This window comes from Pezoporus occidentalis, unplaced genomic scaffold (genome assembly GCF_034315485.1).
Source record: "Pezoporus occidentalis ecotype Australia unplaced genomic scaffold, CSIRO_AGI_Poc_V1 ctg81, whole genome shotgun sequence".
Lineage (NCBI taxonomy): Eukaryota > Metazoa > Chordata > Aves > Psittaciformes > Psittacidae > Pezoporus > Pezoporus occidentalis.
The window spans coordinates 6,601,775-6,708,114 of NW_026916170.1; the positions used below are offsets into that span (position 1 = coordinate 6,601,775).

At 38.8% G+C, this 106,340-nt stretch overlaps 2 protein-coding genes across 5 annotated transcripts; one reads left to right on the forward strand and one right to left on the reverse strand.

Moving 5' to 3' along the window:
- Nucleotides 1-15,035: 15,035 nt before the first annotated feature.
- CTPS2 (CTP synthase 2) lies at nt 15,036-82,376 on the reverse strand. 4 transcript variants are annotated; one of them, XM_062603739.1, is made up of 19 exons: nt 82,030-82,376; nt 79,388-79,593; nt 76,667-76,837; nt 76,284-76,384; nt 74,807-74,923; nt 73,291-73,374; nt 68,173-68,253; nt 66,818-66,969; nt 66,439-66,571; nt 65,629-65,717; nt 64,232-64,326; nt 63,348-63,410; nt 62,682-62,725; nt 32,804-32,900; nt 31,407-31,462; nt 29,644-29,740; nt 26,119-26,263; nt 17,146-17,255; nt 15,036-15,548 (listed from the first exon to the last, which is right to left on the reverse strand). In XM_062603739.1, the coding sequence occupies exons 2-18, from the start codon at nt 79,551-79,553 to the stop codon at nt 17,174-17,176; spliced, it is 1,773 nt and encodes a 590-aa protein (XP_062459723.1). In that variant the 5' UTR covers nt 79,554-79,593; nt 82,030-82,376; the 3' UTR covers nt 15,036-15,548; nt 17,146-17,173. The 4 variants fall into 4 exon arrangements, with proteins under 4 accessions (XP_062459723.1, XP_062459724.1, XP_062459722.1 ...); XM_062603740.1 differs by lacking the exon at nt 82,030-82,376 and adding an exon at nt 81,634-81,848 and having other exon boundaries at nt 76,694-76,837; XM_062603738.1 differs by lacking the exon at nt 82,030-82,376 and adding an exon at nt 81,634-81,846.
- A 176-nt stretch (nt 82,377-82,552) lies between these two features.
- On the forward strand, nt 82,553-105,102 carry SYAP1 (synapse associated protein 1). Its single transcript, XM_062603728.1, has 9 exons — nt 82,553-82,870; nt 87,381-87,499; nt 88,370-88,436; nt 90,080-90,153; nt 90,517-90,656; nt 92,370-92,515; nt 97,167-97,225; nt 98,180-98,327; nt 99,891-105,102. The coding sequence occupies exons 1-9, from the start codon at nt 82,663-82,665 to the stop codon at nt 100,016-100,018; spliced, it is 1,089 nt and encodes a 362-aa protein (XP_062459712.1). The 5' UTR covers nt 82,553-82,662; the 3' UTR covers nt 100,019-105,102.
- Nucleotides 105,103-106,340: the final 1,238 nt, after the last annotated feature.

Below are 106,340 nucleotides of genomic sequence, written 5' to 3' on the forward strand. Positions count from 1 at the left end.
GCAAGGTGTTCCTGCTCATTGCATGGAGGCTGGACTAGATGACCTTTAAAGGTCCCTTTCAACCCAAACTATTCTATGATCATACATTTACACAAGCACCCAGGTGGTGGCCCAAAAGCCTCCACACTGTGGAGGCCCTCACACATATCATGTCCTCTCCAAGGTGGTTTTCATGGGAAAAAAGCTCCCTGCGTGCAGACAGAAACTTCACTACAGTCCAAGAGGTGTCAGCTCAGTGTGATGAGGAAAGCCAGGATGAGGGGAGGAAGGAGAAATGGAAGGTAGTAGGGGGTATGGCTCATCACCAGGCAGGAGAGAATACTACCTGATAGAAAGCATATATTTCTTATGAAAGCAAAGTTTATTGATTATTTATTGATTATTCTAATCAATAAATATTAAAGAAACAGTAAGGCAAAATTAACACATTCACTGTTACTAATCCTCTTGTTCTTCTTGCAGGTATGCTGACTATTTCTGGCCCACCACACAAGGGGTAACCAAGCATTATCCAACCACTCAACAGAGCCATCAATAACTCTGTCAGCAGGATACCTAAAGGAATTGTCTCCTAACCTGTTTGAGTCCCAGTGCACTTGGGGGTAGCTGTCAAAGCAGACTCTGATACTCTGTTCTAATCACCTTTCCAGGCCACCATGGAAGAAATTAAACTGGATATTTTATTTTCTGTGGGTTTGGGCTTAGGTCTTTTCATTTCTTATCTGAGAAATTCAATCTTCCAACGACTTCCTCCAAAAACTTTCTCCTCACCTCCTTAGGTTTGGGCTTCTGAGGCTAATCTAACCACGGCCAGATGTACACTGCAGAAATGACTGTCAATCTGTATGTTATCACTTCCCTGATGGGGGTGAACACTTCTCCACGTGAATTGGGAGAACAGATTGTTGGAGTTCTTAATCAGTTCTGTGTCAGCTGCTAGGTTGGTTTAATATTCACTAGAAGGCAGTTTAACCTACCTTGCCTTGCTTTGCCCTGAGGCAAAGAGACCTCACATTTCCTCCACCTGAGGGAGCAATCATGTCTGAAATCATCACAGATCTTCCAGCAGGAATCGTGTCTCTCCAACCTAAATTCATGCTGTGCAAATGCTCAGCACAAAGTTTATGTCCCAGAGCATCTGTTTGCTGCCACAATTTAGCCCACATAATCCTGAAAAAAAAAAGAGAAAAGTGAGGACAACCCAGATGCTGCTGTCTTTCAGCAGTTGACAAACATTTGGATGGGAAATGTTGGCAGGGTGGTATACCTACAGATGAGCGAAGTAATTTCTACTCTTTAATCATATGAGGGTTTCCTACTGTGTTTATCTGTCATGAGAGAGGGCTGGTCTATTCCTTGTATCTCTTCTCCTGTGAATTCCGAAAAGGCATGAAGAAAAATAAAGGCAATTCAAACATGTATTAGGCTACGCTTTGTAAAAAAAAATTACATCAATTTGCATGGCTTTGACAAAAAAGGCCAGACACGGGTAAAGCACTTTAATCTGGCATGCGGATGGGCAAATCTCTCTCTGACTTTCATCTCAAAATAACTTGGCTTCAGTATTCTTAAAAAGCATATGTCACTGTACAGTACTGAATCAGACCTGTAGAGCTGTGACTGATGAAATTGCCCAGCAGCCCAACCTGACATTTCTGCTATTTTGCTTCATCAGACAGAGCCATCAAGATGACTGCTACTTGTCTATAGCAGTCATGGAGACAGGAAGGGTGGCCTTGTAAGTATTAATTCACCTTTCTTCAGCTTCTCCATCCACACTAGTGGGATAGGAGCTATGAGACAACTGGAAACACTCTTAATGCCTAGGATTCCATTTCTTTCTTCACAAAATAGATTGAAAACCTGAAATCTTGTTTCAATCTATGTTAGCTATCGGATATCCTGATTTTTTCAGGGTAACTTTTGAACTGACTCATGTTTTGTGAGAAAACAATGGTGCAAGGACCATTCCCCAGCTACTTTTAGAAAGCTGTCACTGTGGTTCCAGCCACAGCAAAAGACTAATCCCATTTCAGACAAGTATAAGGAGAAGGACAGAAGGACAGAAACTCACTTTCCTCTCTTAATCTCAAGTCGCAGTATTTCATATTGCCTGTAGTGCAATGGTCAATTCTGCCCAGGAAACCACACATAAGTTTTACCATGGAGAAGAAGGAAACCTGGGAGGTAAAAGCACAGGTAGGCATCTCACCTGTGATCCTCTTCTTTTAGCAGGCACATCTGGCTTTAGAGACTGCATGTGCCTCCCTTAAGGACACTGCAGTAAGAATTTTTAAGTATTAATAACCTTTTTTCTACTGCACTAATTTATTAGAGAGTTGCTGCCAATTTTTTATTTGGGACATTTTTATAAACTGTGATACAATAAAATAATCACTGATAAGAGCTGGCAGATGTACAGATGTGACAAGAAGAAAGGAAAGAAATGCTAGAACTCAGGCTATAGCACAGCCTTCGTCTCTTTTTTTAGTTTAGTTGCAGCAATTTATCTCTTTGTGACCTTCTCCGGCTCCTGCTCCCTCGTATCCAATAGGCATATACTAAAACTCAGAACTGTGTTAGGCTTTTTTCCCCATAAACAGTTGTCAAAAAAAAAAAAAAAATCTCTTATTCATGTAAGGATCAAATAGATGATATTCATGTTTTCATGCAATGTATCTTCCTGGTTTTATTCCAACATGCATTATTTGTAGTCATCCTTGTAGGAGAAGGGCCACGAGGATGACCAGGGGACTGGAGCACCTCCCGTATGAGGACAGGCTGAGGAAGTTGGGGCTGTTCAGCCTGGAGAAGAGAAGGCTGCATGGAGACCTCACAGCAGCCTTCCAGTACCTGAAGGGGGCCTATAGGGATGCTGGGGAGGGACTCTTCATTAGGGACTGTAGTGACAGGACAAGGGGTAATGGGTTAAAACTTAAACAGGGGAAGTTTAGGTTGGATATAAGAAGGCAATTCTTTCCTGTTAGGGTGGTGAGGCACTGGAATGGGTTGCCCAGGGAAGTTGCGAATTCTCCATCCTTGGCAGTGTTCAAGACCAGGTTGGACAGAGCCTTGGGTGACATGGTTTAGTGTAAGGTATCCCTGCCCATGGCAGGGGGTTTGGAACTAGATGATTTTGAGGTCCTTTCCAACCCTAACGATTCTATGATTCTATGATAAAATGTGCAGCTGTTCCTAACAGGAACAGGATGTTTTAACAGAAAAATACCACATGGGGCTCATGTATCTCAGTTCCCTCCAGTCCTTACAGCCTTATCATTTTGTGCCCCAGGTTGTTAAATTGCTTCCCAGTTGACACCTTAAGAAGTCTTTCCTTGCAGCTGTCTTGAGGCTGACTCTCCATAAGACTGGATTGCTGGTGACAAGATAGCCCTGTGATCTTCACCACCCCCTGGGAGGCAGCAAATGAAACCAGTGTGAGTATTTGGATATTTAAGCAGCACACATTCTCTAATTCCTGAACCCCATGAATAATGAGGAAGTTTAAATGTCAAAGCTCTCACAGCCTCATACCTACAAGCACCATGATCTATTTCACTTTGGTAAGTTGTATTAGTGCTTTTGTGTCTCTCATGGCCAAAGCTAGCCTTGATCTAAAGACCCAGGAACTGTTTTGGTAACATCCCTGCCCAGATTTTCACAGTGTGCTAAACTCTGATATGTCTGGTTCCACGTACATCAAAGAGCAGATCTGGACTCTTAATGAGTGTATCATAGCGAGAGTAGAGAAAGTCTAATGAAATCCATGCTGGGATGCTTCATTATCTTATAGGCAATAAAGCCATCAAAACAAAGCCATTCATTATCTTTCCTACTAGGGAAGAAAACAAGTGATCTATATCATTTAGATTATCTCATTGTCCTCCCTGGTCAAAAATGATTGTGGCATAAAGAACACTAAAGAAAGTAATCTGTATTACTCACTTGTTTGTTTCCACAGTAAGGAAGCAGTGTCTTAGAAGTAAGAATAAGCTTGAGGGCTCAGCTGCATAAAAATTGTCTATTTTACAGCTCATTGCATTGTTAAGTAACATTACATGGTAATTTAGGCTTTGGGATATAGTTTTACATAGGGTAGACTAGCACTTGCAGATATATTTTTAATGTCCTATTCCCCGAAATATGTTGTACATAACCAAATTCAATATTTGGATTTTTAAATCCGCACTAAATGGAAATGACTATGAGCATACTTGACAGCAGGCAGCTTCTGGACTCCAATCCTGAAAAAATAATTGTTTCTAAAGTGATTTATTAAACACTACAGAATTGCTTGTCTCTGTTGTCTGTCTTAAAACAAATTATAAGGTCTTTATGGTAAGAGCTTTGTCTCATCAACATGCCATAAGGCTGTGATCATAATAAGAGATTTGGGATGTTAAAAAAAAATAGAGTGATAAGTATAATTTCTGTCCTGTTTCATAAGAAAAAGAGACTTCTATGACTGCACATTTTTTTCCCAGCTCTCTTCCCTAGTCTGACAGTGAAATTCTCATGACTTTTGGGAAACTGCCAATCAAGTGCAAGAAAGAAACAGGGATGTCAGAAATGTTCCTCCAAACTTTGTGGAAACAGGGTAGAAATAACTAGGTAAAAAGCAGGTATTACTGACAAAAAGCACCACGGAGCCAAGCAAGTGCAACAGCTCAGTGAAGGCTGGGCTGACCTGCAGTGCTACCAGGGCAAGCCTCAGCAGGAACAACTCTGCCCTGCAGTTACGGGCAACTGTGCTAGGACTTACCCCCTCATCTCTGAAGGCAGCAAGGAGGCTCAAACAGGGCACAACGTGCCCAGAATACACATCTCTCCATGGATGTTGAGAACTCTTGGGACAAATAAAAATAATACCCCAGCTGTTGCAATGTTTATTAGACCCATTCTCCTTAAGTAGCACAAGAAAACATACTAGTGAGGTATTCTCCCCGGCTATACCTTTCTATTCCTTCTTTGCTTTCCGTTACTTACTGCAAGACAGAATACATACATGCAACTTTTATTCTTGCTTCATTCTTGCATATAAATATCTGATTCGATAACACTGTGTTGTACTAGTAAGCCATTCTATCTTTTAAAGACTTGGTTTTCAGGTCAACCTCTAAAAATGCCTAGCTATGTCCAAAGGAGTACTGTAGCCAGCCATCAGATCCTAACATGTGAAATGTGTCTGGTCTGAGACGGCTAGCTCTCACTTTTCTAAGTTTAAAACAGACAGAATGGGGGATCTTTATGATCTTTATGGGGTAGAATCCCCACTGGTTCCATGTGGAAGATACTGTACTTAATGATGATTACACCAGAAGTAGATCAATGGAACTGTGGAACAGGTTTATCCAGTATTTGGATTCAACAAGGTTAGGATTTTATACATAGGAAATGCCTTTTCACAGTTTTCATGGCACTTTTATTTCAATTAAGCAAGAATGAGATTCTAGTCTCCTTAGCTGTGGGAAGTAATCTGATGCCAAAGTATGGCTTAGAGGCAGCAACTGACATTACAGGGAAATTCAGAACAGTGTGTCATTATGATATTGTCCATCTCTAGATAACTAAAGAAAACAGCATCTAAAAGAGCAGCAGAATATATTTTACTTTCAGACTGAAGTCTCCTAAAATAAATGGCAAAAAAAAACCAAACCTGTTGGTAGTAAAGACAATCAGACTTTGTGAAAGCAATAATGTTCCAGGTTACTCCTAGTAAGAAATTCCCCTACAAAGAACATGACTAGCCCACATAATTTTTTAAAAGCTCACTTGCAATAAGATTTTTTTTATTTAGCAGAAGAAATTGAAACTAGGAAGAAAATAGTGCTATTTCATTTCATGAGGGGAGGGGAAATTCTGGATCATGTTCTGGTGTTGGATTCTTAATAAACAAACTCATTATTAAATATTTGTTCAGCCAACTGAAATGGTTATTCTGTGGTAGCTCCTCAGTTCTGCATTACTAAATAGATAGAATAAATAGACAGAATATCATTTTCTAAAGCTGGACTTTCATTTCCAGATTCACCATAATGCACCAATCTTTAATTGTAGGTAGGCAGCAGAAGATCCTTTACAGTAATTTAGCTTCAAAGCAATTAAGTTATTAATGCTACTCTAACATAAGCTTTCTCTACCATTTTCAGCTTAGCTGAAAGGAGAGGGTCAAATGTTGTCTTTGGGCACATTAATGTAAGTTACGTAGACAGATAAATGAACTTCATTTGGTATTTGAAGTTACAAATTCTAATTCAAATCCAGAAGAGCTGCATGTGACTCCTAAAATGTATCTCAGCTGAGGTCATAACGTATGAAATTATAAGCCTCCTTAATTTTTCACCTCACCAAATACTTACATAATACTTTTCATCCACAATGCTTCCCAAAGGACATCCATCTGGGTAGATGCTAGATCTATTTCTGAGTTTTAATCCTTAAGCACCTAAAAACCTTTAAAAATATAATTAATTCTTTAAAGAATAAAAACCAGGTAACAGAGCATCACAGACCACCCTGGAGAAAGAAATACAGCAGAAAAATACTGCTAAATTGTTATGGGATTGTTGCCACAGCAACGATAGACCACAGACCAAGGCTAAAGTGACACAGGATTTGTGGGGAGAAGCAGTATTTTTACTAGATCAAGTTATATCACTGGCAAAAACTAGCTAAATTGCAGGTACACGAGCTCTCCTTCAGACGACCCAAAAGCTTGTCAAAACTCTTCTAGGTAACTCTTTTCATTCCATGAAGACTATTACATTTGCCTTCAAATTTGCTTTTCCTCTAATTCACAGTCAAAGTGTTAACCAATCTGCCAAAGAGTCAGCAAAGCACAGGGCATTAGTTCAGGCAGAAGCAGACACCTGTTCTTTCCGTCAGGTTCGTGCTGTTGTACACTGCAGTAGATATTACCAGAATTTTTATAAGTCTGGACAGTAGAAACAAAAATGACATAAATTAGCACTCATGTAAATTAAGGCTCCTTAATGTTAAAGAGCAAAGCAAGCAGACTGGGTAACGGTCTTTTACCCTTTCACAAGAGATGACCAACAGGTGTTGAACATACATACACCTTAGAAAAAGCAGTTTCAGAGAACTAACAGTGACACGTTTACTTTTGTATCTAGATGTTTTACTTTACACATTCATATTTTAAGCTATGGATAGGCTCTTGGTTGAACTTACAGGTGCTTCACTGCAACATTAAATATAAAAGCACATCAATTCTGTGTGATTACTCTAACCTGCTCTAGTAAACCCTCTGTCAAAAGTCTCAACTAAAACAATCCCAGGACTGCTTCTACACACTTCTCAATTTAACAAGCAATCATGTCTTTGTTCCCCAGTGAACACAGAGCTGCACTACCCTGAGTAAAAAGCACATCATTGCCTGCATAATCTCATCCCTAATTCACTTAGTTATGCAAGTAGCAAATCTTCTAAATCATGCCCCTCAGGAGGTCTGACTCTCTCCTGCTCACAGTACTGTGCTACCTAACTTCATGGAGCCAGGAGAGATTTGCATCTTCAATTAGTTGGAGAGAAATGTTTGTTGGTCCAAAACCTCCTTTCTTAAAGCTTCTGTAAAACTGAAAGATGCTCCCAAGAGTGATACCCCTGTAAGTCTGTGTATATGAGTCTGTAATAATGATGTTATCAGCAAGACAGTGTACACAAAAATAACTCTAAATTGGGAACCTGCTTTATACTCAACTATAAACTAGCACTGATCAAACATTGTCACATTATGCTCCCAAGATTAAACACAGGGAAAGTACATTAAAAACAGCCACAAGCCTTAGAAGTTGATGTTTTGACTGTTCAAAATTTTGGCTGCCTATTCAATTTCTCAAACCTTGAGACTCAACCAAGGCATATTATTAGGCACGTACGTCAACAGGAGTTCAAGCTTTTCCAGGTTGTGCTTGCATCGGAACTGTGCTGAGAAGTTTTCTTTCATGTTTACAAGCTTCCTTCTACCCTTTTTGGAATAAACTCAATAAAAATCCTGGGTAGGACAGCTGAATGAGTAGCACATCCACCAGAAGAAAAGAAAATAAGCATTCCCCAGCCTGAGGCTGGCACTAGCAGAAGCAGAATCTGGCACAGGCTCTTATGAACCAACAGGGATAATAACTGGATGGACAAAGCAGTGATGCAGCAAGTTCCAGCCATTAGAGAAAAATAAGAGGTGCTGTCACTTCTTCCTGCCAAATCTGTGCCGCCACAGAAATGCAGGCTGAGACTTATTTGGCCAAAAAAACGAAAGCAGGAGGAATTCTTTAACCTATTTATTATACCACTGGTTTAGCAAATAGGAGTCCTGTGATCTAGCTCCTTTGCCAGTGACTGTTTCTCTTTTTTGCTCAATAACTACTTAAAATACACAGTCTAAAGACCTGGGCTCAGGTGCTCTCCCTGCCTCCTTCCTTTCCCAAGCAACCTCCTGTTGCCTCAACTACAGAATCATACACTTCTTGTTTTCCAGTGCAGGACCAGTGATTTTTCTTTTTTTTTACAGATTGCCCTAAGTTGTGACAGCAATGAACATCAGCACCAAGAAGTGATACTAACTTCATTGAGTGGGCAGCCCCCAAATGAGAGGGTGCCTAGCTGCCTCTGAAACTCAGAAGGAAACTAGCCATGTCTCTCACATCCCAGGGAAGTGCTCTCGGAAATGGATTATTGTTCAGCAAGGGAGGGAGGCACACTACGTGGTAACACGTAACAGCAGATTCTGCTGCTGCATCTTGAGTGGAAATGGACCCAGCGATAACATTCTGAGAGCGCTTACCTGAGCACCCACACTGGGAAGACACTGGTACAGGGCTCTGGCTGGGCTTAGGCAAGGAAGATTGCCGAATTTGAGGCCTTAACTAACACAGAGATAGTTTGAGGCCCACTGGAACGTTGTACCCTGGGGAAGCTTAGGCTAACCAGGAATGAGTCTGCTTATTTCAGCCCTCAAAAACAAAGAGCCGGTTAAATATAGTTGATTAGAAACAGTGAGGTAATGGTAGTGACTAATTCCCCCTTCAGCACCAACACATCAGGAATGTATATCTCAGCCATTTGGGCCAGGCTCTTCTTTAAGGTTCATGACAAGAAAGGAGCAATACCCATGAGTGATTCATCTGATCTGCTAAGGATGACTGAAAAGCACCTGTTTTGTTTTTTTTTCTGCTGATTATAAAAGGAGCCTGTGGTGAGTTGCTCACAATCAGGCATTGACATTTTGCTAAATTAAGACTGTGCAAGCACTTAGAATAGCACAGTCCACCTATTTTAATACAAGGATGGTGGTGCTGCATCTTGCATAATATCCTACCACTCAGGTAAGATACTTACCAAGCCCATAGAGGACCCAGATCAGGCCATCCAGGGTGACTCAAGCACTGTGCTGCCTGCCTCATGCGGGAACACAGACCCAGCAACTAAGAACAGGGTGCCTGAGTGGAAGTTTGGGGAAGCTTTCAGAGAAAAAAAAAAAGGTAGATAGGAAGGGGAACACCACACCCATATAGGATATAAATCATTTTTGGATGTCATGGGAACACTTGATGGTTTGAGAGCCTTCTATTGGCACACGCTCATTAGATGAACATTGCAGGAAATAAGGGCAGCATGTTTACCCAGTGGGCTCAGAACTGAACCACACCAGTATTTGGAATGGATCTTCAGTCTTATTTTGTCCAAAAGAAACTGAGGTCTCAAGCACAACAACTGCAGTGGGAAGCAATCACAGGCAGTAAATAGAAACTGTTTGCTTCAAAACTGCACTTTTTCTCCAAACTGCCTATTTAGACTTAGACAATGAGTAGTATGTTCCAAAGGTAGTAAAAGTGATATTCAAACTAAAAGACACCTGAAGTATTTTAGTTTATTTCTCAAACTGACCCTGTGAAATCATGAGTTTATTGAAGGTGCTATTGAGTGAGGTTATGTTGCACAGAAACTCAGAGCAGACTATCTTAACTACTCCTTTAAATACATATAGTTCTGGATTTTGCTTTAATACAAGGCTTGAGTCAGTTCTTAGGATACCCAAACTGCTACTGTTACTTCACAAGAAACTTCCAACTGTTAAATTATTATTTCTTAAATTATTAACAGAGAGTCCACAGAGGTGGAAAAGATAGACTTACCTTTCCAGGAGCACTCCTAAAGCACAGAACATTATCTACACTTCAGGCAAAAGCTGGTTTTCTAGGCTCTGATCCAAATCTATGCTAGTATGTTGCCAGGAGTTCTATAAAGAAACCAATTTCCTCAACCTAACTAAGAGGCTACAAGCAGAGAAAGTATTTCATATATAAACAAACCATCAAAGTGTAAAGATTAAAGTACACAGTTTTTACAAGATGAAAGGCAGTCTAACAGACATTATTCTAGCAAAAGGTCAGCTAGGTCAGACCAGGATGTTAGATCCTGCAATCCATGAGGAATTTTAAGGAGCAAGGAACCAAACAGTTCACTTGTATATGAATAAAGAATAACACAACTGGTTTACTTCTGTGCTCCATGAAAGTTAATTCATATTAAAACACATATATTGTTTGGTTTGGGTTTTTTGTTTGGTTGGTTTGTTTCACGTTTGGTGGTGGTGGTGGGTTTTTTTAAAGCAGCTTACATATAGTCAACCAGAGAATGGAAAACCAACATTTCTGGAATTGCTATTCCAAATGAACTTCCAGATGAGGCAACATTTTCTTCAGATATCTAATAGATGCTTATGTAAATATTCTGGATCATTTTAGGGGAATTACACAAATATGAACACCCTAAACAGCAGAAAATGCATAGATTCTTTTTGTATCCTTATTTTAGATGAGTCCTTAATTCATTTCACTCTGTCAGCACATGGTAGTAAACAGATGAGATACAGCTGAACACCTGAAAAATCTAGACAGAGCTGAGAATCCAATACAAGGAGAAATATCTAAAACACTAAGTTCATTGACATTAAAAATATAAAGGATGCTAATTTGGAAAATGAGTGAAATCCTGGAAGTAAGCGCTGACTATGTCAAGAGTGGGGATGGGGTGCACTGGGAAGAGGAAGAATTTTTCTGGAAGTTACCACAGGGATAACAGCTACCAATTCACTATGCTAGCAGGGAAAAACTGAGCAGTATGTGGGATGTAATGCTGAGGCACAGAAATGTATCACAACTCTCATGCAGATGCCCAAGTGAAGGAGCCTCCTCCAGCCTGTGTGCAAGGATAAGGTGTTATTCAGTCCTAGGTACAGAAAGGATTATACTGTTTGCATCCCGTCACGTTGCAGTGAGTTTTCCCAGGATGCTGCAGGAGGCCACGTGCTCTCCCAAGAGCAATGTTACTCTGATCCCCTCCTTGATCCACCTGACTCCCCTTCTCAGCAAATTTTAGTCACCTCACATATGCAAACAGTACAGTTGGGGGAAATGAGCTTCAGCCGGTCCCACATAGGTTTCCACAGCTCCTGTTCACTTCCATGCTGATCTGGCCTCACTGTCAGCTGCAACCAAGATGACTCAGAAGTCCTGTATGCTGTAATTACACTCCCTACTGTCATCATGACACACACCCTGAGTTTGGGGAGAACCTTTCATTTGCATTGCTATAGTAAGTGTAACATAGCTCCCATGAGGAGGTCAGCTTAGGTTGGCAAGTCACTTGCTGCTCTTACACTTGTTCTTTCCTTAACCTCCTCCACACCCTTTTGAGCAGCAAGCCCCTTGCCATCACTGCCTGCTTTTTTCTTTCCTGAAAACTTCCTTTGGCTTGGTGCTGTACTTCCTGCTCACACAGATTCTTGCTGTGAAGTCAGCCTTACTTCCAACCTACTGCTCAAAACCTCCAGGGTATTCCTGGCAAGCAAGGGCTTAGACACCTGCAGAGGAATTTAGAACCACGCTTGAGTCCAATGAATCCCAGGTGACAGCACTCTTCAGTACCACCCTGTAATCAATAGTCACACTGTGTGATATGAATTGGCATCACTTCAGTGGCTTCAGAAAAACAGCAAGCTACTGCAAGATCTGGCGCACCTTTCCACAAGCATTCCCTGATGAGGAATAGTCTGGGTGGCCAGGCAAATCCTCCTCAGTGTCTCAGGAAAACTTAGATGTAAGACTTTCTATTAGATTTAACCTCTGCAGTCATTACGTTAGCACACAAAGGTTATCTCTCAAGCTGCTAAATAAACAAGGAAAGAAACCTCAGATTCAAGGCAGGGCATGTTACATATGTTGAGCAGATGCTAAAAGACTTTACCTGTAAATCTTACAGTGAAACAGAAGCTTGTGCTGATGAGATACAACACCTGACTAGAGATACTCAGTAAGATACAGCTCTGTCTACAGTATCAGTTAAGTGCAATATCTACCCCACAGTCACATCCAAGCTTGGATGCTGCTCCTCTTGTTCAGAAACAAGTGCAGACTCTGGTCCAACTCAACCAAGCCACCAAACTTCCTGTGAGGGAAAAGCTGACCATAGCTGGCATCAGCACAGGACCACTTTCTGGACGAGGCAGGCATAGATTTTAAACGTCATCCTCCAACACACCCAACTGATCCTCCCAACAAAACAGAGCTTCAGTTCCCAATACCCACACCCAACATTTCTTCAGTCAGGTTTTCCCAGACGGAGTGGTTCAGCTATGCCCAGGCTAGTAAACTGTACAGGCTTACAGAACATACCCAGGAACAGGTAGATACATGATTATCCACTCTGGCATAGGATCACCTCCTCGGATCTGCTGGCAACACTCCTAATTGTAGCCCACGATTTGGGTGGAAAAAGTTCATTTGCCTTTTTCCATTTTGGAAATGGCATGCTGCTGCTTCTGTCAGCTCAAAGAGGAGATGGATCCCTTGTGACAGTAATGGGTTTGTCTTCAGGGATACTCCTTTATGTAGCACAGTTAGCAAGAGGATCGGTAATGGCACTAGGAGATGAAAAGATGAAGGCGCTGTTTCCAGCTTCATTTGACTAAATGAAAAATTCCCTCCTTGACAGCACAGTTCACAGTGGGCACCATGATTCTTTAACACAGTATCTAAACAGTTCTAAATAACACAATATATTTGAAAATACATTTGCACATTTCAGACAATCTTAGGAAAATGCTTCATCTTTCACAGAACAGTGTCTCTCATTGGGGGAAACATACAATGACACCAATTCTGGCAATACCTCCTGTTTCTAAGGCATGCATGCATTTGCAAACCGCTTTAGATAAACCCTTCCAGAGGAATACATTTTATATTTTATTACCATTGAAGCTTCTTTTAGTGAAGAGATAAACTGTGCAACCTGAGATTTTCTAAAGCAATGCAAAGCTTTTAAACTTACCGTTTTACAAAGCTGCAATAATGGCTTTTCTATTTTTGTACAGATATTTACCTTTTACAGAATCATAGAATCATAGAATAGTTAGGGTTGGAAAGGACCTTAAGATCATCTAGTTCCAACCCCCCTGCTATGGGCAGGGACACCTCACACTAAATCATATCACCCAAGGCCTCGTCCAACCTAGCCTTGAACACTGCCAGGGATGGAGCATTCACAACCTCCCTGGGCAACCTATTCCAGTGCCTCACCACCCTCACAGGAAAGAATTTCCTTCTTATATCCAACCTAAACTTCCCCTGTTTAAGTTTTAACCCATTACCCCTTGTTCTGTCACTGCAGTCTCTAATGAAGAGTCCCTCTCCAGCATCCCTATAGGCCCCCTTCAGATACTGGAAGGCTGCTATGAGGTCTCCATGCAGCCTTCTCTTCTCCAGGCTGAACAGCCCCAACTTCCTCAGCCTGTCTTCATACAGGAGGTGCTCCAGTCCCCTGATCATCCTCGTGGCCCTCCTCTGGACTTGTTCCAACAGTTCCATGTCCTTTTGATGTTGAGGACACCAGAACTGCACACAATACTCCAGGTGAGGTCTCACAAGAGCAGAGTAGAAGGGCAGGATCACCTCCTTCAACCTGCTGGTCACGCTCCTTTTGATGCAGCCCAGGGTACGGTTGGCTTTCTGGGCTGTGAGCACACACTGAAGCCGGCTCATGTTCATTTTCTCACCAACCAACACCCCCAAGTCCTTCTTTGCAGGGCTGCTCTGAATCTCTTCTCTGCCCAACCTGTAGCTGTGCCTGGGATTGCCCCGACCCAGGTGTAGGACCTTGCACTTGGCATGGTTAAACTTCATGAAGTTGGCATCAGCCCACCTCACAAGTGTGTCAAGGTCCCTCTGTATGGCATTCCTTCCCTCCAGGGTATCAACTGAACCACACAGCTTGGTGTCATCAGCAAACTTGCTGAGGGCGCACTCAATCCCACTGTCCATGTCAGCGACAAAGATGTTAAACAAGACCCGTCCCATCCCAAAACCAATGAAACACAAAGCTCAAAATTCCAGTTTTCTTTGTAGGAAAAGCTGGCCCAGGTATTTGGATCCCCATCAGTTACATAGCTTGGGTCCAGCTTCTTGACAAGTCTGATGATGCTACAGGGCTAATAGGATTCAGCCTTAAACATGGTACAGCACCCCTCGCATTCCCTTTCTGTGTCAGTGATTCAGGCTGCAGTCCTGGTATTGCAAGGGTGCCTGTAACTGTCATACAGTGGAATAACTTGTGATTTCTAAATTAAAATAAATTGTTTTATTCTACTGGGGAAAGAATGCCATGACCATGGAGTGGTCACTGCATGAGAGAAAACAAGAGTGAACCTTAATTCACCTTCATACTCAGTTATTGAAATTAACTGAGTGTTACATGGCTGGAGTCCAGATAATGCTCCAGGTTTATGACTGGTTCTTCTACAATTTCCACACAAGTGTTCAAATTACATTTTAACATATCAGTGTATTTAATTTCTCTCTTACAAAATACAAATACAAAAATGCTTTCTACTTCTGTAATTTTGTAGATCACAATTACGTTCAGTATTCAGTCAGAGTTCCCGAAGAAACAGCAGAAACAGCAAATCAAACTTGAGCTTTTCAAAAGTGAAATCACTTATAAAAGCAAAGTGAAAAGAGGTGTAACCAACATCAATTTTTATAATCACAAAGAGCTGAAATACAGCAACAATTTTTTTATTTGTACATACTGAAGAGCAAAAAAGTAAAATTATATATATGCAACAAGCTAAATAGCAAAACAAAACAGTTCTCTACTGCTCATGGATAAAACAACTTTTGCTTAAATTTTTTTAGTGCATTCCCTCTCCTTCACAAGAACCAATGCATCTTCCTGTTCTAAGGCAAACTGAAAACAATCAAATCTTCCTTCAAATCAAGAACAGTTGTGAACTAGCAAATTAATACATATTTACCTGAGACCACTCTGAAACACAGGATATGATCAGTAATGATTACAGCTAAGGTGCGCAACCATTTTGTCATTTTTAAAGAGAAAGAACATTTATACAGAACTGGTTTTGCTACAAGAAACTGTCATCAGTAAAGCAACATGATAGGTGGAGACACTATGAGGATCACAAGCAGCTTACTCTTCTACTTTCTTCTCTTCAGTATTGAACTGTTCCCAGTTTTCTGTAACATAAAGGGGGAGGGTAAGGAAGAATAAATGGAAAAAAAAACATGATTAAAAATATTTCTTCTGTAACAGTCTATTTCATGCCAGTTTCTCTCAAATCTGTCGACTTACTTTGAAGTAGTCCTATGGTAAATACTGCAGGTGGATGCACTTCATCTAGGTCAAACAGCTTAAGCAAAACCACAAAGGTAAATATAGACTATGCGTGTATCCAGTTCTGATTAACCCTGAGATAAAGATAAATGAGCCAACGCTTGTATCCTTCTTTTATATTTTGAATTAGTTATTTAATCCTTTCTAGAGTAATTCTGTTGAATTCAATTGGTATCCACTAGCAACATGTTCAAATAAAATCTGCTTTACTGATACCTACTTGAAAGCATCACAAAAGTGATGAAAAAGTCACATCTGCAATGGTAAACAGAATTACCATTCATAAATTCCATGGAGGAAAGCAAAGTCAAAGCTAAAGGGGCTGTCCATTACTATGTGCTGGCCTCAAGAAACAGAGCCATAGTGATGTTTGGAGGTGGGAAGAATCTGGGCAAGAGCAAATAGGCACATTGTGACTCCTTATTTTTGGTCACTCTGTGACATGCATCATTACTGTATCTGCATGCACTAGGTCATGAAATCATTGAACATTCTGCTCTTCACTCTTATGATTTTGAGATGTATTATTATCTTTAACGTGGTACATGAGAGGGGAAAAGAAATAAATTAAAAATACAGAAGAAATGCATACTGCAGCTAAAGACTCCGATTTCTCACATCTCATGCCAGTATTTTAATCAGGAGACCATCAGGCAGAAATGCATCATTCATATGCAGACTTAATCATCTGTTTGGCACAGCTGCTTAGTAACTACACCATGTGAGAGGAATGAAATCAGAGGGAAAAGTTGTCTCCTGCTTACAGAAGTGCTCAGAAATACGGAAAAGCATGAATGCACACATGTAACAGAGTACCACACCGGGTACAACTCTGATGAACCTGTGTAGGGAAAATAAAGACTAAGATCTGAAAGGAAATCTGTAGTCACCATGTTCACAGGTGAAAAAAAAACAACCAATCCAATATTGCTTTTGCAAAGCCTACAGCAAACAAAGCTATGACTTAATAAAACTGGTTTGTATCTCTGTCACTCTGCAGATTAAATCCAAGTATTAACCTTGGATGTCTTCAATGTATCAATGCATCAGATGAAATTACAAGCAAGTATTAGTGCAGAAAGTCATGCCAACATAGTGTACTCAAAGGGATCCAAACTTGAAAACTGAAATAACAAAAAAAAACCAACCCTCACATCATTTTAAACTGTATTTTCATTGTATCATCAAACACTAACACAGCTTAACTTTGTACAGCATCCTACATACAAGCTGTACCCAAAACACTTAGCAGACTTTAATATCACAATTGCAGAGTTAAGCAGAAGAAGAAGAAAAAAATTAAGTGCTGCAGGCAAGGAAGAAAACATAAGCTCTCAGATGGGACTTGAAACAAAAGGTAGTATCAAGATAACTGTGTCTTGTGTCTTAAGTCTAGAAGAAATAAATGTCACAAAGCAGTATCACAACAATTCAGCTTACCTCAACAGCATCATCCATTTCTGTGCTGTCATACAATCATTTCAGCTTTTTCTGAATTAGGAAACTCTTTTTCTAGAGAGCTGTCATCACTGAGGTCACTGTAGCTGTCACTGTTAAAAGCAATACGCAGGTCAGAAGGATCTAAACCGAATTATTTTATTTCAAACCCTCCAACCCAAAAGATTCATATAACCAACATTTTCCTCAAATGCAGTCCATTTCCAGAAACCTCCTTTAAGCTCATGCTCAATTTTGGTATTTAGAATGCCTTCCTCTACAGGAATGGGCTTAAGTTTGGAGTCTAAGACCTGATGAGAAAAAGTATTTTACCTGAGAAACAGTATGTGCAATTTCTTTTCGCTTGGCTCCTGTGCATTCATTCTACAGTTTGCTGGTGCTTTGTGCCTATGACCATGATTAACAACATGGAGAACAGCAAGTATTCAGAGCAAGACTAAAAGGAATTTCTCCTTTGCGATAAAGAAAATTATTGTTTGACCAAAGAAAAAGTTAAGACAACTTTATTCAGAATGCTTCCATTTATACTTAAATCACAATTCTTGCTCTTCCAATCAGAACATAAATAATTTTTATTGCTCCAAGCAATGTCCTGACAGCTTTTTTTTTTCTGAGGTTTTATCACCTTTTGCTGTTTCATGAGAGAAATAGACTGGTTTTCACAGAACAAACTGCCATGCAAGTAATTGCTTTGTAAGTGGCCAGAACAAGGAAACAGTGAAGAACAGGAATCACAGCAGTGACTGAAAGAAAGAAGTGCCAACAATCCACAGTCAGCTGTGATGTCTACTGGGTCTCCGGGTTTATCTTAACTCTAAGTGCACCTCTTCAGAAGAGCCTCAAGCCTCAGCCTCTCCCTACTTCTACAATCTTTTTTCCAGATACTTGAATTTCCCAAGATCAGAAGCCAGCAAAGGGAGCCTGAGGAACTGACAAGTACCTTTGAGCAGCAGTAATTCTGGTCAGTATTGTGGTACTGCAGAGCACAGGGTATGGTTAAAACTGTACAGGTGGGGAATCTCAGACCTCATTTGTGTGGGTATACCCATGTCAGCCTCAGTACCAACTCTACTCCAGCCATTGCACAGACACCTTCAGTCTTCAGCTAACAGGATATCAGTCACGTCACTCTCCCCACCTCTGGGAATGATCTTCTACTGAGACATCAAGCACATAATCAGCCCATGACCCACCTCAACACAGCACCATCAGTTGATCTACAGTAACTGCCTGCTGTGTAATGTTTCAAGAGGAACTATGTAACCCCACAGCTGGAAATCTTTGATCTAAACAGCAAAGTGGAACAGTGAACATACTGCACTTAGCTATACTAATGCTTGTTACTGGGCACTGATGAAGCCTGAATTTTGTAGCCTGAATTTCATGCTCTCTTCTTTAAAAAAAAAACAACAACAACAACAACAAAAAAAAAAAAACAAAAAAAAAACAAAAAAAAAAACAGAGATTAGGTAAAACCTAAAAGCCATTTTAATAGAGTGGGACAGCAGATATGGCACCAACAGTCATATCATTTAATTTCTACCTGACTGTTAGGGAAGCTTCCCACAGTTACATCACTGTACCATATTCTGCACAAGACAACATAGAAATTCCAACTGTTCTAACGTTAAGACTTTTCCTACAGCACTCTGCCCTTTCTTCACATGACATACATGTTGTTGATGCAGTTCTTACAAAGAGTGTGTTTTATCAGGCTAGAGAGAAATGCTCAACTTGATAATTTCACCAGCAGGCAGGCAATTACACAGTTCAAGTGAGGAAAGTGTTAACAGTATGATCAAGCATGCCAAATGTGCACAGACAAACACAACATCACCAACATTGTACTTACTTCTTTCTGAAAGTACCCATGGAAACATGGAATAAAAATTCATTATTATTAAAACAGTTTTGCATTTTCACATCACAGCAAAAGAGAAAAAAATGTCCACAAAACAGAGGGTAGAACAGTGACTGCAAAGAGCTGCATAATCTTATTATACCTCTGGTTTTAACCCCAAAATCTTCACACAATTTGGTTTTTTTTTAATTGGTTTTGCTGCCCTGTGGCAGCCACAGCCTAAAAACATATGCCAGAGCTCTGTACAGAACACGGTATGAGAGGCAGATGCTTAAGGAAAATTGCTCAAGGACCAATGAGGTGAGTGGACAACTTCCCAGCTTCACCTCCTAAAGACAGGCGCTGATCCCCACCACCCAGTGCTGTCATCACAGGTCCACCCCCACCAAATGCCACAGGTTTTAGAGGCATTTGCAAATAGAAGCAGTCACACAATGCTGGATGCTTCCATCATTTCGTTGACTTAACCACCCCAACTTCTCAGGCCTGTTTCCAGTTTGCTGAAACTGAGGGTCACTTGGGTAGCCACTAGTGCAGAGGCTAAAACATTTACTCAGCCAAGGACAATTTTGTTACTATTACCACACTGTCCAATTCAGTACAAGATTTGACTCCACATCACAGAGAAAAGATCCTGTCATCACGCTTTGGACTTCTGCAGTAGCACCTCGTGGTCTCCCCTACTTTACAGCTGTCCTGTTGGATGTAAGCCAGTTTTCTCTCTAACAGGTAGGCCACAGTGGCAAGAAAGGTAGGGGAAATACCCAGGTAAGGATCAGCTCTTGAGCTTCAGACTCAGGTAACTGTCAGTCTCACAGTTTCAGCTGCTTGAATAGTATCTCTAAGTATCCCCAGAAGCTGTGGTTATCATATTAAGAACAATTTTGGCTCTGAGACAACCTGAGCCTCTTCAAAAATTATGCTGCCAGTGGACTTCAAAGCAAACAGGAACTCATGAATCTTGGCATAGTTGCACTTGCATGTTACAGTTGCAAAGCAGTGCTGATGTCCAGTTTATAACATTTACTGTATGAGCTGTATTCAGCTGATGAGTCACCTGAAGAAAAACTCCGGGTGGTACTAACCACAAATGAGTCATCATCTCTCTTTGGAATAAATAAAAAGTGAATAAAAAGTACCTCCTTCCAAATTACAGAGTTGCTACACGGATATTAAACTCAAAAACTAAATGGATATTTTGTGCTTACAGATGGTATTATGTAACATTACTTAAATGCGCTGGCTATGAAAGTGGTGGTGGTAAACCAAATAAGCCCAGCTTTTCCTTCATGACAGTCTTTTCCACACGGAGCCCTAAACTGACCAAAAAAAAGAAAAATAGAAAAATAAAAAGTCTTACATTTCCTTCAGCAAGGTTTTACTCACTTTGTGTACAAATTACCTAGTCATTACCTTGGGCAGGAACCTGACACCCACTTCTTGTTTGTAACAATTCTTGTAACACTGGACTCCCAACAAAAAGGAGCTAGTGAGCAGATCTAAGGTGTCCACAGCAGTTATTTTTTTTCTTTTTTTCATTTTCTCTGGAGTATAAAGATGTGGCCAAGAGAAAAACAAAACAAAGAGCATGCAGTGTCACTGCATCTAGTCAGTCACTTCAGTCTTCAAGATGAAGAATTCAGGTCACTTTGATCCTTACACCTAATCTACCTGTAGTTAATGGAAATACATCCACTGCAAAGTGAAGAATCACCAGAACCTATATGGCATTTCACTTTGCAGTTAACTACAACATGAAATATATACTAGTACTTAGCTGGCATTTCACTTTGCAGTGAAATGAAATATCCTCTGTTCAGAAATTACATTATGGGGTTTTGTTTTGTTGTGAAGTTCACTCATCCTCAGATCCCTGTATTCTCAACATGTAAGCAATAAAAACAGCCTCCCCCTGCACAGGCTCCATTATTACCAAATTTATGCCCATTTCAGATCTCTCTGTTCTACTGACAGTATCATTACACATCTGCTATGCATCAGTCCAAACCATGGAAGGAGGCAAGGTATTTCCATATGCTATGGCAATATGGTATTTCCATACCATCCTATTGGTATGGTATGGAAAGCAGCCAATAGCTGGAGCTACATGGAATGAAGCTGGAATGCATCATGTCAGCAACTAATCTCAGCTGCAGAATCATGAGAATTAAGTCTCAAGATCAATTTTAAATCTATGTTTCTCAAACAGCTGCTCAAAAGTTCCTGCTTTCAATGTCTTTATTAAGAAACAGGCAAAATAGGTACTCCTTGAACATTCTGTTTGTTTTATCTGGAAATCCAGATCAATGTCCTTTAGAAATTAAGTATTTGACACAGTTTCAGAAAATAGTTTCATTCTTTTTCAACATATAATTGATAAAAAAGTCCTTTTCTAGAAATGTAAGCAATTTAAACAATTGTTATAGTAATGTTATTCTGTGCAAAGGCAAGAGCCAAGCTAAGTGCATTTCTTCGTCAGTGCAAATTAAAGATAAACATAATTACATTTAGCATAGGCTGTGGCTGTTTAAAATAAATGCTGCACTCACGTAACTAGACCTGGGATAATAATTTTATTAGGACCCAGCACTACAAAAATAACAACCAAGATGCCAGAATGGATCTGGGTTTTATAAAAACCCTCAGCTGAGTCTCTCGCATAGGGTTCAATTCATTCACCTTTAAACATCTTCATCTTCAGCTGCTTACAATCAATAGAGAGAAACAGGCACTTGTACAGTAGGTATAATGCTTCTGACCCATTTAAGCGTTATCTTGAGCTACCTGACTCCTTCAAAGTGCATATTCACTTAGCAAGTACAGAAAGAGACTTAGGCTGACTAGCTCAGAAGTGTCTTCACTGTAAACACCTAACATTAAAATGACAAAGTAACTGCCTTAACTAAGTTTGTACTGCTGTTGTTGAAAGGATTTCCTTTAAATCTTTTTCTGTAGTTTTCTGCAAGAGCCTTGAGGGTCCCAGCAGGTCTTACTGCCTTGACCATCCTCACTTAGGCCTCCACTGACGGGCTCGGGAGCCTTGGTTCCTAATCCTTGCCTGAGCTATGTTGTAGGCATGCCTGTACCCAACTCTGTAGTTCTGTATTCACTTCTTGATTGGACTTCCTGGATTGACCTCAGACCTATCTCATCACTTTGCACTTCTGCACTGGACTGTCTGTAGGATATGGTGACTGACACTGACGTCAGTTCACCTGCCTTCTTTGGTGACTGTGGTTCTGACTCCTGATGGTGAGGACACTATCCCTGCCAGTACACCGTCCACCCCAGTTCCTGGTTTGCCTTATCTTGTAGAGCAGCCCCTCTCTTATTGCTCTCTTAAGTCTTCAAATCACAAGATATCCTTCACTTCCTCTGAAATGTCTGGATTTGGACAATGGTAGAAATATGATACTGTGCCAGATGCGTTCTTGGTTGGGGACAATGTACAGGTGACATAAGAGATAGCCCTGCCCGTACCTTCTTTGTCCCTCATACACTAAAGAACATGTCTCACAGGCTGCTTCCTTTTCTGTTTATAGGTGCTTGCCCAAACCTCTCTACACAGCTGATTTAGGAGGCACTTGGACCATTTTAGTGCAGTAAGCACTACATGGGCAAATCTTCCCAAGTGTCTTTATGCACCACACCTCTGGACACTTCTGTTCCCTGCCTCTGAATGCAACCCAAAATCTTTTCTTAATCTTTTATTTAATTTAATCTTTCATTAATAACCTTCCCAGAACTTAACAGACTACTCTGTGATTAGATGGCATTGGATTGGTGCCTATTGGCACATTAGCATATTCATTACTGACATGCAAAAATTTCTTTTGGCAGTAGTCAGTTGCCCACACTTTCTCACCTAGAAACGTTTCACACTTCCTGCATTTCCTCCCATCTACTGGACATTTGTGTTTAAGTTAATTATCATTAGCTTACTATCCTCTTCCTCTACATAAACATCTGTTTTCATTATTTTCAGCACAGGTGTCTGAATTCCCTATATATTTTTATGTTATTTCTTCGTTCTGAATAGTGCTTTCAGCTCTTATTTAAATGACATTTGCAAATACCATTAATGCACTGCAGCCTACTCTTGCAGGCCATTAATAAAGATGTGTGTTAAGGTGAGAGAAGAAATAAAGCCTGCTGATGCTTAACTTGGGGGGGGGGGGGGGAACAGCAATATGGTTTTATTGTACAACAGAGGTTTTGCAATCCATATGACATTGTTCCCAAGGATAAACCAGGTTTTATTACTTTTTTTAAAATCAAACTGTAATACTCAGCACAAGCCAACATTACGTGTAGAGTTCCCCTCTTCGTTCACTACTTTTCTATTAAAACTTTTTGTCTTCTCTTAAAAAGCAGTGTATTTGTGGGTACTGTACATTTTCTGAGAGTCTCCTGTGGTTCTCCTCTGTTCTTTAAAATGGAATATGTAAACTGGCAGCCTCTCATCCTCCTCAGCTCCATATTAAATGGCGATTTCAGTATTTCCATGGAAATATTTGGAAGTTCACAATTTAAAACCATTCACAAGGAAATGAAGTACATGGCTTTGCCTGATGGTTAGACACTCATGCCAGAAAGCACGAGAAGTTGAAACAACAAAGACAACTCAGATGCCTAACTACCAATTCAGGTAACTAAGTAGTAACTCATCACTGAGTTACTCTGACCCTTTGCTCAGTTCTTGACTGTTTCTGTATACACCAAAGCTTCTGGGAACTAAGTTTAACTGGGAGGATGCATTCCAATCTCAAAGTAGGTATGCTTGCTCCTATGTGTAAGCATTGTCTCAGACTGTCTACCAGACTAAGCCTCACAATTATTCATTTATTATTGTTCACTTTATTTATTTAGGGTATTCTCCTGGGAGGTGTGATGCATCTTTAAATTTGCAGTTTACTTCGCTTAGAAGCTAGGGCTTCTGTCCAGGTGTCAGATGTCCTAAACTTGCATTCTAATTATGGGGCTGTTAAATGTTCTGGGGTAATGCTTTCCTGTTAAGGACCTCATGCTAAAATATGTATCTGCTTTTGTCTCAGAACTCCATCATTAACTCTCTTTTTGGTATTTCTAATAGCTTAGTTTATGTAATCTGCTCAACTTGCTGGTCTCCACAAATTCTCTTTCAGGTAACATCTTGGCTCTAGTCAACAGCATGACTACAATTCATGTAGGCAGTGCTGGATGAGGTGTGCAGAAAATCCCCTCTTCAGGTTTGTTTCAATCTTGCTATGACATGCCTTAGCTTTACGGCTCAATGAAATCACTAGAATTCTGGGATTTAAAGGTTTAAATTGGAAATCCTTTCCACTCAACAGGTGGATATGTTAAAACAAGTGGATGTGCTGCAATTACCACTGCGATTCCCTCCTGAACGTTCCTCCCTGCAAAATACTCTTCTATTACTCTCAAAATATTTTTCTATTCCAATGCTCTTTCTCAAGACAGAGTGGTTTGGTTGCCATGTAATTAGGTAAATGGCAAAATTTTTATTTTATATATAAAGTTTGAGAGTACTAAATTTTGTCTTTCCTAAATGTTTAAGTACTAGTTGGAGTTTATTGTATGAATGTGAAGAAAAAGACTGGTATATACTTTTTACTGATTAATTGAAATAAGCCTAACTGCAGCGCATTCAGTAAGTGCTGAAACTTAAAGTCAGGGTTAGAAAATATATTTTGTATAATGCTAAGGGATTTAAATTTAAATTAGGACACATACAGGTCACCCATTTTAAAAAAGTAATTTTTCTTTATATCAGAGAGATTAATAGGTATACTTATGGGAGGAAGCAATACGAGGAAGGATATTGGGACCTGGGCAACAAGATGAACTGTGAGGCAGAGAGTGCTCACATCAAGAAAAGACTGAAAACCACTGAGCTTGAAGACTCCCTCATGTCAAGCACCACAAAAATTTGAACTGTATAATGCACTGGCACAAATTTTAAAAGGTAGCTATTGACCACTAATACCAACAACAGGATATGCTAATAGGAGTGTATCAACCAAGCTGTAGCTTCCAGATTGTTAAGAAATTCTGTATGTATGTACACCACTGCACAATTGGCCATGGTGCGCAAAGAAGTACATTTATGAAAGGCAACTGACAGCCATAAGGATCAGAGTACCAAAATAGATAGATCTGACCTGGCTTGGCCAGAACAAAATTTCTATTTCTCACTTAAGAAAAGGACCTAATAGAAAGGAAGCTCAAAAAGAAACAAAAATACAAAAAACCAAAATGACACCCCCACAAAACTACTAAGTTTGGAGCCTTGTGCAGAGGAAAAGGCAGTAAGTCAGCACTGCATCCGTTCTGTCTTATTAAGTCCTTGTGATTTTCTTTTTTAATTTTTTTCTTTTTTGTAACTGTACCCTTCCCTCTGACCTCTTTATTATTCTTGTTGTAATGAAATTATAACAGTTATTGATATCACTGAAATAAACAAGAATGAGTTAACACTGGCTAAAAACTATTGCTACATTCAATAAACCAAAAGCTCTTGTGTCCAAGGGAACTGGGACAAATAATTTTAGTTTGGCTGCACCATTCAGCTTTGATCTAGATCCAAACCCTTCTATAAGTCTAACAGTATTCCAACCACTTTGTTTCAGGCCTGTCTCTGCTAGACAGTATTAATTATTTAGCTACTGAAAAATAAAATCAGTGTTTTCTGTTTTCGGTACTATCATCATTCAAATACAACTAGATAAGAATTTCATTTCATTACTTGATCCTCTGACAAATACCTTTCCCTGTGAAACTACTGTTAGGGAAAGTTAACACAGGAGGACACTAATTTCACATGACTTGTTAAAGGTTTTTTTGCTTCTTTCTGGTTACAATGTATGGATCCATGTTTAGCCCTAATAGCCTCTGAAAATGAGGAAGTCAGGAACTGTGCTTACTGCTTATAGTCACTTTTTCACCAGGGTTTACGTCAGGCATGCACAGGAACAAGTAAATCAACACATTAAGAACTCCTTTTCCTTTTACAGACTCCTGAATTGAAGGATGGGGTAGTCCCTCCAAAAAACCTGACTTCAAACCTCAGGCAAGTAAGTAAGAAAGATTACCTTGGAGACAATTTACATCCACGTTGCAGGTATGCACTGAGTGTCCCAGTTGCTGCTAGCAACAGTCCAAGGTATGGAGGCGAAGGTTTCATAGGTCTTGAGGAAAACTCTGGGTGGAACTGAACTCCTACAAAATATGGGTGATCTACAAGACAGATGTCAAAAAAAATTCTAAGATGTAGGAAGAAGATAGTAAAACAACTGTTATTGAAGATTTCACAGAATTCAAGAAGTCAGATCAGCATGTGTGAATTTAAGGGTGAGGCAGCAGGATACCTTTACTTTTTCCACAAAAAGCAACTGACAACAGAGGCAGAAGATTAGTAAGATAAATTAAGGAAAAAGCATGCTGTGATTCGACCCTAACATGCACAATGATGTAATTAAAAGCTTAATAATAAACCTGTACTGACATGGGGGGAGGGGGGAGGGAGAAGCAACCATGAAGTCTCCATTTATCATGTTATTTTCACAGTAGTTTGGTTTCCAATATATATTTATGCACGTATATTCAAAACATGCATCCATATATATCTGAGGGAAAAAAATAAAATAGTTCCTAAAGGACCAAGCACCACCATATAGCCACTATTTACACACTAAGAGATGGACACGAAAGGAACATACAGAGAAAACTGTGGGAAACAAGCTTCAAATAATTAGGCCTGGAATCCATCTCTTGGGACATTAAGTCCAGTCTCCTGTTATTGAATGCAGTTACATCATGTAGTCTCAAGCACACAGGGCCAAGGTTCTGCCATAACACCCCCTAGGTTTTTTTTGCTCCTACTAGAAAACTCTTATAATACTCTTTCCTTTTGCTTTGAAACCTTTTCCTAATTCACAGGGCATCTTTGTTACTGCCAATTTATATATACTGCCATTAATTCTTATGGCACTGCTCTTTCCTGCTGCTTGGACTGTGTGATTAAGGATGACTATCACTATCATTCAACTCTGCCTGCTAAGATAAACAAACCATGCTGCTTCATCTCTCTTAAACATTCAGCGCTCTGTTTACAAATCAAATAAATTCTTTTAACTACTGCTTCTGCTTTCCTTTTGTCTTCTTCAAAAGGGAAGGAAGGAAAAATGTTTTCGCTGTCTTCCATGATGTGCACCTGCTCCATCTCTGAATATTGTTTTAAAGGAAATAACATTAATCACTTCTAGTGCCAGGACACTGAATGAAATCAACCACAGATCTCTTCTGGTTCAACAATTTCCAAAAAAATCCCATTCAAGGAATTTCTGCGCATTACATAATAAATGATAAGAAAAAAAGCTTTGTTTTTCTTCCATGAAGATAATATGATCTAGTATACTGCTCTTCTCTCTGCTGCTATGCCTTATAGAGAACCTGGATCCTAAATTTCTCTCATAACTTCTATCTACCATGCAGTTTAGCTCTTTAAAGGTGCAAAACAAGACAATGACAAAGCACCAAATATTTCCTGTGGGAATACTTTGCTTAAAAGCTTTGCCTAAGCTATCTTGTGTACTGTTATTTCTGTGTTTCTGCTCCAACCCACCCTCCTCCACACGATCATTGTCTTTTTTTAGTAATCAGAGTCTCCTTGCAGCCCTTTGTGAAATAATTCCAGGTTTTACTGCTGCTTTTATTCTTTTCACAGTAACATGAAATTTAAAAATTCTGCCTGATTTATTTCAAGATGCTTTCTATGGAAATTCTTTCAGACACAGCAGGCAAAATAGCTCCCCAACACCAGCATGCATAACAAAGGTAATATACAACAGGAACATAGTAAGCAAAACCCACCATGACGATTAGTATTTTATGAATTCACATGTATCCTTTGCTCTCAGATTACTCCCTGTGGGGCAGTTGTTTGACATTATTTGTAAGTGACTCTATTCAAACCCTGGTTCAAAATTATAGTGCTGTTCTTCAACATACCATGGAGTACATAAAATGAATCTTCAGGAGCATCATGTCACAAATAGCACTCCATGGGATGATAATGTATTCTTATGATAAATTCATGCTTCCGTGCATGGAATTTATCTTAACCAATGGCAATTAGAGGACATGTAAGAAAACAAAAAAAACTTGTACCTTCATCTTCAGCTGGCTGATAGTCATGTAGCCAACAGTGACTTAAAAGCAAGGAGTTGACCAAAGAATCAAGCAAAATTAAAGGGACTGTTTCTAAGAGCTACCCTGTGTTGCATACACCAAACATATGCAGTCTATTTCCTTTTTATTTCAGAATTTCTTAGAAAAGAAATCAGCTCTTCCTTGCTAAAGCAGCCTGAATCTATGAGATTTCCACAGTATCAAACCTTCATCTGAATCAGCTCTGTGAAAGAAAGGAACTTGCTTTTTATTTGATTTTCATACTTTTTTCTATAATTCTAATCAGAGGGTAACTGAGAGAGAGACAAATTAATTGGAAGACATCTTGAGAGGTCTCTAGCCTCACCTTCTGCTCAAAGCAGAAGGTGAGAAGGTTGCTGATGGCTTTTTCTAGTAAAGTTTTGAAGGTTACTACCAGCAAGGATGGAGATTTCACATCCTCTCTAAGTAATTTATTCCAGCAATGGTTTATACTTTGGCTGTACTGCATGTATACATACTTCACATACTGAAGTAAACCGAACATATATTAGTTACTGGGACGTAATTAAGAATATTAGAGGGTGTTTAGGGAGCAGGCCAATGTCATTGTGAAGATGGTTTTTATCTTTGAAATGCCAAGGTGACCATGAAGGTCTCTCATGACTGGAAAAAGGCAGTCACCATGCTCTTCTTCAAGACAAAAAGGAAGATATAAGGAACTACAGGACAGTCAACCTAACCTCTGCTTATGGCAAGATTATGAAACAAACCCTCCTCTAAGGCATTTCCAGACACATGAAGGACACGAAGACAACCGGGCACAACAACCTTGGGAACAATCAGTTTTTGGATTAAGGGAGAGCAGTAGCCTCCCTTTATCCCAACTTCACAATGCAAGGATTTTGATATGGTTTCCTAGCATCCCATCTGGGAGCTGTGGACTACGGGTAGACTACAAAGTGTGTTAAAAAATGGCTGGACTATTGGGTTCAAAGACTAGTGGTGAGTGGTTTGAAATCCAACAAACAGCATACTTGGAGATACTCAAAATTTGACTGATGCAGCTCTCAACAACCTGATCCCTATTTGAAGGCAGCCCTGTGTCGAAGCAGAGGGCTAGACTGACTGCAACTGACCTACATCACTCTATGATTCTACTCAGCCAAATCCCAATGAGCTAGAATTAGGACCTTTTGGAAAAGGAGCATGTGTCTCCCTGATAATCAAATACATGCACAATCCTTGACAAGAGTAAGATGCCTCCTAACACCCTCTGAATCTTCACCCACTGCAACACACAGGTGGAGTCAGCAGCATTTCCCAACATGATCTTGGCTGTTATGACAGATAAATATTATTCCTATATGCATTTAAGAACTGAAAAACTGATAGTTTACATGGTTTTAATAGACTTAGAAAGTACTACAGACAAGTAAGACACTCACTCTCCAGTTCAATAATTTCCATCCTGTTCCCCTCTGTATCATGGCCAACAAATTTCAAACCTTTCTCTTCAAAGCAGTGAGTCAACTCTGGGTTCACCTGAAATATTCAAAGTAATAATAATTGTAATTCTATTTATTTCTGGATTTAACAAAAAGTAGAGGTTATTTGTAATGTTTTCAGTATGCATACAAGAATAAAAAGGATTGAGAAAAAGAGTTGGGAACTTTTGCTTTCTTGTTCTAACAACTCTCAGGTATAAATTTGTAAAAGCGGGCATGCTTATTTAGTAAGAGGTGAATTAGTAATCTTAAAACTTACTACATAATATTAAAAAAAATTAAACCCAGGGTCTCTTCTGCTTGCTGTCCTTTTGATTCTGAGCAGCTTGCATTTCTCATTTTTTAAATGGCCCACCGCAGTAGGCATAAAAGCTGACCTCCTTTTTGAACGCTGCATTTCAGTGGTTATGACACAAGCTGTGGCTCAGCTCCTCCTTCAAACTGAAGAATTCTGCAGTGAGCTGTTTCATTTCCTTGGTGATGTTCTAACCACTCAGTTACTATTCAAACTCTGAGCACCTTTACCACGATCACATTCTCCTCCGAGCTTTTTAAGGAAACTTAACATGGTCTGAATCAGTTTGTAGCATGCATACATCTCATAGCTCAGGCCCCTCTGTAGATACTGGCGGAGTCAGGTCCCTTCTGAACTATCTCAGAAGTAACTCCAGGAGTTCAGCTCTCACTTGTTTCCTTGAATGACAGTACCCTGAATACACAGAGATGTTCTCAAACAGAGGAGTGGACCTACACAAAAGGCATACAGAGTTGGATGCTAGGAAGCAAGTGATCTGTATTAGCCTCCAAGTTGTACATACCTGAAGTCCACCTACATTTGATGCCTGAAGTCTACCCATGTATGAAAGAATGTGCACTACCTGGACATAATCTAAGCTGTTAAATAAGCCAAATCAGCCAAGGATCAACACATTTAAGGATTATAAGCCTTTAGCTTTCAAATACTTCACAGAAAGTCAAATAATCTCTGACATCACTCTCCAATACCATTTTGCTAAGACACTGCAACTTCTCTACCACAAAAACAGTACACAGCCTCTCTACAGATCACTTGTAAGAACACCTCTGCAATACTGTGCCTAGTTTCAGACCCCTGGGTGCAAGAAAGATTGACAAAATGTTGCAAGTCCTTAGGAGACCCAACCAGGATGATTAGGGGGCTGGACCACATTGCAGCATAGGAGGAGAGACTGGATGAGCTGGATTTGTTCAGCCTGGAGAAGGCAGAGACTGGATCTTGTTGCTGACTTCAACTATTTAATGTAATGGTATAAAGAAGACTGAACCAGACTATTCTGAGAGATGCACAGCGCAAGACCGAGAAATAAAAAGCAAACTGCCAAAGGAAACATCCTATTAGATATAAAGGAAAAAAGGGATCATAATGAAGTGGTTAAGCATTGGAACAGATTGTCAAAAGATCAACATCCTCATCTTCAGAGAGATTCAAACTAGATGTAGCAAAATCCTAAGCAGCCTGATCTAATTTTGAAGCTGGCTCAGCTCAAAACAGGAAGCTGGACCAGAAGACTGAAGAGGTTCCTTCTGATCTAAATTATACTATCTATTACTAAATTTTGGGTTATGCTTCTACATTGGCTTTAAAGAGAATTATGCCTACCAAGACAAAAGTAATTTGCTTGAGCTTTTAACTTCTGAGTACAACCTACACTAGCAGTGCTTACCTCATATCGATGCCTGTGCCGCTCCTCCACAAACATTTCATCACCGTAAAGTTTCCCTGAATATACAACAAAAGAGAAATTAATGCTAATGTGTTGCTTTAATAGTTATTACAACACTTTGATGTAATTTAAAAATGTCAAATTTAGAACATAACAGGACATTCCAAGATTATGCTTTTCTGAGTGACAACTGGTTTCTTTTAATTTATGTTGCCCAAGTTTATTTGGGATTCACATTCAACATTCCTTAACCAGAAATAGCATAGGTAGACTAGAGTCTAAAGGTCACACTTAAACTAATTTAAATTGTAAAGCCTAAAATAAAGTAAGTTTGAATGAACAAGCAACATAAAATCCCTTCAGGGTTTTACAACAGTTGTACACAATAGGTGCAGCAAAAGAAGCCTTTTAGTAGCATCTGTTCCATTTTAATCGATTATGCATGGCAGCTGGCATAATACCTCCAATGGCAGAGAATATTGTTTTCCTCTCTTTTCCTGATCTCATTACCCAAAGGACTCTTGCAGTTCACTGAGCCTAATCTGGAACACTCTACATTCCAGAGAAACAAGGAGTAAGTTAGAAGCATGCAGTAAACCAGAATTTAATCATCTCTCTCACTTACAGCCATGGCTCAAACTTTGCTCTCAATTTATCTTAGTGTCATTAGGACTACTATCCCACTTAATGGTTCGTACAGGAACTAGACTGCCAAGATCTCAAAAAATTGTGGAGTGACAGTACTGTAATTTTACAAAAATGCAAATATGCATTAATTTTAAGGAACTGCCTTTTCAAACTTTCCATTCAAGCTGTAAAGCATCAAAACCAGGAATAAAATTTCCTGAGTAAATTACCAGAGCTTTCTATGAGTCTTTCATAAAGTGAGGACTGTGGCAGTGAGGCCAGGTGACATTTAAAGCTGAGGTATACTGGCAACTCTAGAGAATGACAAGCAATATTTAGGTCTGTCAAGAGCATAATGCATAGGAGACTGGGGTACCAAAAAGCTTCAGGGGTAGAACAAGCAGTCCTGGTTCACACATCCTATCAACTCATAAAGAAAATAAAATGTTCTGATCTTCTCAAAAAAATAATGAATTAAACTATCTGCTTTCCAGTTATCTCAACATATTCCTCACTGTTTATTTAAAGTGTTGGACCCTAACTGATTTTTTCACTGGGACTTCTATGTCTCTCATTTCTTTCTTTACATTCCAATCCTGGGTAAACGTATATAGGAACAGGACCAGAATGAATGAGCTCAGGAAAGCTGTCACCCAAATGCTTGCTTGAGGTTGCAGTACTGTAACAAAATGTGCTTTGGCATTTTTGCTTTGCTATGTTACAGAGTTCCTACCCAAAAGGCAAGTCATAAGAGCAGAAATGTAACTTACTTAAAACGGAATTTTGTGTTTTGAAAACAGTCTTTCTCTTCCCCAGTCGCATTGTTCCACCCATATCTCCAGGACTGTGTTCTGGCATGTCAATAACCTGTAGAGAAAAACTGTATAAACACCGTTTCATCCAACACAGAAAAAAAAAAAAAAGCAATAACTGCATAACAGGTTGCAGAGATTTATAAATGACAACATTATTAATTTTTCCTCCAAGCACTCCTAATTATGACTACTCTTTGGTTTCCCTAAAGCCTTGTTCTAAGTATTGGGAGTGTAATAGACTGAGAGTATTAGCTAACTGGTGTGAAACTTTTTAATGCAATGGTATAAATAACCAACAAAAATAATTTATTATTAATTCCTTAATTTAATTTTTGGGCTAGAAACAAAAACCCAGATACCAAAACATGAGCAATAGGATAATTCTACCAAAAGCTATTGTTTCTATAACAGTACATATGTTTTTTAAAACTGATAACTTCGTAGATGAAAAAACCCTCCAAGTAATAAAGACAGCATCTCTGAAAAAGCAAGTCCCTGAACCACACAGTGATAGAGGCTGAAAGATTATCCTGGGTAAATATTTCTGTACACCAGTCCCTTTCCTATACTGTTCTTTATACAGAATGTTCCTTCTTACGCTAAGAAATGGAAACAGCTGTTGTATGAAGACAGCAAAAGTCCTCTTTTTTGGAGAGTGGGGAGGAGTGAAAAGGCATGGAAAAGGAGTGGAAAGAAGGCACTTGAAACAAGACTATAATCTAATGTTGTAAAAGCAGAGTAATAAAAGATGTGACTCCAAGATTTCATAAGTCACTAATTTATCACTGGCAGAAAACGGAAAAACATTCTCCCTTAGTTTCCCCTTTACTAAAGGGTTTCTCAGATTGCCTCAGAATACACAAAATACTTTGCCTTGTATGTGGAATATGCTATTTAACATAAAATGTGAAGAAAATATACAAATACTGGGTTTGAGGACTGAAATGGATGAGTCAAATGGATGCTATGTGGGTCAAGTGGAATCCAGAATGGTGGGATTCAGAGGATGTGAGAAACTACGGTTTAGTGAAAGGAGCATGTTTAGTTTTGCTTAGTTCGAAAAATCCTGCTGGGCCTCACAATCATGTGAGAAGGCAGACTTAAAGGAAGTCTGCCTCAGAGAAGTAAACCAGTTTAAAAGTGTAGAAGCACATAGGCAGAAACTATGACCAATGTATTCACACAGAGACAGCCAGTGAGGAATGTAACTGACAAAGATTCTTAAAATATAAATATTCATACATATGGGTAATACGGAATTGGATTTTTACCAACCTCAGTTTGCCCTCTGGGAGTAATGAAAACAATTTCTGACGATACACCTCATAAAGTGAAGTTATTCAATTTAGAAGGGATGGTGGAAAGTGCGTGGCCTTTGGTCTTGTGCCAATGCGTTTCAGCTGTGCAATTATCTCTGTATAACCTTATACCTTCAAACTGTTATTTATAAGCTATATACTCATTACAAAATGTCACAAACAGGAGTTGTGATCAAACTAGTGGGATATTACAAATACCTTAATTACCTCTCAAATCATAAAGGTGAGGACTATACAGAAAAAAAAATATTCACTGAAACCTTATTACTTCAAAAATCTGAAATTGTCTGATTTCTACTTTATTTCCATCCATTTGCTCTCACTTTTTCCCTGAAGTAGTGGCCACAAAACAACACAGGACATCAGAAGCGGTTAAAATGTATACAGTATACTGTGTGTATGTGTCAAACACTGATCCTCTGAAACCAAACACAATTTTTCTGTGAGGTGTTATTTACTTGCCTACACCACAGATAACCTTAAAAGTTATGCTCCTGACTCCTGTAAGATGGACATGAAGTAGTAACAAGCAGCTATCAAGTACTTCCAAGTATCTGTTTCTCTTGCAATTACAAAAATTTCACTTTAACAGCTGTTTAATAAATATTTGCAGTTGACAGGTTTTGTTTGTTTGTGTTTGCTTAAGTTTGGAGGCTAAAGTCAAGACTAGACACCCCTTCATCCTCAAAAGTGTATCAAGCACCTAAATACTGTCCCTTTAGATTTTTCTCACCTTTAGATTGTTCTTCCTAAAAATCTGGGGCAGGATGTTTTGGCCTAATTTTGCTAACTGCAGCATGGTAATACCCAGGTGTTTGAGGTGTCATCCTCCATTCCCCCCCCCAAAAAAAAAAAAAAAAATTTTACTATTTTCACCTTTCAGAATTTGCTGTACTAAGATATTCTCTCTATCAAAACTTTGAGCACAATGCCACAAATAAAAGGAAGCACAGGGATACAATACGTGGGATGGTAACTTCCTGAAAGACATAGCTCAGCTCTTAAACACCTGGCTCCAAATGAAGCGGACCTGTCTATGCAGTGCCTAGCAGATTTCACTAATTTATTGTGCTTAAATGTGTCCTCTAGGAAGACTCAAAATCATCAGTTAGCAAATACATGGTCTCCAGTTCAGTTACACAGAGCATATCAGTTCAAAAAGGTAATGGCCACACTCTCAGCTCTTCCTTCTTTCAGCAGGCAAAGAACAAACACTGATCCTCATGAGTCCCACTAAAGCTCTAGATTGGAATCCTGGAATCTAGACTGGAACCTGGAATGAAGCCACACTGTGAAAGCACAGCTTCATCTGCTCTCCTGAGGGCTTCTGCCACCCTCTCTCAGAACCCAACATGGGGCTGCAAGCCCAACAAACATTTCACTGGAGAAATGGACTCTCAGGGAAGAGTCATGGAATTTTCCCCAACTAATCTTTGTCTTCAAAAAGGCCCATTTCCGTGACTCAACAGTTACATTAGTGTGGTCAGGAGCACATATTCAAAAGATAATCTAATCCTTAAAACCTTCCCTGACATCTGCTGAGTCTTAACTGAGATGTCTTTTAAGAAACATCACATGATACAACTGTTCAACCTAATTTCTACCAGTGGCAGATTTTCTGCCAATATGACAGCAATATTGAGTTTTGATATCAAGCAGCTTACTGCATGTGTTCATATTTTGTTTTTAATATGTTCATTATAAACCAGCTCTCCATCTTCCCCAAGATTTTTATGTTTAGGATAGTAAGAAAATAGACACTTCAAATATTTTTTTCAGTCAGGTGAGGAAAGGAGCTACTTATGAGTAATACCTCCAAGTTATTCTGACTCTGGATCTTCCTTTTGATATGCTCTGTGACTCTGATCAACTTTAGCAACTATCAGAGCACATCCCTCAGTATTTATATATTACATGAGTTTCTCTGTAACAAAGTTTGTGCAAGAAGCTTTTGAAAGCAAAGTGACAACACTGCCCTACACCCCAAGGACAGTAATAAGCATCAGAAAAGCAACTCATTATGGAAAATTATGGAAAATTTTGCCATATTTATCAGAATTCATCTGATCAGATAAAAGACGAACCTTCAAGTGGTGGTTATTTTGAACAACTGTGCAACTGAATAGATTCTTCAAAGAGCTTATGCTTCCTGCCACAGAATAAACCAGCTCTCACTATGCAATAGTTCTTTGAGAGACTGGAGAACAGCATAGAACAAGAGGTACCACATGCAACAAAAAGGCATCAGCAGTGAGGATGCAAAAAGAGATAAAGCATTTCTTACCCAAATCTCTGAGAACTGCCAGTACTACAGGGATTTTACAGAGACCACATACTACACTTAGCAGACAGTCAACATGAAATAAATAATCACTCTGACACAACACAAAACACATCCTAGATATAAAACAGCCTAATCAGTATTAAATCATTCTACTGATGAAACCTACTGCTTGAGTTGTTTCATTGTTGTCAGGACACACATAAAAATTAATGAGAAAACCTCTCAAGCCCAGGCACTCAATACGGAGCAACCAAGGCCCTGAAAATTATTCAAGACCAGGTTGGACGAGGCGTTGGGTGATATGATTTAGCATAAGGTGTCCCTGCCCATGGCAGGGGGGCTGGAACTAGATGATCTTAAGGTCCTTTGCAACCCTAATTATTCTATGATTCTATGATTCTAAATACACCACCTACCATTTTAGTAATCACCCCCAGACCATTAAATTTTGTCTTTGCTTTGTCTCACAGGCTGCAATGCATTTTGAAAAACACATCTACTATGGATTCTGGGGCTGGCAGGGGGATGTTAGGCATGTCTGTTTGGGTTTTGGCTGGGAAGGATGGGTGAGGAAAGGCAGGGAGGGAGAGGAACATTATTTATTTGAACAAGTCATTGGGAAGTGAGCTTTGGAAGCAGATTTTTAGGGTTTTTGCTTTTTTACTCTGCTCTCGTCTGCCAAGGAAATGATTTGTCACTGCTGAAATAAATTGCTACACATGTTAAGTGCTGATCAAGGCATCAGGCGAAGCCCTGACCCTGAAGATTAATTGAACACTGAAAAGAGGCTCCAAGACACTCAGTGCATAAGAGATGTGCAGAGGGAAAGCAAACAGGAGCAGGGAACACAGCGACAGGTACTCATGAACATTCATCCCTGCTGAACACAGCTATAAAAAAAACACAACACAAACTGACAAGGACTCAAACCAGACTAGAGGAACCCATTCTTTTATTGCCTCTTCCATTCAGGATTTGTCAGTACTGGATAGATTCAACCTCATCTGTTTCATTCACAAGTTCATCAATAGATAGACCCAGCCACCTACAAATGGGATGTTTATACTAACATTTTAGAAACAATAGTACAATCATTTTAATGAAAAGAATTCACAGATGCAATACTAAGTATGATACTGACAGCTTCCAACTTGGCAAGTAAAGCAAAAATACATTCTTTCCCTGTTCATTCAAAACCAAGGTTTAAATATTTTCAGTTACTGAAAGAAGGTGAAAGGACCACATACCTGCCAGAATCCCCTATTCCCTTATTTCCCAAAGATATCCTAGTTCCAAGCAAACCCCATCATTGCCTACCTACCTAAAGCACTCAGCCCCCAAGGATGGAAGTAGCTGCTATAAAGCCACTTGCAGATTTCAGACTACTCAGTGCTCTATTACTCTGATTAAAGTAACATTTGTTTTCAAAACTATTACCACCACCATGTATAAAATCAAAGCAGAAATCATCTATAGCTGACTCGTGCAGCTATACAGTAATATGAGCAACCAGCTTGAAAAATCCTGTTCTCTACTCTCTTCACTAAACTACATCACAGTATCCAAATATTCCAACAAATATCAGCTTAAATTTTTTAAACTCCTAATAGCCCATAGCCTGTTATTGCCAAACGTTTTCCAGTGTGAAAATCCTCCTTTCCAAAGATCTGTTATTTCCTGTTTTAGAATTAAGTAATTGCCCTTCAGCATTTATTTAATTAAAGCCTAAACACTCTCAAAGAAGGATTGTGCCTGAATAAGCAGAAATTCTGGTGCAGAATGTTTTGTAACATTTTCTTCGCAAAATGTCACAAAGGGTGTAACTTCTTTTTCAAACAGTGCTTGCTTACTCATAAGCAAAGTGCATTGAACAGAAAAAATTAATTAAGATGTTGATATGCAAAGCTTATATAGATATTGCTTAACAGATTTTAGAACTCATTGTAGTTATTCCAACCATAAGTCCTAGAGTCAGCTTAAATATTTAATCAAGCAGAAATGTTCAAACTGTGTTAGCAGAAGTAATAAGGTCAAGCAGTGCTGGCTATAGAAATACACTGGAGTGCCAGTCATGCCATGCCAGGGTGTGCAGGATTTGTCAGACTTGAATAACTAAAAGAAAGTGGAAGGCTGTTCTCAGGCTTTGGACCAGTCCAGCTCATACTACAATTAATCACCAAATACTAACTAATTTAATTTCAGAAAGATCAGCACATCTATAGCCAGCAGAAATCCTTCCTTCCTACCACATACATCTATTAAAAAATCAGAACTCTGTCACTGCCTTTGAGACGTCTCCAAACTGAAATTAACAGTATGCGAAATTTTGCCTTTACTAATTCACTTAAATCCGCATGTGTACATCAGGAGGAAGGCATGAAGTAAGTGTGTATCTCTGAGTATTTCAAAGCAGAGGGAAGAACCTAGAGAGGGAGGCAGAGCCTGGTGCTCTCTTCATCAAACACCCCAGCCACAAAGACAAGACATAGATAATCAAACACAGCCTAAGATTGTTTAAACAGTAGATGTTTGATGCTTCCTGACTCAGGTGATTATATCCTACAGGCAACTGCCACGGAAGACTTGCCCACAGACAAGCCCCACTAACTAAGCTATGCAAAGTAGCCAAGGAGACATGAGATTGTCCTTACCAGAAACAATGCACACATTTTACCCTCAAAACTGTCCACTGTGTTCTGTACTTCCTCCACCCTGAGTTACTACACATAAGCAAGCAACCATTATTCTTTCATTAACAAGGTAGCATTAGAATCATTTCATTATCAGTTATCTCTGCCTACAGCACACAAGGCAGAAGGAAAATTTACTTCAAAGAAAGTAAGCAGAAGGATTGCTTACTTCAAGTGCTCACTACTCCAGACCTTCAACAGAAAAATTTCTGCTTCCTGCTTCCAGGCAATGCTTAGTACCAGAACCTGCACCACCCTACTATTTTTTTAAAGAAATTTTATTCATCTACCATAAAAATCAGCATCCTCATAGGGAAGGAGAACAAGCAGCTGGTTTCCATCCCGTTTCCCTAACCTAATCAGACCACTTCCAGACTGGTGAGTAAGACTGACTGCATTTCAACCTCTGATCTTTCTCACAGAACGGTGTCACCAACTATCCTGATAACCTATCTTCCACTTCTGCCCAACGGTGATTTAGTAGCTGATGATCAGGGATGCAGAAACTAAGTGGTTTAGTTTAGAAAGGGCATGGGCAGCAAGTAGAAAATTACAGATTTCCCTATTTTCATTTATATACTAGCTTGAGGTACTTTTTAATTGGAAGGTACTTTTGTGGTGGTGTAAAACTTCCCAGCTAATTTCAGAGCTAAGAAAAAATCCCTTGAAAGGTCCTGGATCAGTTTGAAGATTTCAAGTAATCTCTTTCAAATTAGAACAGCAAGCCACAGCCATTTGTTTGTAATTACTTTTGTAAGCCCTCCTCCTTTTCAAGCCTGCCAAATCAGGTGCAGGGCACGTTTGCCACAAATCTATTAAATTGTGTGTGCACATCCTAAGAATAACAGTTGTTGTAATGGAAATAAAATACATCTGTGGACTATTTCTTTTATTTGTTGGAGATGGAAAAGCATCCTATCAAATATTTGAATAGGAAAAAAAGAAAGTAAGGTAATGGTACAATACTATACTTTGAAATTGAAAAAGAATCTGGAAGTTTTCAAGTAAGTACTCACAAAGTAGTTTAACTTCTGTTTTAAGAAAAATTGCTTTATTGTATGTGATTCAGTTTAATCATTTTTACGTTATCTGACAACACATGCTTGACTGAGATGAACAACTTCATGCAGTTTAATTATTTCACCAACTAGCTTTACCTACTGTACATTTGATTAACAGATCATTAAATAGAGGTTTTAAACTGAAGGAAAAAATATCACGTTGCTTGATACTGCCACAAGAAAATGCCTTATTTAGAACCTGGACTAGATGAAGGAAACCGAAATAAAGGACACTAGATCCATGAGGATTTCTGTGCTATAGATACGTTGGAAGCAGCCCAGTTTCACAATTAGGGCATTATACTTCATATCATACCCAAAGATCAGTGGCAGACCATTAGCTTTAATGATTGGTTGACCACATATCGAAAGGGACACCAGAATTTAAACCCTGATTCTCTACTAGTTGATCTAAAAGAGTATCTCTGATAGGTGAGCATTTTATTAAAATCAGCTGAATAGAAAGAAAAAGAAAGTATCTTGAAATGTTTTGAAGGCACTGCAGTGCAGACACGTTAAACTTCCACAAGGTATTTTGCAGGTTGTATATCTTTGCAAAAAAAATCCCACTAAAACGGTAGAGAATTGCAGAGAGCCGTGAAAGTAAATGTTACTCTACTTCCAGCGCCAGAATTTTGGGCCAATCTAATTCCTTTAACAAGCAGCTTAGCTGAGTCCATTCTACAAAACCACACAAAAAGACCAGCTTATGCCAACCATTGTAGCCTTTAACTGAAGCAAACTGTTCTGATGAGGAAGTATATTTTCTTTTCAACTCTACTTCTACATTTCAGCTGTCACTTTGTAGAAATGAAGATAGATGAATGAAGAAATGTTGATAATGAAGAGTATCATACTAACACAATACTAATTTACAGTATAGTCATGTTTCTTCCTCTCTTCTACCCCCTTCTTTTCTTTGTTTTCATTTTTACATTTTGAAACAGCATCTCATAAGGGATCACACCCAGGAACAACACTGTGCAAGCTAAAGTAATTGTTTCTGGAAGGCAGGATCACTTTTACTGTTTAAACAGAGATATATATCTACTATGTAGATATCTTGGAATATTTTATATGTAGTTTTGTATTGCCCTCCTTCTCGCTTCCTCTTGGTTTAACTCCTGTTTAAATGTCACGCCAGTCCCCTCACCTCTACTACCTGGTAACATTCTGCTCCCCGTAACAAAATGGAAGTACTTATCAAACTAAAGTTGGCCACCCCATGACTTAGTGGTTCTCCTACTTAATTTACTAAATTGAGTTATTCTAGTAAATTGAGTTATTCTAGTAAAGACAATCTTGTGGCCTAACAGCAGAACAGAAATACTCTAAAAGGGAATTTATAAGCAAAAGCCTCTGGCACAACCACTAATTTTAACTACTTCTATTTGTCTTCCATGGTATACCAAAAACAAGTACCTTGGCTGTCTGGTCATTCATGCCTGTAACTTCTCCTAAATTACAAAGAACAATCTGAAGATGCTGGATATCTCATTAGGCATATAGAATGGACACCTCATCCTCTGGAAAGCTCTCCAGCAATGAATAATAGGATTTTCTTTGCCCCATGAAGTCAACAGCAGTAGTGGACATTATTTCCATGAGTCGTTACCATCCTTTCCACTCATACATTCCAGGTGGAGAACTGGAAGAACTAAAACAAGTGCTGGGTATCATACAACGTAATCAATGCACCGACTTCTAATTTTTGGATTTACAGGAGAAAAAAAAACAAAAAACAAAAACAAAAAACAAAAACAAAAACAAACAAAAAAAAAAAAACAAAACAAAAAACAACCAAACAAAAAAAAAACACCAAAAACATAAACCAGTAAACTATATTAAAAAAAAAAAAAAAAAAAGCCAGAGTATAGGGAGATAATTGCAATGACACAACTTTCACAACTTTAAACAGATTATCTTGCAGAAAAGTACTTTGGCATTTTCATTACTGTCTATCCAACAACAGTACATTATCTTTTATGCTTCAGAAAACCAAAAGTAATAATACATATTAATATTATAGCAGAGATTAATTACCTTAATTATCACTGTCAGTCATTTCAGGGATGCTCTGAGTCACATGCTTTACAATACATTTATAATAGTTTTCTGCTTCCAGTCAGAAAAGTTTCAGCTAGCCGAAGATCATCTTGCCTGGAAGAACCTTAATTCTGGTAGAAGACTTATGACCTACAATCCAAATAATTTTTATTTCAAGCAGGAACCACAATGTCTTCCTTCTGAGCAGGCTCCTTCTTTCCTCACTTTGTCCTGCCTCCTCCAAAGGTCTGCTAAACATCACTGTCCAAATCATAACTTAATTCTGCAGTCCTTGCAATCATCCTTCTAGCACACTAACACTATCGTCTTCAACATAAAATGACATGACTTCTCTAGAATTTGCTTTCCTTAATTGTGTTTATATAAGTATCAGGCTCAAGTTCAAATTGTTTAGAAGACAAGTGGCTTAACCAGTTGCATCCATGCTATGTTGGCAGAGTTCAAATGTTAATCACTTCTTTCCCCAGCAAGACACCAGTGAGCATCACCGGGATGCTTGTATTCAACTACAGGATCCAGAGTTAAGGTGACAGTAGAGACATATGTGTGCAGTTCTTGTTTACTAATGCATCATAAAACCAGAACTGCAAATCTACATACTCATTTTAAAGGTAAATATGGTACATGCATTTTTGAAATATAACCAGCTAGAGATATGTGGGAGGAAGTAAGAAGAGAGAAGCAGAGAAGATATGTGCGTGCAAGTGGAGAATCATCATGAAAAAGGCCAGAGGAGGATAAATGAAACTTCAGATCATTTCTTATTTAGCAACAATATAGTGAAAGCCTACAGAAAATATTTTACCAGTACCGTTTCTAAGAAAGTAGCATTTAAAGAGTAATGTCACCTTTATGCTACCACAAATCAAGTATTTCATTAGCATGACATCAGATGAACACACCCAGCATAATTCAGACATCCTCTGTGAAAAGCGGGGGTGGCCAGGCACAGATCAATTCAACAGATAATGCAGTGATGCACTCAAATGCTACAAATGTTTACCATGCAACCAGCAAAAGAAATTGCCACACAGCAAAAGTTCTAGGCTGTGTCACCAACCGGCACAGTATCACAGAGCTATGCAGCTAGTTCTCATACAAAGCAACACAGAACACCTACAACCTCACAAAGTAATCAGTTATTTAACGGTGCCCATACAGAAGTCATTTTATCTTTTACCTAATAGTTTGTTTCCAATGGCAGAAAAAAGTCACAAAACATGAGAAAGAATTTTTAGTTAAAATCTACAGTGAGTAACTGTAGAATCCATTTCAAATGGAGTTCTGTTGTTCAGTCTCTAACTTCACAGTACAGAATATTATCATACAATCATACAGAATCATACAATAGTTAGGGCTGGAAAGGACCTTAAGATCATCTAGTTCCAACCCCCCTGCCATGGGCAGGGACACCTCACACTAAACCATGTTACCCAAGGCTCTGCCCAACCTGGCCTTGAACACTGCCAGGGATGGAGCATTCACAACCTCCCTGGGCAACCCATTCCAGTGCCTCACCACCCTCACAGTAAAAAACTTCTTCCTTATATCCAATCTAAACTTCCCCTGTTTAAGTTTTAACCCATTACTCCTTGTTCTGTCACTACAGTCCCTAATGAAGAGTCCCTCCCCAGCATCCCTACAGCCCCCCTTCAGATACTGGAAGGCTGCTATGAGGTCTCCACGCAGCCTTCTCTTCTCCAGGATGAACAGCCCCAACTTTCTCAGCCTATCTTCATACGGGAGGTGCTCCAGTCCCCTGATCATCCTTGTGGCCCTCCTCTGGACTTGTTCCAACAGTTCCATGTCCTTTTGATGTTGAGGACACCAGAACTGCACACAATACTCCAGGTGAGGTCTCACAAGAGCAGAGTAGAGGGGCAGGATCACCTCCTTCGACCTGCTGGTGACACTGCTTTTGATGCAGCCCAGGATACGGTTGGCTTTCTGGGCTGCACACGCACACTGAAGCCGGCTCACGTTCATTTTCTTGTCAACCAACACCCCTAAGTCCTTCTCTGCAGGGCTGCTCTGAATCTCTTCTCTGCCCAACCTGTAGCTTCATCACACGTAAATCAAGGATAGAAGACAAATATAAAATTAAAAATACAGAAAACCTCATTTAATAAATAAGTCTTAATTTGGGGGGAATCTTTGTATTAATAGGGAGCCAGAACATTTGTTAAAAATAAAACTTTGGCTAATTGCTTTTATGTTCAATTAAAACCACATAATTCAGAACATAATGAACAGACCACTTAAATCTCATTAAGTGCACCCTTCCAACCCAATTATGCAACCGATTTGAATTCCTCCTGTTTTTCTTGCCCACGTACTCTTAGGCACACATTCAATTTCCATTCTCACTCCTAGATGTCTTCAGGGCTCTTACAAAAAGAGTGGAAGTCCTCAGCTGCAGCACAGACCTTTAATTTAAAGGTTGCCCTGCTTTCAGCTGGGACAGAGTTAATTTTAATTTCTAGTAGTTGGTACAGTGCTGTATTATGGCTTTAGTCTGAGAACAATGCTGATAATACATCAATGTTTTAGTTGTTGCTCAATAGCATCCTGATCAAGGACTTTTTAGTCTCTCATGCTCTGAAAGTGAGGAGGGGCATGACAAGCCGGGATGGAGCAGAGACAGGACACATGACCCCAACTAGCCAAAGGGGTATCCTACACCACAGCACATCATGCCCAGTATATAAATTCGGGCAAGTTGGCCAGGAACCACTGATCACTGCTTTGGGATTGGCTGTATATTGGTCAGTGGGTAGTGAGCAATTGCACTGTGCATTTCTCAGGGGTGAGGTTTATTCTTTCCTCTTTCTGTCTCTTTATTTCATATTATCATTATTACCGTATTATATTTTACTTTTATTTCAATTATTAAACTGTTCTTATCTCAACCCACAGATTTTTCCATTTTTTCCAGTTCTCCTTCCCATTCCACTGGGGAGTGAGTGAGCAGCTGCACGGTACTTAGTTGCCAGCTTAGGTTAAACCATAACACAGACATCAAGCCATTTTGGAAATGCAAGTGTTTCATTACCTCCACTTGGTATGAGAAAAACAAAGCAGATTAAGCAATTTGTTTAACTTAGCAGAACCACAACCTCTGTGACACCTAATCTTGTTCCTACACTTTAGAAACAAGGCAGCTAATGATACTGAAACTCATACATTCCTAGGTGAGCATCTAACAAAGCCAGTGTCTTAGTGTAACGTGGTCAGTTATCCAGGTAGGAGAAACTTCTATGGAGATGACATTCACAATATTGGAGGTGATTTCATATAGTTTTCAATATATGAACTGTAGCTTACAGGTAATCCATTTCATTCTTTCAAATGTTGTGGGGTTGGGGCGCTTTTTTGTTGTTTTGGTGTTTGTGGTTTTATGGTTTTTTATATATACACAATTTCTGGAAGGTTGTTTGCATGGGTGGTTTTGGGGGGCAAGCAGGTCACTGAGTCACAGAAGCTGATCAAGTTTGCCAAGCACAATTTGCCCCTGGTGGGTTAATGCTGGCTTCTCCCACACATGTGCTTCATTTGAATTGTGATAGCCCCTAGCAGGCTCATTCCACCACTTTCCAAGGGACTGAAGTAAAACTGGATGTTCCTTTCAGCCCTTCTTGTAGATGGGGGTAGCATTAGCCTTCCAGTTTTCTGGGACATTGCCCAGTCTCCAGAACATAAAAGATATTATGGAGAGCAACCTCACAATAATGTCAGCCATCTCTCTTAGGAACTTTGTGTGGGTATCACTGGGGCCCATCTATTTATAGGTGTCAAGCTTCTGCAACAGTTCACATACCAACTCTTCCTTCATTGAAGGTGGGTCTGTGTTTGCACCAACTTTGAATTTTGTTTCCCAGCCCTGGGGCCCAGCAGAGCTGGTAAAGACAGAGCTGAATAAAGTATTGAGAATCTTTGCCTTTTCAGCATTGCTGGTGACTAATTCACCTTTTCTGCTTAACATGGGCCAGTATTTTCCTCCTGTTTCTGCTTGTTCTTTAAGTACCTGAAGAACCTTTTCTTGTAGTTTTTGACATCTCTGCCCAATTTCAATTTAAGCTGAGCTTTAGCTTTTCTAACTGCAACTGGGCATACCCTGCAATGCCCCTATAGTTCTCTTGTACACTTCTCTCTTGGTTTTGAGCAGGCTCAGAAGCTAGCAGTTGAGCCAAGGGGTTTCTTACTCCACCTACTTCCCTTAGCTTTAAAGTGGATGAACTCATTTTGTGCTTCCAGGAGAGTGATCCTGAATATCTCCCAGTACTCACTAGCTCCTTTATGCTCCACAGAAGTTTCTCATGGAGTCCCCCCCAGCTGAGCTCTGAGTGAGCTGAAGTTTGCTCTTCTGAAATCCAAAGCCTTTATCTTAGTGCTAACCTTCAGCGTGCTCAGACAGATCCCAAACTCCACAATATTCTGATCACTGCAGCCAAGGTTATCACTAACTGAGCTATTACAAAGCACGTTTTCTTGCTTTATGAGTAGCAAGTCCAGCAGTGCCTCATTCCTGGTTGGCACATCTAACATTTGTCTGAGGGAAGCAGTCCTGTACGTATTCCAGGAACTTGATGGATGACGTGGGCTGCTGTGTTTTTCTTCCAACAAATGCCTGGGTAGTTGGAGTTACCCATAAGAACCAGGTTCCACTGCCCCAAAGCTTGCTAAGGTGACCCAAAGCTTGCTTTGTTGGCCTTATCATCTTGCTTTGGAGGTTGGCAGAAGATGCCTACTGTAAGATCCCCCCTGAGAAGACCCCTCTGATGTTGACCAAGAGGTATTCTAGGGACTTTGGTGTAGATGGAGCTGTAGCATGACACTATGTGCTTTTCTTAAAAAGGTGATACCATAAAAATCACTGGAAAAACCAAATTCATTGCCTACATGTGATATAACCATAAGGGTGCTTAGTTCACAAATACATTTCAACAGTTCAATCTGTGTTTTACAGGGAAAGCAGGGTTCTTCCCTTTTAATTCATTATCTCAAATAAAGGTCCTCCCAAAGCTACTTGACACTTGAACTTCAGGTTTTGCTGAGCTTGCAAGGGCATGGTGGAATGAAGAAGAAACTACATAAATTCACTGACAAAAGAACTGACAATTTTTCAGTTGTTCACTTAAGTACTGGCTCTGTAACACCCCCAAGAAGACAGAGACAGTTGAACGTGTTTTGTCACAAAGGTTTCAGCTCAGAAAACACATGTAAGAAGTAGTTAAGTTGGGTGAAACAGTGCTATTCACTACATAATGGTGCTAATGATACTGAATTTCAAAATGGTAGTTTATTCCAAAATACATATCTTTCCCCCGTCCATATGAATTCTGTTACAGAATTTGTATATTTTCTTTATACCATCACTTAACAATTCCACATTCACAGTAAGAGAATCAGCAAGACAACAGAAACCCTGCAAGAACTCTAATTATCTTGACTTAAAATGGAGTATTCTCAGAAAATTCAAAATATTTTTCTGCCACAAGATGAAGTTTTGCACAAAGATAAGCTGTGCAATAAAACAATGAGTTGCCAATCTGTGCTGTCTGCAGACACAGCATGTCTACTGTGATTTGTCAAAATTAATTTTTCAGTTTACAGATTGAGCAATACTGAGGCTTTAGTGCTTTTCCCAGGCTCCTGGCCAACTGCTGGGCTTCCTTTTCATCAGTGAAGACCAATGTTAACAGTTTCATGGCAAGTTACATCTCTCATCCCTATGTAAGCTCTCTGTAATTAGCCAAGCCAAATGATTATCTTAATGGAAGCCACAGCTAATTAGATCTATATTACCTTTTAGGCCACGATGCAATAATTACAAACTCTTTTTATATATACATTTTCATCATTTCCAAGAGTATAATTTTGACAGTCTTCCTTTGGAAATAATTTAGTAAATATCTGTTATATCTACAACACATTAAAGTGCTAGCAGATGAGGGCTTTGTATGCCAAAGGTAAAGCCGTTACTTGGTAATATCATTTGTTATGTTTCACATTGATAATTAAACATATCCCAGAATAATACTAATAATCTGATTTTACATGGTATGGCATGGCACACTTACAGGAGAGTGAGCAATTACTTGAGCTCAACCAGTGCATATAGGCATCTTTGAATCAAAACAGAGAGTTTCAAGGTTCTTACCACTATTCTGTTTAATTTTCTGCCTCTGCATTTTGTGCTGCTGAGGCTGATCAGGCCAGCAAGGCTGATCTAGGTGTTTCTACAGAGTACTGAAGGTGAAGAAATTGAACTGAGAGATTCAGAGGTTGCTATCAAAGAAGCCTTGCAAAATGACCTCCAATTCTTCCTCCCTTAAGAGCACCTCTCAGGGATGCTGCTGCTGTTTTCCCCAAACTTACCTGTTCCTAGAGGAAAGCAAGTGGTCATTAACTAGCACAAACACTTTTACTCAGTATTGTGGCACTGTCTCAATGATTTCCTTCTGCCTCAGCAGCAAAGCCAGCCCAGCTGCAACAGGGTCACAGTGACCTAGAGGGTTGTTGCAGCACAATTCTAATAAAAGGGGCTTAAGCACTGTAACAGTCCTGAGGACCCACTGTCCCTACCCAATGTACAAAGACATCCATGCAAGACTACATGATGATCCGTGTGGTCAGAAATTCAGAATACTCATTCTCCCAGCTCCTGCTGTTTAAGGTAAAAGGCAAAATTGTTTTAGACAGAGAAGCCAGAACTCAAGATTCCCCATCTTCTCCACATGCACACAAAGAGAACCAAGAGTATCCTATCACATCACCATATCACCCCAAGTTGTAGTCATGCTTTAAAAGAAAGCATCACTAACCTGCATTATATTAGGCCCTTTTTCTATCAAATCATATTAAATAAATTAATTGTAAGAATACATAATGGATTAGGCTTTTACAGGACTGAGACAACCACATGTGTCATTTCTGACTCACACAAGTAGGATTATCACATTGACAAACAGTAGTCCTGGACTTGCATGACAACACACTATAGTTACTTCCAGGCAGGAAAAAAACTGAGCAAAGGAGTTTCTTACTAGTATGCTGGGGAGGGACTCTTCATTAGGGACTGTAGTGATAGGACAAGGGGTAACGGGTTAAAACTTAAACAGGGGAAGTTTAGGTTGGATATAAGAAGGAAATTCTTTCCTGTTAGGGTGGTGAGGCACTGGAATGGGTTGCCCAGGGAGGTTGTGAATGCTTCATCCCTGGCAGTGCTCAAGACCAGGTTGGACAAGGCTTTGGGTGATATGGTTTAGTGTGAGGTGTCCCTGCCCATGGCAGGGGGGTTGGAACTTGATGATCTTAAAGTCCTTTCCAACCCTAACTATTCTATGATTCTATGTTCACACTTAAGGATTTAGGCATCTCAGTGCTGAGCAACACCTACATTCTGTGCCCATGTGGTTTATTACATACACCTCTAGAGCTCTTTTTAACAGTCCATCAGGTCTGCATTGTTGAGAGCAGCAGCAATGCTTTGAGAACAAACTACAGAACTAGATTCTATCTCTCGTCATTGATTTCATTTTCAGAAAATGGAAGGATAAAACCTCTCTTGAAACACATTCTCCCTCAAAACTGTCTCGTGTAACACAAAATGTCTATATCACAAGGAGTTTCAATGACTTTTGTCTGCCAGATGTGTACATGACAGCAAAAGCTGACACATACAGCTACGATGAATAACACATCACAAATTTAAAGATGACTACAAACAACGCATCATATTAAATCATTCATCCCTGTAGCAGGCACGCCCAGTCCTGTTTAGAAAGACACCTTCAACCTCTCATTAAGATATATGTCACAAGGGAGGGCCTGGAAGAAACTCTTGTCAGGATAAGCCATATAGTTCAAGTTTAATTTGTGAGATGAGACAACCCTTTCATACATCACCACTGGAGCTTTTACAAACAATGGCATTTTTAACATAAGTAATGCATCACTTATGACACATAAAGGATTTTACAACTAGTCTTCAACTTCCATCTAACAGTTCCATACCTCAGAGCAATGCCAGGTTCCCTATAATGGCTGTAGTGTGGTTTGCTGAATTTCTCAGCCATAATTATTTGATCTTTCTCAGAAAATTTGTTAACCGGATATTCTTTCTCTCCATCTGCCCTTTGTCTCCTCCTAGCCCAACAGTTAGAACCCATGGCACTGGCAACACTGAAAAGTTGAAGTCTGAAGATGCCTGCAATTGCAGGCCCAATTCTCTGCAGAACTCATCAAAACCCTTACAGTGGCAGCAGAAGACATCTGCATCTCCATGGCCTTCCTTTCATTATTTGCTAATTACTGCAGTACAAGTATTTTAAAAAAAATTATTCCTACTGATCTAATATTGTACATGTCCCATATTTAACTTCAGTGTGGGCATTAGTATTTTACAACAGGCGTAGACACATGTATGTTCTTTATGATAGCATTAGTACTATACAAATGCTGCTCTGCTTCCTTGTAACAAATCAAAATTATTTGAGACCCATGTAAGATTCTTTTGCAAATCAGATAAGGAATCGTATGTTCCACAGAACCCCTAATCCAGTCCAATTTACTTAAATTGTCCCACCACCTTTCTCCACTTCCACTCCAGATTCCACTCCAGAAAGTAACCAAAGCTAACAAAGGGCCTTGATCTAGTGGCTGATGTCTAGAAGCTAGATATGATGCACAAGCAGCATACCAGTAGAAGTAGGTGAATAATAAGCACAAAATCACCTCTTGCCCTTTCTTTACAAATGCACAACATCTACAAATACGTATTCTCAATTATAGCAAAACTTCATCTTGACAGTAGACATTTCTATACTGCAGTCAGGCTGTAACATAAACCTCACAGAGATTAACATAGAATCATAGAACGGTTTGTGTTGGAAGGGACCATAAAGACCATCTTGTTCCAACTCCCCTGCCATGGGCAAGGACACCTTCCACTAGGCCAGGTTCATCAAAGCCCCACCCAACCTGGCCTTGAACACTTCAGGGATGGGGCAGCCACAGCTTTTCTGGGCAACCTGTTCCTGTGTCTCACAACCCTCACAGTAAATGTCTTCCTACTATCTAATCTAAATCTACCTAAATTCCTCAACTAGCTTTGAATTAGTTGTGCTCACACACAAGTAACAGTAGTACTGCTACTATAAAATACACTGGAGAAGATGGAAAAATACTGGAGGGTTAGGGTGTTAACCTATCACCAAAGGATTAAACAGGATGACAGTTGCTGCTCTCAGGTGACAGCCACACCCCTGTGGAAGGTGCCTTGTCCCATCCAACAGTATCAGTCAATGGCATAGAGATTCAGTTGCAGACCAACCTAGTTTAGTCCAGCACATTAAGGTAAGCAAGGGGCACAGATTCACATACCATTTAGCCGTCAATGGTGGCAGGAAGGATGTGCATGAAGACCACGTGATCAGGATGCCATAAGCTTCACCCCTCCTACCACTAGCAGTGCTGCCCAAACTTCAGCCATTTCTGCAGCTTGTATTGTTTTACTCTCCAGTGTGTTTGCTCCAAATACACCAGCAAACCAGTTTACTAGGGTAATACTCAGCAATAACCAATTTGAGTGACTATTGCAGACACCACCACTGAAACAACACACAATCATCACAGGGACATGGGTGTGATGTGCAGCCCTAAACAGACTCACACAACATCATCAACTTAGTTCTTTTTTTGCTAATGGCTTTGTATCTAAGCTACAATAAAAATGTCAATTCTAAAAGGATATGGTGCTTACTAACATGATTTTTCTAGCCCAGGGCAAACCTAATTGAATTATGTCATAAACTGCAGAAATGACATATATTCATACATCCAAGAAAGAGCAGCAATCCATTGTAACCAAAGCTGGACTGCTACTTCTACACTGCAAGGCAGCTTGCACAAAGCTTGGTACCAAGTGCTGTTCTTCAGCATTGATAAATGCTGCTACCTGCTAGTTACACATCATCTAATAGTGGCAACAGCAACTTCCCCTACTTATGTTCAAGTTCTTGGCTAACGACCAGAATTTCTTACACCTTGATAATCATTCTGCCATTGCTGGGTTGTGCTGGACAAACTGTACCTATTACAGAAGAGCACTTATGCTCTAAAAAGGGTCTTCTGGCAAAGACAGTGTGCTGGGGCCTGTCAAACTAAGTTCTGCTGTTGATTCCAATACAGTGTTCAGAGATGCCACACAAATTACTGGAGGAAGGCACTGTGGTCTAAATGAGAGAGAAGAAGACAAAGAGTCAGGAGCTGAAATTACAAATCCCAACTCTGTCAGTTTCTCATTCAGATTGACTCTTAAGAGATTACAGCGCTTTGTGAATAAAACTGATCTTGAAGAGACTGGATTTATCCCCACATTCTGTGTGCGACTCTTAGGCAGGTCACCTACATTTCCAGACATTTCCAGACATTGGTCTCTCACTTCCATGGGAAGATGTTTCAGTAAAACTGGTTATGCTATTTTGCAATTAAGTGGTGTTCTTTAACAAAACCTTAACAAATCTGTAAGGCTAATGGGCTGAATTCCTTGAGTTGTGATCCCTTGAAATGCAATTCTTCCATACTACTAAGCATCTTACTACCACATCTTGAAGACAGGGATGTGCTTTCGGTACAAGTAAAGACAAGTCATGTGAACACTTAAAATGTCAACAGCACACATCAGCACACCAGCTTTCTGACACTGCTCCCAAAAGGGATAAAGGAGTAAACATCGTGAGGCTACCACACACAGGACCTGTAGGCAAGGAGAATTAGCAGATGTGGAGCCAAAGCCTTAGCAGATCACATAGTCATACACTGCTACTAAAATTTCACCATCTACTAGAAGTGGAAAACAGGATGCAAGGAGAAAGATACAGACGCTTAGTTTTCATTTTGTTTGTGAAAAGAAGAGGAAGAAAAAGGAACTTCAGATTATCTGTCATGAATGAGCTTAGAGTTCATGGCCCAGGTTTGGTGCATGGGTCTTACCCTAACCCATACCATTTATTCTAGACCAGGACTCCCAGGCTTGCTTGCACTGCTACCACCATATACCTTGGCAGCATCAGAGACGCTACTAGTGATAACAGCAGCAACTGCTAGCTTTATGTCTACATATACATGATGCACTTAGCAAAGCTTGCCTGGTCTTCTCAGAAAACCTCGTACTTAACTGTCATGGAACCCTCAACTCATATACCTGCAGTTCCAAAAACTTTCCAACCCATTTATCTCCTACAGATCCCCAAAGCTCTTAGCTTAGGGTTATAAGTGACACAATAGTGACTGATTCACAGTAAGTGACGCACAGGGTAAAAGATTTACTAAGTGAGCCTGGAGCTAAGCATCAAAACCAGACACCAGCAGACATCAGGCAGATTAGAAACCACATGCAGAAACCACAGCCAGAACCAGCAGCTCAGCAGCTGCAAAACCAGCAGTGTTGGGCCATGAAGCATTGACCACGGGCTGAATATCACTCAAAAACGCTCCACAGACCACCAACAGAACACGATTTCAGAACCTGAAGAACACAATACTCAGTTAGGAAGATGACTGCAAGAAGGAACAGTTTTTCAGGATCTTAGATTCACCTTTCCCATTTAGAATACTTCAGTGCTTTTCCATTCACATCACAGACTGTTTTGATTCTTAACAGTAGCAACCAAAATTTTATTCCAGAGGAAATTCATACTCTCCTGTGCTAGGTAGCAGCACAAAATTTGGAGAAGTGGCTATGGCATCAGTGATTATCAACTCGCACAAAGAGCAAGTAGCTTCTTCATGTTTACTTAATTGGATCTTTTTAAAACAAACATATTTACCATTTTCTAAAAGTCCATTACAATAACAAATGTTATACATATCCCCATAGCAGCCTTTTTCAGGCTTCTTTGTGTGTGGTACACAAATGTAGAATACACAAGTCTAAGAGAGGAAACCTCTCCCTCCAGGATGGCCTATGAACACCAAGTAAATCTATGTCACGTGCAGCAGTGGGTGCTCATGACAACCCATTCCAGAGATAAAAAAAAAAAAATTACTCATTTCTACTACTAAAGTATCCTACTCCTTTGACTATTGAAAAGACAACAGAACTAGTGCACTGACTCAATGACAAATGCTAGTTTCATAATTAGGGTGGAGCATGCAAGCAACTATAAAGGTTGCCCCAACCTCTCAGTTCTGCTGAATACATTTGAAAGCTCTGGATTTTGAGTCAGGTAAGAACAACCTAAACATATTTGGTATTTCAAATCTTTGAACCTAACTTTTGTTGTTGTTTTGTTTTGGGTTTTGGTTTTTCTTTTTCGCCTTCAGAAAGTTGATCCAGTATGAGGGAGGGAAAAAAAAAACAAAAAAAAAACAAAAACAAAAAAACAAAAGCAAAACAAAAAAAAACACAAAACCAAAACCAATTCTTTTCAGCTAGGTTAAATATTAATCATTTCACATGGTTAGTAACAACAAGCAGGATTTCAGATACATTTCAAGCATTGTTACTGTCTGCTTTGTTTGCAGTTCTTCAAGACAACATCTGAGAAACATGGAACATTTACTCAATGATAACCTTCTGAAGTATTTTACCCAGTATGCTTTAATGGAGGGTAGCACCAGTGCACTGTCCATCGGTGGGCTGAAAAATCTACTTCAGAATCAATTTGCACAGTACCTGAAGGTAAGTTTCACTCTTATATGATATTATTATATTCATATATATTTTTATATAATGTATTATTATATTCACTGTGCTTCCTATGAAATGGATAGGAAAAAGGAAATACAAGCAATGACACTGCAAGGCAGATTATGTGCCCAAATGGTTTCACTGACTCTATAAACAATTCTTAAGGCTTGGCTTATAAAAAACTCCACTCACATTAATGAACAGCAGCTCCAAACAGGTATCTGTGTAGGGAGTTTATAACAAAGCTCTATGAATGCAAAAATCTAAGAAGCCATTTTGTTTGGATTTTTTTTTTATGCAAGCCAAATCGCACACAGAATATTGCATCTGAGTCTTATAAATATTTTTGCTTCAAGTCTAAGTAATAAGTCTGAATCTAGAAAATATCTAGAAAAATATATAAACCAAGTACATCAGTAGGACACATTTAAAAGGAAGAGACATGAGCTAATTTTTATCTAGATTAAGTTACCACCACCACCAAATAAAAGAAGGTTTGCCCTTCCGGAAAGAAGCCATGTAAAGAAAAGAGACACTACCAAGCTAGAGAGAGAAATACCCATATTCCGGGGAGAGTGGAGAAGAGGGGGAATAATTAAAAAAAAAAAAAAGAAAAATAAATTAAAAAAAAATTCTAGGTTCTGATTTCATACATATTCTCTGCCAGACCTTTCCTGAACTGCATTAGGACCCAATTTAGATTCTTTTCCTAGACAAATTGTTAAATACTGTGTTTTGGATAGCTGACAAAAAGCAATTTTTGCTAAAGGGCTGAAAAAAATTGCGCCTCAATAGAAAAATCCAGTACGCTGAGAACTACAGTAATTCAATTTAGTAATTTCATTAATATGAAGTGGCTAATTAAAACAAACAATCAAAACCCCACCAAAATAATAAAACACAAAGGGTTTTTTCTCTTAAAAACTGTCAGAAATTAATTGTCAAAATTTAATAGGAAATATGATGGCAAATTCAGAAATACAATGGGTTTTATATTAGCTGTGGACAAGTTAGCACTATACCCATTTTCTCAGATATGCAGAAATGGAAGAGCTCAAAAAACCAACGCTGCTGCTTTCTGTCTGGATATCAGATATTTTCAAGAACCTACTTTGTTTGCAGAAATACATGGCACCATAATAAATCAACATAAAAGCAGGAGAGACATTACAAAATATGCACAGGCATAAAGTATGAAGAAACAAAAACTTTTTTAAATTCAGATTAGAAATCAAAACTGTTTTTATACTATTTAACTAGCCTGATCAGGGATGTTACCAGAACACTCACTGCATTAGGATTTGAGATGTGCTCTTACCAGACATGACAAATAAAAGGAACTAATAAGCTGAACTAGATTTAATACATTAGCAAGAATTTTTCAACAGTGAATACAGTATTCCTAGTAAAGAGGGAAAAAGGGAAGGGAAAGACACTCTCAGGTCCTGATCCAAAGCCTAAAAATGCATTACTATTTTCATTAAACAGCGTATGCAGGGCCCAAATGAGTATCTAACAAAGAAATAGTAGTATGCATAATAGTTTTGTATTGGTGACTCTGTACATGCTGCAGCTATTCTACCTGCTCCATTTCCTAAATTCCAAATTTATACATAAGACTGAAGTAACCCGAGTAATACTTGATATTTCTAAATGGTTACCATATCTTTGTTAACATTTCTGGGAGGGGAGAGCAGGCACTGTATTTCTAGTTTAACGAGTAAAACTGGTAAGTACAACACCTTCAAGTAACACTGACTGTTAATGACTACATCACTTCTTGGCAACATTCCTTACAGGAAAATAGTTGTGGCAATCTAGTTATTTCATTCTCTCTTTTTCTTTTGTTTTGTTTTTGTTTTTTAATAAAACAGGATTCATTCTCACTTGATAATATAATTAAATCGTTGGACAAAAATAATGATGGAAGCATCAGCTTTGATGAGTTTGTGATGCTTATAAAAAAGATAACTGGTACAGGACAGTAAGGCATCTGCAAGAATGAACACCACTGCTTTGAGGGAGAAGAGCCTGGCACATGTGTACATTATAGGTACACCTAAACCCACAGATTTGTTAAGATTTTAAAACATACAGAATAAAGATCTGATGTATAACAAATTATGTCTTGTACTGTGTCTCCTGCACACTTACCAGCCACCCTTTACAGCTAAGCTGCCTCACAATTACTTCAGAACTGTTTCTATTTCACACTACATTTGCAAAAGTGTTTAACAAATCCAAACCCTGTTTTACCTGAGCTATCGTTTAGACCTCTAGAGCAATTCAAATCAAATGGTTTCTAAAACACACAAAAGGAAAGATGTGTCATTCCATCTGAGCAGTGTCCCTTAGCGTATACTATCCAATACTCCTCCCAGTTCAGTTTCATCATTCACATAAAACACCACTTGCATAGTGTAAACAGTAAAACAGTAAAAAATTTTAAACCATAAAGTACTTATTTTCAATAACAATATAAGAATGTTAAGTATGATGTCTGTAACATTGTGTGTTCATTTTAAATTATATTTACATAACTATTTAGTTTGTGTTATGACTCTTGTAAATAGGAACACATTAAGTATACACACACAGAGGAACTGACTGACTGCTTTTGCAATTAAAATATTCATTACATTTATTTGGTGCAGTTTTAACCTTTTCATTGCATGAGTACCTGTGACATATTTTCACACACATCTCATGGCCATTACTATTTAAGAGGAAATTAGTGAACAAGAAGATAGATAAGAATAATGAAAATTTTTGAAGACAAGTAATTCAGTGGATTAGGCAGAGAGAACTTGGAATTTTTAACTGAATTTTAACACCAACATCATTCATTATCCTCATAAACCAGTGAGATCTCAGAGTTACTTAAGGACTTAAAGGCTCAACTTACTTGCAAAGCCTATCAAGCATGTTCAAGATCCCATACGACAGTGGTTCTTACCCCTGAATTTCCCGTCCATGAAATGAGGAATAACTTACTCCACACCAGTGATGCACAAATAGAAGCCTCAAAAATTCTGATATTTAAACATGATATGAATGTTCTAATAGGCTCCTGGGCTGTTCTTTTACACAAACCCCTCAGCTGTTAAAAAGTGTTATGTTTCTTGCAAGAGAAGTAAATAATATTTATGACCTTTTCCTGATTTATGAAAAAAAATATATTCTAAATGAACAACAAGCTCCAATTTCAAAACTAAATATACCCCACACACATTTGTTTACTAAGCTACAGTAGCTACTTTAGGCACATAAATAAAATCACAGAATTTAAAGGTGCTTTTGCAGGAGTGGGACATACACTCCTTTCATCTTTTAGGCGACCTCAGAAATTTTTTAATTCAATCAGGTTACTGACTTCCTGAATAGGAAAAGTGGACATAAAGGAACAAACATGTTACAATAGTGTCATCTACTGGTAAAATCTATTTCTGCACAATTTCTTGAGTTTATAGGAAATGCATTTTTTCCCCAGTGAAATTTTTGAAGTTTCATGATGCTACACAAGATGCATAGGTCATGAAGAATAACTGTCACAATTAAAATTTGGAGGTTTTTTAATGGAGGAAAAATAAAAGAAGTGTATTGGAATTATTTCTAGAGTCATCTTTTTATTTTCCTGTAACAGTCAGATGCAGTTACAAAAAAATTGACAAAGTACATACTTAAAAGGCTCATCCAAAAAAAAATAAATCTAAGCTTAATAGTTGAGGAAGACAAGGGAAATGGAACAAAAAAAATAATTCCTTTGCCATTCAGTGAATCCAGTTCATTAGCAGTTTACAGACTATACAGTTTCCCTTTGAAGGAGTTAATTTTAAAATTATCATTTGCAACAGAAAATTCATACTAAGCATTACTCTCAAGCAAATGCATTACTTTTCTGAACAGCTATTTTCCTGCTAAGAACAGTAACAATTTACCTATCATTATTTTGCAGAAGGCTAGGAAGTAAAGCAGAAAGCTTAAGACTATATATAATGGGAACATGACCTGCAAATAATCAACCAAGATGAGATCAAGAACTTGATGGGCTGTGATGAGTGCTCATGCACCTCCCTCATTTTTCCTACTGAAATCAAATGTGTGTTAAACAGGAATTCAAGCCAAAACCTTAAGGTGGTATTTTGGTAGTGTAAATTGTATGGTCTGATAATACAGGTAACTGCCATATCAGAGACCTTTTATTTTTTTCCCCCCTTCCGAGTTCACATTTCTAGTTTAAGCCTAAATAAAATCTAGTATCAACTTCTAATCTGTTAAATGCAGCTTATTAAAATTCTAGGTCTCATTTCCTTTAAGTTTTTATCACACAAATATTCAGTTTCAGGATTTTTTTATTCCCTACAGTATTATAAAGATGCAATTTTGTCTGGTTTACACTATTAAGTCATTAGCTTCCATTTTTGTATGCAGAGACTACTATTTTTCCAAGGTGCTTGACACCTTAATTTCACGATACTTAGGCATTTACATGCCAATATAATTGATATCAATATTCCCCAAAACAAGCAGTACAGGGTTATACAAGGTTCCCTTCCTATATAAAGTTACTCATGGGTGCTTTTGCAGAACCCAGGTTGAGCAACACTGTTGTAATGATAGTCAGTAGAAATACATGAGCAGCTGCAGTGAAACATATTCAGCATTGCAGGCAACTCTCTACCTTCAGTTGTGTGTTATTCAAAACAAAACAAATCATAATTGCCTTACCACATAAAAGACTTCTACGATCCTCAAAACTTTTAAGTAACGCACACAATGCTCCTCTGTAGTACAATAACTTGTGTTATTTAAACTACCAGTGATGTTTTTCATCATTTCAGACACCTGTTTTTTCTCTGGAAGCCTAATTCTGAGTTACATGGTTACTTTACACTCCCAATTTTTTATTTCTAATGAAAAAGGTTCAGATTTCCACAGACACAGACATTAGAGAAGCAAAGTAGACCAAGATATTTTATACATACTTCAGAAAAAACTATCAGCTTTGGTTAAGTACGGTTCAGAGTATCTGAATGCTTAGCAAATTAAGAGATGCAAAAGTAGCTACATATTTTACGGCTGTCCCTGAGCTCCTCTGCCAACCTACATATCTGAACTTTTGTCTTTTTTTCTTTTTCTTAAAAATAAAAGCAAATAGAACTACTACTGCTACTACTACCAGTGCCTTTCTTCCCCCACTTCAGTTTCCAACAGAGCAGGAACCAAAAGAAAAGTATATAACTTCGGTCCTAAGTTAGCCCTCAGCTGAACAACACAGCGGCATTGCAAGATACCAGTGCTAATACAGTGAACTAACTTTCTTGAATAATGAAACACCTACACCACTTAAGTAGTTCACAAGCTTCACTAACCTGCTTCTCTTCTGATTGTTTTTATTGATTTGTGATTATATAGAATATCTAAACTGGTTTTAGCACAACATGGACTCTGTTAAGACAGATTATTAGCAGTTATAACTATTGACAGAGCAAATTTCCCCTTTGGAATGATTTACATCCATTCCTTGCCCAGAACCGAGATGTCAAAGATCAGATTAAAATGCTGAAATATGACTGGTAATAACCAATTTCAGAACCTTAATGTAGCTCAGAACAAAAGAATATCCGTTATACATACTGCAAGCATACTGCTTTGATTGTAAACACTGCATTAACTTTCCATGACACATGCACTCACTCCATTATTTTCTTAATTTTATGTCCAAATAATGTTCTCTTTAACATATATACCTTACTTGCTCTTGAATGCAAATCACAAATCACTCCATTAATTAGTTATGGAATAAAAATTTAGTCCTAGATATATTGTACTAATACACACTACAATTTCTGTAACAGAAGAAACTGACAGTAGGGCTGCAGCAGACAAGCATCCACCTTCCCGACTTCAGCTAAGTGTGGAGCTTTGCATCAGAGACAGCTGCTGTGAACAATCCTAACAATAATGTAGAGAAACCACCAGTTGCAAAGGGGGACTCAATCCCCAGTTATCTAGCTGTATCCCAAAAAGGTACCTGAGGTGACTATCTGAAATGCAGTCATGAGAAGTGTCCTGGGTTCAGCAGTAGCAGTCATTTTTCTCCTTCTTAGTAGCTGGTGCAGTGCTGTGGTTTTGACTTTCAGCCTGGGAACAGCGCTGATAACACCAATGTTTTTAGTTGTTGCTAAATCATTTACTCTGACCAAGGACTTTGTGAGTCTCATACTCTGTCAAGGAGGAGGTGAAGCCAGGAGGAAGCAGAGACAGGACACCTGACCCAAGCTGACCAAAGAGGTATTCCACACCACAGTTTTAAACCACGACAAGAAGTTAAATGAAACTAGCTTTAAAAAGCCCCTCCAATCAAGAACTTTGTGAGTCTCATGCTCTGCCAGGGAGGAGGGGAAGCTGGGAGGAAGCAGAGACAGGACCAGAGACAGGAGGAAGCAGAGACAGACCTGACCCAAACCAGCCAAAGGTGTATTCCATACCACAGCATGTCATGCCCAGTATATAAACTGGGGGGGAGTTACCTGGAAGGCCCAGATCGCTGCTCAGGTTGGGCTGGGTATCAGTCGTGGGTGGTGAGCGCTTGTATTCTCTCCCCTTGTTATTTCCGTTAAAATTACTTATCGTAGCAGTAGTGGTTTGTGTTAATACCTTATTTACTGGACTGCTCTTATCTCAACCCATGGGAGTTACATTCTTTTGATTTTCCTCCCCACCCCTCCAGGAGCAGGAGGAGGAAGAAGGGGGGGAGCGAGCGAGCGACTGTGTGGTTCCGAGTTACCAGCTGGGCTTAAACCAAGACACTCTAAAACATGACACACATAGCACATAAACAACCTCAGAAAAAAAAGGCCAAGTGCTTTTAAAAACTCCTACTTGCATTGCTTCAGACTAAGCAGCTATGGGAAAAAAAATTATATATATATATATAATTTTACCTACAAATCCCAACAAAACTCTTTTGAAGGGATCTGACACAGGAACAGTAGGTCTCTGGAAGTTATCACTAGAACAGATGTTTACATCTGACACTAAGAAGCTACTTTACTTTTCACCTGTATTTATTTTCATTTTTTTAAAAACCCTATCTTACTGACCACTTTTAAGTTTTACTCTTATGATCTTGTAATACTATAATCTCCTGAGCTAGGAGATACCTGGAAAAAAGAAAAAAAGATTCTACCACTGGTGTAAGATTCAGCCCTGTCATACCTACAGTACTAAAATTTTTCTCAAAAGGAGGACTGTGAGATTCATAAGGGAGAAGGAGTGTAGTGGTTATTTATACTGTTTATACAACGGAAACACAAGAATTTTTCAACAGCTTTTTATACAATCCTTCTCTTTCTATATAAATTTCTACTTTGATAATAGCTTTGTGCTACACTTCCAGCTTCTCTTTATATATTATTCTCTAGGAAAGCCAATCTAACCATTATTGTCTACTCCCAGCATCAGTCTACAGGCAAGAAAACTATTAGAAAAATTACAAGACATAAAGCTAAGACAAATCACACACAGAGCAGGTGAAGGCAAGGCACTATTAAAAGAAAATACCCTTTTAAACAATATTGAATAGGGATAACAGATGCCTTTTCATGTGTTACTATGCAACGTTATAGATAGGTCTTACACAGAGCTAACTCCCTTTTTAACAAAACATACATGTTCACAAAACTAACACAGAAAAAAAATAAATCAGTACTTACAACAGGGTTTTTTGTGTCTGGGTCAAATTCTGTAGAATTAGCATCTGAAACACGTTCAAGACAAACAGTATATTTCCATTGTTATACATGCAATACAAATGCATCATAACAGTTCTGTGGCATTTCATTGTCTGCATTTAAGCTACCATCTTATATGTTTAAACTCACACTGTACCACTTTCGAGCAATCACAGGAAGCATATGACCTCTGTCATACACACTGCCTTTCCTACTTCCCGTAACTTTTTCCTCCCAGCTGTCAGTTGCAGAAGTTATTTGGTGAGCTAAATCTCTTCATACTTCTACTGCAATAGCTATGGTTTGACTACTCAAACTAATAAAAGCAAGTGAGAAAACCACTTCTCACTTCTACTCTTCACCACCTGAACACTCCAGAACGAGACTACAGAGGCAGACTATAAGAACACTTTCTCTTACACTTGCTAGATCAAGAAGCAGGTTTCAAGCAACCTGCATAAGAAGAGTTCCTATCCCCTTGTACAGAAAGTTAGCACAGGGTGCTGAGCTGAAAATGATCATGTTGAAGAGCTAAGTACCTAATGATGATAGGATTTGTACAATAGTTCTAATAGTAAATATACACTTCACATACAGAATAAAATTTCTTCTAAGCAAATCATATTCACACAAGCATACCGAGCTCACCTTCCCAATTCAAACAGTTTCTTGCAAATTCCACAACTGCTAATTGCATTCCCAGACAAACTCCTAGAAGAGGAAACAAAGTCCCCAGAATTTAACAGGGCAAAGAGCAGGACTGAAAGTATTTCCTATTCTGTCTTAAAGTTGACTGCTTAGAAATCTTGGTACCCAGTGTATATACACAGACTTAACAACAAGCTAAACCAAAATGACTGCTCAATGCAAAAAACTCTTTAAATTTGGCACACTGATAAATAAATGTGACACAGTTAAGTGCTTTAAGCCTTTTCAAATATTTTTTTTTCCTCCCATCTATTTTACCAGTAATTACTGTAAAGACACACAGAAGCTGAAATCCTGGGTATATCCAGATACAAATTTTGCTTTGGCAACTAGACCAAGTAGTCACTTAAAAAATGTTAAGAAATGTGGACTAGGGACCAAAGCTTCAGAGGCGCTTACACAAACAGCACTTAGCTTATAGGCTAGATGGCATCTTTAGACTTTACCATAATAAAACATACCATAAAGCAAGAAAAATTATTTAATATAGCAAATGTGTCCAAAGACACCTACATTTTCTGCACGTTGATTAGTATCTATAATGATGCTGATTAAATTACGAGATACAAAGACTCTCCACATAAATGTGAATATAGCAAATAAAACCTCTGAAGCAGGGACAGTCTTTTTATTCCTTCCTTTATATAGCAAATATAGTACATGACTATAACCCTGGGCATTATCTACAAGGCAAATATTCACAACAGCACACATACTGCCTAAGACAGGATCCTTCCACAGAGTGTTGTTTTCTTTTTAATCAGATCAATTAGCTTGCTATACACTCCCAAAACACAACAATTTCTGACTCTTAATGATCTTACCAAGAAAGGGTTTTTTCTTTGTTCTTGCCCAGGAAATAGCCTGGAGTTTGCCTTCTGTTCCCCTAATTCCAAACCCTCCTGGGACCAGAATGCCACTGGAATGACACCAATATATAATGCAACCAACATGTAGAATCCAGCCAGCAAAGGAAGTCCATACAAATTGAAGACTTTTGAAATTATACCAAAACAAGCACAAGGCACAAAAGGCATTTTATATGACCATTCAGAATACACAGAATTTAACTCACAATTTGGAGATTTGTCTCATCTACCCACCCCAATTCTCCTCTGAGCCTCATGCTTCACAGGGAAACTCCCACTGCTTAAATACCTATTGTTTAAATAAACTTGCTACATTTTCACTACTTTATCTTGACACCAAAACTTAATGTCTACTAAATAACACTGAAAAAATTAAATGCACTTTGACAACAAACAATGCAAACTGAAATCCTGGCAATGATTCTTAACAGATGTCCTGGCCCTCTACTCTGCTCTCATGAGACCTCACCTGGAGTATTGTGTGCAGTTCTGGTGTCCTCAACATAAAAAGGACATGGAACTGTTGGAACAAGTCCAGAGGAGGGCCACGAGGATGATCAGGGGACTGGAGCACCTCCCGTATGAAGATAGGCTGAGAAAGTTGGGGCTGTTCAGCCTGGAGAAGAGAAGGCTGTGCGGAGACCTCATAGCAGCCTTCCAGTATCTGAAGGGGGGCTATAGGGATGCTGGGGAGGGACTCATCATTAGGGACTGTAGTGACAGGAGAAGGAGTAATGGATTCAAACTTGAACATGGGAAGTTTAGATTGGATATAAGGAAGAAGTTTTTTACTGTGAGGGTGGTGAGGCACTGGAATGGGTTGCCCAGGAAAGTTGTGAATGCTCCATCCCTGGTGGTGTTCAAGGCCAGGTTGGACGAAGACTTGGATGGCATGGTTTAGTGTGAGGTGTTCCTGCCCATGGCAGGGGGGTTGGAACTGGGTGATCTTAAGGTCCTTTCCAGCCCTAACTATTCTATGATTCTATGTTTGAAGAGTGTTACCAGCATTTACTAAGATTTTATTTAACTACCTTTCACTATGATGCATGTTGACAAAGACAAATCTGTGGCAATTGACCTGCACTGTGAAGAAAATCTAGCTATCAAAAACAAAGAATCAACAAAAAAAAACCAAGCAAACAACTGAAACTTCTCTAAGAAGATTAAAAGCAGATGCTAAGGTTGATACTATAATTTGCTATGTCTGAAGCTTGTCACTAACCATGCACATCTATCACTTTATGTAAGTAACCGAAGTTTGGATGCACTGAAACTTATTTACTGAAGCATTTTTCATCACAGGAAATAATTATCATTTGCATTTGGGATACAGAATACCCAATACTACTTACTCTGCCTTGCACAGTTTGTGCCATGCCTGGTGATATTTCACCGAGTTCTCCACTTCTGTAGAATGTTCAAGTTCTGTTGAATCTATGTACTAATAAAAAAAAAAACATGCAATAAAACAGGCTTTTCTTCCACTGAGAGCAACTTTTTAAACGCATTAAGACAACCTAATATTTTCAAGTGAATTTCCAAGCTTGCCATCTCTGGAACAAACTCAACAATGGAAAATGATAATTCTACCAGCAAGAAAGGTGGTAAGCTTTTCCCACATGTAGTTCAACTTTCTGTTCTTATTAATAAGAGGCAAACTACATCCCTAAATAGTTCTGTATTTGAGGAATTACTAGGTTTATGGCTCAATTCTGATAACAGAATTCTGCTAAAAATAAAATGGATAGCTCTCAGAATATTAAACGAAATAAAGAGCAACAGCTTCTGGCACAGGATTTTAAAAACAAACTAAACTGCTTTCAGTTTACCTGCTTTCTTCTGCCTTTAAGCTAATCTTACTAACATGATAAGCAGTCTCGTGAGCAAAACCTACCTCTGATGTAAAGAGAAATGTGCAGGTAAACCCTGCTTTTTCATCAGATCCACTTTTGGGTACTGCATTATTCCTTTCAAGTATGTTTAGATCCAAATAAAATTACTAAATCTGTACACACTTCTTGAAAAAATGGGATCTTTGGCCAGTTAGTATTTATCTGCATGATGCATCTCCTAATTTCCACATGAATTAAAACTGCCTCCCATGATGTATAGTAGAGTATATTCAAAGTATCCCTGAAAGCAAAATCCAAAAATATCCTCACCATTAAATCCAGTTTGTGATTAATTGCCAGTGCGGAGTGCTCCAGAGCCTTGAAAACAGATGCATAGCAATCACTTAGTTTTGTGTACTTGCCAACGAGAGCTATGGAACATACCTTCAGCAACCTTTCATATCTGACAAAAACAAGTTTTTTTGTTATTAGACTGATTTTCACAAAGAAAACATTTTAACAATGTTTGCTTTAACTTCACAAGTCATCAACTAAAAATCTCAAAACTGACAGTTTTTAAACCCAGACCATTCACAGCTGTTGATCAGCAACATGCTACTGTCCCCCGACGAGTTTGGTGACTTCACAGGACCTACAATCCTAACTTGCATTAAAATACTTCTAGAAAAAGCAGCAGGAATTAGGATACCTGTCAGCCATTTTCTTCCATCTCATTAGAAGATCACTTGGATGGTCATCAATAGGCAAATTTAACCTCTGTTTAAAATACTTAATTATGCCTTGCTCCTCCAGCAGGATTGGTACTCGGTAAGTGGAAGATACATCATGGACAAATATCACCTAACAAAAAAAGAGACTTAGCTAATAATTTTTCATAGGAAATATAACATTCTATATTTTTGTATACTAAATGCTGAGCTTCTACCCTAAAAGACAAGAAATTTAGAAACAAAACACCATCATGAAGACAGCCCCCTTCCTGCCAGGGAACTCTTCAGGGAAGTTCAGGGGCACACTGGACTTAGTCCAGTCACATAACTGCAGTTGGAATCTAACTGTGCACATGATTACACACAGCCTGATACTGACAGGAAAGCACACAGCATTGTTGTTTGACTGAACTTCCATCTGTCTGTCTCTGGGTGGAGAACCATAAAGGCATTTCTGAAGGATTTCCAGAAACTAGCTCAAGGGAGCTGTACACTTCTACAGATAGTAAGATGGAAGGAAGAGTGGTGGCGGGAGTAATAGGCCCCTGCCCTCTACATGCTCATCTGGAATCTTACTATAAAAAGGTTTTTCTTACACACCTGCAGAAAGACAGGTCAACATGGACACATATTTGAAACAAAGCGTAACTGTTGGCATCTGTTATCCCTTTTATATTACCCATTACATTGAAGAGTAAAATGCTCTCACTCGCATAAATATTAAGGAGCATTTATCAGAATTAGTATTTGAACAGAAATTAATCACAAACTAGTAATGCAAAAATCACACATTAATTATAAAAATATACAGAACTACACGGAGATGTTCCAAGCATGTTAAAGGGCATGAACAGCCTATTAAATATTATCACAGTAAGATACTTCATGTGTCTGTGATGATCTAGGGACATAAGCAACCCCCTAGCTTTACCCACACTTTGTTCATCCATTACTATAACCACCTGAGATGATTTAAGGACAATAACCAACCATAGCTTCAGAAGTGCACAGTTTTCACAACTATGTATAGGAATTAGCCATGTGCTCAAAATCTATTCCTTTTATTAACTGTTCACTTAACATCCACTCAAATTGTTAATAATTATTTGACATAGAATCTAACATATAAACTCCCAATACTTTTGAAGTGTTATAGAGCACATAACAGCAAGATAAAAATTGTAAGCAATATAGAATCATAGAATAGTTAGGGTTGGAAAGGACCTTAAGATCATCTAGAATCAGTCTAAAGTTAAAAACAGAAACACACAGAAATACTTGGATGCTTTCCCACATACTTAAATAATGATGAATAAAATATTAAAGTACTGACCTGCTCAGGCTCCACATGGCAAAACATGGAAATCTTTTCCTTCACTGCCATTTCTATAGGTTTTGCACTTCTACAGACAATCTGTCATAACAGAAGGTAAAGACTTGAGCATTTACTAGGCAAACCAACAGAACACTCAATACTATTCATGGAGAAATTAACTCCTTTGGAGGCACAGAACAAATTTATGTGCTTTTTTTATTTCTTCTTCTCTTTTGGAGTTTCACAACATATCATAGCTCACCAATACCTGCGAGCAAGGCAGAAGTAAATCAGTCACCTGCACATACTGACCCACTTTTATGAATCTTTGGTATTCCCTGTAGTACTGCTTCCGCATCTTCTCCCTTCTTGCATTACTGTTGTAATACTTTCTACCTAAAGTCTAGCAGCTCTACAAGTACAAATAATATGATCAATCAAAAGAACTGATAAATTTTGAGCAACAATACTTAGCTTACATGCATGTTCTCCAGTATTTCAATACTTCAGCACCTTTTTGTAGTTTCTAATTTGTATATCATGAAAAAAAAGAAGGCTAAAGATGAGAAAACTATTTCACTTTTTTTTTTTTGGAGGGGGGGAGAGGGGTAGGGTGTTCCTGGTGTTACTCTTCTGCTAAAGAATTTTAAGAATTTTAGAAAATATTGGCAACTTTTACCAATAAACAAACATGTGATTTGGTGTTTGTTGGAAGGTGTTATTTTGCATTATGTAACTTCAGACAAACGCAGAACTGCTCTATCAGTGTGCTTATTGATTATTCAAGTCTACTACATGAAGCTATTTTGAATCCTAAAAGCGTAATGGAAAGTAGGATGATCCTGATTCACTCATTATTTTCCCCATCTGTCCAGCCAATGCAACTACTTAGTGCATTAAGCCCTTTTTTGTTCAGAAACTCGTAGCTGATCTTTGATTGTCTTGCCAGAGTGCAGCTTAGTTACACTAATACTGACAAAATCAAATTAATTTCCCCTACCCTTGCAAGAAATTCCAGAAACAGAAAACCAGTGGCAAGTATAAGGGAAAACCAGTGCACATTTTTATAATCATAAAATAATTATGAAATAATTTGCACATTCTATTCAATTAAGCACAACTTATACTTAAAAACTGGATACTGGTTGAAGATACAAATCTTCAAACAGTAGTAATATATAATTGGTAATATGAGCATATAATTAAATCCACTTTGAAATCTATCATCCATCTTGCCGAGACAAATTTAAAGTTAATGCAGTCACAGAGAATTGGTTACAGTGGCAGAGACAGATCTCAAAGAAACAAAGATGTGTGACAATCCAGTTGAATAGGGCAGCACCGACAAGTGTATAATCAGTCTTCAAAACACTGTTACAGTGCCCACTGTATCTGTGGATACAGCAGTTTTCATTAAGCACTTAGAACACCCCACAGAAAACAGAAAAGCTCCTGTAGGTGCACAGCTAAGGCTGGCCCAGCATGCCACCTCAAGGAAGCCCGGGCCCAGGCAGGGAGGCAGCAGGTATTAAGAACAGGTCTAGCTAAGTTTAGATCAGGCAGCCTGGCAGCACAGCTTATGAAGGAAGCCCTCCTGCCTGCTGTTCTAAGATCTTCCCCATGTGCTGCTTTGGCCCTGGGCCCCTGCCCAAGACAGCAACCATTTAAAGATTTTCTTGAAGCAGTGCCCAAGCAACTTCATAGCGGTGCCAAAAAGCTGTGCTCAGAGTTTAATCTCTCAGCGCTTTAGTGGTCACCAGCAGCCTCAGGCAAGAACTGAAGATGCGATAAAGTGACTAGATCAGCCTGTTTTTCTTTTATTACACACACCTAGCAGGCTTTTAAAAATTAATTTGAAGGGCAGGGAGGGAGTCAGGCACTGGAATTATCTTAAAGGCTTTAAAAATCACAGGCAACTTTCCATACGCAAATAGCACCTGAAGAGGGATTTCAAAATTTAGCGCCTGAAGCTTGGAATATAGAGCAGCACTGCACTACACAAGCTGACCACAGTTGCCACATCACAACAATCTGAAGCTACCCAAGACATCCTTTCACATATCCTACTTATAAAGCCTATTGTCCTGGGTTCAGCAGTAGCAGTCGTTTTTCCCCTCCTTGGTAGCTGGTGCAGTACCGAGTTTTGACTTTCGGCCTGGGAACACAGCTGATAACAATGTTGTTTTGCATTGGCCAAGGACTTTGTGAGCCTCATGCTCTGCCAGGGAGGAGGGGAAGCTGGGAGGAAGCAGAGACAAGACACCTGACCCAAGCTAGCCAAAGAGGTATTCCATACCACAGCACGTCATTCCCAGGATGTAACCGGGAGTTAGCCGGAAGGGCTGATGGACTGCAGGGTTGGAGGAGGTATCGGTCGGTGCTTGGTGGGGCTGGGGGGGCAAGTTATCGGTCAGCTGGTGGTGAGGTGTTGTATTCTCTTCCCTTGTTATTTCCTTTATCATTGTTATTATTGGTGGTAGCAGTAGTGATTTGTGTTATACCTTAGTTAATAAACTGTTCTTATCCCAACCCGTGGGAGTTGCATTCTTTTCAATTCTCTTCTCTGTCCCTTCGGGAGTAGGGGGAGGGCAAGAAAAGGGAGGGGACAGTGAGTGAAGGAGCTCTGTCTGGTTTTAAACCACAACACCTATATAAGCTAAGGATATATTGTATGTACACATTGTATGATATATTGTATGTACACATATCCTACTTATATTGTAGTTATAAGCATGCTTTTTTGATAAACCTGAAATGCAAGAATAAAAAAAAAATAATCAGAAAGCACAGCACAAAATGTAACTGTGTGACTATTCTTTTAAGAGTAAGCTTTCTTCTTTGAAGATATATAGAACCAGTAACCATTCTCACTCCTCTTTCATTTCTTAGGTGTCCTGGGTTTAGCAGTAGCAGTTATTTTTCTCCTTCACAGTAGCTGGTGCAGTGCTGTGGTTTTGACTTTCAGTCTGGGAACAGCGTTGATAACACCGATGGTTTTAGTTGCTGGTCAGAATGTTTACTCTGACCAAGGACTTTCTGAATCTCATGATCTGCCAGGGAGGAGGGGAAGCCTGGGGGAAGCAGAGACAGGACACCTGAGCCAAACTAGCCAAAGAGATATTCCATACCACAGCATGTCATGCCCAGGATGTACAACTGGGGGCAGTTACCCAGAAGGGCTAGATCACTGCTCGGTCGGGCTGGGTATCAGTCGGCGGGTGGTGAGCAGTTGTATTCTCTTCCTTCGTTATCTTCCTTATCATTATTATTATTGGTGGTAGCAGCAGTGGTTTTGTGTTATACCTTAGTTACTGGACTGCTCTTATCTCAACCCGTGGGAGTTACATTCTTCGATTCTCCTCCCCATCCCTCCAGGAGTGGGGGGACGAAGTGGGGGAGTGAGTGAGGGCAGCATGGCTGAGTTTCCAACTGGGCTTAAGCCACAACAGAAGGGCTAGGAAGCTTTTTCTCCCTGCGGACTTTATGGGAATGGAAAAGGTTCAAGAACTTCCAGAATCAAGTAAGGAAAATATTCTTTGATGTAACAAACAGCCTCACACAAAAGAGCCAAATTGTCCTTTTCTGTTTCTCAAGCAGACCTAGAAATAGAGTGTGTTTTCAGCTGTACCAGCTGCAGCACAGGAAGACAGGAGCATAAGTTTGAACTGAGGTTTTACTGGCATTTAAAGCTGTGCTGCCCTGGCTTCACTGCTGTCAGCACTTAATCAAGCAGATTAACATCAGTGTCAGACACGTATCACAACAGGGAGCTGCATTCTAATTGTGTTTCCCCTTTGTTCCCAAGGAGAAGTACCAACAGGCAAAATCTGCATCCAGTGAATGATCACATACTCATTAACTAAAGCACTGGGGAGAAAAAACGGAAGGAGTTGGGTTTTTGATCATTTGCCAACTAGCATGAGGTGTAACTTGCTGGCTTTAGGTTCACTATAGTATGTGGTGCATGAAGGGATTGAGAGCAGCCTTGCCAAGAAGCATTTCGGGGTACTGGTGGATGAGAAGCTCAACATGATACGGCAGTGTGCGCTTGCAGCCCAGAAAGCTGCAATATGTTGGGCTGCACTTAAAGAAGTGTGAGCAGCATGTGAAGGGAGCGATTCTACCCCTCCACTCCACTCTGGAGAGACCTCACCCAGAATACTGTGTCTAGTTCTGGAGCCCTGAGCACAGGAATGAAGACATGGAGCTCTTACCAGCAAGTCCAGAGGACGCAACAAAAATCAGAGGGCTGGAGCACCTCTCCTGTGAGGAAAGGTTGAGTTGTGCTTGTCAGGCCTGAAGAAGAGAAGGCTCTGTAGAGACCTTAGTGGGACCTTCCAGTACTTAGAGGGTTTATGAAAAAAATTAGGATCAACTTTTTAGTAGGGCCTGTTGTGACAGGATAAGAGATAAAGGTTTTAAACTAAAAGGGGCAGATTCAGACTATATATAAGGAAGAATTTTTTCTATAGTGGGCATAATAAAACACTGCAACAGGTTGCCCAGAGAGGTGGCAGATGCCCCATCCCTGGAAACATTCAAATTAAGGTTGGGCGGGACTCTAAGCAACCTGATCTAGTTGAAGATATCCCTGATCACTGCAGTGAGTTGGACAAGATGACTTTAAAGGTCCCTCATAACTCAAATTATTCTACAATTCTATGACAGAAATTGAGGAACCTTACTTTGGAGATTTGCCTATATGTTTACATTTCCAAACAGGAATATTTTTTTAAAGGCTGTACTTCAAAGGTAGGATTGCTTCTTCTTAGCAATAGATGCATAAGAAGAAATTTGTGAGAGAACAGAGGCCAGAGGCATTCTAGGTCTTCCCACAAAGTGAACTGAGACTTTAGATTCTTTTTAGCAGTACAGAATGATTTCCTTGCAAAGAACTTCAGAAGAACAGAGCTACAGTCCCAAGATATCACAAGGAGTTAGTTGAATTAAGTTAACTTAAAGTGAATTCGAGTAATTTGATTTCCTGTGGCTTTAGTGAAGCAGTGAAGCATGTATTTTCTATTTCTTCTAAAATTCTTGTCTTTCATGGAACACTAAGGCTTATACTTTGAAGACACGTTACACAAGGACACTTCTAGATGACCTGTAAATAAAAATCTGCATTTATTGACTCACCAGATCCGGAGACAAGCCTAGACCCCTCAGTGCTCGAACACTGTTCTGTGTTGGTTTTGTCTTCTGTTCACCAGTGGCATTAGGCTGGAAAGACGTATTTTGAAAGCTCAGATGGCAAAGCAGTTACAAGGTAAAAAGAGAAAAGCCACTGCAAATAATAATACTTGAAGGAAGTAAACATATCCAAACAGAGCCACAATAAGGCAGAAACAGAAATGGCAACACTGTTATATAAGAAATTCTGAAGAACTCACAAGGCCCTAGTTGAGGTCACGTTTATTTTGGGGTTTTATGTTTGGTTTTGGTTAGGGTTTTGGGTTTTGTTTTTTTCTTCAGAGAAAAAGTTTCAGTGCAACTGACTCAGGTGGTAGAAAAGGAATATTCCACAAGTTGGATTTTGCTAATAAACAGAGAAGGCCCAACACAGCACATGGCCTTCAGTAACTGTTCTTGAATATTATCAGAGGTAGTAAGAAATTCTATTTTCAAATACACAGAATCAATCCTACCAATAACTGACCAATCCTCCAATCTAAAGCTGTGGTGGCTAATAATTCTCTCTGTATCCGTACTAGGTGCAATCATATCATCATTACCAGTATTTGCTTACCAAAATCTCCCCAGTGAATACTTATCTCTTAAAATAATAAGAAAACATATTTGTGAAGTAAAATTTAGAATGGAATGTTTGAATAGAAACATACTTTTGGCCCTGCACAAAAAGTTGCAGCAGCCTTGACCAGAAGACCATTGTACATCAAGGAGTCAGTGATCCACACCAGGGTTCCCTTACAGAAGACCACTGTGCTGCGCAAAACCCTTGGCTGCAGGACAAACTTAGCCAGCTCTTGTAACAGAGGAGCCAGCAGGCAGCTCCCACTCAAGATCTGCAATTCCATTACCTGTGTGGCCTTCTCTTTATCTAGGAATGCAGCAAAACGTTCTCCAGAAAGGATGTTTGTTCTGTCAAACATCCTTTCTGTTTGACAATAAAGATGATACAGTTGTTTCCTTGTAATGAAATTATCTATTAGCCCAAATGACCAAAAGGGGAGGATCTCTTCTACGGATGTGGTCTGCCCAGCACACTGCACGTCAGGGCCATTCAATGCTACACAGCCTGGGGCTCCCCTCACCTAAAGGGACATAAAGTAATTTATACCATTCTTTCCATATAGTGTTAGCTCTAAAAATTGAATTTTAAATGATACCTTAGAGAGTCTGAGGGCCTTTCTTACTGGGTTCATCATGTACCAGCACCTTCTCGTGCTAAGTATAACTATATTTAGCCTTCTAGATAAATCAGTGTTGATAACAAGGATTTTCAGTAACTCAGAATACTAAAACTAATTCTCACATCAATAAAGTGAATATCAAAGCCTTTATTTACTCCAGTGTGACTGGGTTTCATATTTGCGTGTCTAAAACCCTCAACCATGAAAGGGTTAATGGAAAAAGTAAACAATATGAAGCCCAATACACTTTAAAATCTATTTTATCAATTTTAATAACTTACCTGTGGTACTAGACTAACATGGATATTACAGAAATTCTCTTTTTTTGCTTTGAACTGAAACTGTCTAAATGCCTCAATGAATGGCATTCCTTCAATATCTCCAATAGTTCCACCAAGCTGAAAAAGAAAGCTTAGATATGTCAGTGTCGGAAAGCAAAAACAAACCAACCAAACTAAAGTCTACCTCTACCAAGTTTTCTGAAATATTTACCTTCAAAAAAAAAAAAAAAAGACAATTGAAACTTGCAGGCACACTCTGCAAAGAGCCCTGATCTATTCTGCATATTTGTTTCCTGTGGAAAACAGAACAATTTTCAAGTTTTTTTATATTCACTTTACATCAAACACATACGCTTCCCCTGGGAAGATGAGTGGTGCTACTGAATAATACATGCTTTGACGATGCCTTGGAAGTGGTAAACAAGTAATCAATAGTGAAGGATAAAAGCTTCCAAATAAGGCAGAAGCAAAGCAACATCTCCCTCTACGGGAGTCACCTGTATTACACCCCAGGCTCCTGGCAATCTCTGGCAGTTCTGTCCAGTGAGCCAGGTCAACTGTGAGGGCTGACAATGAGCAATGCTGACAGTATGAACCACAACTATTTCAAACTAAAGTTTTGGTTTTTTTGACAACTACTCAGAATATGTGCTTTTAAAGAGTTTACACACATTAAGGAGAAACCCAATGACTGCTGTTGTGTTTTACTTCGGGTTTGTTTTGGTTTTTTTTTCCCCCTAACAGGCTTTGCAATGATTGTGCTTACATCTGCTGCTTTGGATGGCATGCAACTAATTGTATAGGCAAAACACACAAAAACCCTTTATTTTCCTGTCTGTCAGATTAATGAACAGTTGTGAGCAACAAAATACAGGCATTTAGCGGTATTACCATAACTTTCCAACATTGATAAAAGCCATATGGACAACATGAAGTAATACCTGACATTATGCAAGACTTTCTATATTACCAAACCAACACCCAATACAAAGTCCCTGTTACAAAGACAGGAATTAGATGTCTTTCAAAGACACAAAGAGCTGAAGTAGACTAAGCACTGAATAAAGCAGTGTTTAGCACCTACGTCTTATGGAGTAGTCATATTTCATGACTGTTCTGTGCCATCAAGTGGCCTTTGACAGAATTGCACGTTTGTGCTCACCCAGTAGCAGAAAACTTCAGACTACATGACACACATACTCAGTCTAACTCCTTCAAGGTTTTGCAAAGGGAAAACTCTTAAGCAGCTTAGTTTCAGCAGTGTTCTAGAAGGGATTTAGTCAAGTAAACAGAAGCTGTAGGGATAAAGACTACACCTGTCATTTTCAGAACAAACCAAAGAAAATATAATGTGCCTTTGCATTGCTGCTCTCCATAAAACTTCAGTCTGACCTTTTTAGAGTAAGCAGCAAGGAGAAAACAAGCTAGCTGTTTTGTGTTCATTGTGAATATATATCCTAAAAGATTCTATACTTGCCTCAATTACACAAATTTGTGGTTCTTTTCTGTCATCATCCACTGGAACTTTTGCCTGATTCATTACCCATTCCTGAACGGCATCAGTGATGTGTGGAACAACTACAAGAAAAAAAAACAAAGCAAGCAAGCGTATCTTGAGACCCACATGCCAGATTTTGCATGCAAAAGGGGGAAAATAAGCAAAAATATCACAAGGAAACTAGTAGTTCCTTTTTCTATTTGTCTTTTCCTTGAGCCCAGAAGCCAAACATTACAGGAATATGCCCAAAACTCTTGGGAAAGAGAAAGGAATAAAGTGACGCAGCAGGGTATAGCTTGTTCTAGCTAATCGCTTCAGCAAAGACTGAACGGACAAGTATCCCACAGAATTAAGAATATCACCTTGAACGGTTTTCCCCAGGTAATCACCATGTCTTTCTTTATTAATGACATGCTGATATATTTTTCCAGTGGTGATATTGTTGTCTTTATAGAGACTGATGTCCAAAAATCTCTCATAATTTCCCAAATCTAAGTCAACTTCTCCACCATCATTCAATACAAAAACTTCACCTGAAAAAATAAAGAGAAAACCAACAGAAAAGCAGTAAAATAATGAGGAATTATTAAACACACAGCAGGAACACCACAAACTTCTCTTAAAATTTATGAAATATTTTTTAAAATGATGTATTACAACAACGTATCAATAAAGCACATGATGCAGCTCAATCTGCATTGTCATTCTGTGTGACCTGGATATTAAGTCTTTACTTTTAGTCTACCCCTCAGTCACATATAGTTTGCAAATAAGTTTAAATTACATTGCCAAAATATTTAAGTGACTTAAAACATTTAAGCAGCATTTTAACAGCATACTACAACCCCTGATTGGAAGAAAACAATCTCCAGGAATCATAAATCAACAACAAATAAAACAGCAATTTGCAAAACACTGCTTTTATAAGCATGAATTATTATGCATGTTCAAAGTGTTTCACTGTAAATTCTTGTTGGTTGGATCTATTTTAATGATTGTGGCTTGGACCAGGAGTAAAGTCAGGCTAAACATAAATGCTTCTTCAAGCATGACCACTGTTTCTTATTCAGTTGTTTCATCTTGTACATTTAGTACACTATGTCCACACCAAGCGTTCTGATCCTGAAAAATCTAACTAAAATATTCTTCGGGTTCAGATTTTTCGTAGACCTCTAAAGAGTCTCTAAATTCTAAATCTAATCAACTTCTGAAGGAACTAAAGTTGCTAGATCTTGATGTAAGGCTGGAAAGCTTTTCAGAAAAAAAAACAAAATATTTTGCCATGACTCAATAAACCAATGGTTAAACAAATTATGGAACCAGTGCACAAGGAGAAAAGAGTCCTCCTGAAAGGGTAGTGTGGACTACAGAAATATATCTTGCTAAGACACAACAGTCCAATGAAGAGTTTAACAAAAGCCACGAGGATGATCAGGGGACTGGAGCACCTCCCATGTGAAGACAGGCTGAGAAAGTTGGGGCTGTTCAGCCTGGAGAAGAGAAGGCTGCGCGGAGACCTCATAGCAACCTTCCAGTATCTGAAGGGGGGCTATAGAGATGCTGGGGAGGGACTCTTCATTAGGGACTGTAGTGACAGAACAAGGGGTAATGGGTTCAAACTTAAACATGGGAAGTTTAGATTGGATATAAGGAAGAAGTTCTTTATTGTGAGGATGGTGAGGCACTGGAATGGGTTGCCCAATGAAGCTGTGAATGTTCCATCCCTGGCGGTGTTCAAGGCCAGGTTGGACAGAGCCTTGGGTGACATGGTTTAGTCTGAGCTGTCCCTGCCCATGGCAGGGGGTTGGAACTAGATGACCTTAAGGTCCTTTCCAACCCTAATTATCCTATGATTCTGTGATTCCATGCTTACAAAAGGGTAGAAGACTTATCCCTGATCCTGAGAGGCACTGACTACGTTCTCTAATACTAAGTTATCATCTAAGCCAGACACAGAGTGGAACCAAGATTTCTCATATGTAGGCCTTGGAAGAACTAAAAAATATATTACTAAAAAACCTCTTATGTTAACCAGAAATCTCTAAATTAAAATCCTGTGACTCAATCATATTTCTGCCAAAATGTTAACAAAAGAAGCTTGCCATTTTGGCATGTGTGAATTTCTACTTACTATCCAGAAAGCTGATGTTTCTTCACAAACATTAAGAAACTCTTAAGTGAACAGAATGGGGGGGAATATCATGTGGGTATTACTTGCCCTAAAGTCCCCTCTTCCCCTGTACCTGATCTAATTAGTTAAATTTTGCTTTTGGGGAGAGGTCTGATGTGCTGTGCTCTTCCACTTAAAAAAGCAAAGTGGTCTTGTTTTAGTTGAGATATGTTTACCTCCAGTTTCAAAACTTTTGGACTAGACTAAAAGTAGGCAGAAAAAAATCTAACAAATAAAAAGAATTAGAAATGTCTATTGGCTGAAGGTACTTTGGAACTTTAAAACATCATTTTTAATAAATGTCTAAGTAACAAGCCAGAGAACTGAAGGAACAGGCAACATTACAAATATTGACAGACTGACCTGCTGCTCATCAGCAATGTAGTCAATACAATCAAGTTAGTTTAGAGAACTAACCAAACAAACTAATGGTATTATTAAGCTTCTCTGGTGGTTTTGACTAGATCCTTATAGATTTAGATGAGAACTTAATCTAACCCTCATGAAGACATTTACACTAGAAAGCGCTGACACCTGACACCCAGATAACAGCATTCATAAGTAACTGCTAACTACTTCAGTTTCAAATAAGTTTTATACCACTATTCTATTTTTTTTAATCAAGTTGAACTGAAAATAACTGAACAAGGCCTACAGCTAGGATTTTCCTAACAAAATGGGATTTTGTAGAAATGAAGCACCTACTTCCAAAAGTATTTTCAACAGATAATCTCTTTTTACTTAGAGCAGACAATGCTCTTGAGAACACATAGCAAGGAAGGAATTTGCATTGCAAAATAGAGTATAAAATTACTAACTACTACTGTTGTTTGTTTTTTTAAAGACACCATAAACACCACCCTACTAAGAATACAAATATTTATGCAAAACAGAACAGCACTGCTCTCCATACCATGTTCATACGGTGAAAAGGTTCCAGCATCTATGTTTATGTAAGGATCAATCTTGATTGCAGTGACACGCAGACCACATGATTTCAATATGGTGCCAATGCTGCTTGCAATGATCCCTTTGCCAATGCCTGAGATGACACCACCAGTTACCAGAATGTACTTCATCGGAAAATCAGCACAAGCACACAGATCTCAAGCTGAAAATCTAAAATGACAAAGACATACATCTGATGAATGCAAATTCATGTTAGGAAAGAACACAGTCTCAGTAAACAAAGAATCTAGGTTGAAATGACCTTTGGAAACAGACAACAAAAATTACCATTTTGGAATCTGGGAGCAGGATTCATCTCTCCCATCTTACAGTCCAATCCATAAGCATAAATCTACTCCATAGGCAATGGAAAACCAGATACCATTTTGATACATTGCCCCATGGATGTGCCAGAGAAACACAGTTCATCTGCCATATCCCTCTCCTGTGACAGGAAAAGCCACCTAAGTTTCAGAATCACATGTCAGGCAAGACAAATCTCACCCTGAATTTTTTTTCTAAAGCAGTTGATAACTTCACATTTTAAGAATTTAGCTCATTGCTACATTAGCCAGAACACTCACATGCTCTATCCAGTACCTTTACCTTTAAAAAGTGACTGTAGCTTCAAAAATTTATTAAAACTGGGCTATAGCATCCACCCCACTTTCCAGTAGCTTTCACTCCTCCAATTCATAGTGTATCAACTGTTTCACCCGAAGTCTTACAGTATCCTATAGATCAACAGAACATGAGACCAAGAAAGAAAAACTGAACCAGAATGTCTGTATTTATAATACCCTTAGAGTCCTTCCTTCACAGTCCTACCCATTCTCCCTCTCCGTGTAATTACTCTGAGAGAAAAAAAAGAATCACTTAGCATGTGTGGACTGCAATGCAGAGGAACAGTTAATGCTCTTCTAGAAAACAACATTTTATTCATTTTAAGTTTCACATTTAGAGAAAAGCCCATGACACTCATCATGCATTCAGAATAGCAGCCCTGGATAAAGCAGCTCTGAGACCTATAGCATGGCCAACTTGTCAGAGCCTCTGTTTCCCTGTCTAGACCATGAAATAAATTATTCTTCACAGGACGGAACTGTGAATACCCAACAAACCTCATACCCTAAAAAAAGAAACACAACAGTTAATGCCAATTATGTGTGGTGAAGCCTCAATCAGATACAATACCATTTTTCCCATCACTCTGGAATAGTACCAGCATTGGCAACAACAGCTATTCAAGTACAGAAACTTACTCTCTTGAAAATTTGGTTCTTTGTAAGAGACCTATAATGAAATAAGGGATTCAAATATCATACTAGATAAATCATATGACCGGGAGGAGAATAATGTAGTAGATGCTAATACACATATCCCACTTTGCACTGTGTAGGAGTATGAATAGTAAAGTATCCAGAACTATTAAGAAAAAGATGAAGAAACCACCCCCTAAACATTCTGATAATTACTATCCTAACTAGAAAGGTTTCTTCCTTGTTGCTATGATCTGCTGTTCGCACCAGCTTCTGTTGATGTTGTCCCTGCTGGTCGTCTCCTTCATCTGGCTTTCAGACAAGCCTAGATTTTGCCACCATTTTTCCACCCCATCTGAAACAGGATGATGTATCTCATTCATAGTCACATTCATATTACATTCAGGCAGCTGTGGAGGCTAATCAGTGGAGTAATTTTTCCATAGTGGCAGCATGGCTCACCAGAGCAAAACTTCTAAAGTCATGAAAATCTTTTCCTTACTCAAGCACTGAATTCATCCAAAGCAACATGCAAAAACACATGACCTAAGAGAACTCAGTATAAATCAACACAGCATGGTTTTCAGCTGCTGGCAGTAAGCAGCAGCTAGTGAATGCACTTTGTAAGCCTTCCTCTTACTATACTGAAGACAAGGCCTAGGTCCTCAGAGAGACTCCTCTTAGAGTTCAAGAATATAAAAATGTCATCAATGTCATCATTCTTGATAACAGGAACTACTAAATTATTGTTTCCTTGTTAACATGGACAAAAGGAAGACTACAGGCATCAAAAATATTTAACTGAGGAGAACAGGTTCAATCAGGAATTAACTTTCTCCTGCTATTTTAGTATTCAATTTATTTTAGTAGCCTAGAATTTTAAGAGAAGTTATTTCGACAACAGGTATAAACCTCGAGCACATGCTGCTTCAAAACTCATGAGCCCTATTACCTTGCTTAGAGGAACCACAATGAAGAGCCCGCTGTGATTTTAGCAAGAACAGCGACTTTCCAGCAGCTTAAGGAAATACATAGCTTACTTCCAATAGAAACAAAGGACTCCAGGTGGTTCGGGAAGCTACTTGTAAAAGGAGAATGAAAGAGTTAGGGGAGGGAAAGCAGAAAGCGAATACTGGGAAAAGACATTTTGTTGGTAACAGGAAATCAGCACAAGTGGAAAGGAACATTTACTCTGTTCTGCCCCAACAGAAACTTGCTGCCTTCAGCAGCAACTTGGAAGCGCTCCACCCGAAAACTGCTGCGCCACAGCAGGCTGCAGCCGGTCCCGGCAGAGGGGCTGCCCTCACCCGTCAGCGCCGGGTGGCCGTTACCTCGGGGCGGCCGTTACCTGAGGGCCAGGTGCGGGGCGTGAAGTGCCCTCAGAGGGCTGCCGCTGAGCAGAAGCCGGGCCGGGAGGCAGGCCGGCGGCGCAGAGGATCGCGGCAGGGCGGGGGAAGAGAGTGCCAATCTCCTCCCAGGCTCCTGTGAGTCACCGGACTGCGACTCGCCGCCCCGCGACACCTTTGCGGTCTTAAAGGCGGATGGCTGTCCCACCAAGATGAGGTGCGCCCGCTGCGTGGTAACCACTGCTGGATCACCGCCAGGGTCTGCCGAACTCAAGCGAACACCCGGAGGAGAAGCAGCACCTCTCCACAGAGGACGGCGAAACCCCACGACAGCAGCCCTTACCGGCCCCGCGCCGCACAGTAACCCCGTCAAGGCGGGGAAAGGCATCCGCGGGCGGAGGAGCAGAGCAGGCGGGCGTCAGCGCGAGAACCCAAGGCGAAACAGTGGCGCTTCCCCCTCCTCCCATGCCGGCTCCACCGCCCCGCCCCGCCCCGCCTTGTACACACACACACGCGGTGGCGGAAGTGGCGCATGCGGAAGGAGCGAGCCTCCTGCGCTTCCGCTTTCGGAGCTAGTAGCCCCTTGGAGCGTCGAGTGCCCGTTAACGGGCCAGTGCGACTGCCACTCCTCAGCCATGTTGCGGGGCCTGGGCAGCTGGCTGGGGCTGGAGCGGGCAGGCGAGGAGAAGCTGCTGCCAGCGGAGAAGAGGAGTAGCTCCGCGGAGGAGGAAGAAGAAGAAGAGGAGGAGGAGGAGGTGGTGGTGGTCGATAAGGAGGCGACTGTGCAGAGCTCGGAGCAGCTGGACTCGGAGGCGCTCCTCAGCCAGGCTAAGGGGCTCGGCAGTGAGTGTCCCATCCTTGTACGCTGGGGAGCGCAGGGGGGAGGTGGCCCAGCACCGCTAGCTCCGGGACACGCCCGCACCCAGCTGGGCAGCGCCCTGCGGGTGGAGAGTCCCCGAGACTGCAGCGGTGAGAAGTGGGGCTCCTTCCCCTCACACACGCGTCGCTGCTGGGGGCCTTGATCCAAAGAGAAAGCTTGAGTGAAAGAGTGGTCTCACTTGGAGAGGGATATCGTGCCCAGGCGTCTTTATGCGAGGAGTGCTGCTGTGGGTTTAGTTTAAAAAAGCTGTATATTCTCAGAAGTAAGGTCCTGCAGTGTGGTGAGAGTACTGTAGCAATTGGAAGAGGAAGGTAGGCCGGATTTATGTATGTTTACAAGTTAGAGGGGAAGTTACTAGTACTACTGGCATTTACACCAGAGCTTAAGCTGAGCTAGACAATTACAGATAGGTTTTCAGATGAGTTAAGCATGTTTCTCAATTCGACAAATAAAAAGGAAAATTGCTTTTCATCTAGATGGCAGCAACTCCAGTGGAGCTTGCACAGTGATGCAAAACAGAGAACACAAGTTTATGTGACCTAGAGACGTTGTTTTTTTATTTTTTAAATATCCCTGAAGCATATGTTTTAAGAGGTAAATGATAATTCAGGTTAGGTTAGGTAGTATGGAAAACTATCTTGGTGAAAAGTTTTATAAGTCATTGTTTGCTATCCTTTTTCTGTTTTTGTTTTTGCATATATTTGTTGTTCAGCTCCTTTAAAATCATGTCTGCTAAGTCCAGTCTGTGGTATGGATAACTACCGTGTATTTCACAAGATGGAGTTTTTCATGCAGCTTTGTAGTCTCTGCCACAGTTATGAAACAATCCTATGCAATTAATAAAGCTGGAAGTTTGGAAGTGACGCAATTCTCTAATTTCATCATTTTTCTGTATTTCAGAGATTTGTTTTAGTACTTACTGGCAATGAGAAATATTTTATTGCACACAATTCTGTGCATTGGTAAGGAATGTTGCCTCACTGCAGAGCAAAACACATTAAATAAACAAAACCCTTCAGTGTTTAAAATATGACCCAAGTAAATGACTGCAAATGTTCCTTTCAGTTATCATTTTTTTCAGAATTGTTACTAAATTAACATTTCCCATTGGGAGAAGTCATGCACATATAATGTACCTCACAAATTGCTGTGGGATTTCTGTGATTTTGTTCCTTTTATAGGAAAGGAATAGGGTTTGATTTTGTTGAATTCAGACAAATACTTGTCTGGTTATTGTAAAGCAATCCTAATATGGTAGTCACTGTTCAGGATGGAGAAAGGACTTTGAATTTAGAAGAAAAGTAAGTATTGACTGTTACACATAGAAAGGTCCAGACCATAATTTGCTCTGAAAGTGAGAATTTGGTTTAGTGATTCATTGACTATGACACTAGAGAAGATTGTGATGAAAAGGCTTTTTCATAAAGATTTGCACATCATTGTTTTAACACATGATAACTCTAGAAATATCTGCATGACTAACAACCAGTGTAGCTGTGTGGAGAGGTTCCCCTAGCACATAAAGAATTTTACTGGTAAAACTGAAGCCTTACGTACCTTTCCTTTTTTTTTTTTTTTTCTTTTTTCCTCCTCATTATTTTATTCTTACAAAGGTTAGGAGAGTTTGTCAGTGTGAACTAATACTAGATATATTGCTAGATACATGTTCTTAATATGGGCATAGATTTATAAGAGGGAGGGAAAGTTTCTTGGTCACTTGAAAGTGGAAATGTTGCTTACCACTAGTTCTATTTTTCTAAGGCAAAGTGGCAACTCTTATTGAAGTTTTAAAGTACTTTAGTTCAGAAGAAAATTTGCCCTTAATGGAAATAAAAAGCATTTTGTTTTTCTGACTGGTTCCAGGACTGGCCAAAACCACTTTGCCCAACAATATCAAAACGTTGATGGACAGCAAATGTTTCAGCACCTTTTGCACCTAAAACAATTGCGTATGAGAGTTTACAGGGATACAGAAAACAAGCAATACAAGCTGGTAGGAGGGAAACAGTTCAGTAGACTGCTGCTTCCTCTGCTATCATAAGGAGAATAGTATGTATCTATATAGAATGTGTCTATATCTAAAGTGCAGAAGAAAGGCGGGTATTTTTACCACATGAAGCATGTGATGGGTTGTAAAGCCTGCTAATGGTTATGAAAGATGCTAGCAAGTACTTGAAGGAAGTTTGGTTGCCACCTTTCTGTGGCTTATAACTAGAAATTACATATAAAAATAACTTTCTTAAGGGCTGGCTAGACCTCTGCATATTTCAGTATTTATATCAGAGGTGATATCATAATAAGAGAATATTTTATATGCCAGAAAGGTCAGGTTTCCAAAAGGTGACATGAATGATCTGAAGTAATTCATTCTACCTGTGGCTAACAGCTCATTTAATAACTCATCTTTTTGCATTTCAGGGTTATTTCTTACATTTCTAACCCATAAGGAAAGTGGAATCTTTGTGAGGTCTTGAGAAGGAAGTTGGGAGGTTTTGTTTGAAACAAATACTGGGGATTTTCTGAAGTCCCTTGTATAAAGGTCAAAGTAAAATTTGGGGAATAACTAAAACATTCTTATCATCTCATGTGCTTTTCATTCTTACCAATGCCTCAAATATTTTTTATAGTTACTGTGCAGTTTAGATCTACCATTACTACTTCTAACCATAGAATTGGAATAGAATAGTCTGTTTCTGTTGGAGTGGACCTAGATGGTCCCTTTCATCTAGGTCTCTTCCACAACTAGTCCAACTACCTGACTAATTCAGGGCTTACCAAAAGTTAAAGTGTGCTATTAAGGGCATTATCCAGATGCCTTTTAAACACTTGACAGGCTTGGGGCATTGACCACTTCCCTAGGAAGTCTGTTCCAGGGTTTCTTCACCCTCTCAACAAAGAAATGCTTCCTGATGTCCAGTCTAAACCTCCCTGGTGCAGCTTTGAACCATTCTTAAGTGTCCAAGCCCTGGATACCATGGCGAAGAGATCAACACATCTTTCTGCTTCCCCTCCTCAGGAAGCTGTAGGGAGCAATCAGAGGTCACCTCTCAGCCTCCTTTTCTCCAAACCAGACAACTCCAAAGTCTTCAGACATTCCTCATAGGACATTCCTTCCAGCCCTTAGCTAGCTTTCTTGCCCTCCTCTGAACACATTCAGGGACCTTCACATCCTTCTTAAGTCATGGGGCCCAGAACTGCACCCAGTAATCGAGGTGAGTCTACACATCTTGAGTACATCAGGATGAATGTATCAGGACAATCGCCTCTCTTGGCCAGCTACTTATACTGTGTGTAAAGCACCCCAGATGCAGTTTGCCCTCATGGCTGCCAGGGCACACTGCTGACTCAGATTAAGCGAGCTGTCAACCAGCACCCCCAGGTCCCTTTCTGCAGGACTCCTCTCCAGCCTCTCCCCATTTATACTTGTGTCTGGTATTACTCTGTTCCAGGTGCAGAATCCAGCATTTCAGCTTGTTAAAATTCATGCTGTTGATGATTGTCCAATGCTCCAATCTGTCTAGATCCATCTGCAGTTATTATATTTACAGTGGCACTTACCAATATTTTATCATTGTATGCACTGTAACTGTGATCTTAAGTCATAATACAACTGTTCAAATATAATAAAGTGCTTGTGACAGTGTCATTGCCTGAGGAAATAATACCAATGTTATTTTAAAATCCATTGTCAATAAACTGGTATTTAATGTTTCTGAAGGTTTGTAGTATACATCTTGCTGCCTGTAACTGCCTATGCCACATAGTTCTCTCCCTGCCACCTTTCTTTACTTCAGCACTGCTAATACAAAGAAATGCTGGTTAGTGTTTGGAAATACTTGTTACTGTTGTTCTGGCGCTGAATGTATTCAGAAGTAAGCCAACAGGGCAATAGTGCCTCTCAAGGAGACTAAAAAGAGGAAGATAATGCAAAATAGAAAAAGGGTAAACAACAGGAATAAACTTCTATCTTAAGACTTTTGAAGGAATCTCAAATTTTACTTGACTGAAATGTTTCAGGCATTTGTTGTCTTACTCCAGGAGACTTTATTGTGTATGTTGATTTTCTTAAAAAGACCAAAATAACCACCCTGTTTTAATACTACTGTTAAAGTTACTTTCCTGCTTAATGTCTCTGAAATACTTATATGAAATTAGGAAAGACACTTTCTTTTGCTTCAGAACATTTATTGGAAAGCAGTATTTCAGTGACCATTAATTTGGTAAACAAGATTCATGTGTAAAAGTTTGATTTACAGACAGTTGTGATCAAACATACAGTTTGATCATCATCACTAAAGAATATGAACTAAGAGGATAAATAGGATTTTAGGAGTTCTTTGGAGGTCAGAAGTGGTATTAAATGATTCTGAAAGCAGCTTTCAAGTAAGTGTCCAAATGATTAGAGAAAGGAAAATATATATAGTAAGAGAACAAGGGATTTTTTTTTCACCTTTCTCTTTCTTATTTTGAAAGGTTACCTCTTCAATTTTGCCACTGCTGCTACAAAAAAGATATCTGAATCCGTTGCTGAAACAGCACAGACGATAAAGAAGTCTGTAGAAGAAGGAAAAATAGATAGTATCATTGATAAGGTATTTTATTTCTAGACGTTTGATCTAAAATATGTTTTCTTACTGTTGTTATAACATGGCAAATCTGGCATGTGATAGCATTTCTTTAAGGCATCTCTTACTGGTGTTAAACTGAATGCTGTGTTGTTGAAGGAAAAAATAATTATAGCAATTTATCAGGCTTAACAACTTGTGTGCTTTTTGGCAACTTGTTAAGCCACAGACCTCACTGTATAAAATTTTGCATTTTGTGAGTTAAGTATTCATTTCTAGCTTCATGTTTTCTTTGCCTCTGCTTTCAACAGAACATTTGCACTGTTACTACTAGATTTTGGCATGCTGACTTCTGAGATAATTCTTCTATCTTTAATTCCAAATTCAATACAGGATGTTTCGGAACATAATTTTTTGGTGAAAACTTGTCATCAACAGAAATGGAGAAGTTATGTCAGCCAAGCAGACATTCTTTAAGTAATACTTAACAATTTTACAAGTCTCATTTATTCCAGTGGATATATTTTTTGAGCAACTCCTAAATTTTATTGTAAGGCAAAGAGTATCTTTAAACAGTCTGTGTTGTCCGTATTTGATACGGTAAGGCAGTAAGTATATAGCCATAGTATGCTAATGTTCAAATTATCAGCTAGGATTTTCCTCCAGTATTTTTGTGGTCCCCTGAACTTGATAGAACTCTAAATGTAATTTTGAAAGCGTACACAATAGTTTAAACTTTTAAAGGTAAAATCAAATGTTTATAAAAAGGGCCACCAGGGATATAAGAACATGATCCTGCAGTGTATTTGAAAGCACTTTCTGAGTGAACACGAAACAAAAGGAGTGAATTTTTTTATTTTTTTTTTTTTAATTGTGGTTCCATAATTTTTATTTCAGACAATTATTGGAGATTTTCAGAAGGAACAGAAAAAATTTGTCCAAGAGCAGCAAACAAAAAAATCAGGTATGATTTTTTGCATAAACATTGCTTACGCTAAAACTCGCTGGAAGCTGGATAATTAAGCTGTATCTAAACCTAATCTATCAAAACTCTGTTTAATGAAACACATTATGGCAGAACTTAAAGTATGTTATGGAATAGGAAGATGACATTTTTAAGTGAGGTTAGTGTTACATTATCTAGTTGTTTTAGATTTGCTTTTTTAACCAAATTCAGCTTTCTGAAATTAACTCAAATATCACTGTGCTAGCAAAGCTGATTTCTTATTGTTGTTTTGGATCTTAAGCCTGTGTATTTATTGAAAACAGGCATGCTGATTATTTCTCTTTTGAGCTTTAGCAATCATCACACTTTCATACTGAAATGAAAAACATGGGTTAGGGTTTGCACTATTGTAGTTAATTGTTTTGCTGTAGGTGTTTCTCTGCTTACAGTAAAAGCATAATTGCTTTTTTACATTTCCATAAATCATTTGCGTTATAATTATCTGTGATCTAAATCCTTTGAGTTATCCACCCATGTACTATTAACTGCAGTGGATCTATTTGAAACTTTAAAATAAGCACACTTTTTTTTTTTATGTTGCATTTCATCATTGGCTTTTATCTCCTTTAACATGCTACATGGATGCAGTGATTTCTTGCAATTTGAGTAATTAATGGCTCTACTGTTAATCTTGAAAATGAGCTGGTTTTAAATGGATTGTTCTAAAATTTTGCATACTGTCCACAATATTTTAGCTGGATTTCTTCCTGCAGGATTGTTTCTCTGACTGCACTTGTCTGTATTTCTGTCTTTTTGTCTCTGTTAGTAAACTTTGTCATCTGTTAATATGTTTCTGAAAGTTTTATGAAAATAGGTAGCTAGATTGACAAAAGAAGGACTAACAGATGGCTTACTGAAAGAAGCATTAGCATCAGATGGGAATCCATGTGTGTGAAAGATCTTGCTGATGTCAGATGCATAGCCAAATAAGCAGTGCTAGTTAAAGTGCGTAAGAATTAACTGTTACAGATGCATCATAATGTCTCTGTAGGCTGAATTTGCATTGACAGTGAAGAGATTAGTACATTTCTGTAGATCTACAGTAGTTTATTTTCCTCTGTATATAGCCTATAGAACTATTTTGGAAGTATCTGTGTAAACATATAAATCAGCTGACCTCAGGTATGCTTATGCAGTGTATTGCATGTATTATAACAAATTTATAACTTATTTTCTCCACCATTAAAGAATTGGTGTCTTCTGGGTGTTCAAAAATTAATACAATAGCAAATTATTTTTAAAACTTAATTTAGACAAAGTTAACACATTTAAAGTGAATCTAGATATTTCTGTTTGCAGGCAGCTTAACCAGTTTTACAGCACTACTTCAGTAACTAAGAGGTACCAAGTTGAGTGATGCACACTGCAAAGAAAATCCCACAGTTTTACAATAACAGAAATTGGCAATTATTTATATATTTAGTTAGTTAGGTAGTTTACCTCTGATAAGCAATAATTCATTCCTAGAGTTTCTCTCATGTCCCATGTGCTTAGTTTAGGAAAATGAAATGATGGCTTATTTTTGTTATGGTATATGTTACTTTAAGGCGGGTTTTGTTCAAGTAATACATATGCAATTATTTTCTTTCTTTCAATAACAGAAGCAGCAGTACCTCCCTGGGTAGACAGCAATGAAGAAGAGACAATACAGCAACAAATACTGGCCTTATCAGCAGTGAGTATTTCATTTCCTGTAAGATTTAAAGTTTTCCAAATGGAGAGGTTAAAACTTCCTCCCTTTTTATTTTATTTTTTTTATTTTTTGGCTGGCATTAGATTATGTATTTTCAGTGTCCTTTCTTAATGTGTCTGTCGCTGCACTGATCATGCAAGACTGAATAGTTCTTTCAGGATCAACTTGAGCCAAAGGAGATCCCCAGTATTACTGGGGTCAGTAATAAAGCCAATAACAAAAGCTTTGCAGCTTTGTGGTATGATAAAATTATGTGGAAACCAGGTTTCCATTGATGGTCTTGTGTGTGAAATATGTTATCCTTTTTCTGATACCAGTTAATGACCATAAATATATTCTTCAAAGGATAAACGAAATTTTCTGCGGGATCCTCCGGCAGGCGTGCAATTTAATTTTGACTTTGATCAAATGTACCCTGTTGCAATGGTGATGTTACAGGAAGATGAACTTCTCAATAGGATGAGGTTTGATCTCGTTCCCAAACAGTAAGTAATTTCTTCTGGTTACTATCATAGAATGATACAACAGTTGTGGTTGGAGAGGACCTTAAAGATCATCTAGTTCCAACCCCCCTGCCATAGGCAAGGACACCTTCCACTAGACTAGGTTGCTCAAAGCTTCATCCAGCCTGGCCTTGGAGACTTCCAGGGATGGAGCTTCTCTGGGCAACCTGTGGAGTCCCTCATCACCCTCACAGTAAAGAACTTCTTCCTAATATCTAATCTAGATCTACCTATGTTCAGTTTAAAGTCATTCCTCCTTATCCTATCGCTATATGCCTTGTAAAAAGTCCCTCCAGGTTTGTTGTAATTACTTTACTCTTTATTTACTGGAAGGCTGCTCTAAGGTCTCCCTGGAGTCTTCTCCAGGCTGAACAACCCAGCTGTCTCAGCCTGTCTTCAGAGAGGTGCTCCAGCCCTTACAACTATGTATCCTTATGCTTCTGATGTGTCTGTATATATTCATAAATTACTTCTTGTTATTTTCACTTCCTTCAATTCTTTATGTACTTCCTCTAGATCTAATTTAAAATGCATGAAATATTGCATGTGCATTGTGGTTTAGTAGTTGGAGGATAGAACACAAGTAGATCCATTACACATTCAAACTAATAAGGACCTGTTGACTTATGGATGGGAGAAGCCTTAATTTTTTTCTGTATTCAGTGTGGTAAATTAATTGAAAATCTTTTTCCCAAAACCATGGTAAATGCAGCTACAAAAGTGCTTAGATCTGTCTGTGTAACTGACACCCCAAAAAGGTTATTAGGGAGAGTCAGAGGCCCCCGGCAGAAATGGTAAAAGAATGCATCACAAAACACTAGCAGTGCAAGTAAGGAAAACTGGTTTTGAATAGGCAGCGGGAAAAGCTGTGTGTTGCAACTGCTGTCCTTCTAGTGGACCTAAGTAAAAGATCCACAAGGCTTTTGTCCCAGCAGTTACGGCCTGTTCCACTATGGCTTTTTGATCCCAGCTTCCTTCAAGTGCTGTTCTCCTTTCTGGTCCAGTTCCAGATGCTGCTCCTAAAGCTTGTTTCACAGGTCAACATTCTTGTTAAGTAGGAGTTCCTAACATTACTCTCCTTGTCTAAGGATGGAAACAGGAAAGAAAACATCTTCATGAGCTTTTCTGTCTTGTCTCCTCCTTTTATATAAAGCTTCCCAGCTTCTCATTTTATTTACCCCCTTCCCTGCTGTTGTTTTTCTACTGTCAGTCGTAAATATTCTAGGTCTTCATCATATCTGTCTCTGATGCTCTGTCTTCAGCCTCTGGTCATGTCCTTGCCTATTCTACATTGCTTAACAGGGTTTTTTCCCCTGTTCATAGTCTCAATAATCACTGTTTGCCTGAATGGACAGGAAGGTAACTTCACTCCCCACGTACTTTGACAAGAGAGATATTATGCTATGCTGTTTTTCCAGATTATGTATTGCAGCATGCTGTTAAGCTTTTGTAAAGTCATAACATTATTATATGTTTAAGTCAATTGTAACTGTCTTGTAAGAGATCAAACTTCTACAATGATAGATTTATTTTTTTTTAACTGTGTTAATATTACAAACTTCTTTTTAAAGTTTTTACTTAAATGGCACCTATGTCTACTTCGTCCCTCTGCAAATTTAATTTTATTTCATTGCTAGATGTTAAAAGGAACCGTATTTCCAAATGTAGTAATCAAAATTTGTTTGTTCTCTCTAGCGTAAAGGAGGAGGTGTTCTGGAGAAATTATTTCTACAGGGTGTCTCTAATTAAACAGTCTGCACAACTCACTGCACTTGCAGCTCAACAGCAAGCAGGAGGAAAAGAAGAGAACAAAGGCAGAGAAGAGGATAGTCAACTGAAAGGTATGGAAAGGATCTGTTTTAGGACAGCTCACTAAGTTAGTGTCAGGCATACTGATAGTGTACATCAGGTGACATTGAATTTTTATTCTGGATTTGTCACTAAATTGGGGCTTCCCTTGTCATACTCGGTGTGTTTGTGAGACTGGGGAAGAGGAGGCTCCTAGTGGTTTTAAACCATTTTGCGATTTCAGCCAACTTTGTCGAAGAGTGGAAATCTCAAGAGAGAAAATTTTGTACATGGCTTGTAGCAGCTCAAGACCCCTAGTGGTTTCTGGTGTGCTTTTTTTGACTTGTCAAAAAGTAGTAGGAGGTAACTGTTTCACCTAGTAAGACAACAGGTACTAGCCAACCCAGCCAGCTGGCACATGGTTTGCTCTTAGCTTTTGCTGAGACCTCAGGCCAAACAGAAGTTAATGAGTGATACGGGGGTAGAATTACTGTGGTGTTGGAGGCAGAGATGATTGCAGAACGTAGAAAGTTCCACAGTGTATTATAGAAGTGGAGGAAGATAGAGACCAGGAGGCAACTTGGGATTAAACCTTGAGATGGAAAAGCCACTTCAATGCAAGTGTCTTCAGTTACATTTATCAGTTTATACAGGTGATTTTTACTGACCCTCTTAAGAGCCACTTGGCATCTTGCCTGCATGTAAACAAATTCTGCAAGCAAGAGTACATGCAGCATAAAGAGTAGAAAGCAGTTACTGGCAAAGACACAAAAAGTAACTAGTAGCTTATTAAATCTTAGCTTAAGCTAGGTATGCTCACCACCCCTGGTTACACACCTGAAGGATCTTGGCAGGTTGGGTAGGCATTAGGCAGAAGGAGAAAGCCTTTGCTGCATCTTGGAACAGATTCTTGTATCCCTTACATCAAAAATCTGTCATCATCCATGAAATAGGTAATGCTTAAGTCCTGCTGGCGTGACTGACAACAAACTGATCACTATTAATTTCATTTTTTTTCCCCCTTTCAAATATATCTTTTCATATTGGTGTTTTTCTTCTTGAGGCAAGATCCCTATCTAGAATGAAAAAAGTAATATTCCAAGCAATGGTGGCAGGACAGATCACTCCAGAATCTACTGCAGACCAAGAAGCACCAATTCTGACTTCTTTTATCCAAAACAATTGTCTGCTGTCCCAATGGGCTTTATACAGTCACACATGGCAACATGTCCCCATGTTGAACAGCATGCTGTCAATCACAGAAACACTACTCATGCTATTTCAAGCTTTGTAAGCTTAAAAAACCATGGCCTCGTGATCGTATTACATGGAGCACAGAGATCTAGGCAAATGTCTGGCAAGTGACCACATGCCATGTGCACTTGAGAGGATGCTAACCTTTGAAGAGTAACTGTTGCCAACACACAGCAATGTGCTGTTGGGAGCAGGGTTCCCTCCCTGAGAAGGTTGAGAAAGACATCATACAGATAGCCCAAAATGACTTAGGTGTTTACTATAATGATGTAATTCTTTTGCTTATTGTACTTCAAAAGACTGCTTTAAGCAAAGGAGTACAAGACTTGTGTTTGGGGTTTTTCTTCTGTACCTTTAATTTAAAATATGTGCAGGTTTAAAAAAAAGTGAGAATTACATGATAGTGATTTTTCTTACTGTTCTCATAGTTTTGTAAGCATGTTCTTTTTCTCACCATAGAAACAGAAAAGTGATAGAGAAATTATGATACATGTGGAGAAACAACTAATGAGTTATGGAAGCTGAGACTTAATTTTTATCCCTCATTTTAAAGAGCTGCCCTTAAACGTCCTACATGAACTCTTTAGTCATAACAGAAAGCTTTTGTCTTTACTTTTCAGTGCAGACTGTATTTGGGCTCATTTCCTGCTTCCCTGGTCATGTCACTTGTACACTCCCACCATATTCAGCTCCCATTTTTGCCATTTTCTGTGAGCAAATTGCATTCACTCTTACCCTATACAGGTGGTATCAATTCAACAAATTGCTGGAATTCTCATAATTTCATAAACTTTTGCACTTAAATGGCATCTAAATGCATTTATCAAATTTTCTTTCCTTCTTGTATTTCTTCGCTTGTTTTGGGTTTTTTTTTTTAATTTTAATTTCTGTTCTCTGTTTTTTTTAATTACACCAACTGATAGGATTATATTATAGACTATTAGAAGTAGTGACTGTCTTCTCCTCTGGTGTCTCTAGTGCCTCACAATAGGTTTTTGAGTGTTGGATCCTTTCATTTAGTCCTTTGTATAGAGGAAATGGTTGCATTTGGAAAGATTAGAAACATAAATTCTGCCAGAAGTTACTTTCTTGACTGCTGTTTATAAGACTGAAGTCTGTTTGTTATTAGTTTGCTTCCCCTTTCCACTCAGCTTTTTATTTTATTTCTGTTTCTGCATATCGTCTCTTCAGTAAACCAATTTCAGAAAAGAAAAGCAAGCTGCCACTGTTGTGGCTGACTGGCAGGTCAAATCAAAGTTACTCTATCATTAATCACAGTGCTGAGGGATTCCTTTATGTAAGCTAAATATGTAATTAAATGGGCAGTATTAAACTGTAAGTTTCCTGAGCAGCATAATCTTGGTTCTCTTTTTTGTTTGGTTTATTTGTTTGGTTTTTGTTTGTTTGGGGTTTTTTGTTTGTCTTTGAACAGCACAGTGCTCACATTTGCTAAACTAGCTGCTTTACTTGAAGTGGCTCAACTCTACAGAAGAGATGGCAACTGACCCTATTGAATGACAAAACTGTTGTCTTTGAGTCAGCTAAACCCTTGGAAGATAAAGTTGCTGGATAATAGTAAAATTACCATTGTGACTGAAAACAAAACATACCTTCATCTAAATAAATAAAAAAAAAGCAGCACAATCTTTTGATCTCTTACAGATGTTATAAAATTCAGAAGACCAGTACAGAACATGCAGATAGACTTACTGTAATGGCAGAGAGACATTTACCAGACTGTAGTAAATGCATGTTTTCTTTGATTTGAAAATTGTATAGACTTGGGAAGCTCTGAATCATCAGTGTTATTTTTGATTTAAAGAACCTTTTTGAAGGTTCAGTTCTCTAACTGGGGGTTAACAAGTAATTGCCTGTTGGTAACTCTTCATAATGTTAAGAGCTTCTTCTTAAAGCTGACTGTCTATAAAATAGAATTAATTGCCTTCTATTTTTATCTGTCGCCTCCTTACCTGCTGTTTTCACAAAGTAAAATTAGTATGGTTGATGTGAAAGGAAAGAAGAAGGGACATATGGATCTTGGTGTAGAGACTATGTAAGATCTATAACAAAATGTGAAGTTTTAGGCCTTCTCCAGGTATTAGTAACTATTTATTTGGCAGTGGAGTTACCTCAGGGGCAAAGAGCACATCAGCAGTGGAGGAGACGATGCCAGGCCGGTAGATCCAGCACAGGACTAATGGTATGTTAGTCATATCAGACTGGTGCATGGCCCAGTGCAGAGCTGCGGTGCCACCTTTGCATGAGAGCAGCAGGTGGAGTTTGAAACACGTCTCTTTCACAGTGGTTTGGGCATTTGGTGCTGAACACCAAAGAGTACCATGTTCTACAGCCTCCTTGAACTACGAGTGCTGGAGTCTGTTTGTGGAGCTGGGTGCAGTAACAGGTCCTCTGAAGACTGGGAAGACAAAGGGAAGGAAGAGAGGGTAAAACAACAGTGGGCATTGAGTAGATGAGCTGTATAAGCAATGACACCTAGCAATTAAGGAGTTATTTTCGTTAGAACTGATCTCAATTCTAAAAATAAAACCTAAAAAAAAAAAAATAATGCCCCCTTCAGAAATTGGTAAGCAGGAAGGCTCCACCTGGACACACTGCAGTAAGCAAAGCTGCAAGCTCAGAGCAGCGTTGCATGTTTAAACAAATAGAACTGCTAAGCAAGCACTCCATCACTACCACAACCTTCCCTCTATGTTGATTGTTCTTGCAGCAACCTGGCTCTTTATTGTGACTCCTCTAACCTGCTAGTTGCATGAGGAAAAATGCTTCGGTGTTCCTTTACCTGCCAATAAAAAGATCTGTCTTTGCTTGTAAAGAATCATTGTCTTCCTGGCACCATGCTATTATATACAGAATGCATAGTGAGTTTTCTTAGGAAACTGGGATCCCCTTCTAGGTTTTGTGGGTTTTTTTTGGTGGCTTCTTTGACTATGTGAAAGAAGGTGAGGCTGAGGAACACTCTTCTTGTGTGCATTTAGGGGTCTGCATACAGACATAGTCTGGTATACCAAAGAGCACACTAGTGCTCATGTCAGTGGTAGTACCCAGCCAGGTCTACGTTTGTCACTTTGAAGATCTTGTGATGTGATGCAATCTTTAAGTGTTCTACCTGAAAGAAGGTATTCTTTGAGATTCCCAGCTGTTCCTATTTACCTAGTTCTCTGGATGGTTTTGAGGGGCAGGGGGTTCCTGTGATTTAACTCTAGAGTCGTAATGAGGAAACGGTTTGCTAAATTTGCCTTAATTAAGAATAGAAAATGGTTTTTCCTCCATTTTGTTGTTGCAAATGCTTTATCTATGGCTGAATCCAGCATTTAACCACAAGGATTCGTTAAAACTTAAAAATTTCTTGTACATTTAATAGGTATGCAGATTAAATTAGATCTTTAAATATTTAAATGTAATCTACCTTATTTTTCCCCCCCTTAATAGAAACAGTACGGCCAAAAACACCACCTGTTGCAATAAAGCCTCGAATAAAATCTCAAGAGGTAAATATGCTGTTATATTTTCTCCGATATTTAGTATGTGAAGCTGTTACTTATAGGTAACAGGGAGTTTGAGCAAGTTGTGCTATGAAGCCATAGTAATATAATATCTGACAGTCCTAACTTGCTGCTGTTCTGCTGTGATACTAATTTTTAGTGCATACACTTTAAACTCCTTTTCAAAGGAGGAAACAGTAGTTTATCTAAGCAATACTTTCAGTAGTATCCTGCACATTATAATAAGACATGTTTTCACTCTGAAGAGTGATCTTTCCAAAATATTTTGGGTAGGTTTGCACTGTATATTTAGACATGAGGAATGCCTTCATAAAAGTATAGTCATGATCCATGTTTGTCCAACTCTTCAGCAGTTGTCAGGCTTAAGTATAGGAAATCTAAACGATACAATGTAATAGCAACATTATTTTATTGTAATAGCAAGAAGAGTTTTGCTTGATACTTGAAAAACCTTTCAGTTAGATACATAATGACTTGTTCATTTCTGAGTTGTAAAATCGTGCCAGCAGACAGTCTTGGCAGAAGCAGAGCTCCACTTACAGGTAATATGCAGTGGACTAAATTAAGCTGGAAGGATTTACAAAGAACAATTCTCTCAAATTTACTTGTGTGTAGAGAACTGCACAAAATTGTAGTCAAAATTTAGTCATAGGTACTGTTTTATTATTGTTCCTGAAGATTACGGAAACAAAGGAGAACACAGCAGGAAGCCTAGAATGAAAAGCAGATAATTTTCAGTACAACTATCTAACATCTCCCTTTGTACAAAAATATTTTTACAACTATTTTTCTTTGTGGGCTATTTTTCTTTAAAAGTAATGCATTTGATTTGCTGTTTTTTGTTAACTATCTAAAAGACAGTCACGTAAATGGAAGTATGCACTGGTGGCATTTTCCCCCCCTTTTTGCATAAGCTTATACAAAAATGTCTTGCTGCAGGATGAGGAAGAGATTTCCACAAGTCCAGGTGTATCAGAATTTGTGAGTGATGCCTTTGATGCCTGTAATTTGAATCAGGAAGACCTAAGAAAAGAAATGGAACAACTGGTGCTAGACAAAAAGAAAGAAGAGACTTCAGTAGTAGAAGGTAAAGCTATTATTACATTCTGTATCTTAAATACAGAAATTCTAAGACAGGTTGATGTAATAAATAATTCAATTTAGGAAAGTAGATTTTTTTTTTTTTACCCTGTTTCAAAGTGAGTGAAATGACCTGCAATATATTGCAGAAATTAATGCTAATTCTCACCACAGTTGAACTATGTTTTATACAAAATGCTAGCTCTTAAGAATTTATATCCAAAGAACCTTCTTAAAGTGGCTCTTTTATGGAACTGACAGTAGAATATCTTTTTTTCTGTCTACCTCCTCCTTTCCCTGCCTTCTCTTTCATAGGTCTTCATGTGTACAAATTTTTCTTTCTTTAATTGACATCCTGGAGGTAAAGTAACTCCAGGTGAAAGTCAGGCAATGTTTTCTTCTTGTTACACCAGCTAAAAAGGCAGTATTTGCACCGGACTGTGAGCTTGCAGATGCCTCTGCTGTAAAACGTTTTTCACGCATTTTGAAAAGTTAAAATTTAAGAAATAGCTTTGAGAATGATGAAAAGAAATAAAATGGGGATTATACTTAATTCAGAAGAACTAGTATCAGTGTAAAAAGCAGAAAAGCAATCTGTGATAATGTGCTCTGTCCATACGCAATGAACAGCTTACTGTGAAGACACGTGTATGTGTAGATGCTTATCCTAATATAATTTTCAGAATTCATCTTAAAATATGTTTTTTATGTTGCTGAATCCTTGTTTTCTGAAGTTGTGGGGTTTTTTTCAATACGTAGCCAAGCTTGAAGAATTCTAATAAGTAGTATCAGTTCTTTGCATCTAGCTTTTTGATGGAAGTGTTTCAGTAAGTCATTAATGTGCAACATGCTGGAAAAATCTCAGCTGGCCATAGTGACTTGGACTATGGAATTACGTATCTTCATATCTAGGCTGAAGTACTAACCAACATGTAACACATCAAACGCCCATCTCCTCCCTCATACTCTTGCATATGATAGGTAGAGCTAATTAAAACAGATTAACAACACAGGAATGCTTTCTGACTCATTTTTTGTCCTGAAGTATGAAATATGATTACCCTTAACACTGATTAAGTGAGCCTGCCTAGCTACAAATGTCAGCAAAAAGAGTACCTGCTGCTTTTTCTAAATTATCCATAGTATTTGATCTTGGGTTTGAGGTTTTGTTTAACTCCGTAGGAGTTTATCCAACAAACTTATGAACTTCATTAAATTTTTTGCTGGGGATTTAAAAGTACAAAAGGAAATCTGGTTGACATTAAACTGAAAGACTGTAGGAAATGAGCTTGCAAAGGGACGCCTGTTTCAACTAAGCCACCTGTTTACTTTTTGTATCTTTCTATTCCTATGCGTGTATTATAATAGACTTGTATAGTAATTCATTCCTGTTTGTGGTCAATAAGATGATGAACTATCTGGTCTTGACGTTTCTTTAGGTTTTAAGGAGAATTGTTCATAAAGCTTAGGGAATATGAAAGAGATTGAGTGCAAATTCATCTACTTTTATGTAAATAAGCTACATGCTATATTATCAAGTTAATTCTTACACATTATTTATCTTTTGTAGAAGAAACTGCTGATTGGGAAAAGGAATTGCAACAAGAGCTTCAGGAGTATGAGGTGGTAACAGAATCAGAAAAGCGTGATGAAAACTGGGATAAAGAAATAGAAGAAATGCTCCAAGAAGAAAATTAAGCATTTTCACAAAATCACCACAGCGCTAAGCTTTTTCTGAGGACTGATGCGGTTTTCTGCTTTCATATTTTGCTTATGAAATATCTTCAAAAGACATAAAAGAATCTAAAATTGTTATAATTCCATATGGGAATACAACCAGTATTTCTGTTCTTTATGAGCAGTTTCTGAACTACATTCTTCAAAAGAAAAAAAAAAAAAAAGAGGAGACAGACATAGCAGGTTATATGTCATAATTGAAAGCGGTAACACTACATGAAGCAGCAGTTTAGTTTGTTGCCATCTTAGGTGGTCAAGAAGCTCTGCAAAGAGATTTCTAAACCTAAGAATCTCAAACTTTTTGTCTGCAGCCTTCAGTTTTGGATGTAAAAATGGATGTTGTAAGTAACTTAGACCTTGATAACAACTCTTTCCTCACCTGTGCACTCTGATCCCTGTATAATCTGTAAATGTGTACTATTTTTAAGGTACTTGTAGCTCGTAGCTTTCATGTGTATTTAACTAGTGATTGTAGCCAAAGAGTTTATAGAAAACCCTATTGAATAACTTCTGATATTTTGTTAAACAAAATACTAAATCAGACTCCAAAAGAAGTACTGATTAATTATCAACTAGGTATGATTAACTGGCAAACATTTAAGCATTTAAATAAGAACAAAGTTCTTAACTGCTTGAATTAAGCTGTTGTTACATCATAATATTAAGATGCTGCCTTTTCCCACATAGATATGGTTTAATGCATTCTTTCTTCACAAGATTGTTATGTTTCCATTTAATTTTGCTGTCTGAGTGAGAACAGATTGTTTCTCTTTATTTTAAGTGCTGAAACATTTCTGTAAAAAACATGACTGGTTTGGGCATCTTTATTAAATACTGTAGATATGTATAAAATTGGCTCATTTGCTTGGAGGAGGGCAGAGTGAGAGACAAACATACTTAAGATTTGGACAGGTTTCAAAAATATACTTTTGTCACCATGTATAAGACATGGGATTTAAATAGAAAAGTTTTCTTTAAAAGACTTTGATTCTTCTTAGACATCTGGATGTTTCCTGTAGCTTTACCGTTAAGTCAGTATCTTTGTGTATAAATGAAATATTATGTTCTATTTGTCATTTGTTTTATAAACTTATGTGACAAAATATTCATGCAATTCCAAATATGAAGGAAAAGTGGATAAAATTAAGTAGATAGGAGCCATTAAGCCCAATTGAATTATATAGGTATGTTACATACAGTAAACTCTGTCTTAATGACAAAATTCAACAGGAAACTTTTAGTAAAGAGGCTGAAGTTATTCAGCCTCAGCTGTAACTATTCAGTCAATATTCATCCCATGGGAACTGAAAAGCGCTAAGTATGTTTAACTGCTATTGCTGTAAAAAAGGACTGTTTAAAATTGTTGTTGTTAGTAACTTGGACGGAAAGCCCTCCTGTATTTCTTATTATGGAAATGAATTGATTTAAACCTGCATCCATTTGGCTTCTCCAATTAGTTTATTGCCATTCACTTTCTCAACTACAAATTATCTTGAGCACAATTTGTGTTCTTTATAGTGTTTTTCGCTTTTGGTTAACAGATGCAAGTCATGCTAAATAAGTACTTTTGGAGCTTTTAATATCTGGAATTAATTAAAGGCTGCAAAAGTCAAATCTGTTACGCTTACAAAAATCAGACTATTCAAAGCTTAATGTTTACACTTGACAAATACAACTGCTTACAGATTTAAGCTGGAGACATTAGGATCTGTCTACATACAGTTTGACATAACACATCCTAAAAAGATGGGTAGTTCTATTCTTATAGTGGCCAATCTTCTCTGGATGACTAAAAGCTCAGAATAATTGCTCTAAATGTCTACTTCCTTAAAAACCAGCCTGATAACTGCTAGTGATTTGAGGTACATGACAGGATTATTTGCATGAGATCTGTATATCAAGCTTTACCTCTCTTTTCATGTGAGCATAGCATATATGATGGTTATAGATTTCAAACTCCATCTCTCATAAATGTTGGCTCCGCCTACAAGTAAAACTTTTGTTTTCCAAGTCTTGTGAAAAACAAGTATGCCAACAAAAAAAAAAAACAAAAACACCACAACCAACCAACCAAAGAAAACGCAATCAACCCACTACTTAAATTTGCCTTTAAAAAGACAGTAACATAGGGAAGCCAAGTCTAACTTGAGCTCTGGTATTTAAAGTCTTACCAAAATTGTATTAATACTTTCAAATCCGCATATCTGGTTTTAACCTGGAAAGCTAAAGTAAGGTCTATGTACTCCTGCAGTTTTCAGGGCTGTGCAATGCCTTCCATTAGGTTAGTGCTAACAGTGTCTCGCAGTTATTACTGTGCATGGTAAGAGGAAAAGTGTCTGCATTCCACTTCTCACATGAGATGAACTCAGGTAGACCTCTTCATGTTCACGGTGAATTTTGTACGCATCTGTAGCCCAAATGTGTCATCATATTTCATAAGCATGTATGCCGGTGTTTTTTTAACAACATCATTCCAAGCACTGGGATGGTGCCGCTCCTAAAAATCAGTGACAAAGCCAAAGGAAACCAAGAATGGGTGTTAAATAATACCAACCCGTGAAGACAATTTAACTGAAAATGCAGTTGTTTAAAACACTGAGGAAATGCAAACAAACAAGAAGATTGTTGGCAGGTCTTCTTAGAAGAAGATAAGCTTGCAGATTCTGGAATTAACCCTTGAGAAATAGGGAAAAGATTGCCCAGGAATCATTAGGTTAGCTTGGAACAGTACTAACAACTTTCTTCTGAAACACCATCTTTAGTTAATCTGTGCACTGAAGCATCCTCTTCAACTATTTTAGTTTACTAGTCCAGTTGGTATTAGTTCAGATGTGTATAGAATTTTTTGATTCACTAATTTTTTTTGAGGAGGAACAAGAAGAAAGATCATAAAACCCTGCAATAAAAGAAGTGTAGTAAAATGTTCCCCTACCTTTTGTAGAAGGTGTCCCTGCCTGTGGCAGGGGGATGGAACTAAGTAATCTTTAAGGTCCTGTCCAACCCAGACCATTCTATGATTTTTACTTGTTCATTTACAGCTGTTCTCTAAAAAAAAGTTAACCAAAGCTTTCAATTTCCTCAATTATTTCAGTAAATTTTATTTTATCACTTCAGTTGGGTCAAAAATCTATTTTTTTTCTCCTCACTGTTTGGTTATCTTGGTGTTTGTTTTATGGGGTTATGCCTGTAGTACTGAAGCACAGAATGTCAATTTTAACCTCATGCATTTGAGGTTTTAAAAGAATAACCCTTTGTACAGGAGTCTATCACCTGACCATGAGATGCATCCTTGAACTGTTGGCCACTCATATATTATTGACTTTTACTTTGTAATAGGCCTTACATAAAAGGGAACAAAGCATGCCTGGTTACTTACCGGCATGCTGCCAAGCAACAGCAGCCCCACTGGGTCCTCAGTCCATGTGCTGTACCTAGAGTCTGGTTGGATGACTGCCGTGCTGAGAACCACACAGATAATGGCCTACCTTTTGATTCAGCCAAGGTTCAGAAGATGTATTGTCTAGCCTGATACTATACAGATCAGTAAGTGCTGAATTATATAACAACAGCTGTACAGCAGCCTAGCCTTAAATCACGTTATCCATTAGCAGATTTTTGTTCCAAACTACTCATTTTCAATGTTTTCTTCTGTTGCTTTAAATGTTAGGGGGTTGAGTTGTTTTGAGGTTTTTTTCAGATCAGTGTTCCAATTGTTTTAAATAAAATGGTAAGTAACAGTGAATTAATTTCTTGCTATATTTTCTTTGTATTATACTTAATTATTTCAGAAAACATTTCCTACAAGAATAGCAGAAGACATGTATGGCTTCATTTTCTTCTCAGCACAGCCCAGTATTGGTTATCTATATATACATTTGAAGACCATGCACATATATAAATAGAAACCTACATCTATGAGTGTCTAAATATATTCAAAAAATCATAATATACTTTTCCTTTTCAGCTGTCACTTTTAACTAGATACCATCACGAGAGGAGGAGCAACCAAAATAATAATCATTAGTTTGTCACTGTATCATTTTTAATGAGACTGTGCTCTGTAGGAATCATCTGGAAGAATGAATCACTTGCTTTATTTCTTAAAAGCCTGGTTTTCACTCTGGCACAGGTTGGGAATGTTTTCCTCTGCTAATTCAGGGATTCATGAAGCTATGACAAACCTCTCCAGGTTTGGATAAGATAAATTTGGGGAGGTATGCTTAATCCAAAATTTACACAGGCAGAAAGGTTATTTTAGCTCTGTGATTCTGACAAAGTAGGGGAAGATAGAAGTGCAATTAGTAAAGGGCTATATATAAAACTAGAAAAATAAAGGATTTGATGCATGATTTGATATACAATGCTTTAATGAAAACCCTGTTTAGTGTGTGGTTGTTTACTTGTACACATGCACAATACCTTATTTTGCACTTCTCTTATTTATTTGTTCTCTTTACCTATGGCTTCCATACTCAAATGTGAAGGTTTCAGGAGCAGGCACAGCTCCTGCTCTTCTGCATTTCGTAACCTTCCCAAGGAGAAATGGGCCAATTTACCTCACAGTCAAATAATGGCTAAAGAACAGACCGATTACACTCAGCTTCTTGTCTCACTTCAGAAACATTTTAATGCTGGCCATATGCCCTTTCATGACTTTGATGTCTGCAATTTAAACATCAAACAGTTTTTCTTTTGCTGTATCATCACTGCCTTGCATCCTGTATCATGTAACAAGACTTTAAAGCCCATAGTGTGTTGTATGGATAAAAAGTGCTACTGTAAAAGTATTACTGGGGCGGAGAGGAGCCTCCTCAGACATTTAATGTGGATGTAGTGTCAAAGAATTAGTAGGCATGTGAATGAAAGAGCAGAAACCATTGCCTACGCCAGCAAAAATACTGTTACATAGGATCTTTCTGGCAGAGGAACGTTATCAGTCACACTTCAAGTCTCTCTGGCTACAGATGCACTAGTCGACTGATGTGTCTGAGCATGTGTTGAAATCTGAATGCCTATAAACAGTTAGTAAGAGCCCTACAAATGTTTCCCCTGAGCCACCTAGCAATCTCTTCATTGGCTTCTTGCCACTGAGTTATTCCCAGTGGAGATGGTGTGCAACCCAGCTTTGGAGCCTGAGCATCAAGGAATATTGTAAGGAACAGTCTGCACCCCCTTGGCCCAGATGCCAGAGGATGATCACTGGCAGATTTAACTCACAATAGCAAGCACAGCCTCTGGTTTGGGTGTCCTGCCTCCAGTCCTGGCTTGTGTAAACCAGCACACATATAGGGTGAGGGTAAGCAGTGCCAGGTTCATTGGAGTCCCAGACTGACTGCCTGCCTCCTCACAGTGAGCCATGGCTTGCTTTCAGACCCTGGTGGCTGGCATCTCATCCAAATTCTCTTTCAAAGTACATCTGCACAAAGCTGTAACTGGCTATCATTTTTAACCATACAAATGTCGAGTTCCTTTTTTAATCTAGTTCATTACTTCATTGATGGTGTGGGATAATTAATTTCTTAATGTGGGAAGGGGGAAAATCTTTTTTTTATCGTTTCGAATGTGCCGCTTTGTAATTCCGCTGAACTTTGTGTGACATGGAAAACAAAACAACCCAACTTTACTTTCTTTCCGTCATGTCCCACACATTACTTTCCTGAACCAAGGAAGTAACTTCAGACTTTTCATTCCTGTCATATTTTAATGATGGCATTTTCCCATATACCCAGTAAATTCTGACAGCTTTCTCAGATCCCTTTTACCTTTGGAGTTCATTTTATGGGAGGGAGGTGTGATGTGCAACACCACACAGGAGAACACACCACCCAGCTGACACATCCTATTTCCATTTTCTCTCTTACTCCTCATCCCATTCCACATGTACACCAAAACCTTGTTTGGTTTTATTTCTAGCTGCATGTTCAGCCAGCACGTTTGCCATATTGTCCACAATGGGCCCCAGGCGATTTGCCCAGTAGCCATCACTCATCCTGTGAAGTAGAAGAGTGGTGATTTGGGTTAGGTTTGTTTTGTTTTCTTAGGGTTTTGGTTTGTTTGTATTTTTCTGTTTCCCTTTGCCTTCATTTTCAGTTGGTCATTCTGTGAAAAGTAACACTGAAAGAATTATGGTTCCTACTCAGTACCAGGGGAGAGTGTTCCAACAACAATTCTGATAGTCCAGAGTTTCTTGAAAACACTTATGAAAGCCATTATCATAGTAATCATGAGAAAAGGACAAAATTAAATTTGGTGCTCCATTTCAATGGTTTCCTGACTGCACTGC

Bases quoted from the DNA above. Each gene is read 5' to 3' on its own strand.
- SYAP1 (XM_062603728.1), top strand. From the start codon at position 82,663: ATGTTGCGGGGCCTGGGCAGCTGGCTGGGGCTGGAGCGGGCAGGCGAG. The intron at 82,871-87,380 runs GTGAGTGTCCCA...TTATTTTGAAAG, and splicing joins CCAGGCTAAGGGGCTCGGCA to GTTACCTCTTCAATTTTGCC. The intron at 90,657-92,369 runs GTAAGTAATTTC...TGTTCTCTCTAG, and splicing joins TTTGATCTCGTTCCCAAACA to CGTAAAGGAGGAGGTGTTCT.
- CTPS2 (XM_062603739.1), bottom strand. From the start codon at position 79,553: ATGAAGTACATTCTGGTAACTGGTGGTGTCATCTCAGGCATTGGCAAA. The intron at 73,375-74,806 runs GTAAGTTATTAA...ACGTCTTTCCAG, and splicing joins ATGTTAGTCTAGTACCACAG to CCTAATGCCACTGGTGAACA. The intron at 31,463-32,803 runs GTAAGTTACATT...TTGTATATTCAG, and splicing joins AACACAAAATTCCGTTTTAA to GGAAACTTTACGGTGATGAA.